At 40.7% G+C, this 142,811-nt stretch overlaps 5 protein-coding genes across 8 annotated transcripts in view; 3 read left to right on the top strand and 2 right to left on the bottom strand.

Annotated features, from left to right (window-relative positions):
* LGI2 (leucine rich repeat LGI family member 2) overlaps positions 1-7,478 on the bottom strand; it is a 17,098-nt gene extending 9,620 nt beyond the window's left edge. The window contains exons 1-5 of the mRNA XM_075709511.1: positions 7,297-7,478; positions 7,129-7,200; positions 4,459-4,530; positions 1,090-1,161; positions 450-521 (exon numbers count right to left, since the gene is read on the bottom strand). Coding sequence (XP_075565626.1) covers positions 450-521; positions 1,090-1,161; positions 4,459-4,530; positions 7,129-7,200; positions 7,297-7,478 — 470 coding nt within the window. The remainder of the gene's footprint in view (positions 1-449; positions 522-1,089; positions 1,162-4,458; positions 4,531-7,128; positions 7,201-7,296) is intronic.
* Positions 7,479-34,910: 27,432 nt separating this feature from the next.
* On the bottom strand, positions 34,911-60,348 carry SEPSECS (Sep (O-phosphoserine) tRNA:Sec (selenocysteine) tRNA synthase). Of its 2 annotated transcripts, XM_075709234.1 has the most exons (12): positions 60,235-60,348; positions 58,729-58,883; positions 56,326-56,444; positions 56,080-56,238; positions 53,330-53,483; positions 49,204-49,306; positions 46,821-46,950; positions 46,611-46,702; positions 39,361-39,454; positions 38,814-38,904; positions 36,521-36,823; positions 34,911-34,930 (listed from the first exon to the last, which is right to left on the bottom strand). In XM_075709234.1, the coding sequence occupies exons 1-11, from the start codon at positions 60,346-60,348 to the stop codon at positions 36,559-36,561; spliced, it is 1,476 nt and encodes a 491-aa protein (XP_075565349.1). In that variant the 3' UTR covers positions 34,911-34,930; positions 36,521-36,558. The 2 variants fall into 2 exon arrangements, with proteins under 2 accessions (XP_075565349.1, XP_075565348.1); XM_075709233.1 differs by lacking the exon at positions 34,911-34,930 and having other exon boundaries at positions 36,496-36,823.
* Positions 60,349-63,746: 3,398 nt separating this feature from the next.
* Positions 63,747-89,344, top strand: PI4K2B (phosphatidylinositol 4-kinase type 2 beta). 2 transcript variants are annotated; one of them, XM_075708923.1, is made up of 11 exons: positions 63,747-64,035; positions 68,355-68,512; positions 73,790-73,990; positions 74,500-74,631; positions 76,042-76,195; positions 77,768-77,835; positions 78,341-78,440; positions 82,280-82,413; positions 83,504-83,563; positions 87,002-87,196; positions 89,318-89,344. In XM_075708923.1, the coding sequence occupies exons 1-10, from the start codon at positions 63,747-63,749 to the stop codon at positions 87,173-87,175; spliced, it is 1,470 nt and encodes a 489-aa protein (XP_075565038.1). In that variant the 3' UTR covers positions 87,176-87,196; positions 89,318-89,344. The 2 variants fall into 2 exon arrangements, with proteins under 2 accessions (XP_075565038.1, XP_075565036.1); XM_075708921.1 differs by lacking the exon at positions 89,318-89,344 and having other exon boundaries at positions 87,002-87,694.
* On the top strand, positions 88,922-101,042 carry ZCCHC4 (zinc finger CCHC-type containing 4). Its single transcript, XM_075708920.1, has 13 exons — positions 88,922-89,033; positions 89,318-89,436; positions 91,345-91,427; positions 92,136-92,411; positions 92,924-93,004; positions 93,317-93,389; positions 95,023-95,173; positions 95,571-95,671; positions 96,884-97,005; positions 97,634-97,709; positions 98,220-98,271; positions 99,031-99,175; positions 100,817-101,042. The coding sequence occupies exons 1-13, from the start codon at positions 88,922-88,924 to the stop codon at positions 100,959-100,961; spliced, it is 1,536 nt and encodes a 511-aa protein (XP_075565035.1). The 3' UTR covers positions 100,962-101,042.
* A 1,097-nt stretch (positions 101,043-102,139) lies between these two features.
* Positions 102,140-121,486, top strand: ANAPC4 (anaphase promoting complex subunit 4). 2 transcript variants are annotated; one of them, XM_075709060.1, is made up of 28 exons: positions 102,140-102,247; positions 103,069-103,174; positions 104,268-104,400; positions 105,669-105,743; positions 105,885-105,911; positions 106,030-106,074; positions 107,833-107,917; positions 108,309-108,419; positions 108,985-109,068; positions 109,319-109,405; positions 110,119-110,183; positions 110,277-110,319; positions 110,428-110,504; positions 110,953-111,053; positions 111,133-111,184; positions 111,491-111,546; positions 112,749-112,795; positions 113,745-113,801; positions 113,958-114,014; positions 114,570-114,663; positions 116,387-116,484; positions 117,040-117,101; positions 117,181-117,219; positions 117,307-117,408; positions 118,524-118,601; positions 119,371-119,541; positions 120,766-120,889; positions 121,271-121,486. In XM_075709060.1, exons 1-28 carry the CDS (start codon positions 102,140-102,142, stop codon positions 121,484-121,486), a joined length of 2,400 nt encoding a protein of 799 aa, XP_075565175.1. The 2 variants fall into 2 exon arrangements, with proteins under 2 accessions (XP_075565175.1, XP_075565174.1); XM_075709059.1 differs by having other exon boundaries at positions 112,749-112,798.
* Positions 121,487-142,811: the final 21,325 nt, after the last annotated feature.

The following is a 142,811-nucleotide window of genomic DNA, read 5'->3' as shown; positions in this document are numbered from 1 at the left end:
GACTAGCAGCTCAGTTATACAAGAAAACACTGACAGTAAGCCAGCAATGTGCTACAGCTGCACAAAAACAAGAAAAAAAGCATTTTTTTTTAAATTAATGCCTTTTACTAAAATAATCTCAAGGAATACATGCAACGATAACAGGAAAAAATGTTCAGAGACATTTAAAATTCATTGTCTCCCTAAAAAAAGCAATTTATATGAAACATCAGAAAGAAGTACAGCAATGCAAGCTATGTACGAGAAGCAACAGTGGTTTGAGAAATAGCAGTTATTTTAGAGGAGTCTACCAAGTAAACAATTTTAAAATGAGAAAAGCTAGAACAACAAAATGCACATTTCTTTTCTGTGCAGGTATCAGAAACAGCACCACACAAACCCAGAACATAAAACTCAGAGTAACAGAGTGACAGAAGCAGGCACTCAATAGAAAAATCCTCATTACTTACAGTTCAATTAAAGAATCTAAGTCACTGAAGACATCCCTGGGCAGAGCTTTGAGATGGTTATTGGCCAAAGAACTAGAAAAGAAAGTTAGAGCTTAGTATCATTGCTATCTCTTATCTGGCTGACTCTTACTAAGCCTGAGCTCACTTCCAGGTTGTTAATTAACTGGTACTGTCCAGCCACTGGCGCTGTTAATAGTTACGAGGAACAGGCACATATTAATTATTCTCATTCAAGAATGGAGATTGCTGGAAGCTCATGTAAAAGTAAAATATATAAAGCTTTTTATTGCCCAGGTGCAAACGTAACGCGCAGAGCAGTCACTGAGCATACTGAAAAGAAAGGGGAATGGGAATCACGAGTCGGTAGTGTCACGGCGGTACCGCTGCAGCATCCACCGGTCACGGCCGCACGCCAGCACGAGCTGCGAGTGTGCGCAGGCAGCCAAACATGCCACAGTGCTGCCCAAGCAGGAATTTTTTAAAGGCCATTTTTCAATTTGTGGAAGGCACGTTACTGACAGCGGGAGGAAGCTGATGCACGGAGGGGAAGGGAAACTTTCTATGTGGCAGGAAAACCAGCGGTCCCCCAGAAGAGTTTTGTTCAAGTGCACATTACTCTATGAAGTGTTAAATAACTTACAGGTGAGTCAGATCTCGAAGGCCACGAAATGCGTTTCTTGAAATGGTTTCAATTTTGTTTCCTTCAATGAATCTAGGCAAAAAAAAAAAAAAAAGAAGTATTTTAACAGACTTTAATTAACAGCATTATCGTCACTGGTGCTTTAAGCTACGGTCTCCAAATTCAGCAGGTTCCTGGGCAGCCCCATCAGACCTAAAGGCGGGGAAGTCTCAGTGGAGCTGTTCACGTTCCTTTTTTCCCTTTCCTCGGGCGGACTGCAAGGAACGATGCAGGTACCGGGCACGTGACACAAACATCCAGCAGAAGAGGAACAAAATGAACAAAGCAAAAAACATTATTCCTCTGCTGGTTAATCCTCTCAGGGTGTGTTGCGTGAGGCAAGAGACCCGTGTAGGAGGGGCTTCTGAGATGGACTTTAGAAGCTCAAGTCCTACCTTCCTCTCACAAATCACCTGCATTTTACAACCACGGGGCAGCACAGCGGTGCCAGGGCTGCCCAGGCTGCAGACGCACGCTCTGCCGGGGAGCTCCCGTGGCTGCACGCACAGGGCCACCGCCGCACCCGCAGAGCCGCGGTGTGAACTGCAGGCGTCTGAAGTCTGCATAAATGGTAAGACCGCTGCCTTATTTTTCTTCTGGCTGCCACAGTTCAGGTCTCTCCCACCAGGATGCCACCTCTGCAGGGTGCCCGGCTGCACGCAAGTCACGGCCCTGTGCACTGGGGGAATAACGACAGGCACGTATCGATTCCAGGAGCATGCTGCTCCTCCTGACTGCACGTCAGCATTTAAAGAAAGAGCTGATATTTGAGCATCTTGACCCCCGAGCGCTTGAGGACACATCCCTAAATACACCATCAACCCTGCAAAGCGATTGCAGCCAGGTGGCCATCAAGATATTGCATGGTACAGCTGTACCTGGATGAAGACAACTGCATGCTGACTTTATAAAAGGTTTTATGAGATAAAAGCGTCTCCCTTCCTCCTACGCATCCTTGCTTGCCTTCCAGGGAAATAGAGGAAAAATGCTATGAGCCAAGGTCTCTTCTCAAGAGAGTCAAGATGGGGATGCAGGAGATGACAAGCGCTCTGGGTTCTGCAGTTCAGATGTAGCCAAAATCCTTCACAAAGTGACCAGCACCCTGACTGCACACACAAGGTGTGGATGAGAAAGTGTTGTGTCTTTGTGGAAGATGCCAGCAATAGTGTCAGCCGTTACAAGGCTGCCTGGGGACACGAATTCAATCTGCAGAGCAGAGAGCCCAGCTGCCTCCTGACACCCTCACCGGCACCTGGCACCGCCGCACAGCGCCAGCTCACCGGGCCGTGCACATAAACACCGCTCCAGTGAACACACTGCAGCGAGGTGAGGGACATTTGGGCTGGGACGCAGTAATTTGCCGGATTCCTGAGTCACCAAACCTGGCCTCGAAGGGATGCTACCCTGGGAACGCCACTCTGATCACCAGCAAAGCTCCCATCTTTATCAGACCTGGCGTATCCAGACTCTGTACACGGAGCCAGTTAATTTAAGGGTGCACTGAATGCCACTATCAGTGCTGCAAGTGCAGCAGGACACAGCTTGAGATATATATTTAAACAGAGATATATATACAGGTATCTGGTGTGGGTGCTCCCCAGCTGCTCTTCATCCAGAGATTTTGCTTTGTACACAAAAAAACCTTGTCATTCTTGTTTGTCAGCAGGGTTTTCCTATTCTCTGTAAGGTCTGATCGCTGGTAACTGAGAGACGTGACTTATTGAAGCTCTAATGGTGTTACTGGCTGCGTGGCCAAAAACAACCCCAGAGAAAGGCCCCTCACACCCAGTTCCCCCCAGACGGCAGAGGTGTGATTTGCTGGGAGGAAGAAGAGCTCTGCGCACTTGGCCGGGAGGGCGACCACAACCATTACCTGAGACCGCTTGTTCAGCTGCGACTGAAGGGAACTGAGACTGTATGTAAGGCTTTACCAGTCTTCACTCTGCTCCCTGGTTTGCAACTGGCAACCAGGGGCAGAGGTTCTCCTTCTGACCAGCTGAGGAGGGGCAGGATTTTTTTCTTTCAGACAGGGGGTCTGGCTGCAGCTACCGACGCGACCGCTACAACTGCGTATGCTGCTGGGACACAACTGCGTATGCTGCTGGGACACGCTCCGTGTTAGACTCACTGGCACTTGAAAGCAAGTCATTAATGAAACAACGTACAAAAGTGTTTCTTCCTTTTTGCAAACATTCTGCAAATTACTTTTTTTCCTGTAGACACATGGAAAAGAGAACGATTAGATAACTCGCTATTGCTGAAACATCCAGACGTAGCTGAATCGTGGATTTCAGCATACACCATTTACCATTATCCTCTATTTCTTGGTCTGCAAATTCCATTGTTGGCTTCTCCGCAGGTATCAGACTATTAGTGCTGAATATACCCCGCCTTAATACCTACTTGCCTGCAAGACTTTAGCAAGAGTCAGTTTTATGAGCATTGGTCTTCCTTTAGAGAAAGACAGAAATGTCTTCCACAGCTAGTTCTCAGCACAGGAAGGTGGGTGGAAAGAGTAATTTTTTTTGCAGGTCATATTCAGAGTTTCAAACATACCAGCTCATGTCCGGTAACCCAGAGAAATGGCAGTCCTTTGGAGTATGAAGTGAGGACAACCTGGTACCAGGGCTACTACTTTTTTTAAAAGAAAAAAGGGTGACCTAAAAAAAAAAAAAAAATCGGGAAATGAAGGTAATGTAAAAATCAATGAAGAAGTGAACTAAGTAAAGAAAAGGAAAGTTAAATAAATTTAAATAATAATATGAATAATGGCAATAATTTATATTATATGAAATATATGTATATATTCATATATTTATAATTATTTATACTATAAAGATAAATGCCACAGGCATTAAATGGAATATCAGAAAAAAGGCAAAGCTGGAGAGGAAAGGCTGGGGGAAGAGAAGCAGTCTGGTAATCAGGGTTGTTCTGGGCAGTACGCGGATACTCTGCACCTCCTCTTCAGGCTGCCAGCAAGCCAGGAGAGGCTGCCCCACCTCCTTCCTGAGGTTCAAAACCCCTTGACAGTGATGGCACTGTTCTGGAAAGCCAGGACAAGCTCTTGCTCAGCAGGGCCTTTTCGGTGTGCTGCAATTGCACAGAGCCTCCTTGCACTCACGGCGTATTTTAAAAATCCACTGCAACCTCTGAAAAATGGCGAGCCACCGTAAAGGACATTTGCACAGGAGTGGAACATAAATCCTTCATCTCCCCTGCTCCTGGGAATCACAGTAAAGACTAAGACTCCACGGCAGGAGTCTTGGCAACTTATCAAAACATCTTGATTTATAAAGGACAGGGGAAGACATAAAATACCAAACTTACAGGTATTCTAGATGGAAGAGACCAGCAAAGGCATCATCTCGTATAACAGTGAAGGAGTTGGAGTTCAGCAAGCTGAAAACGGAGAGCAGGCATTAGGAAAGCACGTTAAAACTTGACACACTGGATTATGCCCATTGCGTTTATTGCCCATGACCAAACTAATCTTACTGACTCGAGCCCATATTGCCCCACCAATGCAGCACACATAAAACACTGTGGAATGGTCTATTTAAAAAAAAAAAAAAAAATCAAAGCCATAATGTGATGCTAGTTAATGTCCACTAGTCCCCAGGAAAAATGTTCACTGTGCCATTCACCTTCCTTAAATGCAGCCTGGCCCTTGACTCTCTCGTCCCCTGGGCAGGAAAAGCCATCCTTAGAGGGCAGGTCTGTTGAGTGTGGACCCCAGTTGCCCACCACCCCTCCAGCCACACCAAAAATTTTCAAGAGACCATCTCAGCACCACTCCTGAGCTCCCAGAAAGAGCGGGGAGCCCTTTCCAGAGACAGAGTCCTGCTACCCTTGCAAAGCAAAGCCCTGTGCGGGCAGGCAGCGAGGGAGAGCGGCGGTGCTGCCTGCTCCAGGCACTGCCTTGCCCTCCCGCAACTTCAGGGACAAAGCGTGCTAGAGCTGCACCGGAGCGGCTGTCACCTGAGCCAGGACAAGGCGGGCAGGGAGAAGGATGCTACGGAAAGGCTTTGCCAGCAAAGTTCCTTCTTTGCTGTGTCAAAGCACAACAGCGGATGATCTCCAATGTTGACGTTCAAAGGCACAGAGAGCGATCTCCTTTTCAGAAAATAGCAAAGCTTCTTATTTGGTCTAAAAATTGAATGCTACTCAAAAGAAGTCATTTTTGGAAAAACTCAGAATTCTCCACCACGAGTGAATACGTCAGCACTAATCGCTTTATTAGAGTAACTTATTAATTCTCTTTTTGTATGGTTTTAGGCACTTTACTAAAATTAATTTAGAAGACTAATGAACATGAAATGCAAACTTGCCCTGTGATCCTCGGTTATTATGCTAATACTAGACAAATGCTCCTTAACTTATTCCAAAGAAATCTAACAAAGATGCAGGCTGCCATCAAAAATAAATCCTTCACGTTACTATTTTACCATGGCTACTGCCACAGAAGACATAGTCCTGAGGTACCCAAGTGCTCAATTATGCATGCATCTCTTTTGTCATTTAATCATTCTTTTTTCTCATGTTTGAAGGGAAAAGTCACAAATTACGCTAACCAACAAAATTTGTCAGGGCCCGAGGTGGTGGTGGTGACAAACCCCTCTCACTCCCACGTCTGATCTACCGCATGAAGTGACGTGGGCGACTTCTGACTTTCTCAGCAACTGACCTCTGCGCCACCACCCCACACACCCCAACATCTCCTCCTGGAAACCCACTGCAGCTAAGGAAAAGGGATAACCTTCATCTGCTCTTCCTCCCTCAGCCCAGTACCACTATCCAAACCAAGCCAGATTCCCGCCATCTCTAATTTTCTACCCACGGTTTCTCTCAACCCACCCTTGGATTCATCCCTTTCCTTCCCAGCTGGCACAGGTCTGCTTTTTGCCCCTATTCACCGGTGGGCAAAGTCCCCTTGCCCTCTGCCCAGGGCTCTGTGCTGGCCCCCAAGTCGCACGAAAACTTGGGTTTGGGACCAGTGCCACGCTAAAGAAGGTGGAAGCCTCCACCCCTCGCTTTGCCCACTTCTCCCCAGCGTTTTCCATGGGGTGCTGCTCCCCCCAAATAGCGAGACAGGCCTTTGAGAATGAGGTGGGAGTGCCTGAGGGGAGCAGGCTGGCCACCATGCTACCAAATGCTTTTAGGGACTCTCTCTTGCTAAGACTGGTTTTAACATCTAGCTCCGTGGCAAGCGCTTAGCCTGGGTTTCTGGTGTGCCTCACATCTTTTTGCCGAATTTTTCTTTGCGGCGTGTCTTTGCTTTGGGGGTAACCCGGTCCTTACAGGGGGAGGCGTGGAGGGTCCGCTTGGTATCGGGCGTTACAGGGAGGCTGCGCTGGGCCGGCCGGGGCACAGCCAGCGGCACGGCTTCTCTGCAGACTACCAGAGAAACAAGTGTCGGGCCAGGGAGGAGGGAGGGCTGCAGAGCACCGGGAGCTGGACCGCTGTCCCCCGGGCCAGAGGACCATCCCGCCTGTAGGTCCGGCAGCTCAGAAGGCACCCGAGGGGCTGCCCTCCGAGTCGGATGCCGAAGCACAGAGTCACGCCGCAGGCAACGCCAGCGCTTCGCGCACAGCGGCTTTCCTCTGAGGCGCGTCCCGGCAGCCTCCGCTCGCCCCCCGTGGCGCCCACAACGCCCCAAAGCCAACGCGAGGCTGATGGGCGCGAAGCGAGACCTGCCACGTAACTCCAGGGGGGAAACTCTGCCCTAAAGTTATTCAAGCTGGAATTTTAGAAACAAAAAGGAAGGTAGGGCGTCAGAAAATGTTTTGTCCTCCTTCGGTAACTAATTGCACGTTCTGTGGAGTGGTTTCTGAGCGGAAGGCGCGTCCCTCTGTTAGGGAAGGGTGGCTACACCGGCGGGGCTGCGCAAGCCGGGGGGTCACCCGCTACCTCCCTTTCTGCGAGGGCACCCGTAACTCTGTTTAGGGGGAACGGGCGAAGCGCTACTCGCCCGCTGCCCTTTCTCGGTGCCATACTTACAGCAGCTGCAGGGAGGGCAGGTGGGAAAACATCCTGTCCTTGACTTCGGAGAAGGTCCCGTTTACCAGGCTCCTGGGGGAAGGAAAAAGGAAAAAAGAGAAGGCACCCATCATGGTGGGGGGGGTGGGGGGCGCATCCCACCGCCAGCCCTCCGCACCCCGCACTCACAAGGAGCCCAGGCCGGCGGGGAGGCTCCGCGGGGCCCCCGCCGCCCCCACGCACAGCGCCGACTCCCGCCAGCAGCTGCAGGCGGGCGAGCAGCGCGGTGGCCTGCGGGGAGCGGCGGGGGACGGCGGTAGGAGCAGCAGCGCGGCGGTGCACAGCCACAGGAACCGCAGCGGGGCCGCCATCCCGGCCAAAATTCCCAAATTCCCGCCCCCCCCACCCCGCCGCCGCCGCCGCCGCCCGCCCGCGCCCTGACATCAGCGCGGCGCCGCCCCCGCCGTCGCGCTGTGGGGCCGGGCCGGGGGCGGGCAGGGGGGGTCCGCTACGAAGGGGCGGTGCGAAGCCATGGGGGGCACCCAGGCGCTCTGCCTCCCGGCGGGGCAAGCCCCGCCGGGAGGCAGAGCGCCTGGGTGCCCCCCCTTCCCTAGGGCGAGTGATTTCCCTCCTAGGCTAGCCGGAATTTTGCCTGGAAAAACCTCATCCCCCTCCTAGCCTTTATCATCTAAGTGTTCTTCAGCGATGCGCGTATGGCGTACATCGCATCCTGCATCGTCCTGCCTCCTAAAGGACCCCAGCTCGTTGCAAAAAAGAGGGTGACAGCCCCCCACCCCCCAAGACAAAAGGCTACCCCGTGGACCACCGGGGCAACACCAGCGTCCCCACCCCTCTAACACGGATCCGTTCCAACCTTAATGGTTGAGATCCTTAATTCGAGATCCGTTCCAACCTTAATGATTCCTAGTTCTGCTTTCATTAAAAAGTAATCCAGCCACCAAGGCAGGAAACACGAAATTACTTCTGACTCTACCCTTAACTGGTTTAACAGTAGACTTGGTAGTGTTAGGTCAATGGTTGGACTTGATGATCTTAAAGGTCTTTTCCAACCTCAACAATTCTATGGTTCTGTGATCACAGTAACCACAGCAAGACCAACTCCAGGGACATTTACGGCAAGAGGAAATGGCCTCAAGCTGCGTCAGGGGAGGTTTAGACTGGATATTAGGAAAGATTTCTTCACGGAAAGAGTGGTCAAGCATTGGAACAGGCTGCCCAGAGAGGTGGTGGAGTCACCATCCCTGGAGGTGTTCAAAAAAACCAGGTAGACGTGGCACTTTGGGACATGGTTTAGTGGGCATGGTGGTGTTGGGTTGATGGTCGGACTGATGATCTTAGAGATCCTTTCCAACCTTAGTGATTCCTAGTTTTTTTTTACTTTCATTAAAAAATAATCCAGCCACCAATCCAGGAAACATGAAATTATTACTCTACCCTTAATTGGTTTAGTGGTGGACTTGGTAGTGTTAGGTTAATGGTTGGACTGGATGATCTTAAAGGTCTTTTCCAACCTAAACAATTCTATGATTCTATGATTCTATGATTCTATGATTCTATGATGTCTAGATCACGCAAGAAGCAGATAGATGATGGTGCCATAGAATGATAGTTGCTTTGCAAAACAGTAGTGCATGTGTGTTAAGTAGCGATGGATTGAATCTTCTTGTATCTGAATGCCTGAACGGTATAAGAACCATGTGTAAAACCGCATTCGGGGTGCCCCAATTTGAATGGGTCGCCTCCTGAGCATGAGTAACAGCATTACTCTTGTAACTCTATCCTTTGCGTCCGAGCCTCTCTCCTCGGTCGGCACGGGCCAGTTGCGAAATTTTTGTGACAATTTCCACTGCTGCAACCTGTGTCTGCTGCCTCTCACCGTTCACTGTGCAGCTCCAGCGTAGCCTCCCATTAGCTAGCTGAAGATGGCAGTGAGACTCCTCTTCTTCATGCTTGAGCAGACCCAGGTCTCATCGTCTCCACCCATACATAATCCCTCCGGGAGGCAAAAATTCAGAAAGCGTGAGCAACACCTGCGTGAGCGGGTTAATTCCTTTATCGTCTGATTAGGTAGAAACAAGGCAGAGAAATTACTTGAGGTCAGTGGTATTCCCAGTTTTCTTTGCTTGGTTTTATCTTTTCAGTGCTTTTAATGATTCATGTAATACATCTCTTTGCAGGAGCTATTACACACCACATCTGCATCTCAATTCACCAACCGCAATAGTCTCAGGATGTTTATTTCGTTAGCAAGCGGACAGAAACTGTTGCGAACCATGAGCCCTGTTGCATTTTCTTGTTGTTCTCTTCTGGCTGGGTCACAGGTGCTTTATCCTGAGGTCACTGTAAACCCCCCCAAAATAAATACAAGAATACTACCAGAAATCAGAAGGTTTTGATACTGTCTCTCACAGTATCCTTAGAATCATAGAATCATCTAGGTTGGAAAAGACCTTTAAGATCATCCAGTCCAACCATTAACCTACACTACCAAGCCCACTCTAGACTAATCAAGGGTAGACCAGACTAAACCATATCCCGAAGTGCCACATCTACCCGTTTTTTAAACGCCTCCAGGGATGGTGACTCCACCACCCCTCTGGGCAGCCTGTTCCAATGCCTGACCACCCTTTCCGTAAAGAAATTTTTCCTAATTTCCAGTCTAAACCTCCCCTGGCGCAGCTTAAGCCCATTTCCTCTTGTCCTATCGCTAGCTACTTGGGAGAAGAGACCAACACCCACCTCCCTACAACCTCCTTTCAGGTAGTTGTAGAGAGCGATAAGGTCTCCCCTCAGCCTCCTCTTCTCCAGGCTGAACAACCCCAGTTCCCTCAGCCGCTCCTCATAAGACTTGTTCTCCAGACCCTTCACCAGCTTCGTTGCCCGCCTCTGAACACGCTCCAGCACCTCAATGTCCTTTTGGACAAAATGTCCAGCACACAGCTAGACAAGTCCATAATATTTCAGGTGAGCGATTGACTGGCAGGTCGGGCTCAAAGAGCTATAGTAAATGGGGTTACATCAGGCTGGCAGCCAGTCACCAGTGGGGTTCCCTAGGGCTCAATTTTATGGCCAGTGCTCTTTAATGTTTTTATAAATGATCTGGACACCGGAATCAAATGTGCGTTAAGTATGCTTGCCGATGATACTAAACTAGGAGGAGCTGTGGACTCCCTCAAGGGTAGAGAGGACTTACAGAGAGATCTGGATAGACTGGAGAGCTGGGCAATCACCACCGTATGAAATTTAACAAGAGCAAGTGCTGGATTCTCCACCTGGCACAGGGTAATCCTGGTTGTGCACACAAACTGGGGGACAAGAGGCTGGAGAGCAGCTCCGCAGAAAGAGATCTGGGGGTTTGGGTTGATGGCAAGTTGAGTATGAGTCAACAACGTGCCCTGGCAGCCTAAAGGGCCAACTGTGTCCTGGGGTGCATCAAGCACTGCATAGCTAGCCGGTCGAGGGAGGTGATTGTCCCACTCCACAGTGCACTGGTGCGGCCCCACCTCAAGTACTGTGTGCAGTTTTGGGCACCTCAAAATAAGAAGGACATCAAAGTGTTAGAGTGTGTCCAGAGGAAGGCGACCAAGATGGTGAAAGGCCTCAGTGGCAAGACTTAGGAGGAGCGGCTGAGGTCACTTGGTTTGTTCAGCTTGGAGAATAGAAGGCTGAGGGGTGCCCTCATCGCAGTCTACAGCTTCCTCAAGGCGGGCAGCAGAGGAGGAGGTGCTGATCTGCTCTCTCTGGTGACCAGCAGTATGACATGAGCAAATGGAAAGAAGCTGCATCAGGGGAAGTTCAGACTGGGCGTTAGGAAAAGGTTCTTCCCTGAGAGGGTGGTCAGTCACTGGAACTGGCTCCCCAGGGAAGTGGTCATGGCACCAAGCCTGTCAGAGTTCAAGGAGCATCTGGATGATGCTCTTAGTCATATGGTTTAGTTTTAGGTAGTCCTGCGAGGAGCAGGGAGTTGGACTCGATGATCCTTACGGGTCCCTTCCAACTTGAAATATTCTATGATTCTATGAAACAAAAAGGGCACAACAATAATTTCCCTGTGATGTTCCCATGAACCAGACAAGACATTTGTCCATGAAGCATGGCAGGGATGTCACTTTGGGAAGCCTTTGATGCGTCCACCCTTTCCAAGCGGCACTCAACACACTGTCAGGAAACGCAGTCTGGGCTTTGGTATTGTTACAAGGTTTTAAATGTCTGCAAATGCCATACTGGTATGTAAAGCCCCTTCTTTAAACACACCTATTTCACCCCAAAGTCTTTAGGATCCCAGTTCCGTGACTCGATTCCGCAACTTTTACTCATGCTGAGCTGTTTCATGCAGACCTCTAAAAATCTCAGGGCACATCTCAGAAGGGAAGCCTATTTGCCTGCTATCACTGCCCACAATTAATTTTGCAGACAGGGTGTTTTCTGATTTAACTGCAATTTATTTGGCGATCATCTCCCCCTCCCCAGGGAAGAGGAGGGAGGATTTTCTCTCGCTCTCCCCACCTGGGGCGTTTCATGCGGCTTCACCTGCAGCAGCCCTGCTCCACTCAGTGAGGGGCTGCCAGGCACGGATCATGCTCTTTGGGGGTCTCGGAGATGTCAGGGAGCCTTCCTCACGAGCCAGAGGAGGATGAGGTGGAAGGGGAGGCAGGTGCAGCAGGGCCAGGGTACTGCGCAGGAGGGAGCCAGCATGGAGAGCGAAGGCTTGGTCAGAGGCTGAGGAGAGAGCCTGGAGCGCCAGCGGGACGCGGCAGACGGCCCTGTCTTGCTGAAACTAAAAATGAATGATTGCTTCAGAACATTCACATGACAGAGAACAGGTGTGGGGGGGGGTTAGAAATACAAATATGCATATACATACACACATATAAGTTTCCTTAAAAGAACATTTAAAAAATTGCTTGTTTTAAAAGGCAATGTCTATTGTATCCATACAGTAGCCCTGCATAAAAACTGAATCCTCTCTCTTCTTTGAGAAGAAATAAGGCATTGAAATAGAGCGCCAAAGAACGAGAAATAACACTGAAATGTGCATTCTGCTGCTTTCCTTCAAATTCCAGTTCATAGCCTCAGGTGATTTTTTATGTAGACTTGCAGGTGCATCCATTTAAGTCGTGCCACAAATAAATGCAGTCAACTGCATATGAATGATTGTGCTATCAGATACCCATAGATAAAATGGCATCTCAAATGGGGAACACAATCAAAGAAGCACTCAGACAGCATGTCAATGGGCATGATCTAAAAAGCCGAACGGATACGTAAGGTGCAAGGATATGCCATGACTTTAAACAGTCACCGAAACGGAGCGTGCAGGGGAACATGCGGGTCCCCCGGGACACCACATGTACCCTGGTGCAGACACGAACAAGGGTGCACGTCACCCTCCAAGTGGACGTTAAATGGAAAACATTCTGACTCCCAGGTGAATACGGCTCAGCCATCTTGTCACTTTGATGTATTACGTTAACACCGTCATCCCTTCTAACACGACAACTCTTTCTCTTTTCCAAAATCTCGAATATTTATCTTGAATTGCGAAGAGAAATGGAATCAGACGAACACTTAGGAGCACATAAATATTAAAATAAATACCCTGATGTGAAAGTTGTCAGCTCTGTTTCTTCAAGAGCAGGAAGGTATTTCTCACACAGCCTCATTTTTGCTTCTCAAACATTTTTCATAAAACCTCTGCTTTATTGAGGATACTATTACTGTAAATGCAAGTAATGTAATGTATTAATCTATTTTTCCAGTAGCTTGACAGAAGTGGACAGGAGTTGACAGAGAGCTGCTGAGCGGCTCACCTCATACAAAATGAGGAGCACAGAAGGGAAGAACACTTCAACCTTTTGTCTGAGAAAATTTAATTTCTAGGTTAATTTGCAAATAAAAATGAGGTTTTTTGGATCTTGACCGACCACCTGCCCAAAGAAAGAAATTTGAAAAAAATGGTGGGTGAGAGGAAAGTATGTCAGTAGAAGCGTTCCCACTATGAGGACTCTTAATTGCTTGTGACCCTGCTGTGGAAGAAGGGATGGGAAAATTAATGCTCTGAGCAATATTCATCTTGCTGAGTGCTTTTCTTTCTTTCTTCACTCATGGTTGATGTGACCTTTTTGGACTCCAGCTGCTAGAGGAGATGTACTGCAACATGCAGAGTACATTATTATTGTCTTGAATGTTCTCCAGGTTTCGTACCAAATGTTTAGTCTGCTTGGTCAGGATTAAATGCCCTTTGCGTTTGACTTCTGAAGATTTCTGTTCCAGACCGCACACCTGGTACGTTACCGCAGTTTTCCTTTGAAGAAGCGCAAAAGCAGATTTCTTTGCTGAAATGCAGCACTACAAGATAGCCTTTTATGAAAACTACGTTAAAAAAATATTCTCAGAAATCAAGAAGTACAGCGTGCCAAATCCTACTTTGGGAGAGCTGGCAAGTCCTCTGCAGTGACACCCTGCTCACCAGCCCCGATCTCTTACACCAGAGGTGTGCTGCGTGCCATGGGTTGTGGAGGTGTTATTCACATTACACCAGAAAAAGAGGACTAGGTCACGCATACTGTCCTTGCTTTCATGTTTTCCAAAAGGCCCCTAAACAGGGATTCCCGGTGGCTCCAAACCCCCAGATCTGGAAAGGACTATGGAAAAAGGAACAGGCAGAACGAGTTGGGGTGCCCCAGAGGTTTCCACACATAGCTTCACCTACGGTCCTACCCTGCAATAAGTCTTCTTGAGAAAAGGTATTAGTAGTATATTAGCACCATGTATGGAATAAAAACTCAATAGATGTAACAATCCACATGCCTTTCTCTTTCTTCACTTGTGAATGACAAAGACACTAAAGGAGCTGCAAGTTGTTCCTCGAAGAACAAAATGAATGGATTCTGACCTAAAGCTGTGTATCCACATCCCCCCGCGCCTCCCTGCCCTGCAGCATCCTCACCCACCTGGGGCCTGCATTTCCCTGCTACCCCAGTTTCAGCGACCTCGTGCAATGGTCGCCCTCCTTCCTAACAGCCCTGTGCTCCATCGCTGCTCCTGCCAGGTGGGCAAGAAATTGGAAGTACCTCCAGTCGGTGCGGTGCTCTGGGTGTGCCGAACCCGGCTGCCACCAAGCACTGGGTACTGCGAAGGGTGAGCGAAATGGGGAGCAGTTGAGCGCTCCTTGCCTACCCCTCATCTCTTCTTCCCACTGGCTGTCAGTGGGAACTCAGGATCTCTGCGTCCTCCAAACTGGTTCAAACCGAATGAGCTCAAAGTTACGAAAGAGTTCTGGCAAACAGACCCAAATGCAAACAGACAGTGCAATAACAGAGGTTTCATTTTTTTAGGGCACCAGGCAAAAGAAAAACCCCATAGAGAGGATGACAATTCTACGAGAAAAAGAGATTTTCATATTTGCAGGATGACTGCAATTCACTATTTCGCTATGTGAAATTTGGTATGCTATTTGACCACCTACCCCCCCCCCCCCAAATCAATAAGGAATTTTAATTTTTCTCTTTCCACTTTAATTTCAGAAAAAAATATTTCTAAATTAGACTTGTGAATGAAAGTAAAATTCATCCTTTATATTCTTAAGGACAGGATATCTATAGCATTGGCTACAGAAAAAGTGGTCCACTCATGGGTGGTATTCTTTGAAACCAATGAAGCAGAATTGCATTTTTTTCTATGTATGGCCAAAACTCAGATAACCTGCAGTCCCTCAAAAGCATAGTCACTTGAAATAAATCCCTAGCTAACTCATAATTTCAGATAACCCACAAAAAGAGGCAGGGAGGCTGTGGGAGAAGGAAATCAGGCTTTGTGGGAATCGTGTCAGGGGACTATTAAGATGAAGAAGGCTAGATTTTGCCTTGTATATACCTGTTTACTGACAAATTGTACGATCAATCAGCTAATAAATTTTAATGCCATTTGATCAACTGCAGTTCCCTGACCATTTCACCCCAGTTCCGCTTATTGATTTCATGTGCACTTAACCACTTCAAACCTTGCCGTTCAAACCAGGATTGCTGGGTACAGCACCATTACAGAAAAAAACAGTCACTAGGTTTTAGAAGAGGACCAGTTCTCTGCAGTCCCACTTTCCCTGAAAATGACCCCACATTGGCTTCTGCACATTTGAGATGACGCTGAAGATTATGTCCATCGCATAACAGACATTGCTCAGCTTGTAGGTTGTAAACATCAGGTTTATTTGAAGTAGTCAGACTTAATCTGACACAGCTGTATTTATGCTAGGAAGTGCTATGATATTTTCAGAATTTCAGGAAAGTCAAACCCCATTTTCTCAGCAAAGAAGGACAGGCAGAACAGTCCAAGATTACCCAAAGAGATGCAGAGCAGCTTGGGTATATTGGCAGCTTAGCATTTGGTGCCATCTTTGATAGATTTTTCTCATCTTCCTCCTAATTTCTATGTGGTTTTTGGTCCATTTTGTAGCCTGGCCATGCTAAATGCTGCTGGAAGTGTGAAAGGGGCAGCGCTGACTGAAGGGGAAGGGGCCTTGTCAAGCCCTGCCTGCTCCTTTCTCTCCCTTGTAAATCTGTCCCGCTCCGTTTCCACCATAGTATCTATGCACTGGAATACTTGTAGGTGTTTCTGCCCCTTCACCAGCACTTTCTTCATAAAGCAACTACCTGAAGGTAGGTTGCCCATCGCTGGATGCCCTCCCACTTGTCTTGCCCACGCAGAGAGCCTCAGGATGGAAGGAGGCTCCACCGATGCCGTTTACGCTCATTTCCATGCGAGAGTCCCTCCCTTCATTTTCTCTTATCCCAGTCCCATGAAAATCATGTGTGGTAACCACTGTGCTACAGGGTGTAGGTAGTATTTTCACTAAGTATGTTCCGTGTTTAATGATGTTACATTATATTAAAATATGTTTTATATTTATAAAATGTATTCGTATTTTACTATGACATACAACCTAATCCAGTGCACTGAAAAGCTTATCCGAATGTATGATAGACAGCAAAGAAGGCAGGTTTAAAAATGCAAGCATGAAGTAGGTGGAAATCATGATATGGAGACCACTAGTTTACAATAAACATAACATCATTTTGCTTAATTTGGCAAACTATATCACAGACTAAAGTTTGATTTAAGAAAAAGGATAGAATTGCCAAGTCCATCTATATTACCTATGTCAAGCAGCTGAGCAAGACTCATTTAAATTGATTTGAGACAGTACAAACATTCCCGTGTAACGAGATCAGGCATATCCATGTGTGTATTTTAGCAATTAAAGAAGTAGTGCACGTATGGGAAGGGCTGAGGAGCCCAGCACTTACGCTGCTGTTCTCCTCTGAGGGCAACGCAAAGCCCCTGCTCTGGCTTTGAGCGAGCAAAAGCTAAAACTGACTTGCTGATGACTTCAGGCGTGTAACTCCAAAGTGCACTTTTCCCATCCCTGCTCTGCCCATGGCTAATTACTCAGCTCAGGAAAGCTTCCTGCCATTGTTCAAAAAGTTTTTTAAAAGCTGTCCAGGCTTTTCATCCAAAATGTTCTTGACAAAACCTGAATTTTTCCTCTTGGATCTTCTAGCCTGTTCCTTTGCCAGCAAAGGGAGCCTGCCCTCTCCATTCACCCCACTCCCAGAACAGGCCAGGAGTTACCTCAATCTGCCTACTCCTCCCTTTGCCCCAGCAATCCAGCCCTGGCACTTCCCAGCTGCCACCATCGCATCAGGCCTCAGTGCTGAGAGCAGGGCTGGAGGAGGAGATGACCAGCACTGGGCGAGGATCGAGCCAGGGACCTTGAGGGTCTGCATCCGAGGCTGCTCTCAGTGCTGGCTGCTGCCCTTCTAAGGCCAGCATCACCTTTGAAAGGTCTTGGAGGAAGGCAAACCTTGCACCTGTCTTTGGAAAAGGCCAAAAGCACAACCTGGGGAACGCAAGCCAGTCAGCCTAACTTTGGTCCCTGGGACCTGTCCAGTTTAACATCTTTATGAGTGACACCATGAGTGCACTCTCATCGAGTTCACAGATGACAGCAAACTGGGGGGCCCAGTCAGTACACTGGAGGGCAGGTCTGCCATCCAGAGGGACCTGGGCAGGCTGGAGGAATCGGCCAGCAGGTATCCCCTGAAATTCAACAAGGAAAAATGCCACATCCTGCACTTGGGAAGGAAGAGTCCCCTGCAGTGACACAGCTAGGGCCAAGCTGGGCTTGAGCCAGCTGTGTGCCCTAGCAGCAACAGCAGCCAAGAGCAACCAGGGATGTACTAACAGGAGTACGGCCAGGAGGTTCAAGGGAGTAACTAAACCCCTTTACTCAGCAGGAGTGAGACCAAGCCTGCAGTCCTGTGCCCAGTTTTCCCCCCCTCAAATAAAAGAAGGAGGATGATCAGCTGGGGTGAGGTCAGCAGAGGGCCCCCAGGCTGGCCAGGGTCCCCGTGAGGACAGGCTGAGGAAACTGGGCTTGTCCAGCCTGGAGAAGAGATGGCTTTGGAGGCACCTACCAGCGGCCCCCCAGCACCTACGGGGAGGTCATCGAGGAGGCAGGGCCAAGGTCTTCACTCACAGAGATGCATGGCAGGAGAATGGGCGACAACAGATGATGAAACAAGAGAGGTTTGGACTGGATATATGGAAAAAAGGTTTTCCGCAGGAGGACAATCAGGCAGCGGGACAGCTGCCCTGAGAAGCTGTGCGGTCTCCATCCTTGTGGGTTTCAAGGAACAACTGTATCAAGCCCTGAGAAATCTGGTCTGACCTCAGAGCTGGCCCTGCTCTGAGCAGAGGTTGGACTAGTGACCTCCTGAGGTTTCTTCCAACCCGAGTCATCCCGTGATCACACGAGTCTGTGGTAATGGAGCCTTGTTTATAGACTCCCTGAACAAGGAGCCTGGCTGTAGGTGCTGTCACTGAGAATAAGAAATGCAGCTTTGAATTTTTTTTGCCTTCTCTATATTTAAATTCTCATTAAAAATCATGGATTTCTTCAGGGTTTTTTTTTTACATCACCCAGATATATTCATATACACGCATGTCCATATATATAGAAACAGAGAGCGTCTGTGCATTTTCCTCTGTGTATTTATCCACTAAATGCATGTTTTATAATCCTCAGTGTTTTGCAAGGCTACAGGGTAATCTGCTTCATTCAGTAGTTACTCTTGCTCAGGAAATGCACAACAGTCACAAATGCTCCACAGCTTGGTTGCTGGGTAAACCGTAGCTCATTTGTATTCAGCACCCTGCGTAAAAGTGATAAGAAGCCAAATACTCCTAGGAAACAGCACAAATGAAATACAGCACGCAGGAGGCGAAGTATTTATAGAAACAAAATATCAGCACTTTCCACACATTTACACAAAGCAATTTCAGTCTTTTCATAAGAAAAAAAGAACATCTCTGGCACTCATTTACTCATTTCCCTGCAGTCATATATTTTGGCCAAAAAGCACTGACTACATAGAAAACCTTCAGGTCACAGCAAATTAAAGATCAATGACAACCTAAAATAGATGCTGTCATATTTTCACTCCTTAACATGCCTTTGTAATAAGAGCATTGTTTTAGTAAGTAAATAACGTGACATTTCTGCTTGAATGAGATTTTACCATTGTGGCTGAACCCTGCCCGTGGATCCCCAGCCTGCTATGAGAAAGAATTATATCTGCATTTAACTCATTGGGATCTCTGGATTGGTTAGCGGAAGTCCGTTCAGTGCAAGACAGAGGCTTGCTGATGAGAAAAGCAGCTGAGCACGTCTTCCTTCGAGCGCGTGCGTCAGCCCTGGCTCTCTTCGGGACGGCGAAGGCTCGCTGCGTCCAGGTGCGATGCCCATCTGCGCCCCTGGGGACGAGCCCCCTGCCCCGCAGCAATTGCTCCTGGCACTTCGGCCAAAATGCTTCAGCCTCGCTCAAGGGAAGCAAGGAGAGGACTGCGACAGCCTTTTAAAGGACTGAACATTTGCATCCCACTCGCGTCCAACCAGCCACACTGGCAGAGGGAGAAGCGGGTCAGGCCAAGCCCCCATCGCCTGCCCGTGCCGCGTGTTGCCGCTGTGCTTGCCCAGCCGTCCCCTCCGTGTGCCCCAGGGCCACCGAGCACAGCACCCGTGCTGCTGCCTCTGTCACCCCGCTGACAGACCAGCCTGCTCTCTGTCTCGAAATGACTGCTAGGAATAGAGAACTATCTTTAAATTGTGGGTGGTTGATTCTTAAGTTTAACGGTGACATTTTAAGTCTCTGATTTTGTTACATGCGCTCGGCCCTCCTTGTGTGTGCGGCTCATATAGTCTTATGAGTAGCATTAAGCCTGTGTGATAACACTTATGGAGTGGAGCAAAAATATGGTTGTTTAGTCATTCCACAGTAAAGTAACAGAATATATAACAATTTTTGCAGGAAGCTTACAAAAGAAGCACCTATGCAGCTAATTCCAAGTCTTATTACCATTTGGTTAATGAGGAAAGGTTGGGAGATACCATCACCTTCTGCTATGATCCCTAAACTTAAATCATTATTTCCTATTAGTGGATTTTGGGGGTAGGGATTTAGGAATGCATGAAAAATATATGATAAAACCATAAAATATATCATAAAAAAGTCTGAATTTATCTTTTATTGCTCTTTTGTTGCTGGAGTATTTATTAGGAACATTGAAAAACAGGAAAAACAAGACAAAATATTGGAACCATCTAATACAAAGCAAAGAAATAAAACAGTGAATAAAAGAAAGCATCTGAACTCAGAAACAGCAGAAAGACATAAAAATGTCTTTTTTTTTTTCTGCCATAGCCTACAACTCAGTCAAAAATATTTTAGACAGAAATCATCTTATCTAGTAGTAGAAAAGACATTAAATTTTATGGTACTACATAATCTTTTGCACATCTCTATCTTAACCTTCGTTCTCTTCAATTTCTATCAAGATTAAAGAAGTGACTAAACACGTAGTGGTCAGTAAAAGCCAGTGATTTACAAACAGCAAAATGTAGGCTTGGTCACCACTGGAGGCTGTGGTGCTGTTGGTTGCACGTAGTTTGACAAGGTATTTTCTTGAATCTGTTTTCTGTCTGTATCTGCACACACAGTGTCTGCAGGTAAAGCAAAGAAATTTTTAAAAAATATATTCCTGCAGCACAGGTTTCTTGCTCAACAGGAGAGCAACCTGCAAAGCTTCAAATCTGTTCCTACCTGGCAGAGGAGTGACAATACGTAGCAGCCCTAGACAAGCTTGATAAAATGGAATAAACCGGGGAAAAAAGGATGCAGTTATAAAATGTTTAAACACCTGATCCTAAAGCAGCTGCAAAAGAGCAAATCCAAGACTCTTTCTGGCCAAAAATGCGGAGACCTTGCAAGTTACTCTGCTTAGGAAAAATTTACGTAATACTGTTTCTTACAGAATTTCTGAGCCCTGTTCCTTTGGGCACTGGAGGGATTAAGTAAATAAAGACAGTTTCTGTGCTTCTACCAAGTCTCCTCCAGACAGTATATTTTGAAACCTGCCCCCCCTGGGCTTTTTCTTAGGTCACGCCCATTTAGGGCAGGTCTGACTTTCTGCTCAGTTCTGTGTCTTTCTCTTCCCTTGCATCTATAGTCAAGCATCAGAAAAGTTCCTCTTCCCAGATGGTTCTGTTTCTTCAGTGAATTTACATATGTCTTATACTGTGTCTGGTGCTGATATTAAGTAAAAGATGGTTGCTTCACCAACTTCTATAACACAGCTAGATTAGTATAAAACCTATTGGAGACAAAGACGAATATTCAAGCTCAGGACATCTGTTTCACCCTTCAAGACACTTACTGATTTACCGAGGTCTTTAAAATTAATGCGGACACTCCATTATGTTTTGGATCATATGGTTAACCTGATCCGGTTTCTCCAGAGCTGTAACAAGGATGTCAATGTTTCCAATTTGTGTACCCAAACAGCATCTCTTTTCCTCATATCAGATTTCTATTTCCCTTGCTAGGATCCTTGTCTGCATTTCAATACTCATAAATCATACTCATGCAACAAAATAATTTCTTTCATTGTGAAGTCTCTTACAGGGTCAGCAAGATCTTATCTAGAGCACTGCATAGGTGTTAGAAGCTGCAGTTTAGGAGTTATATATGTTTCAGTTTAAGAAAAAAAGACGGGCTGGGAAAGTAAGTTAATAGCTCTCTGTACAAGGTCTAGGTACAGAACACTGAAACCTCAGTAAAGTATCAGATGGACCTTGAAGGCCGCATGAGGGAGGGCACAAGCCTCTCCCCTCCCAAAAGGCAGGAGGATGGATCAATAACAACAGCTAACACAGGGTAGGATGGAGGGGAAAACCAGGAAAACCTGATATAGAGGTGCTCAGTTAAACGATTGAGGCATCCTTTCTTGTGCCTTGACCATTCAGAGGAGAATGATTACGTCTCAAGTCAAGCAGGCTGCACAGCCTGGGAATTTGGGCATCACCTACAGAACATGGTTTTCAGTAGTGAGGTGGCCACCTCTCCAATGGCTTGGTTGTTGCCTCACTCTGGTGGGTCCTAAGCTCCAAAGGTGTCCATGCCCAAAATTGCCCAAGACTTAGGGCTCCACATCAGGCATACTTAAATTCAAAGGAGATGCAGAAACAGGACATTTCTTTGCCTCTGTCCCCATGACAGCCTTAGGCCACTGTGTTTTCTTAGAGCACCTTCACATACCATGGGATCAAGCCCTTCATGAAATGCAGTTCCAGCCACTACTTTTAAAATAGCATTGTAAGTGCACCTTCCCTGAAGAGTTTTCTGATCGCCATTCCTCAAGGAAATGACAAATCTATCCTCAGTTTTGCCCCAGGTGATTCTCTAAGCCTCAAGGGAAGAGTCTTAGCTTGAGGCTTAGAGTCTCCTCTGGAGGAAGAGGAGGGATGTACTTCATCTTTCCAGGTATGCCAAGGAGGGGCGGGGAGGGAAATCCCCTCAATGTTCATTAAACTGAGCAGGAGGAGCAAACAGGTTGGTGACCTGTGGCCTGGCGACTCAGGAAGGAGGGGGCAGCGCTCCAAGGATGCCACCGCTCTTTGAGTGAGGCCGGGGAGTTTCCATGGCTGCCCGCACCTCCGAGTGAGGCACTCTGATCCTTCGGTTATATCACAGGGCTTGGAGTTTCTATATTTTTAGGTCAAAAAACTTCTGGCAACTTCTTTATAAACACTCTGGGGGCTGTGGCTGCCATTCAAAGGGGTTAGGGGGTGCAGCATCGCACTTCAATGTACCCACGTCTTTTTTTTTGTTTCTGACCATTAGGAAATAAGCCTCCAGGGACACGGTCTCTTACCAAAAATGTTCTGGGCTAGACATACACTCTCATGCACCCTCAGTAAGTTTGCAGACAACACCAAACTGGGTGGGAGTGTTGATCTGCTGGAGGGTAGGATGGCCCTGCAGAGGGACCTGGACAGGCTGGACCGATGGGCTGAGGCGAACTGTATGAGGTTTAACAAGGCCAAGTGCCGGGTCCTGCACTTCGGGCACAATAACCCCATGCAACGCTACAGGCTTGGGGAAGAGTGGCTGGAAAGCTGCCTGGCCAAAAAGGACCTGGGGGTGTTGGTCAACAGCCAGCTGGACATGAGCCAGCAGTGTGCCCAGGTGGCCAAGAAGGCCAACAGCATCCTGGCTTGTATCAGGAATAGTGTGGCCAGCAGGAGCAGGGAGGTGTTTGTTCCCCTGTACTCGGCGCTGGTGAGGCCACACCTGGAATACTGCGTCCAGTTTTGGGCCCCTCAGTACAAGAAAGTCATTGAGGTGCTGGAGCGTGTCCAGAGAAGGGCAACAAGGCTGGTGAAGGGTCTGGAGCACAGGCCTTATGAGGAGCGGCTGAGGGAACTGGGGTTGTTTAGTCTGGAGAAGAGGAGGCTGAGGGGAGACCTTATCGCTCTCTACAACTCCCTGAAAGGAGGTTGTAGTGAGGTGGGGGTTGGTCTCTTCTCCCAAGCAGTTAGTGATAGGACGAGAGGAAATGGGCTTAAGCTGCGCCAGGGGTGGTTTAGGTTGGAAATTAGGAAAAATTTCTTTACGGAAAGGGTGGTCAAGCATTGGAACAGGCTGCCCAGAGAGGTGGTGGAGTCCCCATCCCTGGAAGTGTTCAAAAAACGGGTAGACGTGGCACTTCGGGACATGGTTTAGTCTAGTCTACCCTTGATTGGTTTAGTGTGGACTTGGTAGTGTAGGTTAATGGTGGGACTGGATGATCTTAAAGGTCTTTTCCAACCTAAATGATTCTATGATTCTATGATTCTAGCAGGAACCAAGAGGGAGCTGAGGGATGTGGGCTGGCCATACTGGTACCTCAGAGGTGCTGGAGATGGCAGTGTTCCTCCTCTTATAAGTTATGCCCCGCTCCAGATCCAGGCTCGTAGACACAAGGCAGAAGTACCCCAGGTGGCATATCCTCAGTGTTGAGCTGCTTTTTATCGACAGCACAGGAGAAAAGAGGCCTAACAAAGCCATTACAAATGCAAATATGTACCCTGAGTATCGCAGCCTACAAAAGGAGTTGTGCTGATCTCTGGTGCGAAGGCTTGGCTCGTGCAGTCCCTCCCTGGTCCAGCCGTCACTGGCGCTTCTCAGCGCCTGCACAGGGCTCAGGACAATGTAATCTGCAATGCTGGCAGCTGAATAGTGGCGAGCCTGGTTCTCCCCACTGATGCAAATCTAACATCATGAATTGGGAGAACTAGCGCTACCGTTTCTGCTAGCTGGAGTAATGGGATATTGCTCTGAACAAGACAGTTATCAAAAACAGAAAATACCTATCAGTTTGAGTTCTGAATCAATGAGCTTAAAGAATATCCTTGCCTACAAAAAAAGACTGAAGTCACCAGAGTTATTCTACACCATTTGACAAACTTTGGTTTATATTTATATGTCCCTTTTCTTTCTCTACATTTTTCCTTTCACTTTCAAAAGCAGAATTATAAAAAAGTTTTGTTAAAGATGAGTTTGAGTGAAAATTTTTTTTTTTTTTGAGCAATATTAAGACCCATTTCCAGAAAGAATGGAAAAATACAGTTAAGATCTAAGAACTTTGAACGAAGGCAAAGGTAAGCTCTTCAGGAGTGCAGCCAAAGCTCTGGGTGCGGGAATCATGTTCCCAGAAGTTCCTGCTTGACAGTTGGCTGCAACCAACTGGAGCACAGGGAAAACCCAAAGACCAGCATGTAAGAGCGACTCAAGGTCATAGCAGCAAAGAAGGAATATGAAAAGATGAGATTAATCTGTTGGGAATTGCGTATTTATCAAGAATAGGCCTTGAGGAAGATCTGCCAGGAAGATGAGGCAGACAGGAGAACTCGCTTGAGGAACAAATGGAAAGAACCTTGTATTGAATTTGGAAATAGTTAGCACCACCTATTGGTGACCATTTTAGATGAGAAAATGCTGGCATATTCCCAAGTATGCATACGCAGATAAAAAAGAAAAGCCATTGCTACTAATGATGTTTGTTTTTATAATGGACACTTGAAATACTTATAAAGATGTGATTCTTAGTTGCACTTCTTGTGACATACTTTAGGTTGATTCTCAATAATGCCCTAACTACTTGGAAAATACACAGTTTTGAGCTTAACAAGATATGATTAGGCCAGCATTATATCTGACCTTATTTCAATTAAAAGCAGAGGAAAATCCACTGAAAATCCTTTCCCATGTCTCTCACACTTACCAGTATTTAAAAATACATGCAACCATATGCACTAACAAGCAGCAGAGTGGAAAAGACTACAAGATAAATATCTGTAATAAAGAACTTGGTGCCTTCTCTCCAAAGCCCATCTAATCAATCAAAATGTATTTTGCTCTGTGTATTTGCCTATTACATTTGCTGACCTGTGTGAGTAAAGCTTGCAAATATTGGCAGTCTTGTGCTTTTCGGAAAAGGAGATTTCAAGTAAGGCGCCATCCATCATAGCATCAGTGCTCTTCGGAGCTGTTTTGAAATAAGCTAGGACCTCTTGGGTTGTTCTGGGGGCTTTTAGTTAGCACTTGTCATTGCTATAGGAATGTTTATTGAATGGTTACCAGCAATGAAGGGGTTTCTATAACGGCACATGTGACGTGGACATGGAGCAATACAGTTGCTGCCCCAGTAAGCCTACAATTTTAATGCATTGATTTGTTTATTCCCTGCGCCCATCTTCTTTTATTTGCCCTTTTTCTCTGCTTGGGTTTGTTGTTTGGGTTTTTTGTTTTTTTTTTCTTTTATTGCTAGCCTGTTAGCTAGAAACCTCCACTCAGAGGAATCAGACCGGTCTGCAGTTCAGACAGGTTAAAAATTAGCGGGAAAAGCCTATGTGGAGAGACTTGATTAAGGTCCATCAGGAGCTGCAGTCATTGCCCAGGCTGATGCCGAGTACCAGTGAGAGCCTCAGCTTCCCCTGAAGTTCATTTGCTGGTTGTCAACAGCCGGTAGGATCAGGCCCCGCTCCTGCAAGCTCTATTACCATCTAATTGGATTTGTTCAAAGGCATTCCCAAGCAGCGTTGTTTTATCTCATGCCTTGGTTATCTTTCTTGCATTTAACAGTCGGTTAAACAAAGGACACAGGCAAGAGCGAACAGTTCTGCTGCGCCCTGCCTGTGCTTGGCCCAGCCGCCTGGTAGCGATCAATAACCTACTGATGTCCCAGCCCTCGTGCAAACAAAAGCTGGCCTGAAATGCAGAGTGCACAGTTTACGTCTCTGTCTACCGCATGTGGATATTACTTAATTCTTTAATGTTTGACACTTCTGAATGCAGTTGGTTTTTTCCATTAACTATTAAAAATATCAGGATTTCACAAAAACCTTGGAAAGATATTTGTGTACTGAAAGCTTTCATGTAAAATGTGAAATCGTAAGGGAAATTTTGTGTAGGTATGGATTAAGTGTGTCTTCAGTGATCGGTAAAAAACAGGTGCCATAAATCCTAAGAGAATAGTTTAAATTAAACTATTAGGATTTTTTTGTTTAAATATATCTCAGAAATGACTGTTTTTCTTAATTTTTGCCTTTCCTTTTAGGTATTTTTGTATGCCTTCTATTTATTTTACTATTGAGACTTTGCACTAAAATTGAAACCAGAGCTCAGCAACGCCCTAAGTTGGGACAGAAATTATAACCTCATTGGAAAACAAACCAAATCTCTGTGTACAGATGCAGTGTATGCTGCTGCTGTTCTGCGCTCTCTGTTAAAATTCAAAGAAAAAGATCTACTCTGAGATAGAACCAGAAAGAAAATTAATGTTTCCAACTAACTGATAGTGCTGAAATTTTTGCTGTCAAAATCTTATTTTAGACACATTGTTTTCTGGAAAGCTACAAGTAACAGCTTAAAAAAGGAAAGTTTTATAATATGACCAGACTTTTCATTGCATGAGGATAAGTTATTGGCTTAACTTTAAGCAAGCTGTATTAAACTTTCCTAAAACCATAGACTTCAAAGGTAGGATTGGCAGCGTGCAAGAGGCTATGTAACTATCATCGCTGAGGTACTTCAAATACTTAAGAAAAATATCTGTTGACAGGCCTGAAAACTGGCATTTTCTGGCAGTGCATATTCAGTGAACTGAGAGCTATAGAAGCGGTGATGGCTCAGTGTCACTTCCCTGCTCCTCCACTGTACCCCTGGAAGGAAATCAGAGGTCTTTGTATTTTCTAAGCTCCTTTTATCTAAGGCCCTTTGAAATTATCAAAGGAGTCAGCTAGTCAAAGCCACCAGCCTGGAAAATGGGAGCTACTGATTTTACCCCCGTATATGCCATAATGTGGTGTTTGGTCTTGTGAATCCTACAGCAAACCTTATGCAGGCAAAAATGTATTTATCCTTGTTTAAGTAGAAAACAGTTAAAAATTGAAGAGTCAAAGTAATCTGCACCTTAAAGAGAGAGAGGCAAGGACAGGGACAGCACGTGTCCTGAGCTACATGTCTCGGGCACCAGCTTTGACCTGCTACTTTGGGCTCTCTGAGGTGGAACCAAAGGGCATAGCCAGCATCAACCAGCACAGCTACATGAAAGGCACCTGGCACTCGGAGGCAATCCTTCTGTCTTTACTTTCTTACCTATAAAACGGGAGGGATACTTACTTTAGCTCCATCTCGCAGAATGATGGAGAAATCCATGCTTTCCATTTCAGGCTTTGTAGACCTCAGGCAAAACTGAAAAATACACCCAACTGTTGTACAACCAAGATCATAAAATAAAGAGTGAAACTGAATTTTTAAATGAAAAGATTTAGGGTTTTTTGCACCTGTAAAGGTTTCTCTGAGATTAGCTTTTCCCCTTTTTATGCCAGCTGCTAGTTTCTACTGGTCTTTTTGGAAGGCCTTGAAGCAAGTCCCTCATGGTGTATGTATGTGCCCTTAGTCTGGACCAGTGACACGATCAATCTTCTGAGCCACCGTCATCCCCTGCACTTCCATGACACGATGCTTACACCGCTATATTTTACTGAGGAAATGAGGTCACCCAAGACTCACAGACTCCTAAATACGAATGCCTGTTACTGTAGAGTAAAGCAGAAAACCAGGAGCAACCTCAACCCCAGCGTGACTGGAGAGCAGAGCAGGCTGGACAGCACTGTCACACAGGACGTATGACCAGGATATACTTGTGCATGGGGCCACACAGCAATTTTTGCCAAGGAAATCTGTTTCTCTGCATCCAACATAGGGGTGAGGGAGAATGGCTTCAGGACTGCCCCGCAAAATGCAAATAATATCAGCACTGCTGTGGTGGAACAACAAAACCGGAGCAAACAGCGGGGAGGGGGAAGCTGAAGCCACCTTATCATGTAATAAATTCATACCTGATCAATAGAGACGCAAAAGCGAATATAAACCCCCTGGAGTCCTGCCTGCCCAAAGGACTGGGGTAGAGCTTGCATTAGGGTTAGCCCCTTCAGAGAGCTCTGGAGTTACAGCTCCTCTACTCCACAACTAATTTCAGATCCATTTAAACCTTTTCCGAGCAATTCTGATCAGCACTTCACGGACACCAGCTGCGGCCGTGGCCCTGCCGCGGCTGCTCCATGGACAGGCCCCACCTCGACCGAAGGTGGGGTGCAGCAGAGGGTGGGTGCAGCCGCAGAAATGCGAAGCAACAGCATGCAGAAAAACAAACCCGTAAGGTAAAAGGCAGAAGGAGAACGCACAACCACCGTAAGAAAAAAGGCAGGGGGTGACAGCAACCTGGTAAACTAACAAAGGAGGAGGGAGGAGGAACTGTTAAGCAGGGCGAGAAGATTTATCATTAAAAAAATACCCTGCTCTTCCCAACGTGTTTATTTTGGGAACACATTCCTTGTGCATGTGCAGCTTATCTCTGTAGCTCAGAGAAGAGTATAGATCAGCTCTCCGCTGTCACCTCGACTGACAGACAGCTGCTGCTGCAGCAGAGTGACAGCTGAAAAGCTGCGCGATTGATTCCAATACCGTCTTGCTCCATTGCAGCTAACGAGGAGCTTGTGTTCATTCCGCTTTTATTGAGGTGATTTCTTCTAATTGCTCATTTAATGCCTTAAAAAATACCGGGAGATACAGGTCAGCGCTCCAGTAAGCTGATGTTCGGGCAATGTTTTCCAGGTACAAATGAAGATTTGCTTACGCTCAACACAAAGGCTGCAGAGAAAAAAAATTAATGATCTTATCAGGTAAAGCAGGTGTTGTGGTCACACCACCAAGGTCACTAGGATTAACAAAACACTCTGAAAACAGAGCGGTGGCGTGTTCCCAGCAAGGTGCTGGAGTGTTGTAGAGATAATGCGCTCGGCCTCGAGGGGAAAAAAATATGATGCGCTAACACTCACCTAACAGCTGTTAATGACAGAGTCTTGTGGACAAGGAGAAGGATGTTTGACCGACCAGTCCTTTGGAGGAAGATGTAAACAACTGGCTTGATTCCCCGCTGCCTTGCCCCTATTACGGCCTTCTCTGCTTGTGCCAGGTAAATGCAGCATATATGCTAAATGCTCCCACACCAAGAGAGCCGAGTTTTGCCACCGCTTGCACGGAAAGTGCAAGGCAGGGGAAAATTAGGGCCTGTAAATGCAGGAGGAAGGGCTTATGCAAGAATGAAGTGAACAGAGACTCAGAAATCGGTTATATAGCGACTAAATGAAAACAGCATCTTTTAACTCTGCTAAATGGTGCCCCAGGAGCCTTGTGAGTCACAGCTACTTGCTTCCATGACAAAAACACATTGTTATTGCCTCTTCTTCCTGAGCCCGCTGCAGAGCCATCGCATCTAGAAAAGAGAAAACACAACTCCCTCCTGGTCAGCAGACCAAATAACCCAAGGCCAGCTGCACAGCTCACTTCTGCCTAGCTTACGCCTGCGGAAGGGCCACCGCAGCCCCCGCCGCACTGGCAGTGCAATGGCATTTCATTATTCGGAGCACAAAGCACGCCATCGCTGCTGATACTCGAGCTGGAACACCCTTAGCCCTGCTCCACTCCATTAGCAAATCCACGCTTGCCTTACAGCCTTGCTGAAGGCGGCAGTAGTGTTTCACTCACCACAACTTTTAATACTGATAAGGGTGTGCGAGCAATAAAAAAACCTTCATCCTGCCCATCTCACTGCGAAAAAAAGAGACAAAAAACTATTTCCCTATAAAAGAGCACACAGATCCAGAAGTCACTGCACGAAGTCACCACAAGGCACTGTGAAGAGTGTATGCAGCCTGCAAAGACCTCCAGCAGCCACAACAGATTCTTTCTGAAGACACAGAGTCATTGAGAAACATCTCATTTCCATTTGGAGCTAATGAGACCGAAATTCCTAAGCATGCCTTCAGAGAGGGGAGAGGAACTGTGTGGGGCCTGACCACACCATCTACTGCTAGAAGGTCAACATGGTGAGCATCCATGGTCTCTTTTGGAACCTGAAGTGCTGCCCTGACACAGATTTAACATTCAGCTGAAATTTTTAGAAACAAAACCAAAGAGAAAACCAGTTTGCACCATCTGCATGGAATACGAGCTTCAGTTTTAATAGCATCAGTTATACCATTATTAAAAAACATTTTTATATTCAAATCCGTTTACTGATTATAAACTCTTCAACAAAAAATGCTAGCGGCATGTGCATTTGCACCTGCTGCCTCTGTGTGCTCCAGGTGACTTCTTGCATATGAAGTTCTGCATCAGTGGCGATGGCCATACACTGGTAGGCATCCTTCACCCCTCCCCATCCTTCTTCTGATGTGCTAGTGCACCAGAGCCTGCTATAAAAAAAAAAACCCAAAACAAACACCCAAAAATACTCAGTGGGTTGAGAGGAGAACAGAGTATTAGAATTAATACTATTAGACGGCAGGCTACTATTGCACTGAAATGAGAGCTGTATTTTGACAGTATCCTCTGGTGCTCGCACTGTGCAGCAGGTCAAGACGTTACTGTGCATACTCAGATCCTGCTGGAGACTCACTACCTCCTCAGCTGCACAGCAAGCATCTCAGGCTATTTCTATTTTTATAAACTTCCTAGACACTTTCCTCATCTTCTATAAAAAAAAAAAAAAAAAAAAAGTATCTGGAACTGTATCCCAAGCCCCGCCACCCAGTAAGCCATTTGCAATTTCTCTAGCACCATTGAAAAAATGCTGTATAAAATCAGAAGCCAGAATCTAGACTGTAGCTTCATTACAGAGGGATCCAGAAGAAAACAATGAGTAGTAAGACAACTTGTATTTAATCAGTTTATATAATGTTGCAGAATTTTTTTTAAAGGTGCTTCTCTTTAGTTACATTTGACAGATTCTTCTTTCCTCAACAGCTGCATGCGTCATTTGACACATTACAGACCAAACTAAGCACTCGTTCCACCTGCAGTTCCTCAGACTCCAGAAAGACTAGTTATAGGATTATCTAACTGCTCAACAGTACTTGTGTCCGCAAACTACTTCTACTTGTCACATGTGCATGGCAGTCCAGTATCGAACCAAAGCGGGAACGCTTTCGCCTGCTCGGGCACCGAATTCTCCTGCTGCAGCCAGACCTTGCCGCTGCGTTAGAGAGCGATCCGTCGGCCGCGGTGCGGGAGCGGCACACCCTGCTCCGGCGCCTACGGAGGTGTCACTGCACTGAATTCAGTTCGGAAACGGTTTAGGTAAGGGATGAGAATGGCTGCAAACATTTTTTCAAGAGTTTACATAGCAATGTGAGCTTTATACATAGCAAAAGCCAAACAATCTAGAAACCTTCCAAAATGTTGGAGACCTTGTTCCTTTTCCCTCTATTCTGGCCATGTGCTCCTCGGGTACCTTTCCATCACAAGAAATGCGCCTGAGAAACAGCTTTTGGAGAGAACGGATCAGTAGAAACACTACATGTTCATCGTGAACTCCCAATGGAGTGGTGTGTTCCTACTTGGGACGCCTAGAGAAAGATTAATAATGCACATACCTCTGTTGCTGGCGTATTCTTTGTACAAGACCAACTTCCCCCCCTCAACCAGCAGTAAGGGTACAATGGTAGCCTAATGTTTGCAGCTCTTTGAGAACAAGTGATAGGAAAGGTAGCACCCAGCTGAAACCACCGTGTTCTTTCTATTCACATTAGGTTAAAAAAAAGCAGCTACAATTTTGCTATAGCTGACTCAGCCTGGATTTGAATCCAGGACCTAAAGGCAAATTAAATTTCACCATCCACGTTAAAAAAGCAATTCAGCTTCTGAACTGGATCAGCTTTGATGCCACACGAAAGAATTTAGTTGAAATGTGGTATGATGAAAGACTTCTGTTCAGCAGCAGATATAATTATCAAACTGATCTTAATTAGACCATGAACTTGACTTTAGAATTCCCAAAGGAGTATTGAAAGCTTGGTCCAGTTACACTGAACTTGGTCCAGAACACTGAAGCTTATCCATCAAGATAAATACATTACTAGTTCTTTGATATGACAGATGCTTGATGAGTGACAGAGCAAATGCCTTTTTAACTATGATTTTAAAAAAGAATTATTAAACTGCACTAAAGTGTATGCTGTTATCTTTGAGGGAAAAAAGTATAATACATGAAAACCAATTATTACAGAGCACATAGAGCACAATTTTTCAAGCACTGGTTTCAGAATTAAAACATTTGAACAAAGGTTCTCTCTGTGGAGAGTCACTTTGTAACCAATTCAAGCCTTTAAATAGGTATTGTTTAAAAAAAATTGTCAGCTACAGAAATTGTTTTTCCTTCAGATTCCAAATCCTGTCAAGCCAGGTTGATTAAAATGTTGCATTTAAAAAACAAAAAAACAAAAAAAAAAAAAAAAAGAAAAAAAAGGCAATCTAATGATCCTTTATAAAAAGTGAAAACAGCAACTCAATTTTTAAAGCATCACGAACAAACGGCTATAGCCCATCTATCATTCACATATGGATTCATGTAATGATTCTTCAATTAGAATTATTATCTATACAGCAGCTGAAGACTGAGAACTGCTGATACACTGCAGATGAGAACATTCGCTAGTCTCTGGGCTCCAGCCTTTCTTAAAAAATGATGATCGCACAATATAGATTGCTCGGTTTATACGTGTATTAAGCTGCAATGCAAGCATTTACATTTGCAACATTACAGTTTTGCTTTCTTAGGCTCAAGAGAATTTGCTGCATCTGGTAGATTTTATTTGCTTTGTATCTTAGGCAATCCTAACGAACGAAGTGTGAACAGGCAGTATTATTGCTCAAGCAGTCCTTCGTTTTGTTCATTACCTCAGATACTACAAAAGAAGTAAACGAAGAGTGGGCCTGTGAGATGGGTCATTCAGTGTCGGTTTGCTTGCACTATATTACCCCAGTGCTATTTTTATAAGGCAAGTCCATCTGCTCCTTCATTTCTTTCACCTATATAGATCCAGATAGCATAAGATGTAATATCAGAGGGAAAAGCATCTCAGAGAACAGTTACAGGCACCGTAAGGGAGGAAAGTCACTTTGGCAGTTCAGACTGCAGCAATCCGAGGGGCCCCTGCCTACCCGTGCACCCTGCCCTGTTGCCAAAGGTTGCTGCCTTCAGTGAGCAAGTATCCATAGAATATATGTTCTGCAGAAGCTCTACAGCCACTGCTTCTCATACCCGCAATGCTCAAACACACCCCAGTTTCAGTGTTTGTTAATGAGTTGTATGAATTGCAGCAGCTGCCAAGCAGACAGATCACTTCGCTACCTCTGCTACAGGGCAGTAACTTTTGGCAGAGCAGCAGACTAGGTAGCAAGAATGGCAACCTCCTCAACTTCTCTTTCTGAATCCTCAGCTCTTCTGCAGTATTTCAAGTGCTTGCCCATTCCTACTGCATGGCTGGTAACCACATGCTGTGACCTAGAAGATGATGGAGGTAGGTAGCAACATAAATAGTAGCTGTGAGACAGCCTTACTGAACGGGCATCTGTTCTTGGTGTTTCCACGAGGATTCTTGCTGTATGAATCCCAAGTATGTTCTGAAGCCCAGGCAGCCTTCCTAGATGTCACTAGTGATGTGGATGCTGGAGACAGCAGGTTGACTCTTGCAGATTTCTGAGGTATGTGGAAGCCTTTAGTGACATGTGCCTGTGTAGAGGTTAGGAAAAGGGCTGCACAGTTAAGAAGCTTCTTACTTCACTGTACAGTCTTAGCAAGAGCTTCATAGAAGGCAAATATTGTTAATACATTTGTTTTACTCTGCACAGTTTGACAAACCTGTGCCCATGCTATTACCATCTTTCATGGCACTACTTTTAATGCGCGAGACGTGCCATAGCCATGAAATCTCCCCATATCTGTTATACAAAGGAAATGAAAACTCTGCCCGTGGGTGTATGTTCCAACATATTTTCACTACTTTATTACAGATATTAGTGAACAGAGAATAAGTGATTTATACTCTTCCTTGAAAAATACTTTTTATCTACTGAATCTTGCAAATAACCAATTATTCTCCATTTACTTGAAAGTATATTGCTATCTGAATTACTTAAAATTCTATTATATCTATAATTACATTATATAATGCTTCCATCTCTAAACATTTAATATTAAGTGAAGACATTTAAGGGGACAAAGCAAGCAAATAAAACTGAAAACTGGTACACCAGCTTACCAAAGTAACATAACACAAATATTTAGATCAAGAGTTTATACACATGATGGGGCACGTTTCTCAAAATATTTTAAATTTCCTGACTTCATGTGGCATCACTAAGACTTGCAAAGAGCTGTAATGACACAAATTAAAAATGTGAGGTGTTTTTTGTTGTTTTTTTTCAATTAAAGCCATCATCTTAAAATGTTTTTTTAAATAAAAAAAGGTTTAAAATGTCAAAATCAGAGCAAACCACTTAATTCTTTCCTGGACACTTGTTTATAGAGATCTGTTGAAATTTTCAGTTTTGATTTCAAACAGGAAACAGTTTGAAGACAGAAAAAACACTACCTGAGAAAGCAGTTCAATCTATAGTAGAAGTGAGTGAATTATTTGCAGCAGACAATTTATTATGAGAACATAAAAGGCAGAGGTTTCTTCCTCTCAGAGAAGGCAACTGCTGTTTTCTTTATTCAGTTTCAGGATATTATTCACCAAATGCTTATTTTAGCTGCTACCATACACCTCCCTAAACTCTCATAACAATAGTTCTAATGTTTGCATTATGTGACTAGTCATCTAAATCAATAATTTATACTCATTTATGCACAGAACAGCAATATCAAAAACCAGGAAGAAAGGTATCACTAAGGCCTTGTGGTTTTCACTGGCTGCTCCAATATACTGAATACTGAGGCTGTGAGCTGCAAAGTCTTGGCTCCCAAGCTTGTGGAAGAACTTTACTGACTTGGAAAGACTGAGGTATAGCATGCTCTGAATTAAAAAAAAAAAAAAAAAAAAGAGAGAGAGAGAGAAAAAGAAAAGAAATTTACATCTCCTTATAGCCACAAGGACTCAGTGGTCAAGTTATATTACATTTCTCCTAGGATGTGTTTGTACAGCAAATAACAACTGTGACTGTAGTCCGGGGAGTGATACCTTCACAAGTTTTAATCAATCTAATGTGTAACTGTAGCAATAACAATGTAGAAGCAGCAGTTCAATTTAAGCTTAAGATACAATGGACCTCACTGAGAGCACCTTCATGATGATTAGCATACTGTTAACTTCCGCATATTAACGTCACCTCTTGTATCAATTCATTTGAACGTGCTGATAGACAATCCTTTCAAAAGCACCACTATTTCGATTAAGCAATTTACAGAGGGCTCTGAAGGATACATGTCTCAGATACCACCAAACAAAGTAGCTAGAATACTTCCTGACATTTAGAACTCATTAATTGTGGTGTCCCAAGTATTACTACATTACAGACAGACAAAGAAAATGTCTTTGAACATTAAGCTCACTTTGAACAGTAAATGACATAAAAACTACATACAATGTAGTAATTGCATTTAAGAATAATTAAATAAAAGCTTTGCAACCTACAGCACTGTCACTCCGGTGATACGGAACCTTTGTTTCAGGAACAGACTCTGAATCTATTGTTTGCTTAATGAATTCAAATCAGCAACTGCACACAGACACAGAAGCAACAGTGCCAATGGCAAGAGACACTTCAGAAATGGAAGTCTATAAATTTTAACAACAATGGACTAAAACCGCCAAAATACCCTCAGGTCTCACTGGCTCTTGGAACTGCTGTATTAATCCCACAAGGCATTCCTCCTTTTCAGTGGGTCTCTGACCTGATCACCCTATCAAAGATGAAAAAAAAAAAAAAAAAAAAAAAAAGAAAAGATGACTGTACCTCTCCACTCCACAACCCCTTGCTTTCATTGTTAAAATTCCTTTGGGTTGCTGAACTATGCAAATGTTTCCAAGAGCTGAGTACTGACAGGATATGAGGTATTCTAGGTGGTTCTTTGCCACTGAGAGCTGCTTTGTTCGAGGGAGTTCTCGAGAGGTGGCAACACCTGAAAATACTACTACTCCAGCTCTATCATTTCCTCGTGCAGTTTTAACATTGTATTTAGTAAGGGCTATCCCAACACTTACATAAATCTCTGAAAAGAAATGAAAAGTGGCACGTATGCTGATGAGAAACAAGAGATATCTTGAGAGCAGTGAAACATTTCTTGCTGGATGGTCTATACCTAGGAAGGAATTCAATCACTGCCACAGAAAATCTTGGTAATCAAGAATATGTGAATAAGCATTCTGTGATTTGCTGAACACCAGTCCAAACTGTCACCCACAGACTCAAAGGCCAGCTCAAGGTCTTTAAGAATCTAAAACTTGGCAGATATTAAGTGCATATTTGTGTCTGGCCCTCCGTCTTGGAGAGATATCACCTACTTTCTTTAATGCTGAATTTCACCCAAGTTTTTTTTGTTGTTGTTTTCAGATCAGGAATAAATTTTCTCCACTGCAGATTCACAACGCTAACCCAATACAAACCTGACATGCTTCAAACAAAACCGTATCTTCCTGTGTTACTAAATCTGTATCTTCTGGTCTTCAAGTTGTTCTGTGCCTGTATTAGAATTACTTATTTCATTTACACTTTTTTCTTTCTTCGCTTCTTTGCTAGTAGTCTTCAAACACTTGTCAAGTCTTTTTAGGAATACATCTACATCTTGCTTTTTAATTCCAATTGCTGAGGCAGCATTGAGGTAAGCACAGGGATAGTCATTTGCATGTGACATAAAGCCTTTAAAAGTGTAGTTATTCACTGTTTGTACAGACCCGCAGGGAACAACCCTGAAACAAACAAAATTGTGATTCAGTTAAAGATGCCTTGGATATTTCATGCGGTACCCTGTGATGAACACATTTACACAAGTTCCTATACAGCGTAATATCTGCTAACTCTAAACAAATTAATGTAAGCAGGCTTAGATCGGGCATTCTCCAAGTTAGTGCCCAAGCATCACTGAGTGGCAGTGGTAGCAGATCCCGAGTTAGCTCGAGTCTGTCTGCATATGCATACGTCCCTCCCCCTCTTCAGTTAAATTAGTAAGGTCTTCATTACCAGTGTTTATGAGCTCCCCAGTGTGGGGGAAAAAAAGACGTCTGCAGCAAACTCTCCTATTCCGTAACAAGCCCTAACTGTCTGACCCGGGCCTGTTCACCCCTCCTTAGGCAACCTGCTGACCCGGAGCTCCCCAGGTCACCATATTGACAGCAGCCTTAGTACAGACATCTGCTTGGCATAGCGTACTGCAGTCCAAAATGTCTGGGTTCAAGTGATTCAGAGGGCTCAGGATCCCAACTCCCTCCCATCCATTCCTCTCTCCTGCATCTCCCTTTTCCCCCATCGTATGATGTTAACCTCATATTCATTCCCACCTTGTAGTGCATACTTTTTGCCACCGCTTTTCTCTTCCTCATACTAAGCACCTCTACCTATTACACCCTATTTCTCGGCACTTTCAGTACATATCCATTCCTGATAAATCAAGACCCTAATCCACATCCTTACTTGTTAAAGGAACAACTTGCCTTGTGGCTGTAGTTAAAGCCTACACAAGCAGTTAACACCAATCAATTGATAAGAATTTACTACCCCTATAGAGACATTCCCTGCAGTTCATAAAAGACATTGTGTTCAGGCAAATACCACTAAGATTAGCAGATCCTCTGTCCAAGTGCTCAGACCACAGGTTATGCAAAAGCTGGTACGCTAGTGAAGTAGGAAGTTGCTTATTCCTACCACTGACATTCAGCACAAGCATAACGTTTAAAATCTGTTGAAATGCCAGGTCAGACAGTGTATAGACTACAAAAGAATGACTCGCTTATATAAAAAAAGGAAAAACCTGAAACCTTTGTATCAAGCAAAGAATTGGAGAGTTTTAACTTTTCAAAAATTGGACATCTTGAATCATTTCAGCCAAAGATGGCTGAAATTGCAGGACAAGCCAAGGTTAGGACAGGCATATTAAAAAGAGCATCTAACTACAGTACATACAGATTTACTGCCATTCATCTGTGCAGGAAGTGGAATAATCCAAGCTAATGAAGCATACCTTCTGATGTGGAAACATTCAGCTCTGCTACAAAAAAATGACATTAAGTCTATGGCAGAAGTTAGCATGGCAGCAGTAATATTCATATTAAGGAAACCTGCCAAAACAAATTTTAAATCATTCTCTTCTTCTATAAGGTTTAAACCAAAATAATTAAAAATTATTTGGCTTGCATTTCCACATACAGTGCCTCTAAGAATAAATTCAACTCAGACTGGCTCAGGTTGTAGATTTTTAAAGTTTTTAAATTTTTAAATTTTTTTAAACACAATTCGTTCCAGAAAGCAAGATTTTCTTCCATATGACAAAAAGCTATGTAGGGTATTAAAACATTACTCCTCTGACATCCAGCACAACCATATTTGTGCTGCAATAAACAAAACAAAGATCTTCCATAAGTAGCTTACAACTTAACCATAAGATCAGGCAACAGCTGGATACTAAATGAAACCAAAGGGTACTAGGGAAAAATGACACTAAATTACATGGGCACAGATTATCTATTTAGCCTACCAAAGCTAAGAGGGCCTCATTGCTAACTCAGGCAGGTCAACATTATTAGTAGGTAACAGTGATGAAGAAATGTGTATTACTCCTGACTTGTTATTGTCAGACTGTAATCTGTAGCCATGAGACAGTTGCTACAAAACAAATATTATGGGATTTCATAAAATATATGCTAATACAACCCCCCAAATTTTTCAAATTCATAGCATCCTCACCTTGCTCCAGAAACTTGTCTTGTGAAAAGCATAGATCCAAGCTGGGTAACAGCAGCATCATTATTTTCATCTAGATTCTTCAGTGACATGGCTAAAGTAACAAAAGGTCAGGTTAAAACTACTACAAAACTTCTTTTTCTCCAAAGAACCACCACAGAGGACAAGCTGTTTTCCAGCAATAAAAACCTACCCAAATATTTGTATTTAGATACAAAGGCAAAAAGAAATAAGAATACTACATTTCATCATTTTTAATTTTTCCACAAGCTGTCATAGATTACTTCGTTGGTTAGACTGTATGTAAGGCAGAGATTCTGCACAGGTAGGCAATATTACTTCGGTGTTCAGCAGAATTTTTTGCTAGAACAAATATCTTGAGTAGGAATTCCATATTCTCTTTTACAGCACTATAAGATGATGGGTAAAATAATTATACCCTAATTTATTTTTAAGTCTACTTATTTATAAAGTATTACTACATGCTACCATCTTCTGCCTGCCTTGATTACAAGAATTTTTTTTTTAAAAGGTAAAAACCAACAATTACCTAAGGAAATAGGATTATGTGGTGTGTCTAACAGTCTCTCATTGTGGATATCTGCCAGCTTCTTCAACTCACTTGAAAGATAGCAAAACATCTCCTGGAAAAAAGATGCAATATTTTTGTTATTAGCTATCAAATGGAGTAAATAGTACCTATTTCACAAAACTGTTAAGTCTCCATTATATCCTACAGGTGCCCATCCGATCCTCTTTTCATGTGTACCAAGTAAGTGGACCAGACAATTCTCTGAAATCATTCTATAACGGAACAGCTCCATTTCCTGAACGCTCTTCTTCCCCCTCAAGCTGGTATGAAGCTCCCTATCTGCTCTAATATATATACTTGCGATGTCAGTCATTCTCTCAGTGGCTCTGAAGCCCAGAGAGGTAAAATCTTGAAGAGATTCTCACTGCACAGGAGGTCTCACCCCACTCCTGCAAGAGCTTCCCCCCACCCTAGCACCCTGAGCCACAGAGAATGAACTGTTACCGTCACAGACGGTCATATTACGGCAAATCGCTCCCTGCTTTGTTTTCTCTCTATTAATACATTCCAGACTAGAAGTTGTGCATTTTATTACCATATATCACACAATCACAATTACCACTAGTGCACAGACTTTTTTTTCTGTATGAGACTGGCAATACAGTCTCTTAAGGAGAAGGCTACAAGTACACTACTTGAATGTATTTTTTCACACAATATATATGCTCCTGAATACTCAGCTCTATTGTGTAGCCAGTCCTCTTCTCAGGACCAACCCCTCCTGTTCAAACCTACTAAAAGAATAGAGATATCTGAATTTCTGCTATCACTTAACCAGACTGCACCTTTATTGTGAAAGTGTCATAAAACTGAGATTCATAAATGTTTTGGCTCAGATACAAGTCACGCTGCACATAAAAGGCTGCTTCTCTTACTTCATCCCTATTTTACTTCCTTCCTCTTCCCCAGTAGTAATCTACGATAATTGCTCATGGTATTCCTCAGTTTAATATCTTCCTCTTCACGTATCAGCTCAAAACACCAGATTCTTTCTCTTTCTGGCCATGAAGACTGTGCTGCTCATCCGCTTCAATGTGACTGCCTGTTTAAGCATCCTCATCAATTTCTGGATCTGACAAGTGATTTTTCATTCTTTAAATAGAGTTGCCTCTTCTGTTTGCAGACCACTATCCTTTTCTGACCTGTGCACTCTGACAGATACAAATTATAGCTCGTGATCAAAATTATGTTTTTGAGCAGAATCTCCCAAAGGTCTTATGAAACCAAATGCGCTTTGCACGAGCTAAGAAAGAAGAATGTTACGGCTGCTTTTCTTGAGCCACTGCAGCCAACCCAGTCTCACTTCATGAGTGACCAAATGAACACAGCTCCTGACCTGTTCCTCCTAATACCATAGAATGAATTCAGCCAGAGAGGAAAAAGTACCATGTTACTAAATGAATTAGGCTACTGATTGAACTATCAACAAGAGCATAAAGCTTCTGTAATACGTGGAAAAACAACAAAAAGTTTGGGAGGCATCTATGGTTAATTATTAGAACTGGATATTTGTGAAAAATCATTCTTATTTTGCAGAGGCATTTGTAAATCAAGTGATTTTATAGTTTCAATTCATCGGAGTTTATTTACAGTTCACTCACAGAAGTTGAAAAACATTTACCTTTCAGAAGTTCAGACACTTTTACCTTCCTTCTGGTCCCTCAGTGGATATAAGCACATTACTCATTTGTTATTTGCTTTCCACAATAAGCATCACCAACGTATTAGTGATTTTATTAGTATTTTTGGGGAATCCAAATCATACATTAATTTGTGCTCCCTCTGCTGGCTATTTACTTCTACAACTGAAGCAAAGTATTAGAAATATACACACTATGGAGATATTATTGGTGAAATTGGTACTGAGAAAAACCTGTACTGGAACAGGAACAAATTCCCAAGTAATTAATTTTTGCGTGTTGTACCTAGGGAATTCTCTACTGCACTTCTTACAGTATTTATTACTGAAAGGACTGCAAGTTGGTATAACCAGTTACCCACTGTTTAAATGTATTAAATTCAGATTAAATTCCTAAGTTATTAGATGAACATTTACATACATCGGAATTTGTTAAAACAAGGGAGAATGGAAAGTATGTATTTTCATCAGTTTGACTGACGCTACCTGAGCACGAATTCAAAACTTCCTGTAAGAATTTTATGAACAACACTATTTTGCATCTTTCCATTGGAAGCCCTCTAGATATTTTATAGTTTCACAAGTTAAGTTGTTTGATGCAAAACAGATTAATGGCCTTTCCAAAAAAAGGAAAAAAAGCAATATTTTTGTGAGGTCAAATCTATAACCAACCTCTATTATAAAATATTTCTGTTATGTGGAAAATTTATAAGCACCCTAAGCAATTATATACAAATGAGCTCTTACATAATTGATTTTCTGTGGTAGGCACTCAAGTTTTCTCCAATGAAGCTAACTATTACGATAAAGTTGCACTGAACAACCCAAGCACTAAATGCCAGTTAAGTTTCATTATTTAATTCACTCTTTCCCCTTAGAAACTTATCACAAAACCTCACCAGGCTAGTGACGTAAATGCTAAACTATGTGAAAATGTCTTGCACTTCTTCTGATCTTTCTAGTACTTAAAACAATAAAACACCTCAAAAAATACAAAGAACAAGTCAACAATGGTGTATGCATCAAATGTGCCCAATGACTCAATTATTTGGACAAAATGGCCTACTTCCACATAGGTATATGAAAATATTTTCAAGAAGTTTTGTAATAATTATTAAAAATATTTGAATCATACTGTATTTACATTATAAAACTATTTTTTAACAGAACCTACACTAATATGGGTGACTCTTCATTTGTTGCTCCATTGTGATAGGCACTGTTATTCTTCCAAATGAAAATAACTAGAGGGAAACAAGTAAGGAAAAAGCCAGTGACTCCAGAGAAAAAGCAGACAGTGGGGGTACTAAATATGCCATTAGTCCCATATCAGGTGACAGAGCGACAACTGATGAAGGCCAGAAAACCTTTTGTGCGTGGTTGAAACTATCCTAGCTGGTTCTAACCACCCAGCTCGCTTACGCTCTGAGTCTGCAACACTCTGCCTTCCTGCCTGTTTCACTCTCATCTGAAAAGATGAGTTGTCCTCAGAGAACAGCCATGTAGCTGTTTATGGCGCTGAAGAAGACACTGCAGAATAGTAAGTTTACAACCTTTCTGCACTGGATACAGACGGCCAACTCTCATACGCTGTACCTGAGACTGGTCTGGTCCCATCTTAAATTACTTTGCAGCAGCAGTTGTTTATAATGCAGCCATCATAGCTTCTCTTCTGCTTTGCGTATTAGACTGACTAGCTGCATCTGACCTGTGATCCGACCAGACAGCTTGGCACACTGTTTCATGCAGACAAAGAGAGGTTGCAGTGCTGAGCGTGGAGACCTGTTAGTACCTGCCCGAGAGAGCCCCAGTAGAAGGCTAACTTTCTTGAAATGCAGCCAAACATGACAGAAAATGTACGTGTATGTGTGTGATACCCACATATACCACATACCCTCACATATAGATTCTCTTGCATTGCAAGACCAAGAATTTTGTTCTGAACTTACAATATACTGGAAAGTTTTAAAAATATGAAATTAATTATAGAACCTTTAAATCTTTACAGCATGTAAAAGGAATCTAACATAAACTGCCCAGTAAGTCTGCCAACCTGATATGGTAACACTAACACTGAAAATCATCACACATATTTTTTTAGAAGGTCTTAACAACACCGATCAACACATCTTCTCTTCAGCACTCGCAAGACCTTGCGATCAGGCTTCTTCTGGGCCATACCTCTCCAATACATGCTTTGAGTATGTAGGCCTTTTTGAAGCTTCCATTCATACTTGGCATTTGTTTAACTACACAACACCATTTAACATAATGATTACATTCAGTTAAACTATCGTGCCTCCAGCCACTCTAAAATTTGAATATGGTTCCACATATTTCGCATGACGAAAATCCTGCAATATTCCCACACATTTGACAAACTACAGTGTAGCAAACTGGCTAGACAAAAAAACCCAAACCAAAACCACAAACGTCTGTCTTGTTGCAAGGATATTTGGTTTTTTTACATTTTTAATATCCAGCATTGGATATTACATGGCTTTTTTCTTATTCTTAAATTCAATCATAAGTAGAGCAGCAATATAAACTCACGCTGAACTGTACAAATAATTTATTCCTATCAGAATAATGACATCAATGATAAACCATGAAATGTAAACCCAGTATTTTACTGAATTTTACTGCAAAACCCAAACAATTTCCTCCCACTCGGTGTGATTTTAAATATTTTAGATACATACTCCATAAGGACATAAAAATGACTGCAGTTAATCACTCTTCGAAAGTATACAGACAGATGGATACAGATATAAAGAGCTCCATCACGTCCCAAGTAACACAGAAATACATTTAAGAAAATCAGAATTATCTTGCTCATTAAATTGTTAAGGAACGTCTCATGAGGAAATCCATAACTGCTGAAAACAAAATGAAGTCATCACCTCCTCAATAATACCAGTATAATAATTAGTTGAATGGATTAAATGGACCACACTGGAAAATAATTAAACCTGATATGTAGGATCCTGAATGTAAACCCTGAATGCAGGGTCCTTGCTCTCCATCGATTCTGAGGTGACAAGTGAAGTCTACGGTTTATGTACACAGTGTAACCACTATATTTGTTACATGTGGCCTGGTTCAGACACACAAATATATACAGGAAAATAGAGAGTTTTAAGACCTGGCCATGCAGAATATCGGACACAACATAACCTGTACTGAGGAAATCAAAGGAGTCGCTACAAAAACATAACCTTTACATAATATTATGGGTTCTTTAAAAGCAAAGATATTAACAAATTTGACTATGGGTCAGCTGTCATTATCTGCATTACAAAAGGACATAGAATCCCCTACTAAGATCAGAAAACCACTGTTCTGAACACCACATAAACATATAAAAAGGAATACTGAAAATTTAGAACAAGTGAGAAAACATTACTGTTGGTGGTCTTCTTCCATCCTTTCTCTGGAAACATCAAGGCTAAATACAACTGTCGAAAACATTCCTTATTAGGCTTTCATATATGGCCACCTTTATTCAGATACTTGGACAGCATGTGTGTGTTACTCCCTTGCTTTTCTGTCCTCAGATCCATTGCACCATTTTACTCCATCATATCATAACATATAATCTCATACTCTTGGACAATTGCACATGCCATGACTGACAGCTTGTCAGAAAATCCCACTCCATGTACATGCTCCTCTCCTAAAACACGAACTGGGCCGCCTATTTCTTTCTTTGGTTGTGTGAGATTAATCTCTTCTCAGTAATCTGGTCTTTCTGGCTTGAGCTCAAATAACCTGAAGTAACACCCATATGAATAAGGGTAAGGTAAAAACAGAAAGGAAAAAAAAATGCTTGAAGTTTTTTATAGCTGACTTTTTGTGCGAGTAGGTGTAGCTGCACCGATATAAAAAGGAGTACTCAATGTCAAGCTATAAATAGCTCCTGCTGGGAGCCTAACAGCTCTGCCTCTGCTTTCACAGAGCACAGGCAATAAACCATCACTATTACATTTTTACAATTCAGGAACAAACAGATTTAAGCAAAAAAAGGTTTCTATTTCTATAGCAAATCCAATAAAAGAAACATATTCATGCCATATATGAGGCTGTGTTTATAGAGTATATTCACATTTGAAATTAAAAGACCTGAAGTTGTAAAAATATAATGCTTTATTCACTTTGGAATTCTACTTCCAAGAAAATGACATGATTAAAAATATACAGCTTATTAAAAATTAAGACATTTTATTTATGAAATAATTATTATTTATGACTTGGAGAATATTTATACTGCCTATTATTTATCTGCTACTGTGTAAATCTAACATGAAAATCAGCTTTGCAGAAGACATGATAAATTCACTTGAGATTCTTTTGGAGAGGAGAGTGAAGGGGGAAAAAACCACAATTTGCTTTTAATGAAGACACAAACCATGCATGGCGATACGTACAACAGTCCAGAACAAAATGGTAGAAACTGTATTGCAACAGTAACAAAAGTGGTAACTGCTTCCAGTGTTTCATAAGCCATGTTTTCACTTTAGTTGCACAGACCACTTCTTAGTCATTGTAAGGCCACTAAGCTGGTTTGGTTTTCTATGGAAGCTATTCCTATGGGATATCAGTTCCAGTACAGAATTTCTGGATGCCTTTGCAAGCAGCTAGAAACAAGTCACAGCATCCAGCACTATTGCCCTGCCAGGTAATCAGAGGCAACAGCAAGCTGTCAGCAGGAAAACAACCGGAATGAAGTTTCTAAATAAAATAATGGAACAGATCATGCATGCTTTAAAAGTATTAACAGTACTTAATTCACAGCATTTCCTTACCTAAAACCCTCTACAAAAAGAATCCTCTGTGTTTATATATAAAGATAGCAAAATCAGGCCCGTAGGATGTCCAGAATTAAGGATAACTTAAGATGTACAGGTTCCAACCTTAGACCACTTGAATGTTTGTGCAATGCAGTTATACCCAACATAAAACATACAGTCTGTGAGAGGCACAGAAGAAACCTACCTCTGTATCTAGATGAATACCTTTAAATGACAGTATTTTTCTCTTTTTGTGGCCATGCACAGTATTTACAACCTAACCAGAAGCTGTGTGTGATTCTCCAGAGAATGTGGTACACAAACATTTAATTAAACACTATCGTAGCACAAAGGCACAATAGGGTCAAATGAAGAAGAGCAGAGACCCCTGGGTTACCTCCAAGTGTCCGATCTCATGCTTCAGCCCTGGAAACAGTGTGACCATGATAACACAGCACAGTACTTCTTAGATTAGGCTTTTGTGGGCAAAGTTCTACTGTCAGTCACACTTTAGAGCAAGTATGATTACTGTACAAGTAGTACAGGAGCCCAGTTTAGCTTTCTGGTTTGGAAAACAACACGGAAATCATGCTTACTCATAAGCACCATTTGGCCAAGAAGCAATTGTATCACGCTGCCTTTCCAGATTCAGAGCTGTGAGCTCAGAAGAAATTCAACGGCTTTCTAGACAGAAACTAGACTTACTACATAAAGCAGTTTTGCAAGAAGACTTTGTTAACAGCCGACTTCAAGAAAGTGCTGCTTGCCAAAAAGCTCACCTTTCTCTCTTTCAGTAACTGTTTGTAGCCACTGGCACCTAGAGACAGAAGTGTAATGAGGACATCTAAAGAAGGAGATGCAGATGCTCTTCCTGGAAAAAAAACCAGACTGATTAAATTGGCAGAAATAAATTTTATGTGAAGGAAAGCTGATAATCAAGTTTTCTACAGTTATTTCGTATGGATGAAATCAGTCTATGAACTAGTTACCTGGATACATTTTGCTGATCTCCTGAATGAAGGACTCATTGAAGCCAGCAATGATAGCACCACCTACTGGAACCATAAAATTTTTGTCCAAGCTCTGAACAAAAGCATCTATTCTGCCTACTCGAGCACCCTTTATCAAAAAGGAACAAAAAAAAAAAATTCCACAGCATACATTAGGAAAAAGGAAACACGTGATAGCATCGTAATTACATGGCAATGTAACTGAAATAAATATAATTCCTGAAACTCTCTCAGATACTGTATTTGTGATGAAAAATTAAAAATCATACTATTACCTTTTCTTAGCATTGCTCAGTTATTACCATTGTCTGCTTACATAGTACCTTGAAAATTCCTATTTTGCTATGATTTAAAACATTGATTTTAGTTCCTGCAAGCCTAAGTGTAGCTTATTGTCAACAACAACCAAAAAGAAAACCCTTAGAATTTAATGGGAATTAAACCAGTTAAAACTGTACAACCCAAAACATTTCATAGATTCTCACAGTAAAGGGCTACAGGTTAATGCTTCATTAGAAAAGAAGATTTTTCTTGATACATGTAAAAATTTGCATTAAAACAAGTGGGCTGTGACAGCAGCCTTCTTATAAGGCTGTTTGCAAAATCAAGATCCAGATAACTTCCTATAGCAGATTTCCCTACTTCCCAGAAAACAAAATGTCCTCATACCTAGCCACTCAGATATTCTTAAAGGAAAAAAATGTAGATTCTGCAGTACATCTTCAATTTGACTAATATGCTACTGTGACCTGTACAATTAAAAAGTATGCAGCATAACAGAACCTGAAAACTGTATTAAAGAACATACATTTTAAAGTATATTCAAATACATACACATTAAAGTACTACATATTAAAACCAAAAAACAGAAACAGAGTTAATAGCTATGGCAAAAAGAGTGAAAAAAGCAGATCCAACTAAACCACAGTTGTTAGTTCTATGTTTTAATAGCTTAGTGCATAGGAGACGGGAAGAAGCACTCCAAATTTGTCAGCTTTTTGATGGGAAGATGAATGCCAGCAGCTATCATTTGATTTAATTGACAGGAGACCACCAGAGGAAAAACATGACAAATGAAATGGTCTCAAAAGCTCTTTCCTGTGATACCCTTGCAAGTCCTGTTCACACTGTGCTCAGCATGCACATATTCCTAAGTACTCATTAATAACTACTTCCTCATAGACAGTACATGTTCTATCGCAGGAAATACATTTTTGCAAATAAATATAAAACAAATCAGAGCTCAAATGTATACATTTGCATAACCAAAGAACAAACAAAACCCCAAACAACCTATCAAGAAACCAAGATAAAACACAGAAGCCAACATGGTAACGGTTCTATTTGTAGCTTTGTTGTCCGAAAAGATTACCGTTAGATCCATTTCATGCAGTAAAACTCAGCAATTCTACAGTCCCCTTCATGTCAGAACTTCACTAAACTTGTACAAGTTAAATACCATGTACCAAGTACATTACAAATAAAGCATATGCCATTTTCTATTTCACATATCACTTCAAGTTTTGTCAAATTCCTTCAGTCTCTCAAGATTTAGAAACGCCAACATGACATTCCCGTCATAAATCTGTATCAAGTTGGTCTGTGCCCAGTTAGTAACATAATGTCTTCTTAATTAGAAAAAAACCCACCAGCATATTTTAAAATCATAATAGTTCAGGATCCCTTGGATCCTGTTAAAAAAATATCCCCCTACTCTTTTGATATGGGCAACAGAGAGAAAAATGTTGAAGAAATGGTGGATGTATATTGCAATGAGCAAAAATGCAAGAATTCTAGGTCTCATGGCTGATCTTAGATATTAAGCAACCCTGTTTTCAAACTGAACAGGAACAGAAATTAGACTTTTTTGAACACAACATCGAACCTAACCCAGTTTCCTCAGCCATTCTCTGTGACAATATTTTAACAGCAGCAACATCTATAAAGTGTTGTGGTAGAACCTTGTACCTTCAAATGAACATCTGTAACTCAAATTCTGTTGAAGGCTTAATCCCTATTCAAGTATGATCCGTTATTTTATTTTTAGTTAATAAGTTTATGAAATATTTTAAGAAAGCTTATTAAGGACATTCTTCCATTATGAAAGACACTTGAACATACACAAAACCTAAATAAATTTGGGTTTAATACATAAAAAAGCACATAACAGAAATAACAAATACTATTTTAAGCTCCATTTCCCTCTGCTCTGCTTTCTCAGAAAGTTGTTCAAATATCAGACACGCATGGGGATTAGTCTCAAAGCTGTGAAACATCCAAGAAAATCTGCCAGCGTTGTCTACAATCAGAGATTTAGTTATACTTGTTAAAAAAATTTTAATTTGAAACATACAGCTCCTACCTGCTGGATAAGATGCATACATTTTGAAGACTGAACTCCATACGCATTGTTGACAATATGGGGAATGTCATAATTAGCACAAATCACAGCCAGTTCCTCCAGTCTATGAGCATAAAATTGTAATTTAGAGAGGCATTGATAACTGTAACTCATGTTACAAATCAGACCATTAAAGGCTGAAAGTCTACAAGGAGGTCAGAATGAGAAAAGAAACTTTTTTGATTAGTACCTCAAGGTAGCACTTGTCACATTAAGCTATAAAGGTTAAGAAGAAAATTCTGTTAGCTTTTACATATACTACAAATTGTTGACCTGGACTGAAATTTTTCATGCTTCCTGAAAGTTTTGTCTAGAACACAGTAAAAAGATCCCAAATCATTCTGCTTCAGACACAAGCATTTTTTTATACTACTTTAATGATAACTAACAGAACTTTAGCTATTCACACTTTTTTTTCCCTTTTCTTCTAATATTCAACCTGAAAATGGCCTAATGGAAGTTTCAAGGTGTGTTTTGGGAATCAAAAGCATCATATAACAGCAAGTCTTTACATGCTTCTATTCATTTCAAAGAACTAATACTTCAACCTTTTGGCTGAAATCTCACTTGCGTATTTCAGATAAACTGATTAACAGAAAAGATATTCTTCACAGGAATGGAGAGCCCTAAAACTTCTGAATGTGGAAATCAACAAGTTAAAACTTTGTTCAACTGTTTACTCAGAAATCAAGACAACTCTTCACTTGCCTTTAGAAATCCCTAAAATCACAGTGAGCTCAGCCTGGATTGATTTCTCAGTCAAACTAGGATTTCTGTGGGTGCATAGGTCATTTTGGGTACGGGTCTTCAGCATTTTAAACATACATGCACTTCGTACCCTTTTTTGAAGCACTCCAATCATGCTCTATTCTTTAAAAAAGCTCTTGATTTCCCCCAAACTTGTGAATATATTTTAGAAATAAAATCTGTTTTGGAAAAAGAATATAATAATTTAAATATATAATAATTTAAAGTGATGATAAAGGTAATATTATTTAGAAAAAAAAAATCTGGAGACTCTAAACCTTCAATGCATTTTTACTCTATCTTCTTCTGTACAGCCTCTCACTGTAATTTACTGACATTCATATAAAATGTGACAGAGTATGAAAACATTTCCCAAGAGGTGACATTCCTTTGCATTCTATTTTTATTACATTGCCTAGTGTCATTTTGTAATGCAAAATTCAGCTGCAAACCTCAGATTAAATTTTCTAAACCTCAATCCTCAGGAAAACATCATCATCACTGTATTATCCCTAAAGAAATCACAAGTATTAAATGATTAGGAAACACCAGTAGTATAATGTATGTATTGATCTTCTACAGTCAAGATATTCAGCAGGAGCTGCATGTCCAATAATTTTTCACATTTATCAACATCCTGAATCCTGAACGATGTAACATTAACAGAATACTTGAGGAAACATAACACTACACAGGGCAAAGTTTCTGCCTTCTGATCTGCTGATCTTAATCCGACTCATTCCTCACCTTCCACAGAGACTCAAAGGAAAACAGTTCCCCTCTTACAGGCTTCTTCTCAAGTGCAGGTAGAGAATTTCACCAAACTGGAAACACAGAGGGTGTACTGCTATGTATGTTTGCCTTTCTCACCTCCTGAGACTTAAAGAAGCAATAAGCTAGCTTCTACAAGTACTGAAAACAGAAAAGCCTCTTTACTTTTCCTAAAAATATTCTATTGAACAATTAGATCTAAATTACAATACAGGATGAGAGTGCTACAGTTTGAAAAAAAAATGCGATTATGCAAGGGAAGCAAACAATTATGCACACCACTTGTCTGCTTCCAAGGCTTAAAATGAACCATTAAAAGTGCTGCTAGTCATATCAGAAAAATAAAGCATTAATGACAAGTTTGGCTACTACTCAAGCTCTTAAAAGTCACAAATAGGACTTACAGAAATATTTTCCAAATTATTCTTTCTCTCCGGTTTGTGAAAGTTCATAGAAAGAAAGCTTTGCTCATTCTTCTAATGTTAATTAAAGTTACAAGATACAGAACTCTGCTAAGTACATAAACTAACTGAAGATGACTTTTTTTTCCCTTTAGTTCTCTTTCAAATACAGTAGTTTTAGAGACAACTCACAGCAACAGCAGGTAAGAGACTGTCTGAGAACCGATGTCTGCTTGAGGAAGGGGGTTTATACACTAGTGAATTATTCCCATAAAGTTAAATAATACTTCAAACGAAAGCCATAGGTATACAGGCATAAAACTCTTACCCTGACCTTTTAACAATCCTAAGCCACTTAAAATTTTAAAACATCACCACCACAACTAAGCAAAGCCTTACAAATGCAAGATATTTAAAAATAGACGTTTAAAATGGTACCCTCCAGAAATGCTGTACTGGATTTTCCTTCCTGTAGGAAGATGAATGCTATGGCCTTCGATAGTTGACAGTATCCTTTAAATAGAAAGTGCGTTCAAATCCTCCTATATCTGTGGTATATCATAACACAGTGCCACTACCTAATAATTCATCTCTTAGTTGCAGAGGACAAAACAATCGCATGTCAAAAAGAGGAGGCAGATAAGGAAAAGATTCATTTACCCAAGCTATAAAACAGACCATTCAATTTTGATAGCTGTGATTTAAGTTAGCCAATAAATCTGCAAGTCAACTTCAAGCAATGCTCATAGTATTCTGACAGAATTATATGGTTTTAACTTCCTTCTAGCAACTGGGTTAACCTATGATAAATACTGGGTTTTTTTAAAGGTAGGAAAACAGAGTGAAACATATCTTTACTTGCCATGTTTCAGAGTCAATAATGTTTCTTTCCTGCACTTGCAAATATTCAACTAACTTCACAGATAAAGTAATTAACAAAAAAGCATGCACTGCAGAGGAACTCTAAACATAAGCCTTTTCAATTTTGTGATAAATTAAAACAATTAAAGTGGAACAACTGAGACACTACATTTAAAACCATGTAAAAAAAAGACATCTTACTGATACCTCGTACTTCAGTGGACTACATACAAGCCCATAAAAATATATCTGTTCAATTGTAAAACCTGAGGAATTTGCTTCTTGATACTTATTTTCATAAGCAAACGGAGAAAGCAGGTTTTGCGAGTAACAATGGTGCTCATTCTGGACAAATGACTCAATATACCAAGTACTTTAACCACCTCTACTCCAAAATGTAATTTTCAGATTGAGAAGTTTTTCAAATATTTCGTAACCAAGCTACACATTGAAATAATGTCTCAGATACTCTACTTCCCATCCATAACCACAATGTCAATCTCAGCTTCAGCTAGTGCTTGCATGACATCTTTGTAGCAACTACGGAAGTTATGTATATGGACACATAATACTAGGAAAGAATGCAATGTATTTTAAGCTTCTTTTAATGATTTCACAGCTGGAAATTTTAAGAAGTAGTATCATGCAATCAGGCAGCCAATGTTCAAACCAAGGTAAGTTACAGCAGGGTAAATCGTATGTTATACTTGTACAGTACATCTGCCCTAGATGCTTCCAAGAGTTTCCTTATATCAGTATATCTTAATTAGCCCTATAAACATCAGTAGAATACAGGAAAGTGACTCAAGCAAAGATTTAAAACTTAGCTGTAGCTTTTTTTTTTTTTTTTTTTTTTTAAAAAAAACCCTGTATTAACAGCCTAGGAAAATTCATCACTGGCTAGAGCAGAAGACTAGAAAAGGCAACAGTAATATTAAAATGTGGCATTAGCTATGGAACTATATTTCCTGGACTATGCTTCTATGACAGTCTCCTTTTACTGCTACCATGAAATTATAAGAAAACCACTGCCAAAATGACATTCATTTCACCACAAGAGATCATCATTAACCTCAGTTATATGACAGAAGGAAGACCTTCTGCATTATTCTCACTTTTTTAATACACTTTTCTGAAAGTGGAACATTGTTTCAACCCGCCATTTTCCTTAAGCAACGGGATTAAAATATCGTCACGAATTGTTGGCAGTAATTAAGCAATTTTAGGATGATGGACAGTCAAAACATGGAGGTGGTGTTTGGTTTTTTTTACAGTAACAAGTAACACACCTTACAAAGACTACTTACCTATCAGGTACCCTTGGAGCAAAGCAAGACGTTGTAGAATGCACACAAAGAATATTTTCAGCACCAAGAGCCTTGATTTGAGCCTCCACTGCGTTGATGTCTGTCCGTAGCTCATCGCCTTCTAACACATTTTCTATCACCACAGGCTCAAAACCTGACCAAAGAAAGCAAGGCCTGAATGTATATCATCAAATCTCTGACTAATTGTGGGGTTTTTGTTCCAGTATAAATCTGAAAAATCTTCTTGCTTCTGTTGTTTTATCAGATTCTTTCAGACTTGGATTAAGAATAGATACATAAATGGTTTTATTGTACAATGCCCATATAGCTAAAAACTACGATAATATTCTTGTTAAATACTGGACTCCAGACAAAAGCTCACCTTACATTCTTTCAATGTAACAGCAACAGGTTTGAAGATTGTTTTAAAAACAGATTAACCTCTTCCCTCCCAATTAAGAGTTTGAGTGGCATTCTTATAAAGCATTAGCATACTATAACAGCCTCTCTAAAAAAGGATGCCATTAGATGTAGCATTGCCATAATGATCATTATGAATTGGCTTTCATCAAAAGCCTCTGCCTAACTCAATCTATAAATTTCCAAATTACTTCTTAAAAGATAAAAATTTCCACGTTTGACCTCATTTTTGAAAGTGAACTTTGTCATATCATAAAATCCAAGCTATTTCCCAAGTCTTCTATTTTATTTTTTTAAGTTTCCAGTTTAAGTTTGTGTTTAAGACGTACAACAGCTGAACCTCATAAGGCTGTTTCTCAAGGACACATATGAGAAATATTTGAAAAAAGAAAGCTATCCCCTTCTTCTAAATGTTGTAGTGTTTCAAGTTTTGGAACAGGCTGCTCAGGAGGGATGTTGAAAAACCAGAGAGGGTCCATCAGAGGGCTACCAAGATGGGTGTGGTATAGCACATACAGCTTAGAAAGAAAGGCTGTAAGAGCTAGACTTTTCAAGCCTGAAGAGGCTAAGGAAAACATCTAACAGCAGCCTGCAACCATCTGAAAGGGAATTACAAAGACAAGAGAGCCAAACTCTCCTTGGTAGGATATAATAAGAGGCAACACCAACAAATTTTGGCTTGAGACACTCAGAATAAGCAGCAAGAAACAGCTTTTTTTCACTCAGAGGACAGCACAGCACTGGAACTGCTATCCAGAGAGCTTGTGGAATCTCCATCCTCAAAGATTTTTCAAGGTTCAGCTAGACAGAGGCAATGTTGGCCTAACCTAGTGCTTAAAGAGTCTTCTTTCCTAAAGAGGGAAGCCTGTCATGGTAGTTGCTCAAATTTCTAGCTAATAAATAAATTAGAAAGGTTTTGTTTACAGAATAGCACACTTGAAACCATATATTCCCTTCCCCAAACAGGTGTGGCATGGCAGCAACATCCTGCTAGCGGAAGCGAGTATTACTTTCTTCAAAAACAGAGATGTTCAGTTTACTGAATGGAAGTAAAGGAGAACGGGGGGTGGGGGACAGGGAAGGGAAAGGGTTATTTCCAAAGCAGTGTAACATGGCAGCAGCTATGTGAATTTTTCCTTTGTGGCTCAACACCATGCCTTAACACTGACATGTAAGGCTCAAACTCTACAGAAGAACTCAGACTTGAATGATTTATTTGCATTGTTAGCCCTAGTCTGGTTTTCAATTAGTGATCTCAAAGACAGAGATTGCATTTAAAAGATATGTGATACCTGCTTCTCTCTTATTTTTAGTTGATAATTCTTTTAATTAATTCTGTGATAGTTGTCTTAACTGTTAAAAAAAATTAACAGATCAATTATATTTCCTCACAAGCTTCTCCATTATAAACATAATGTCCTTAGCTTGATGTTCTAAATTGAGCATAATATTCAAAAGCATTCCCACTTTTCTTATATACATGTTCTATTTGTTCTGATCTGATTTCTTTTAAACACCTCTGCATCTTACCTGGACAGAATCCAGTCCCTGCTTCCAATTGTTTAGTCATTTTTATCTAATGATTCTTTTATGCAAAAAATAAATGCATCCTAGGAACTAGGACCAGAATCTATGCCACCACCTGCAGGTATGTGCACTGACCTGGAAAACTATGGTGTTCCTTACTTGCCCTTTCCTTGATCCCGTGCATCTGTCTGCAGGAGGGGAGAGCTGCAGTGCAGGGACAGACTTCTACCCTTAACTTACTTATAGACTGGTAAAGAAGGAACTCCATTTGAGAGAAATTAAGGTTTGAACTAAGAAAGGCACCAAACTCATTTCCTGAGTAAGCTGAGTGACACTGCAAGATTAAAAAAAAATAGGGCAGCTAACACTTCCCATGTTCTAAAAGAAAAGAATGTACAAATCAGACAGCTTGTCACCTTCTGATCACAGTTCCTAGGACACACATGCTTGTTGCATAAATCTAAAAAGAGAGATTTGAACCTTGGTTTTACATAATTCTCAGGACAGCAAATTAGGCATCTAGCTCCAAGAGTGAACCTTAACTTCCTTAGTATTGTGTTCTGTCTTGACTACTTCCTATACCTCTGTACCTCGGCATATGCCTATATTTTACAAGGTATTAGGAAGACAACTCATACGTGTGATTGCATGTTAGAAATCAGGAGCGTACAAATAAAGCACTTAGAAATACTATGCATTAGGCCTTTTCTGGATCTTACTGTGAGCATATGAGTTGATCACTCTGCTAGATGAAGTTTTGTATCTGTTAGAACACACTGTGTAATCAGTAAGCTCCTTCTTACCTGCAGTTATCATTGATTTAAAGCAAGATTTCTGGTCTATACGTGGCCAGATAATATATTTTGCCTTTGGTCTCTTGTGCCGCAATGTTAAAAAACACAGAGTTAGACTCATGCCAGTTGCCATAGGAACCACAAAGCAATTGGTCACTGTCCGGACACCTGCACATAAAAAGCCAGTCAGAAATGAACGTGAAGAATCCATGAAATGCCCCCACAAATGAAAGATATTTTCAGATTTACACCTACCAGCCAGCTTTATAATATCCAGAACTACTGAATTAGTAAGTTTGTTCAAAAGGCTAGACCCTGCAGCTTTAGGCTGGACTGCAGAAATATCACCTGACCTTCCAATTCCATGGATCAACCTAAACAAGAAAGGTTGAAAACATACATCAAGTTTTTTTCACATCCCAAAACAATAATTCTTGCTGACTGAAGAGAATTTGACAAACAATTGTGGAAAATGCTGTATCCAATGCAACATCAATATCTGCCATAATCAGTTCCATTCCAACAAACTACTTATAATCATATGAAATTGTCATTTTTATTTTTTTAACAGTAGATTAACAATGCTCCAGTATGCAAGTAAAAACTTTGAGAAGACCCATAGTAACAACACCTTTAGCGTCTGGCAGGCTTCCTTTTAAGAGCACCTCAGCACTTCTTGCTGTCTGTTGAATTAGCATTATAAATACTGACATGTTCACACAACTCTCTGGAAAACAAAAATCCGCTGCCTAGTGTAGCACACCATAGGCTTAGTGGTATTATACAGATACTCCCCTGACAAATGCTTCATCTCCACAGGGCAAAGAAATAATGTATACTGTGACAAAACGTCCTGAAAGACAGTTAGGTTAATGTATCACTTTTCCCATCTTTTTCTACATCTTCACTTCATCTACCTCATTCTACTGTTGAATATTATGTATCCTGCAATACTATCTCTCTCTGCATTCTGTTTATAAATTTTGTTCGTAAACTGTGTTTATAAATGTTGAATATTATTTAGCACCTTTCAGGAGTGAAGGATCCTGAAATCGTGTCTAAAATATAAGCTTACAGAACTAACTTTACCCATGGCTGAAATGCAGCAGCTGTTCAAGTAAGGTAGTAACAATACACATCTATTTATGGCTTTAATTCTGTTTTTGTCTTGGGAATAGAGTAAAATGCAGTCTGATGAGTGTATGCAATTCAGAACTTCTTGGAGCATAGCTTTACAGCTTAGATTTTTTCCCCATTTCAAGCTATAGGTTGAAATCAATAGCTTGGTAATTAATTGAAACTTGCACGTAATCCTCACCCCATCAAAAATATTTTCTTCCCTCGTTCCTGCTGCTATGTTCTTAATCGCTTTCTCATATTAATACTACTTCTTTTCTGCACATATGTACTCCTTCCTACGGAGCAATCTGCCCTAAGACCGACCCTTAGAATTTATTAAGCTGAAAGGAAAGGCAGTGTGAGAACCACCTACTGGCACCTCCATCACTCCCAAAGTTATCTGTAAAGCTTATTGCAGAAATAAGTGAAGTGGAGGATCCCTCTACGCCTTTCCTTGCTATTGCTGACACTCACAGGTGAAGGCGAGATGCCAGGTGACAGAGCTGCATCAGACCAACAGTAGCTAAATGCCAGCGCAGGCTCTCTCTGGCCAGAAGCTGGGTGTGCTTTCTCCAGCATTGTCAAAAAGCAATACCTCCTCAGATACTATTGCCCGTGTGACCCTCTACCTCCCTCACCACACATATCCTAGACTAGAGAGCAGTACAGAAAACAAAAAAGCCAAACTGATGTATTACCAGCTTGCTTCATTAATTTTTCATGGTACTGTAGGGCTTATGAAAGCCATTAAGTCTAAATAATTCAACTTCCATATGATAAAGCTTAATAAATTTCTGGTCTCTAATATGCTTTTGTTTAATCTTTCAAGGAGAAACATTCCAGGAAATTTCACTTTATTTCATTCCTGTTAGCTAAAACATCACACCACGGTACTCAGCACAGAACTCCATGCAAAAAAAAGTATATTCATAAAGAAACTAACGCAGAGCCTCTAGAATTATAGCATCCAACGTACCCATCAAGTGTCAGAAGGGCTACAAGCTATCAAAAGCTCATCTCATCTTTATAGATCTCCTTACTTCATAAAAAAATCTATTATAGAGGAACTGGGTTTTCATGTGCATATCAACTAATCATATTATGAAGATATTAATGAATATAACAGAATACAAATAGCTGTTCACTAGGAATGTTTGGTACTTTACAGCTACAAGGTGCAGCAGTTTTTAATCATATGCAGATAAAAAAAACTAGACAGTGTTAAAAAAGGCAAGTAGCGCATGGATTATTTTAAAACAGAAAGATCTCTGCTTCCCTTGCATTCAGTCAACTCAAAGTCTTCAGCTTCTACCAGTTCAGCATACAGGATGTAACCCTGACAAAACATTTTGTTTCATTCAAGACTTTCCAATGAGTTATTAATGAAAATTCAATACAGAAAGTTTTATCAATTCAATATCACGTTATATAATTTTTCTCAAATGCTATCAAGGTCTCAGATAACAAGGCACAATAAAATATGCCATTTGAAAGCATTAATAATAAATCTGAATAATTCAAATTGTCAATAATTTGTACCTGTAATGCCTTCGGGCAACGAGTCCTGACGCCACTCTTCCTTCCCTCTCACCCACACCGCAGTTGCCCAGAAAGTTATTGCTATCCATTATAGCGAGTTCATGAAGAAACAGTTCAATGGTGCTTTCCTCCCATCCCTCTTCAGGACATTTTCCCTTAATAATAATAATATAAAGGTAACTGGGAAACCTGGAAGTTAAAAATGGGCAAAACTTTATGCAACTTGTTTGATTAATGCTACCCTTCTTGACCACACTGAACGGCAGTTTGTATTTTCATTATGCTGCTTTATATTATCTAATGTAAAGAACCTGTATTCAGAGAAAAGTTAAATAGTGCTTTTTCCCTATATTAAGTGCAATTAGATTAGCATATCCTTACATCAAAACAGTTAGGGTATTTTTCAAGTGTTCTTTAAGGTACACACAAAACCACTAGAGCACATACGTGTTAATTACTCCCTAAAAGACTAGATTATTTGATGTATTCTCTAGACATGAATCTACTACTATGAAATTCAACAGAGAAAACTGGATGAAAAGGAGATAACTGGACATTACAGAACCAAAAATATTAATTATGAGCAGAAGGGAAATATAGTTTCACTTGTAACACATCTTCCTATCTGCAGATTTTCCTTTCTAGTTGTTATCTAATCGGTCAGGAAACCACTTACAGAATATAACGTGTCAAAACCTGCAACCAGAGACATGCTCTTTCTTGTGTTCTTTACTGCAGCAAGAACTGCACTCATCTTTACAAACTGCACAAAAGATTCTGAGAGGAAGGGTACCCATAAATCCACAGAGCATTACTACAGCACCCCTACAGTTCAGAGGCTTTTCTTTTTTCCATGTGTCCCAATAATAGTAAAACGAACTCAGTAAAACTAATTCACTTCCAAAGTGTGGTATGAAAGTTAAGTTTGAACCAGCGGATGATGTGACTAAGGACGCTCAAGAACTGAAACATTTGACTAATCATTGGTAATGACTTCTGCACGTTGCAGACAATTATGTTGTTTTGGCACGAGTATCATTTTTTACCTCATGCAACAGTTACGTTAGCATCTCACTGTTGCAAAGAAATTGTTTAACTGTGTGCTGGGCCTTTCTCAGCAAGCGCCCAGCCAGAGGCAGCCGGTTTTGCTCCCAAACGTGGCCTTTCATTTCGGGGCTCCGCGAGGTCTCCGCCGCCACGGCGAAGCGAGCCGAGCTCTCCCGGCCTGTGCCCGGCCTGCGCCCGGCCTGCGCCCGGCCTGCGCCCGGCGCCGCGGCAGCGCCCTGGCCCTGCCGAGGCGGGACAGAGAACCGCCGCGGGAGCGGCCGGGGCACAGCGGCCCGCCTCTCCCGGGGCTGTGCGGGGTCGCTCCGGCCGTGGAAGAGGCGTGGGCGGCTCCCTCGCGGGGCCCCGGGCCGGGCCCACGCCCGCGGGCGGCTCAGCGCTGCCTTCCCCGGCTCCAGGGCCCCGGAGCCGGGCGGGGGGCCCGGGCCCGGCCCCGGTTACCTGCTCCAGCAGCGACCGCAGGCGCAGCTCGTGCGCGCGGCGGCCCTGCGCCCCCTGGCGCACGTAGGCCGCTGTCACCAGCCGCTCGCTGGAGCCGAAGTTCTCCGCATTCATGGCCGAGGGAGGGAGGGAGGGGCGGGCGGCGGCGGCTCCCGCTCCCGCTCCGGCCCCGGCCCCGGCTTCGGCCGCCGAGCGGGCCCCCCTCGAGCCAGCCAGAGCCCGCCGGCGAGCCGCGGAGGCAGCGCGCATGCGCCGCGAGGAGCGCCGGGGCCCCTCCCCTGACGGCGGCTGGGCCGGGCCCGCTCCGCCGCCGGCGGCCGCGCTCAGGGCAGTCCCCTGCGGGGCGGTCGGCGGGAGGCCGCGGCGTCTGGGTGCAGCGCAGGGCCCTCCCCTGCTGGAGGTACAGAGGCGGGCGCGGGCCCGCGGCGGCCTTCGTCCGGAGCTGCTGTGGGAGAGGCCTCCATTTTCCCCTCCCGGGGTGGTCCCTCCGTGAGGTGGGGAAGCCCACCAGAAGCTAGGCTTCTTGTCTGCGAAGAACCCGTTCCTGGGTTGGTTTTTTGCCCTCCCCCCCCCGCCCCGAAGTTTAGCATGAGGCTGTTGAGAACAGCCCCGTAAGTCTCCTCAGGGTTCCTGTCAGGGTGAGAGCCTTTTGCTCCTCACAGCGTTTCTGTGGGCAGAGGCTGCGTGACCGTCCGCAGCGAGTGACGGCAAACTCGCCTGGGGCAGCTGCAGGCCGGCCTACCCGCCCGGGCTGTGGAGGCAGCGAACGTACTGCATTACAGGTAGACACACTACTAGGAGGGATCTAATTCGCTTTCTTTTCATACCATTTTGGGAAAATACGGTTGTCCCAGGTAGGAAATCTGGGACAGGCATTGCACCTGTACGAGGAACTGCCAGCGAAGCCTCAGCAAGCAGAAGCTGACCCGGAGCACGGGGGCTCCTGGGGGCACTTGAGCGCCCGGCTGCCTCCGCTGTCCTTTGCGCTCGGGCAGGCCCTGGGGCTGGCAGATTGCCATTAGCCTTCCTAAAATAAACAGTGGCAACTGCAAAAACTGAAGAGGTGCATTAAGTACACAGTGCATTTGTTCCAATGTTGAGTTTTAACCAGCCTGTACCTGGTCAACTGAATTTGTTTATGAAGTCTTATCTGATTCTTCTGGTTTACAGTTTTAAGCCCAGACGGCTAACTAACGTGAAAAGTACATAGTGACCGTCCTGCTTCTGTAGGTTTAATTAACCTGATTAGGATCTGTCAGGCATTCTGAGTAATCTTACACACCTGTTTGAATTGTTGGCTCGGACTATCATTAAAACAGTTTCTTAGTCCTTTTGAACAGAAAAGAGCTTTGCAAGTTGAATTGTCATGCTGCACCTGCATTGTTATGATGAGTCGTGTTGCTGTTCGGAAATACTGAGCAGCGATTCATCTTGTTCTTTATTTTAAAGCATCACAAGAGGGCGCTCAACTAAAGCTAAAAGCGCACGATTGTGCATGCATTCCCTTTTTTTTGCCTCCTGTTTTTCCCACTCCAATGTTTCGGCACAGTGCTCAGATCTATATTATAAACAGATGACAAAATATGCTCTGTGGACTAGAAGGATAGAGACAAAAGCGTTAGCATAAGGAAAATGATCCAACTTATTTGCATGATTTAATTGTTAGTAATTTTAATCCAGGTGGCTAATTGAGAGTATTAGCTACTCAGAATTAAAATTAATAGTTTGCTAATAACTATGATGGTGATGTGCATTTTGCTTCATTATGAGCTGTCACAGTGTTTGAACTCTGCACTACTGAAGATTGAGGCAATGTAAAGGCTTCGTTAGAGCAAGACCTGTGAGCAAGTTACAGAATTCTCATTGCAGTGGAAGATGAAAACTAACAGCTAACTGTGTTTAGATGTACACTAGCATGTGTAGATGGATCCCTAAACCAGAATAAATAAGTTATTGCTTAGTTTATTCAAAAGAAAGAACTTTCAAACTTTTTAGAAACCCATGGATGAACTGTTTAACAGAAGGCATTGCAACAGCTGCGACCCACTCATAACTGATGTAGCTAAAGGGAGATGCAGTCTTCCTTTGATGGTCTGCTGGGCAAAATGGCAGGCTTCTCCCATTTTGGTCTGATCTTTTTGTTTGCTTCACACAGAAATTTAAACTGGTATGATTTTCTGTACAGAAAATTACATCCAGTTGCTGTAACTTTCATATACTTGTTTACTAGACATAAAACAGCTATTTGGCTGGAGTGACAGTTGACTGAGTATGTTCACTTTTAATAGAAAGGAATGGAAACAGAAATGCCAGTGTGAACAGATTTTATCAAGTGTTACAGATATCAATAGTTACATAAGTAAATGACACTCAGTTCCAAAGTCCACCAGCTGACAGGTAACCCGAGGCAAAACAAACACAAGTCAAGCATTTCGGTAAGGTTTCATTTTGTCAGCAACCATGCAAAGTAATTTTCTTTCTGTAATCCAGATAGCGTACAGAATGAGTCCTTACATCATGAATAATTACGAGAATAATGTATAATAAATACACGCAGTTCCTATTTTAGCTGAGAACTGATTTGCTTCCGGCGTAATCCGGAATCCCAGTTCTATACAAGCGCTCTATGGGTGTGTCTTTCTCCAATATTTCACCAAAATCTTTGAGTACCGCACTGAGGAGAACCCCTCTTCCATAGGGCGGTGGGGGAGATGGCATCCATGTGAGAGCCTGATGCGGGGCGTTGGGGTTATAGTTGGGTTCTCTTTCTTCCGCAAGGATGGTTGCGGGAACGTGGAAATGATGACAACATACGCGTGTTGTTGTCACTGACATTGGTTTTAGGCTTGCTTTTGGAGATTACCGTGATGGTGTAGAGCGATGTCTTTTGAAGTGCGGGGAAGGAGAGCAGCTGGCTGGTGGAAAGTTCTGGCCCGGAGCCAAGCCAGCTTCAGAGGCGGCGGTCAAGGAAGGTTGGGGGGTGTTCCTGGTGCAGGACGAGCAGGGGAAATAGCGCACGGGTGGAGGCCCCTGGCCCCGATGTCCCGGAGGAAGGCTGAGCGCACCACGCCACTCTCGGGCGGTCTTTGCCTGCAGCCTCACACCCGCCGAGCGCCGCGCCCGGGGCCGGGGCCGGCGGGATCCCCCGGCCGACCCCCCCGGGGCAAAGCCCCCACGGCCCCGGAAAGCTTTTGCCGCGAGGCGCGAGCTCCCCGCGGAGGGATGTACTAGCCCCCGCGGCCCGTAGCTGGCCTGGGGAAGGCTTCGGAGCCCGCACCGACCCCCTCCCAAGCCCGCCGCCGGCTGCTGCCCGGACACAGCGCCCGCCCTGGGGATGCCCACACCGCCCGGCGCGGCGCGGGGCCGCGGCCCCTTTAAGGCAGGCGGCGGGGGCGGGGTGCCGGTGGCGCGCGCATGCGCAGGGCCGCCGGCGGAGCCGGGGCCGCGGGCGCGGTGGGCAGCGGCAGAGGGGCCCGAGCCCGCGCGCGCTCAGCCCCCGGCCGCGGCCGCCCATGGCGGAGCCGGGCGCTGAGGCGCCCGATGAGCGGCTGCTGCTCCTCGCGGAGCCGGCGCCTCAGGGAGGGCCGCCCTGGCGGGGGCCGCCGGCGCTGAAAGCCGCCCCCGGCGGGGCTGTGAGGCTGTGTGGGGAGCTGGGGCTCGCGGAGGAGGAGGAGGAGGAGGGTGAGGAGGCCTCGGGGCCCGAGGGGGATGGTGAGGACGAGCCCCTCCTGCGGGCGTCGGGCACCGGCCGCGGGCGCCGAGCGGGCGCCGCCTGGGAGAAGGAGCCCCGCGCTGCCGCAGGTACGGCCCTGGCCGCCGCCGGGCGCGGCCGAGGCGGAGGCGGAGGGGGGCTGCGGGGGGCTGCCGGCGCGGCGAGGGGCAGGGCGGCTGTGCCGGGGAGGGCTGCCCGGCTGTCGCGGGGGCAGAGGTGGCGCCTGCCCGGCCCTGTCCTGCCAGCGGGGCTGGGAATACCCGTAGGGACTAAAGTACGCTTGGTGTGCCACGGCCGATGCCTCCCTGCGGTGTCCCAGCCTCGCGGGGAGCTTATTGCGAGCTCGTATCGGGAGGCGATCGTATCGCCGTGCCCTTACTCGGCATACGGGCTCGCTGACTAAGAGCCTTTGAGGGAAAGTGCTGCGAATGGCTCGAAATTCAAATGCTGTCTTCGTGTGCAGGGCCGCGCGAACGCTTTTACATCTTCATGTAGACGTCTTCACTGTTCTCCGTGTCCTCTGTCTTCTGTTTCGTTGGGCTTTGCTTTGTTTCTCTCGTATTTTTTAAAACTTCTGGTTCCGCACGTTTTACAGACGGTGTTCCGTGGTGGAACTGGCTGCTGCTTCCCAAACACTTGGCGAACTCCGTCAAGTTTTCTATTTGTCTCGCCTATTCCAGCAATTACTTGCCTGTGACCCCCATCTGTTAAAAAATTTTGCTCTGTTTCCGTTCTTTGCTCCAATCATCTCTTCACTTCTTCGTACCATCGCATGTGTTAGGAGTTCTAGATATGGAGTCTTCTGTTGTATTTTTGGGTTTCATAAAAATTTATCTGCTTTTCATGTTTTGAAACTCAGTCCTGAAGAGAGAAAGAAATGTGATGTGAAAATTCAGAAATGCGAGAACTTAGTTATGAGTTTGAAAAAAATCATAAGTGTGGCCATTGCCTTAATTCTAAATATACAGGTGAGATGATAAACTACACAATACTTACTGCTTTACATTTTTCTTTAGACTTTCAAACTTTCTGATTCTGTGAAACTTTGTAAATAGATGTACGTCTAGGAAAGGTTTGCTGATGGAAATCTGTGGACTTCTATCACTTAATAGTGTTTGCTGTTGTAATTATGCCATCGGATTTCTTGCCAGAGACTGGTAAAAATTGTTCATTTTGGAACAAGGGCACATTAAAAAAGATCCAAACAAAAACCCCATCAATTTGAGCAAAAGGAGTTATGCTAGTAGCTTTTTTTTAGTAGCTGTAGAGAGCTTTTGCTAGTGTACTGTGTTTAACCGTAAGAAAAAAAAAAAAATCTTATCTTTTAACCAGTGGTCCCAAGTGTAGACCAGACCTGTAAATGTGAACATGCCATTAAAACGTTAGAGTTCTCCTGTCTTGTTCCCATAAGACTTAAGATGGGTTAATGAGACAGTGCTTCTAGCAAAACATAGTAGTTAATGCTTCAGAGTGGAGACAGAGCCGTGGGCCTTGCACCGCTGGGGCAGTTAGGATGGTGAATCCAGAGTACTACTTGGGATCTGCCCCAAGAGTATGTAAGAAAACCTCAGAACTGTCATTGCGGTATCCCATCTCCTGCCGTTGTTTCCTTGTCCTTACCTTTTCTGTATGTCTGTTGCTTGAACGTACAGGATTGTTTGGCATGTCAGGTGTAACAAACATGCAACAGATGTTATTCGTGCATGTTATTGCAACACGGAGAGTGTTTTCATAATGGAATTATGGTCAGAATATGAGACTGTATAGAAAAAGATGGAATTGATTGAAGGGACTACCTATAATTACGTTGGTGTTAAAATAGTGTAAAGCTAGTTTAGTGTTGAAGGAGTTCATAAGTGTTACTCTTACAAAGTGTATAGTTTAGCTTATGGCATGTTAACTTGATGGAAGAACAGGTTGAGGTATATGTGTGGATGATAGCATTCGTGTCTTCTTTGGTGCATCCTCATCATTCAAGTATAGCAGCTTCACAGTCTTAGGCCTTGTCCAAATTAATTTGAAAAAATTTATTGACCTTGGTAGTTAGACTGTGTGTGTGTGAGCCCTGGTCCCCTGAGTGGGAGTTTAATGAGAAGAGTAGTTTTCAAGAGTGGTTGCAAGAAAAAACCTTGATTAGTTAGAATTCTAAGTTTAGAGACTATACTGGGAGTAAGTTGTGACCATAACATGCTTTCACAGTGGCAAACTTCATTAAAATTATTTTTGAAGAAGAAACCAACTCAGAAAACCCTGCCACATTCAGCAAATACTAGCTTCAATTGAAATGGCTTATTTTCATATGGAGAGTGTTGATAAACCAAAAGGAAACTTCTTAAAGCTGCCAGTTTCCTTGTTTTCAGCCCATATGTTTTTGTATGGCCACATCACTGTGCTAACAGAAGGCTTTCTAGTAGCACAGTAGCAATAATGAACAAATCACGAGTTTCAAAAATTATTCTTCTCTTCTTCCTTGAGTATACAGCATAATGTGATTTGTTTTTAATTTGATTTTTAATTGAATATATTTTTCCTGCAGTTATCTTTTATGTTAGAAGAGACATGGCTGAAGAATTTCCTCAAGACAGTGAGACTTCTTATGGCTTTAGATTCTGGAATGAATGCACAGGAATTAAAACCTGACCTCTGAGAAAGCTGTCTTCTGTGTAGACAACTTCAATCCCTGTGATAGAAAGTTCATCTGTAGGTCCTCTGGAAGATTAATGTGCAGAGGAACTTAATATGGCTGTTGCATTTCGTTTGGTAACAGTACAACAGCACAACTCTGATTTTGCTTTCGCTAACAAAAATATGTAGTAGTTGCAGCTCAGCTGTATGATGTGATGTTTCTCATATTGAGATAGTTGAGGCTTGAATATAGAATAAGAACCAATGATTCAAAGTGACTTTTTCCATAAAAATAAGTGTGTTGTGGGTTTTTTGGCTTATTTCCCTAACTCACTTAAGTACTTTGACAGGGAAATGTTAGAATCCTTTCCTTCTCTCTTGGTGGCTGACTCTATGAAATGCAATTTATTGATTGTCCCTGACAGTCCCAATAAAAGTCTTAAAGTTAAACTGTAGTTTATTGCCGGAGTGTTGGTCAAGTAGCCTAACAGATTCTAATCCAGTGGGTTGTAGTTGTTGATCCTTAAGTATGAGCTGTTATTAGTTTTAAGCCTTCTCATCCTGTTGCAAACTGATACTGAGGTTTTTCTGTGTTTTATGCTTTTTAGTTGTTTTTGTTTGGAAGCCATGTTATCATTTGTAAGTGGTTCATGCAAGCAAGTGGTAATGTTCTAGAAAACTTCAAAGAATGTCCTGTGCTACAAAAGGTGTTCCAAAACATCAAGAGTGACTTTTGTTATTTATTTTTTATTTGGCTATCAACAGACTGTTTAGGAGTGTCTTTTCTGGATGGATTCTGTGTCAGTTGTCATTCCAGAAGAATGTATGTGTTTTATTTTATCTCACATTTCTTCAAGTGCTGAAATGGGAACACGGGAACTTTATCTGTGAATGTTTCATTTAGAATAATGTAGCTGTTTCTTAATGCAGAAATGAGCTCTAACGCACAGAAGACCCATTAAAATGCACTCAGTAAGAATGTGGAATAATCCTAGCCTGAAAAGCAAGGTACAGAAATCTGAAGTTTCGGAACTTGCAGAGAAATTATTTGAAAAAGTTTAAAGAGCAATAGAAGTATTGAATCCTGGCAACTTCTTTTCTAGTTATCTTTCTAATTGTTTGCATAGAGTGTGCGTAAATGCCTGCAGAGAGCTGATATTTTGGTTGGTATGCAAAGAAATTCTACAAGTAGTTGATAGTGTTTTAATGTTGGAATGGTGACGACATGCAGTACTTCACTGAGGTATTGATGCCACTTGTCAGTGTTACATGTAACGGATTGTTTTTGTGCATGGTGGTGTTGTGACTTAGCACATAATGAACATGTTAGCCAAGCTGTTAAATGAATCCTGTGATACGATTCTAATAGTGGGTAATGGACAGTTTACTTTCAGGTAGCTTTCCCTACAAAAGGACAAAAAAATCTTAATAAAAATGTATACTTTTTTTTTTCCCCCAGATATGATTTTGAAGGGATTTTTTTCTTACAGGCTTCCTTATGTAAATAAAAATAAAAAAACATCCTTGAAAAGTGTAAACACTTTGCAGTGGTAGTCTCAAATGAGTTGTTGCAGATTCAGCTGATTCACTTGAAACAACAGGTTGAGTAGACATGGGTAAACCAGTGGGAAAACTTGCACTGATTTAATGGACCAGATTTTTCAGCCTGCTATTGAATGGGCATTAGCAGGGAAGGCTGTTAGCTTTTCAGTGTGTTTACTTATGTTGTTGTTAATTTGTAGTACAAATTACACTTAAGATTGCTTGTTTTCTTATTTTGCAGGGCATACAGGCCATACTGCTGATATGAATATATTTTTAGATGACCCAGAATTTGCAGAAATTATTCTGAGAGCAGAACAAGCTATAGAGTGTGGAGTTTTTCCAGAAAGAATCTCTCAAGGATCCAGTGGGAGTTACTTTGCCAAGGATCCAAAAGGGGTGAGCACGTTACTGCAGAGTCAGAGACACTATCAGCAATGAGTTTAAAATGGAAATTTAAAAATTCTATTTAAATGGGAATTCATTTAAATAAGTTGTTTAATCATTTATGGTATGCCAAAATCTGTTGGAAAAATCAATGCAAGTAATGTTTGGATTTCTAATTATGTCTTGCAGCATAAGCTAAGCCAAAATAACTATTATTTCTCTGTTGCAGTTTTACCATGCTTTGAATGATCTGCACCAAAGAAATAAGGAGAAAGTAAAAGGGCCTCTTTTAACATCTGAAAAGAATTCAGGGATTCCTTTGTGCAGAATCTAGCATTTTGTTCTTTGTATGTTTTAATTGATTTTTGACACAACTGAGCTTCTGATTTGGGTACGGTTCAGGTTTCTTTAGCCAAGCCTCCTATATTTTTATCTCTTTTCTTTTTAGGTAGTATTTTATTTAGGTCACGTCTCCTTCCTCCTATGTGATTGGTAGGTGGGCAAGAAGGGTGATATAAACAAATCTACCTTTTTACTTGTACTTGTCTGCTGAATCTTTACTTGGAAGATTTGGGTTTTCCCTCCCTTAGTGGTAAATGGTACCTTGAATAGTGATCATCGGAGAGGTGTCCTAAGGTTATTTTGAGACGGAGAAGTAACAGTTAGCTGAATCTCTTGCTTGAAAAGTAACATTTGGTTAGCATTATTTAGTAAGAGAAAGTTATGTTTCAGACATACTTTTCACATTGTTTTCTTTAAATCAGAAATACTTTGTCTGCTTACTGACCATTTCCAAAAAAGGTGTGAGAGTCGAGAGTCCTCTTTATTGATTTGTCATACCTGATTTTATTTTAAGCTCAACCAGCAGTCTTCTGGTCTAGGGTAGGTGTAGGTGTTCATTAATCCCACAGATCCCAGTTGTGTTGGACATGGAAAGTGTAACACTTTAAGTGCCTAGGTTTTCAGACCATATTCCCAAAATGGTCATTTCCTATTTGTTTAGGAAGTGTTTTTTTTTTTTTTGCTTAGCTTTTATTCATATTGGTCATTACAGAATATGTTTCTGTTCTGCCATTTGATTTTCATAGATGTTTTGGTTTGTTTTAATGCCACTTTTCTGGTGATAGTTTTTACACTTTATTGAATGAGCGATTTTTACAATAGTTACCTGACTTAATACAAATAAATATATGAATTTATAAATTTATTTCTAAGATGAAAAGGGCAGAACTACCCCTTCAAAATGTTCTAAGAACTGCACATTGCAGTTCATACTCGGTGTTCCAGGAACATTTGTTAGTAATGACCCCCTTCATTTTGGTGGAGGAGGGCCAAAGCAGGTTGGGGAGGAGGGTCTCTCTCTTTTTGAAACTGGAAGGAAGAAAAAAATTCTTTCTCTAATCACTTTGTGGGATTCTTGCTGTCACGTACAATGCTGTTAATATGAAAACCTCTTCAAAGTTTCAGCAGACTTTTTAAACTTCAGGTCACTTCCCTACTTCAGTAGTTTAGGTCTGTGTAGGTTTTCAGGTTGTATGCTTATATATACATATTCAAACTTTATACTGGTTCTAAAGAGGTATTTTGAATTAGGGTTATATCTTATTTGATATGCAATAGGAAAGAATCTGAGTAAGTAACCAAATGCTGGTTTAAATCAATACTTTTTCAAAAATTCAATGCATGATGTGTCTGAAGAGTATTCAACAGTGTGATGCTAAAAATGCTTTAAAACTGGTTAAGTGTTTTTTGGAGTTTTTCTTAACGCTGTGCAATTGAGATTTTTTTTATTTTTAGAAAGTTAGTTAGTAGGGAAATTACTTGAAAAAGAGTCATACTTGTTCTGGATTTCCATATGTGCAAATCTGTTTTGTCTGAAGCCTCTCCAGACTGATTTTGCATTTTTTTGGTGACTAGCAGTTGCCTGAGAGACTCACTGTGCTCTGGAGCTAATGAGAGAGTACTTGCACATCATTTTTGTAATCGTAGTATTTTGGATGGAGAACCTTATTTCCCTGTTTCTTACGTGGTGATTTTCTTGTTGGTTTTACTTCTGTTTTGCAGCGAAGTGTTGTTTTTGTTCCTAGTTAAGTTCCTAGTAGTGACTTGCCCTCCTCCTTCATGCAGGTCCTTGATTTGAATGTAAGTATTTGGGAGAAACAAAGACTGAAAACCCACCAATTTTATTATGTGGGACAGAAAAATTTCATTGCAAAATATGAAAGTATTTGCCAACATGGAACTGTGAGAATAATGATACTGAGTTCCTAGCTGACTTTCAATTTTGCTTTTATTCTTTGCACTAAACTTAGAGCTTATCCAATTTTGTTATCCATATTAAAGGTCTGATAAAACTTCATTTTGACAGTAGCGCTACTCCCATTTGGAGAATGGATTTCACATCCTGTTTGACAAGAGTATTGCATCATTCTCGTTCAGACCAGTTTTGTGACTTGCTTTGTCCTGTTCTTGAGTAATCTCCTCTTCCTTATGCTGGGAAAGAGCTTATTAAAGACATGCTAAGTCTTCTTACTGGTCAGCTTCTGAAGTGTTTCCCACACTAATACCAAGTTACAGGCAAAATAGTCCGTTTCCATTAGGTCATCTTATTCACTGATTTGGGTCTATATGGAAGATAAAAGTAAAATTGCCTAACTAAAATTATGAACTTTTTGCGTTTATTGACATACTTGTGTACTGATGTGAAGCAGTTGAGTACCTAAGCAGCGCTATTGCTGAAGTGTTGAATATTTCTACATTTGTTGTTCATTGTGTAACCAATAGAGTAAAAGATGATGTGTCTGTTACAAACTGTTCTGCAACATGTTTTTAACAGTTTAGCTATTGGCTAGTTGGTAATGCCAATGGAGTTAGTCTAGAAATTAATTTTGACTTGCAACATTAAGACTGGCCTTGGTAGGTTGTCTACATATTGAGCTTTCTGGTTCTACTCTGGTCCTCAACATCAGTGGCTCTGCAAAATTTAGCAAGGTTCTGACTTCAGTGAAACCTTGAAAACCATATCTAGATTTGGTAGCGTAGCACCATATGGTCCAGGCAAGTAATGGAATGAGCTATGCTCATATTTAAAATGGGCAATTTATAGGAAGTATTATCCAAAGAGCGATTCAGAAAAGAGATGATTAACGGCTTTTCATATACTACCAAATACACCACTACATTTCTGGGAAATGAAAAGCTGCTAGCTTTGTTCTGAGCAGGTGTACGTGTGATTCAATAGGAAAAAAATTAAATAACAACTTAACAATTCTAAACCTAACATCAGAGTTTTGACTAAACCAGTATACAAAGTAAATTCAGTTTCCAAAATGTTGTGATTTAAAAAAAAAAAAAGTGTTCAGAGAACATCCCAGCCTTTCATGTTGCATGCAATATTTATTGTAAGTGTAACATTTTTTATAGGTCTAAATTGAATTGTGTCTGTGCCGTTGGATAGAATTTGCTTATGATTTTGAATATAACCTTAGAATCACAGATAATAGCATGATGAAAACAAGAGAATTTTTGTCAGTTTGTTTCCTGCCCATGTTGGTAGGAAACTTATTTTATAGGTTGAATGCAAATAGTGATATTTCATGATTTATTTCTCCTGGTAGTTGATGGGAATGAAACAAAATAGATGGGCAAGACAGGTGATGCTACTAATGCCTGGTGTCTTGTGTACTCTGTTTACAACTGAATGAACTCTATTCTCTGCGGTTAGTTTGTCTTGGACAATCTTGGACTAGTTAGATTGTCTTGGACAAAGTGGGTGAAAAGTCTCTGGAAGCTAGAACAACTAGTCAGGTCCTCTCCCTAATCTAGTTGAATCAGCAGTTACTGAAGCAGAATGCTAGTTTCTGACTGCCAGCCAACTTGTTCATGACTTAAGAGTACAAATCAGCTATGAGTGGTGGTGCAACAACAGGCAGTGTTTAGCTTATTGAGATACTAACTTTTTTTGATAAAAATTCAGGAAAGTACTAATATGTGAAAATGCTTCTTAAAGAGTTGTTCTTAAATATTTATTAGATAAGAGTTTGATTTACTTACCATGGTCCTGTGAGAAGGAATGAAGATACAGCATTTCATTTGAGCTATAGAAGAGTCATTATATGGACTTTATGCACTAGGCTAAAGTCTATCACAGACAATTGGAAGGTTATATATTTTAGTGTGGTAATAATCTTGTGGTTTGAGGTTAACAAATATAGAATCACGTGTAGGAGGCACCTTGAGAAATCATCTATCTAATGCCTGCGTTGTGGAGCGGGATCGTCCTAACATGACTCCTGATGAATGTCTAACTAATCTGGTGTCAGTGGCAATCTGTTTCGGGAGACTCCACAACCTGGCAGTCTGTTCCAGTCTTGAGCCACTCTTAAGGTTCAAAAGGGTTTTTTCTTTGCAACTTCTCTGCTGGGATTTAAGCCTATCATTTCTTGGCTCGTTAACAGTAAATGTGTTGTTCCTTTTTTCTCTGTAGCAACCTGTTACATAGTGTGCCCCATTCTCTCTTAGGCTAAACAGTCCCTGTTCATACAGTCTTTCATTATTCACATTTCTTGTGCTTATTCTCATTGTTTTTTCAACTTTCTCCAGTTTGTTAACAGATTTCTTGAAGCATAGTGTCCAAAATTGGACACAGTACTCTGAGTAATTTTAAGCTTTACTACATATCTCCAATGTAAATGGTGGCTGATAGCGTGAACCATTGTCAGCTTTGAGTTGAGGAATCTACAGCAGTGGTAAATGATGCCACTCTGGAATTGCAGAATGCAGGACACTTTGATCCATTCTAACTTAAAGCAATAAATAAAATAGATATAAAAGAGAAAAAGTAACATTTGGTTATTAGGATTCTATGTTTGTCACTTTCCTGGAACCATTATATGTTTGTCTGAGATATCTTGTCAATGAATTAATTGGTGGGCTGAAAATTGGCTTTAAAACTACTTTTAAAACCTCCTTTTTAAAAAACTTAGAATATATATAAAAAAATATTATAAAATGCAGTCCTCTAATTTTGAAAAACTAGTAAATGTTAGCTGGTTTTGATTTTTTCTTATGAAGAGCTTATTTTGAATTTGTACTACTTCTAGACTAGCATTTGATGATAAATTTATTTGGAATACCATTTTTGTTTATTATTTCATAATCTAAAAAGAGCAACTGTAAAATGCAATGTATAGCATCTAAAATGATTTTGAAAATTAGTTACTTGAAAGTACTAGTTAATCTTTTGCAACTAAAAATATTCATACTGTAATTTTATATTACTTATCCTAGAAAATTATTGGAGTGTTCAAACCAAAATCTGAAGAGCCTTATGGACATCTAAATCCAAAATGGACCAAATATTTTCACAAAGTTTGTTGTCCTTGCTGCTTTGGCAGAGGCTGCCTCGTTCCAAATCAGGGATACCTCTCTGAAGCTGGTGCCTATCTTGTGGATGACAAGCTGGGGCTAGGAGTTGTACCTAAAACTAAGGTAAAAGTTAAAATACATAAATGATTGAATGCAAAAAATATATAGTGACAGATTTGTCAGTCTCTGGACTGTAGTTGTGGAGACATGCTTGTATATCATGCATTATCCCCAAGTCATTTATAAATTGTTGCAAGTCCAAAGGCACAGTGGCTTGGTGTAGAAATAGTGTCTGTGATTTTTGTTTTAAAGGATAAGTTTGCAAACTGAATTTAATCTCTTCTTTGGAACCACTTCAATTTCTAGCATTTTCTGACACTTTTGTGCCTCATGTTTTGGTGAGATCCATCAGAATTGCAAAAAGCAGCATATAAAGAATCCCACTTAAGTCTTTTACCACGTTTTTGTTTGAGATGTAAAATAGCAAATATTCACCTTTTCATATAAAATTTGTCTGTTGGAAATGCCTGATGCTTCTTTTTTGCTTTTTTGACAACTAAGTGTAAAAATTACTGTAAATTTATAATTGAAATAAGGAATTCTGAGCTGTGTTTTTAACTTTCATATTTAAGGTTGTCTGGCTTGTCAGTGAGACCTTTAATTACAGTGCAATAGACCGTGCAAAGTCAAGAGGAAAAAAATATGCTTTAGAGAAAGTGCCAAAAGTTGCTAAAAAATTTAATCGAATTGGACTACCTCCTAAGGTAAGATGAAAAATAAGTGACTTGTGCATTTCTTGATTCTTATACAACATTTTAAATTTTTTAGAAAAAAAAAAAAGAATACTTATAGGCAACTTCAACAGTAGAAGAAAAACCTTGTTGCTTGTTGAAAACTATCTCTGAATGACTGATAAATATGACTGTTTCTACATAAAATTTATAGACTGTTACATCATTCCTTCATTTGAACTATGTTAATAATCTCACCACTTTTTATATCAGTCTGTGGTTTACCTTTCTGCTGGAGGGGCAACGTTAAAATGTTGTACATCTCTCACTGGTTTTTGGTTTGTTTTTTTTTTTTTTTTCTTGACTGTTTAGTGCATTTCCCTTCAGTGTCATGTTTTTATATTGTCTAATTGTTTCTCCCCTGCAGTTTATCTAGTTCTTTCATTTTTTCTAAGTCTTCCCCCCCCCCCCCCCCGCCCCGCTTCCTATTGTTTGTTTTTATTCTTGTAGGTGTCCTATTGTTGTGTTCATCCTACCTTCCTTTCATCTTGTGTGCAGTACTCCACTGACTAAAACCTCCCATCCTTCTTGCCTAATGAGCCTTATTGTATCCCCAAAATATCACCACAGTGTTCTACTCCTAAGCTTTTAAAACAGAGGTTATGTGTTTTGGGTAATCCACTTGTGTCAGTTCCCAGCAGTTTTAGTCCATGTGACATACATTACACAACCTTGTATTAGCATGGTTATTCCACATGCTATCTGTTTATCCATGTCTCTGCATGTGTGCATCTATCTGCATTTTACTTCTCGAATTTTCATCTTGAGCACCTTTCCTGTTGCGCACACATATGGAGCCTATGCTATCTGTAGTTTTCTTTCTTGGACTCTTTTGGGAAATATATTCTAGCCATTTTCATGCAAAAAGTGTCTGTCTTGAAAAAATGGTTAATGCTGCTGTTTTCATCAGTGAAACATAAAAGCATTTCAGAGAGGAAGACTTTTCTCCTGCAATTTTTAGTGAGTTTCCTATGAACTATTGAATCAAGTGTTTCCAATGAAAAAGAGAATAGACGTTATTTTTTTCTCTTTGTTTCAAATATCACTCATAATACTGAGTGTTCATTTATGTTGAGCTGTCTGGCTACATTTTATTCCTGGTAAACTCAGTGAGTGCTTAATCAAATATTTAAAGAAAAAAAAAAAACAAAACAAAACACCAAACCACCAAAAAAACCCAGAAAAAACCCTCATGATTTGAGTCTTACTTTTTTTAGAACTTAGGAATGAAAGAGAAACCACTTAGTAGTCTTTTTTCTTTTTATAATGTCATTCCTGTGTTCTGAACTTTGAAGGTATGTAATCGGTTTTTCTGTTCATGGTAAGGTTAGTTATGTGACCTACCCAAGTGCATTTTCCAAATGTCATTCCTTAATGTTTTAGGTTGGCTCCTTCCAGCTGTTTGTTGAAGGATATAAGGAAGCTGACTACTGGCTCAGGAAGTTTGAAACTGATCCTTTACCTGAGAACACAAGGAAAGAATTTCAGTCACAGTTTGAAAGATTGGTTATCTTGGATTATGTCATCAGAAATACAGGTATTTGTTAGTGTCTCTTGGTATCTATCTACTTTTGTGAGGCAGAAATGGTAAGCAGTGCTGGCTGAAAGCTGCTGCTGAAGGCTTTTAATGCATTTCAGATGCTTTTCTCACAGTTGAAGGCCAGAAAGTTGCATTTTAAACTTTAAGAAAAACTACTTTGGATTCAAACATTAAATATTGCAATATGACAAAATCCAAACAACCCTTTTTGGCTGTTACTTGGTATTTTTAAGCAATGTAAGAATTCAAGAACAAATACTTTCATTTATGCTTTAATTCTGTCAGTAGGCTATTAACTGTCTGTTTCCCCTGATTAGGATAAGGGATGGTGGGGTTTCAGGAACTTAGGAAAAGCCAGGACTACCATTTCTTTTATGCTAAGCCGGAGCTGATAACAGTACAGTTTCGCATCAGTGCACAATAGTTCACATTCACTGTGACTAGGCACTGAAGTACAACTGCGATGTATATCTTGGTTCTCCTGCATTCTTGTTTCTTTCAGTCAGAAAGTGAAACGGAATTCTTCTGTTGACTGTGTAGGTGATTTATTTCCTCAAGAATCCAAAGGCAGTTTTATATTTAAAATACTTCCTTTGCTGCTTTGTCAGAGGTGGGCATTGTTACTCTTCTTCAGACATACCAGCGCTAGTTCATTTTCCTTTTCTTAAATTCACTTATTAGAAAGGAATCCAGCTGAAGATAAGTCACTCTAACCTGTGGCTTTTTAGGAACAAACTAAAAGAAGAAAGTTTCACAAGAACATAATACTTTCTAGCTGCTATGGTCTGTCAGCTTTATCAAATAGATCCCAGTGTTTCCAAACAATTAGTGTGTCCTGTGATGTTCTGAAAATTGTAAGGGAAATACTCAAAATGCAAAACCTCATTATGTGCATGACTTTACCTTCATCTAATATTTCTAATCATAGGACCTACAAATCCACCTACAAATCTACAAAAGGACCTACAAATCCACGCAGTCATCCTCTATCTGAAAGACCTTGTTAAAACTTTGTGTCTCAATTTTGTCTGAATGGTGCAGACATTTTCAGCTTCTGAAAGGCTCTTCAGTTTTTCCTCCCCTCCATCTTTGAACAGTCTGTTTTCTCCATGTAGTCAAACATCACGCTATGTAATTTTGGAGGGCCTCCTCCCTTTCCCCATCAGCATTAAAACAAGCTTAAAAATTGTCATGGTGGTTGCTGCTGTTGACAGTCTTTTTCCCAGGAAAAGTGCACACTACAGCCAATCTTTCTGCACAAAATGGATGAAAATAGTTTCTTTTAGCTTTCTTGATATTTTGCTGTATATTCAGCCAGTTGGGGGAACTAAAGCAGTAATACGTACCTAAGAACACTTGGTAAATTTTTGATCTTTCCAGTAAATGAGTTGCCTCAAACATTTCAGTAAAGCTAAAACACATGTATTGTAATGGAAAAAAACTTTTTTAAACAGTGTTGCCTGACTCCTTTGGTAAATTCTCAATTTACAATATTAGTCATTGTATATCATCTTAGATGATTATTTCTTTATAAATGACATGTTGTGACATGCATTTTCCTGTTTAAAGACAGAGGTAACGATAACTGGTTAGTCAGGTATGAAAAACAAGATGATGGACTCGATCTGTCAGATAAGGTAAGAAAATTGTACTCTGAAACTTATATTCTTTTAAATTGTTTAGTTTTATAACTTGGTCTTGCACGGGATTAAGTGCATGTCTTTAATCCTGGTGCATGGTCTCAAGAAATATAACTGCAAATTATTCTAGGTGAAATAAATGGAAAAGCTACTTGGATTAGACTAGTCTGGATAGAACAGTGCTAGAAGTTATTTTTAGTGTTCTGTATTTTTTCTTTACTAGCTTGGGCTATAATAATAATAAAACTGCCCACTGTTGCTCAAGCACATTTCTTCAGCTACTTATGTGCTCTGCTTATCTTGTATTTGGGGGAAGGGCTCCCTTTTAATGGTGTTAGAGTAAGAGTTATATGTACTGGAGTTCATTTGGATACTCCTTTATATTGTTTAAGTTGACTTTAAGCAGTGAAGCTAAAAAGTATATTATTTAGTATTTTTAATGTATTTCACTATTTTTGTAAGCGCATACATATCGCTTATTTTTGAAATATTCCTTCTATAGGATAGCCAATGGACTATAACTAAGGAATCTACTATTAAAATTGCTGCAATTGACAATGGTTTAGCATTTCCTTTTAAGCATCCTGATGAGTGGAGGGCATGTAAGTATTGCATTCTTCAATCATCTTCCTTTTGGGAGAAAAACTTCTAAATAAGTATTTTTTTGTTTGGGTGGTTGTAGTAAGAAACTAAAAAAATATCGCTGTAGTTATGTATTGAATTTTTAAATAATGTGTTCTTCTTCAGAAAGTTAGCAACAAATGCCATTTTTGCAATGGCATAAGTGCTTTAGTCCTTGTTTGTATTTTTTACCCTTACACCTTTAAAGAACATTAATTAATGGATATTCATAAACATACTACTGTATTTAAATTGACTGATGGTGGAATTGGAAAAATTTAGCAACACATTTCTCATGTGTGTTTTCAAGAAAACCATTGTGGAAAGTTACTCAAGTGCAAGGATATACAAGTTGTCTCTCTAATGGCCAAATTTCTGTTTCAAAACAAAGGATACTGTTGTAGGTGAACAAGTAGGCAAGTTACATGTTATTTTTACTTGTTCTCAGCTTTAGCTTACTTTGTAGAAGTTAATCTTTAGTTAGTATTTTTGAGCAGACTGAAAATTGATAGTACTGTTAAGGTAGCTTGCTTCTGACCACATCTCTGATGACTAACAGTTTAGAGGGAGGTGCCCAACAGGGTTTACAATTATTTCTGTGGACTATTAGCCAATCAGGTAATTATGGCAGTTAAGTGTGAACTAGTTTTGCTGTCAAAAGGCTAGTTAATTACCCCATCCAGAGCTCTGTATAGTCCCAGACATCTTGATACTCAATAGTTACTGTCCTGTGTATCTCCTGGGTACAGTCACTTCTACAGGTGTTCTAGCGACATGGCAATTATTGCTTATTTTAGACCATCTTTTCCTTTAGTATCAAAAGTAATAAACTTGGATGATCCTTTAGAATTCTTTTGCAGTTGGACAAGTGTGTGACATTTCTGTGAAGGTTAACTTGTAGCAAAATCATAGGCTCTTGAGCGGTAGAGCGGGTTGATTGTCCAGGATAACCTCCTCAAAGCCAGAGAACAGCCTATCCAAAAGGCAGGAAGTTGGTCCAGCATGGATGAACAGGGAACTCCTGACTGAACTGGGACACAAAAATAAAGTACATGAAAAAAAATGGACATGGAGACTCCCTTGGGAAAATAGAGGCTTTGTCCATAAGTGCAAGAATGGAGTCTGGAAAGTCAAAGTCAGCTGCAGTAAACCTAGTAGAGGACATAAAGGGCAACAAGAAAGGGTTAAGTAAATGACAAGTGAGAGTGGGACTGAAGAAGATTGCAGCAAGGACCTAAAGGCAAAAGTCATAAAAAAGAATCATAGAGTTGTTTAGGTTGGAAAAGACATTTAACATCACCCAGTCCAGCCATTAACCTAACACTACCAAGTCTACCACTAAACCAATTAAGGGTAGAGTAATAATTAATTTCATGTTTCCTGGCTTGGTGGCTGGATTATTTTTTAATTAAAGTAAAAGTAGGAATCACTAGGGTTGGAAAGGACCTCCAAGATCACCAGTCCAACTGTCAACCCAACACCATCATGCCTACTAAACCATGTCCCAAAGTGCCATGTCTGCCTGGTTTTTTTTAACACCTCCAGGGATGGCGACTCCACCACCTCTCTGGGCAGCCTGTTCCAATGCTTAACCACTCTTTCTGTGAAGAAATTTTTCCTAATATCCAATCTAAACCACCACTGACGCAGCTTCAGGCCATTTCCTCTTCTCCTACTACTAACTACTTGGGAGAAGAGACCAACCCCCACCTCACTACAACCTCCTTTCAGGGAGTTGTAGAGAGCGATAAGGTCTCCCCTCAGCCTCCTCTTCTCCAGACTAAACAACCCCAGTTCCCTCAGCCGCTCCTCATAAGGCCTGTGCTCCAGACCCTTCACCAGCCTTGTTGCCCTTCTCTGAACACGCTCCAGCACCTCAATGTCTTTCTTGTATTGAGGGGCCCAAAACTGGACACAGTGTTCGAGGTGCGGCCTCACCAGTGTCGAGTACAGGGGCACGATCACCTCCCTGCTCCTGCTGGCCACACTATTCCTGATAGAAGCCAGGATGTTGTTGGCCTTCTTGGCCACCTGGGCACACTGCTGGCTCATGTCCAGCTGGCTGTCGACCAACACCCCCAGGTCCTTTCTGGCCAGGCAGCTTTGCAGCTGCTCTTCCCCAAGCCTGTAGCGTTGCATGGGGTTGTTGTGACCCAAGTGCAGGACCCGGCACTTGGCCTTGTTGAACCTCATCCAGTTGGCCTCAGCCCATCGGTCCAGCCTGTCCAGGTCCCTCTGCAGGGCCATCCTACCCTCCAGCAGATTGACACTCCCACCCAACTTGGTGTCGTCTGCAAACTTACTGAAGGTGCACTCGATCCTCTCATGCAGATCATTGATAAAGATGTTAAACAAGACTGGCCCCAAAACAGAGCCCTGGGGAACACCGCTTGTGACCGGCCACCAACTGGATTTAATTCCATTAACCACAACTCTCTGGGCTTGGCCATCCAGCCAGTTTTTTTTACACAGTGAAGAGTACACCTGCCTAAGCCATGAGCTGCCAGCTCCTTTAGGACAATGCTGTGGGACACGGTGTCAAAACAAGAACAAGTTATTCAATGCTGACGTTGCCTCAGTTTTCACTTGTAAGGTTTGCTCTCAGGCTTTTAGGTCTCAGAGCTCATAAGCAGAGCCTCTGGGAATGAATCATTACCCAAAGCAGAAGTAAAGGGAGCACTTACGCAAAATGCACATACAGAAGTTCATAGGAGTAGATGGGATGCATTGGAAACACAGTGGGAGCTGGCTGATGTTGTTGTAAGGGTGTTTTCTCATCACTCTTCAAAGACTGTAGTAATGTGGGAGGTTGCTGATGACTAGAAGAAGGTAAGTATCCTGTCCATCTGCAAGAAGGGCAAGATGCAGGGTACAGAGAATGATGGGGTAGCCAGCCTGACCTCAGTCCCCATGAAGATTGTGGAATGAATCCTCCTGGAAGCCGTGTTCAAGCACATGAAGAACAAGAAGGCGAGCATGGATTTACCAAGGATGAACTGTGCTTGACTGAGTAGACAGCTCTGAATGATGACTGGTTCAGTGGGTGAGGGGAGGGCAGTGAATACTGATTTTCCTTGACTTTTGTGAGGCCTTCTGCATGGTCTCTCATAGTATTCTTGTAGTCAGCTGTGAGACACGAACTGGACAAACAGACTGTGAGGTGGGTGGAAAACTGCTGGACTGTCAGACGCAAAGGGCTGTGAGCAGTGTCAGGAAGTTCAGCGGGTGGCCTGCTGCTAGTGACATTCCTCAGTTCCTGCAGCTGATACTGTTTGGTGGTGTTTAACATCTGGTAATATTAATTACTCTTACAATATCAGTTGAAACAGATGTTTAATAGAAATTATGTGAAAAAAATGTTTTTCTCAGCATGCTTAAAGAAGGCATTTTAATAAACTAAAAATTTTATTAAAAAATAGTAGCTACTTTTTTGTTAATTCTTCAGCACGAGTCAAGCATCTGAAAGATTTCTATTTGACTGCAGCCATTATTTTACTCCAAGGGAAACTGCATTACTAAACTAGGAGAAGGCCTCTACTGTTGCTTGCAGTATTTAATTTATATACCTTTTTTACTTACTGCTTCAACTAAGTATTTATTACTTAAATACGTTTTTCACTGTTTGGAAAAAAGGCTAAGTAGCTGTAAAGCTGCTTCTGTAACTGTAGCCAAAAGAGGTATATGGGGTAACAATGTTGTGAAAAATGATGTGTTGGTGAGAACTTCCAGTAGGCAGCAGAGTACTGTATCGGTGGTAAGCACTTGAGAATTTAATTTTTGCCTGTTGTTAATCATTAAGTGTACTGTTTTTTTGCATTAGATCCCTTTCACTGGGCTTGGCTTTCTCAAGCAAAAGTTCCTTTCTCTCAGGAGACCAGAGACTTAGTTCTTCCTCGCATTTCTGATATGAACTTCGTACAGGATCTTTGTGAAGATCTTTATGAACTGTTTAAGGTGAATCAAGTGCTGCTTTGAATTGGGCATTACTGAAATAGCTAATACCTGTAATGTAACAGTTAGTTTTTCTTTTTATGAATTTAAGTTCTGTATGTTGTGATGCTGTGCTATTTTAGCTTTAACACTGGCATGGTAGAAAGGGTTTATATAATTAAGAGGAAACTGTGTCACTAATGTGGCTAATTGATAATAATCAGCTCATCTGAAAACATAATTACCTTTTATATATCTAAGTTTCACATAATCAAGTGAGGGTAGTTACCTTTTATAGCACGAATCTGTGTAAAAACTCCATTTAACTATCTGTGTGGTGTGTATACACTTAAGGTAACCTGTAGCAACCTGAGGAAATCATGTACTTAATGTAACTTAAAGTACCTGCATACCTTTCATCGACTTAATTTTACATATATATATATTGTGTGAAGTTGATGCTGAAATCGTGACCATGTTTAAAGTAAGTCAAGCTTATTTTAAAGATACTGAAACTGTGCTGCAATATTGATGTGAAAAGAAGTGTCCTTCTCTGAAACATTCCATAAACAATTGTGTCAGATGTTGAAGTGAAATAATCCAGTCAAAATGATCAGGATGGAAAGAAATGGAAGTTTTAAACTTCTAATGAAAATGCAGCTGTAACATCAAAACTAGATCCTGAAACACAGTCGCAATATTTGCGTCTTTGACTTGGCTGTATTCAAAGTGACTTTGGGTTGTCTGTTAAACCTAGTGGAAGTGGAAGTATTTAATGAATCTGAAGGAGGAAGTATTCTTTTGCCAGAGTAAGGGTGGGAGACAGAGCGGTGTAACACTATGTGATGGTGTTAAGCCTACCTACCAATGCCATAAAGTGGTATCCACTGATGTATTTTACTTTTATGATGTGGAACATCCTTCATTTTCATATGTGTAAACTTGCTGCAATAGACCTTTTTGTGTGTCATACTCTGACTCTTTGAAGCTTCCAAAAATTATTATAATGTTGGTAAATATGACTGTGTATTATGAAGTTGATGAACTTGCATGCTAAATATATAGGTAAAAGCGGGTCATTTCCTATAATAACTGTTTGTTTTCTTTAATAAAGACTGATAAAGGATTTGACAAGGCTACTTTTGAAAACCAAATGTCCGTTATGAGGGGGCAGGTAAGAATGCTTTTTTACATTTTTATTTATGTATTTAATTTGTCACCACTTCTCAGCTGGTTTTTTAGAGCTGCAAAAACTGACTCCTATTGAATTGGAAGACACTTGAAGGTATTTTCATCTGAGAAAGCTAAATTTCTTTCTAGAGTTTGTTCTTATTTGCATATAGATGAGAGCAGAAAGTGTGTACTGATTTTTTTTTTAAATAGAAGAAGATTTTCTTGAATAATGTAATTGGATTTTATTGTTTTTTGTGGGGGATAAGGGAGTACTTAATACCTATATATTCTTAGAAGGTATTTTAAAAATGAAACACTGGAGAAGAGTCATAAACTTGAATGGAAAATTTGGTGGGTAATTTTGTTACGTTATTAAAATAAATGTGACTTTATTTTGGAGGGTTAAATTGATTATTGAAGTACCTTTCAAAAGAAGGCAATATTAGGTAATAAAATTTCTTCATCCTAGCAAATGTCAGAACCTTACTTGGAACCAGTCCAGCCATTTTCAGATTAGAAATTTGATGATAATTAAGTTTGGGGGGTTTTTACACTGAAATGACAGGAGAAGAGTTTTGCCATGTTGCTGTTTTAAAATTTAAGTCTGGTGTGATGTACTGGAAAACAAGCTTTAGCTAAGAACAAATTATTTAGTTCTTTGTAGGCATAGAATAGAGATTTGTGAAAATGTAAGGGAATTGGACTAGATAAATTATAGCCCCATTTGTCCTGAATTTATTGAAACTGGCTTCTCTGTATTCATAAATTCAACATGGAGGGTTTAAAGCCAGACATTCACAATTCCTAGAGTGGCTTAATCTGACGTTTTCTCTGTAGAGTTTCCTATACCAAGAAGTATTTTGTACAAGACTGCAGCCCTGCTTAGTCAGATGTAATCCCAGTTAACATTAGTTATGTGTGGTGGATAAAAGCCAGCAAACCTTAGTCATTAAATTGAAATATAGGAGTTATTTCTGAAATAACTTTTCTGAGAAGTTTATGCAGTCACTGCACTGGAAGGTCACTTCTGAAGTATTCATCCATCTTAAACTGTGTTAAGTAGCTTTTTTGTGATGAGACAATTGGCTACAGGGAATCTGTTGTTTAACAAAAAGCTTAAGGGGAAAAAAAAACCCTGATCTATATAATTGAGAGGTAGAATCATAGAATTGTTTAGGTTGGAAAAGACCTTTAAGATCACCCAGTCCAGCCATTAACCTAACTCTACCAAGTCCACCACTAAACCAATTAAGGGTAGAGTAATAATTAATTTCATGTTTCCTGGCTTGGTGGCTGGATTATTTTTTAATTAAAGTAAAAGTAGGAATCACTAGGGTTGGAAAGGACCTCCAAGATCACCAGTCCAACTGTCAACCCAACACCATCATGCCTACTAAACCATGTCCCAAAGTGCCATGTCTGCCTGTTTTTTTTTGAACACCTCCAGGGATGGCGACTCCACTACCTCTCTGGGCAGCCTGTTCCAATGCTTAACCACTCTTTCAGTAAGGAAATTTTTCCTAATATCCAATCTAAACCACCACTGACGCAGCTTCAGGCCATTTCCTCTTGTCCTACTACTAACTACTTGGGAGAAGAGACCAACCCCCACCTCACTACAACCTCCTTTCAGGTAGTTGTAGAGAGCGATAAGGTCTCCCCTCAGCCTCCTCTTCTCCAGACTGAACAACCCCAGTTCCCTCAGCCGCTCCTCATAAGGCCTGTGCTCCAGACCCTTCACCAGCTTTGTTGCCCTTCTCTGGACACGCTCCAGCACCTCAATGTCTTTCTTGTATTGAGGGGCCCAAAACTGGACACAGTGTTCGAGGTGCGGCCTCACCAGTGTCGAGTACAGGGGCACGATCACCTCCCTGCTCCTGCTGGCCACACTATTCCTGATAGAAGCCAGGATGTTGTTGGCCTTCTTGGCCACCTGGGCACACTGCTGGCTCATGTTCAGCTGGCTGTCGACCAACACCCCCAGAATATCTAGCTAAGATATCTAGCTAAGGTTGTCTAAAGTAATTTTCTACTATAAAGGCTGCATTTGGACCCTTTCTTCACGCCCTTTCCCTGAGGTGGATTTCAGCAGAGATTTGTTTAGTTTGGTTTTTCTTTTTTCTTTTTTTTTTTTTTAAATCCCTCTCTAGCTATACAAGAATGTGTTTCATTATGGGAGATGTCAGGTTTTCAGGCATGGATTTAGGGAAGAAATGCAGATAATGAGTTATTCTTGGATGTGACTGGAAATACATCAGTCTTTCAGCACTGATTTTAGACTTTCTTTTGGTATAAAACCAAAGTATGTTACAAGGGCATTATAGAGGAGTTGTATACCTAGATCACAGGATAATGGATTCAGTCAGTTAAGATGAGTTTGCAGGATAGCCAAAACATCTGTAAATACATCCTTGAAAATGAAAATTATTAGGACTAGAAAATGAAGAATCTAGTTGATTGAAGATAAGGAGGCTGAAGAGAAATATATCTGGTGTGTAAGGAGCGAAATCTTTGAATCAAAGGTACCAAAGGCAGTTAGAAGCATATTTTTGTGAAGTAGGGGAAAAAAAATATTGGGAAGGGTTTCAAACCCAAGATAAACAGTTCTTTCAAGAATATAGAGACTAAGCAGCCAGGTAACACAGATCTACAAAGGATTGCCTTAGAACTTAGAAAACGTAGATGTCAGGTGGAGTTGCTGGAAGAACCAAACTGCAGTAAGCCATGCAAAGGACTTTATCTGTCAGGGTTCTTCAGCCATGGAAGTGCAAAATGAGCAGGGGATCAGTAAGTCACACAAGGAAGAAAGGGGCATTGTGCCAGGGGAAAGAAAGGCTTGATATTACGGATAATGCAAGTGTGTCGCCAGAACTGAATTGAATACTTGCCTCAGTCTTCAGCAGGATAACATTGAATGTGGGGTAAATTATCAGGGCAGTTTGTGAGCACTGAAGTTTTGGAAGGAAGGTAACAGACTCCTGGGAGCTGAGAGTTGAATTTGCATCTTAGCACTGGGTTTGGCATGGGTTAATAATATGGCTTCATATCTTCCAATACGAAAATAATTTGTAGCTAAACTGGTAGATCTGTGTTAAATACATGTTGATTGCTTTCTTGTAGTTTTTTTTCATTAGAGGTGCAATGCTCCTAAGAAATGTGCTAAATTTGAAATGCTCTTAGATTGTGTCTAACATTTTCCAAAAATTTGGAGAGGATTGCATGAAATATTCAAGAAGAGAATAGAAGGGTAGTCAGATAGCAGTAGGATGTCATAATGTTACCAAAGAAATAAAACATTTCTACCTGCAATAGGGTATCTTTTAAAAATAATTTGACAGTGCAGTCCTCTACAGAATTAAGAGTGGCATCTAAATTTATAAGCCTGCTAGCCGCAGTTTTATTTGTGTGCCTTCACCTTACCAGCTTTTTCCTCTCTCAGATACTAAACCTTACTCAGGCATTAAAGGATGGAAAAAGTCCCATTCAGCTTGTTCAGATGCCACGTGTGATTGTGGAGCGAAGTAGCACTGGAAGTCAGGGCCGGATCGTTCATCTGAGTAATGCGTTCACACAGACCTTTCATAGCAGGAAGCCTTTCTTTTCCTCCTGGTAGCAACAAAAATATGTGGGAAGAGTAAGTTTCTCTTAAGTTTAGAAAGCTACTTCTGTGTAAAGGCTCTGCAATAACGTACTTCTGCTGTATACCAAGAGCTCTGACTGCCGACACCTCAGAACTGAAATTCTAAAGACTTCAGAAATGTATTTTGAATGTAATAAAAGTTTACAATTTTTGTGTCAAAATTGTGAATTCTTATGTCAGGGAATGATAAGAACTTGTCCATATTGTATTTTTATACGCTAAATTAATGTATTCTGAATAAGGGAAGACACACAGTTTGCATATGCTGAGAAACTACTTTTGAATACAACAGGAATTCTTTTTGTTTGATATAAATGTGAGAACCTATACACTATCAATTTCTTTTTATATGGTCTTTAAAAAAAAAAGTGCAGAATGTTATCTTTGATTGTGAAAATGCTTTTCCTTGGAATTTCTTCCTGGTATTTTAAGCTGTCAATAGAGTTGCATAGGCTAGTTACTTGAAGAGTCATGCACTAAAAAAAAAAAAAAAAAAAATCAATCTGTCCTTGACAAACAAGTAGAAGGGAGAAGGGAAAAAATGCACCAAGCAGGTTTTTTGCACGTGGGGACCAAAACCAGTTAAATAGTTGAATTACAGCAAAATTCGACCTGAGTAAGTACACACAGTTCCTACTGTGACAAAATAAACTGAGTGTACGTTGCAGAGGTTGAAATTTCCCCTGTAGCTTTTAGAACTTGTGCATTTAAGCACAGGTATGGAAAATTACGATATTTCATTATAGATCCATCACAAGGAAAGAATTGCACCATGTTGTTACAGGTTTGTTTTGCCATCTGTGTATGTGTTCATCAGTAGTGACCTGTTCATCAAGTGGTTCTGCACTATTAATGACAGAACACTGATGTGTTCATCACAAAGCCTGTCTGCCTTCTAAATTTCTGTCTAAACACACTGTTATTTTTTGGACTGGGGGGAAAAAGTCTGTAATACGTAGAGCAGAGAGACTTATTATCATATCCTTAGCAATGCCAGTTGCCATTTGCATTTATGTTTAAGGTACGTGGTTTAAGACTTGATGGCCATGTTTCTAGATCTGTGGGTTATGTTACATGGTAAATATATTTATTTTGGTAATTTTCTGGGCAGTTAAGACTGGGAATGGGAGAAAAATTGCTGCTTTAATGAAACTTTCAGTATTTCAGACATTGCTATATTTTGTAATTCTAAGCAATACTGTTGAACTAAAAAATAATAAAATGCTTGTATTTTATATAATTTTGAGTGGATGTAAATATTATTGTATCATGTCAGCAATTCACATGATTAACTGAAACGTTGAAGCCTTAAATGTAAAACCTTCTGTATGGTGGAGTTCAAAATAAGATTGAAATGACCACCTTTATAAACTTTCCATGATTGTTTTTATCCAAACAGTTTATTAAGAACTTAAAGATGGTGTTTATGTACCAGACATGCCCCTGAAGAAAATAAATATCATAGTCTATGATGCACGGGTTTTAGGCTCAGATGTCTTATTTGCTCTGCAGTGAGCAGCCCCTAATTTTGGTTTCACCCGTATTGCTGCAGGGGACCAGATCTGGTACCTCTGACCCCGTCCCGCTTTTCTCCCTTGGCGGTGGGGCCGCCGCGCCGCTAGGGGGCGCCGCAGGGCCGGCTGCCCCGCTCCTGCCTTGCCCCGCCGGCGGCGGCGGCGCCCTGCGGGGCCCGGGGGCTGCCGGGAAGGGGGCGGTAACATGGCGGCCCGCGGGGCGGGTGGCCCGGGGGGCTTGCGCGGCCCCGAGAGGCCGGCGGCGGGCGGGCTGGCGCTGCTCGGCCTGGCGCCCAGCGCTCCCAGCTGCCCGCACGGTGAGGAGGCCGCTCGGGCGGGATGGGCCTGCGGGGCCGGCCCGGGGCTCTGGCGGGCCTGGCTGAGGGGGCCGCAGTTCCCGGCGGGTGCGGGGTTTGACGCCTCCCTGGCGTCTCTGTTGCTCGTCTCCAGCTGCTTTCTCGGCTGCCCTGCGAGGGGTTGCGCTTTACGGCAGCCTTTGTTAATGCTTTATGCTGGAAGCTTGACGCTTGCTGTGGAGTGGAGGCGGTAACAGATCTGTTGATGTCCCGTGTGTCATCGTCTAATTACGTTTGTCCTTTAGGTCCTGCTCTTCTGTTTGTAAAGACCAGCCAAGGAAAAGAGGAAGGAAGAAGATTTTATGCTTGCTCAGCTTGTAGGGACAGAAAAGATTGTAACTTTTTCCAGTGGGAGGATGAGAAGGTAAGAGAGCACTGCTTAAGGCTCTGGTAAATGCTGGGGATTTTTTTTTTTTCTATTTAACAGAAAATTGAAAAAAAAAAGTATATTTTGTTCTGGAAATCCATTGCAATTGCTGTTTTGTAAACTTTGTCTAATAATTTATATTTAGTGGAGCACTTATTTCTGTCAGGAGAACGTTTCAGGTATAACTTTAAAGGAAGGCTGTGTACATTTTGAGCAAAACTGGCATTTGTTACTGTATTGCCAAAACACCTAGGAATTCAAGTTATGAAGCTTGCCAATATTATGTAACGCTGTTGTGGTTTAACCCGGCAGGCAGCTAAACACCACACAGCCACTCACTCACTCTCCCCCTCCCCAGTGGGATGGGGGGGAGAATCAGAAAAAAAGTAAAATTTGTGGGTTGAGATAAAGACAGTTTAATAGGATAGAAAAGGAAGGGAAAATAATAATAATAATAATAATAAATATACAAAGCAAGCGATGCACAATGCAATGCTCACCACCCGCTGACCAATGCCCAGCCAGTTCCTGAGCAGTGATCGCTGCCCCCCGGCCAAGTCCCCCTGCTTTATATACTGCGCATGACATCATATGGTATGGAATAGCACTTTGGGCAGTTTGGGTCAGCTGTCCTGGCTGTGCCCCCTCCCAGCTTCTTGTGCACCTGGCAGAGCATGGGAAGCTGAAAAAGTCCTTGACTGGTGTAAGCAGTACTTAGCAACAACTAAAACATCAGTGTGTTATCAACATTCTTCTCCTACTAAATCCAAAACACAGCGCTACACCAGCTACTGGGAAGAAAATTAACTCTTAATCCCAGCTGAAACCAGGACAAACGTGGAACAAAACAGGATAGTTCTGATGCCAAGATGTCCTCATCTTCCATGATTAAGACAGCGAAAGTCTGGTGGATACAGGCAAACAATGGGATGTACAAAATAGCAAGGTGGTGGGGATCTGCGTGATGCTCAGTAGTCTCAGAACATCCGCAGCAATTTCTTTCATCTAAAGAACTTTGGTCACATAATTGTAGGGTAACAAAATTGGGATTGATATGTGTTCACGGAGAGCTTGCTGTGTTTTTTGTCCACTGCACTTTGTGTTACTTTTTCTGTTTCCTGAATGAGTATCTTGTGTTGTGGTCATTGTCCTCAGCAGATTGGCAGGCTGGGATTTAATCAGGTTTGTAAGTGTTTCATTGCTGTGCTGGTTACTACTGAAAAGTTGTAAAAAGAGAAAATGAGGTGGTTAATCACTCAGTTGTGTAGATTTAAATGGTATTCTTAACGAAATTTGATTTTGAATGTCACTTGTATCACGGCGTCTTTTGTTCTATTGAATTTTACTGTCTCCCCCTTCAAACAATTCAGTTCCGTAAGTTTTGTGCAAATGTCTTGAAACTCTGTTAACCGTGAAACCGTTCAGTATGTTTTGTGGGAACAAAGTAGAAGACTCAGAGAAGTCATGCTTTTAAAATAATCACACACAAAAGACGTGGGCAACATTTCCACTGTCATCAGTTGTGCAGGATCAGTTCATCAGAGGGAATGCAACTGCTGGCATGCATTAATGGAAAGTATACCTCTTTCTATCTTGATCATAAACGTCTTCTGGGTTTTTCCCGGAGTCCTATATATGGTAGAAGACTGAAATGCTTCTATTTATTTATATTTTGCAGTTTAAATTCACAGTGAGAGACTTGTGTTGTTATGCAACATGCCGCTGTGCTGCAGTCATGCTTGTTCTTCTGAAGCAACAATCCAAAGAATGTGATAATTTTTCTATGCAGAGCAGCTAAAGCATGAGACCTTTGATGCACCCTTTTTGTTTAATATTGAGATTTAATCTACAATACCGAGTGATACCTGTTCATTTTGTAACTTCTTATATACATAAATTTTACAGGTGTCAGAAACTAGGCTTGCAGCACGTGAAGAATATAATAGAAATCGTCAGCCTTCTTTTACACACAGACAGAATGTGGAAAGGTATTGTTATGTGTATTTTCTTCAGTAAAAATCAAGTAATGCAAGTTTGGGTACTCTGAATGTAGAGATACTATTTCAGGATTCTTTAAAATATGAAAACGTGCCAGAGGGGTTTGGAAAAAGAAGAACTGGTTGACTGCAATGGGAAAATAGCATGAAACATCTAATTAGAGCATGGTATTTTCAACCCAGGAATTGTTGGGATTTTTTTTTTTTTTTTTTTTTGGTATGTATAGTTCTTCTTATGTTAGTGTTCATAATGTGCTAACAACAGGTCAGTAGCAGTTTCAGTTCAAAAATTGTGACTTTAGTGTGCAGAAGTAACTTAACACTGTGAAAAGAAGCAAAGGTAATACAGTAACAAATAATCTTTGGGTTTGTGTATAAACATACAAGACTGCTTGCTGGTAGTTGATACAGAGTCTTCACTCTGTAATCCAGTTATTTTATGGGGACTCTTAGTATATTTGGCCAGTGTATTATATGCTTGCTTTCAGGGGAGGCTTTTTCAAAGTGTCCTTTGAATATTTTTTCATAACTATTACTTCATTCACATGTAGATAGTGGAGTTTTGCAAGAGCAGCTTAAACTATGTTGCCTGTTTAAATTGAACTCTTAGAACATATGAAACCCCCTTCAGAGCTCCCCCTCATATCTTTTATAGAGGCTTTTTAAAAGCTTGTTCCCTATTGTCTTTTGTATTTAAAGGTACAAGAATTTTGTTCTGTTGCCGTTATCAAAGAGGAGGTTTTGCCAGCAATGCCAGCAATTGCTATTGCCAGCTGAATGGGAAAAACACTTGGATCACCAGTTCCTGTGTGATGTCTCCACTGCCCAGTTAAAAAGTCCCACTCAACTTCTGTATCCACTGGAGAATAAAAAAACAAATGCACAGTATTTATTTGCAGACAGAAGTTGCCAGTTTCTTCTGGATCTTATTATTGATTTGGGATTCAGACGAGTGCTCTCTGTTGGAACACCCAGGTACGTCAGTGAGAATTATTATACTTGCAAATAATATTTCAGTCTCAAAACTGTGCAGCTTACTAATAGCTAAATAATCAAGGATTCTCCCCTAATAAGAGGTTCGCTATGCTTTAATTGGTTGGGGTTATCCAAGCATCTAGTGGGGTCTTGCTTTGAGCTCATAAGATACAGGAGAAGGCTTTAGCTGCACTGCGAATAACACACATACATACACTTTGAATGTCCTGCTTTGTTTCTTACAGAAGTGGCAATGAGTTTCTTTGCTTATGTTTGGGGTTTTTTTTGTTCATGGTGATCCAGTAGGCTCCACTGACTTTTCACCTTTTAAGACTAACATCTTTTTCTAACTTTGAATATTAGCGAAATAGAACCATCCAAATTCAGATTACTCCATTTTCTCTATCTGTTTGGTTTTAGGTTTAGTAAAGTACCAGCCATTCTTGTCTTGCAAGATAATTTCTGAAGCCAATGATTATGTGTTAAATTTCTTTGCTCCAATTATAATTCAGGCTTCATGAAATGATCCAGTCAAAAGCATCACAAGAAGAAGATTTCAAGGTTAGAAGCCTTCTGCTAGATATTGATTTCAGGTAGGTTTTGATAAACGTTTATCTGTCTGAAGGGTATGCACAAAGATTTGTGTTCTTAGTGCTTTAAAAGATAAATTGGTGGTCGTTTTCCCTTTCATGTCTCTGCATCTCTGTTCCTGCACACATACACAAATGACATCCAGTTTATGAGAAAAGTAATTATACCTAATAATTCCCTGTATTGGTGTGTGTTGTCAGTAATCAGAACCCAAAGATGTTGTTTTTCTTAAGGCCTTGTTTTCACTGTAAATGCCCTTTAGGACGGGCAAGAAGTTGTTTTTATTTTTCTACTACTTAAACCTTATTTTACAGGTATTCACAGTTTTACACAGAAGATGAATTCTGCCACTACAACATGTTTAATCATTATTTTTTTGGTGGAGAGGTAAGGCCAAGTATTTCTTGAGTGCTTTGTAAAAAAGTACATGTTGTTGATGCAGAATTTTGTAAGAAAGTCATGGCTAGTCTAGTAGAGGACAACCACCATGAGGTAAAAATGGTCAACAGTAGTGGAAATCAAAGAATAACAGTACTATCAGTAATTATCTCCCACTTGATTCCAAGATGAAGTTGCCTATTAAATTTATGCTAACTGATGTTACTTACACACCTTAACTGCTGCTTTTATTAAAATGACAATTTGGTGTGAGTTGTCGCCTTATATGAGTGTTCATTAGCCCTGTTGTTGTGTTGCTACAACAGAATTAATTGTTTTATTCCCAGTCTTTACAAGCTCAGTGGATGCCATGGGACTTGTTCACTGGCACTTGAGGTGGGAGGGAAGAGGAGGTTTTCCTGCTTTATTCCAGACAAGCAAGGTCAAAAGGTTAACCTTGTTGTCATAAAATGAGGTTGAATTAGTGTCATGGTTTAAAAAAATGCTGAATTTCTTGTTTCTTTTTAAATGTCATATTAAGTGCTTAATTTTGAGTTCATTAGGAAACCTGCAGCTGCAGTAGGACGTTTATTGTAGCTTTGTACAGAGAATCACGGTGTAATTCAATTCCAAACATTAATTTCAAACATTTATCCCAGTAGTATACTCACTCTTTGCTCTTCCCCTGCCATTATTAGTAAGCCACTGCTGATTTGCATAAACATGTTTATTGTAATACCTTTTCCCGTATGTAGGTAATTTTCAGATTTTTTCCATTCTGAAGCTTAATTTTGAATAGGATCTTGAAAATAAAAAGAATTGTCTAGAATGAAATGAGATGCTGGTCTGAAAGCCTTACCTTTGAATTTTTTTTTCCATTACCGTATTCAAGTTTTGTACTTTTCAATTAAAATAAAAGACTCTTCATCTGCATTATAAACACTGTAGTGTTCTTTTCAAGGTGTGAAAAGGTGACACCTGTAATGGCACTGTGTTGTAGTGTATTCAAGGACTGAATTGCTGCACTTTTGAATGCATATTAATGTTAAAAAACTGGTTTTGGAATGCAGTAGAATCTAAATAATAGATGAGGGAACACTGCCAAATGGCAGTGAATACATATTTTTTTACATTTCCTTTAATAATAGAGTCCGGGTTGGATTGCTAAAATTTGAAGACTATATTTTTATAACCAGTATGAATTGAATCAGTTTTCAGTGGACTGAATTTTTTCCTGTTACTTTGGTAAGGCTTCAGGCTTTACGGATTAAAACTAAAGTTGAAGGTCAAGAATAAAATGTATTCTGAGCCTAAACTCTGTTTTCTTGCTATGAATAACATCTTTTTTCCAAGTTAAATTTAGTACCCTTGGGAAGAACACTATCTTATGATAGAAGACTATGCTTGAACTGCATCTGCCCTGGATACGTTATCCCTGGCTGAACAGGGCACTTGTTTTCAGTGCTTTAACTAGTTCGTTCTTTCTTTTTAAACACTACACAAGAGAAAATGCACCCCCACAAGAGGAAATAACTTCCATCTTCAAAGTTGAAACTTCTAAAATAATAATTTTATTGCCAAATACAATATTTTTACAGCTCTTGAATCTATATTTCTGGAAATTAACCTCTGTTTCTTACAGGCTGCACGTGAAACTTGTAGGAAATTCTTGTATCAAGACAATGGTGAAAGAGTCATTATGGTAACTGATCCCCCATTTGGAGGTTTAGTGGAAGCACTGGCTTCTAGTTTTAAAAAACTGATGGCAATGTGGAAGGAGGCAGACAAAGAAGGTATGTATTACAGCCAGATAGGTGGGTTGAACTGTAACATCACTGTAAGAAAAAGTACCTGTTTAAAAGCTGTGATTCTTGCTACTCAGGTGAATGTGAACACACGCATGTTATAATTTCTATATGAACTACCATATATCTAATATACTCTCCTGATACTTTTAGTTTAATAATCCCCAGTTCTCTAAGTCTCTCTTAAAAATTAACTAAGAACAAGAGTTGTTCGTTAGGTGGTGCTTACAGCTCTGCATACATAAAATATACCAAGACTTCGTCACCTAAAGGAACTAGTTCTTATGCCCAGCATGACATACATATACATGTTTATGTATTTACTGTAAATTTTTGATGCTTTTTGTACCTTGTTTAATGTACATCTAAGTCTTTTCATTACTAGGTCATAACAACCAAGAGATGCCCATCTTCTGGATCTTTCCATACTTCTTTGAATCTCGTATTCTGGAATTTTTCCCAAGCTTCAGTATGATGGATTACCAGGTACAACTGAACCCAGTGAATCTGCTGAATTTCAGTCACGTGCGGTGTGAACAGGAATGCACATGAAAGCAGATACAGTGGTAGCACTTGGCTGTAGATGGGCCGCCTTCTTGAACTTTAATTTTGACTGCGTTGGAGGCACTGCAAACCCAGCGGTGCTTATCATGTGAAGCCCAGATTCTGTATTTGTTCTGTTAGTCATACCTTTGATAACTTTGTCACACTCCTGCAGTTCATTACATCCCTTTTAACTCATCTATCTATTAACTAGTTTTGTCTGCAAGGTTTTCGGTGTGACAAAATTTGCACTAATTTTGACAGGTGCATGCTGCAGAGGTGAGAGGTAACTTAAAGAAGAGTGTTTAATTTTTCCCAGATGTTGAAATGTCAGTAGCTCGGTGGGTAATGCCCAGCCCTGGTCAAAAAAAAAAAAAAAAAAATTAAGGTCTTTTACCTCCAAAACTTCTGGGACCAGAGTAGAATTACAACAATGGAAGTTTTTGGAATTCTGTAATAAATGAAGTTGTCAGTGATAAAGCAATAATCTGGCCAGTGACTTTTGAGAGATAGTCATGGTATCATGGTATCATGATATTAAAGTTTTATTTTCTCATATAACAACTCTGCATAAAGTTTGACATGGGTGTTCTGGACAACATATTTGTACCTTGTAGAATGGAAATTTGTGGAAGAAGGTTGGAAACTCGTGCTAGGCTAGACTGCGTTCCTGCTAGTGTTCAGAGATGAGAATTTTTGTGACAAGTCCAAAGGCAGTGCTGGAAAAAGCACTGCTGATTGGATTTGCAGCTTTGTAATTATTCTGAGATAGGTTAAGATGCTCGTGGACTCTTGTACTGCCAGATAGACCAAACAGTATAGTTTTAGCTTTTTTAATGGGTTGCTCTTTTGTAGAACAAACAACTGCAATGTTATCTTAGATATCCTGTGCAAAAGAGCAAAAAGGGGTAAGTAAAATAGGATTCTTTTAGTGTTGGGAACTAAGTTTCCTGAGACTAGCCTGTTATTACAGTTGCACAAATTTAAAAACAAGTAAGACAAAATACTTGCTGTAGAATTTGTAATCTAATTTGGGGTTAGAGTCCTTATATAAAAATGAAAATTTCATAAGGGACATATAATAAATATGTAGATAGTTCTGCCTGTGCTTAGCATTCCGTTTAAGCCTCTTTTTCTATGGTTTTATTTTTCTAGGTAGACTATGATAATCATGCACTTTATAAACATGGCAAGACAGGTCGTAGACAGTCCCCTGTCCGTATCTTCACGAACCTCACCCCAAGTATGATTGTACTTCCTGTAGAAGAGGGTTATAGGTAAGATGTGTTAACATTCAAGTGATTGAAAGAGTGTGTTTGTTCTCAATTAGGGCATAAGGTCTCTCAAGGACTTTGGGGTGGTGCTGTTCAGTATTGTCATGCCCAGCTTTTGGATGCCAGGCTCAAGAGCACAGTGCTCTGTCTCATTCTAAGGTCACACGTTCTATAAACAATGTGTAGGCGAGCTGGGCACCTAAAAAGAGGTTTATGTTTTCCAGTGTGGGATGATGAGATTTCTCAGCTAGTCTATAGGAAGTGTTGTGTATGCCTACCAGAGAGAGAGATTTACAGCTATCCCTTAAAATCAGGTTGGTTGAAACAGTAGTTAATAAAATGAACATTAAGAGAAGCATCAAGGACAAAGGAATGGATTTGGTTTGATTTACTGCTGATAGTGTTGCTAATTTGAATGCAAGCACCTGAATTCTACTATTTGGATATACTGTGTTTAAATGATTATGGGGCTCTGGGCCTAAGTTGCGATTTTACACATCAAAAACATCACCTTTATTTTAGCAAAGTGATTTTGCAATCCCTATATGATAGTTGAGCTTGTATAAAATTAATTTATATTGCTTCGTGAGCAAATAGAGAACCAGTACATTTATAATTGTTTTTTTTCCAGGTTTTGCGCTATATGTCAGCGGTATGTTAGTTCTGGTAACCAGCACTGTGAGATATGCAATTCATGTACGTCAAAAGTAAGTATTTTGACTTCTTTCTGGATGGCAATTTTAGCAGTAGTCAGATAATAACTTCTGTCCTGTTTGCTCTGGTAAAAACCTATCCTGATACTGATTTCCTTGGGAAACCCCAAACAGTTCAGTTTCATACACGACTTACTAACTTCACAGGACATCATTCATAGCCTGCTGGGAATTGATTTCTCTTTCCCCAATTCCTTTGTGTTGGAAAGAGGACAGGAAAGGTTTACTACTTGCCACTTACACCATACCTTATTCATCAGTGGTGTGTTGACACATACATTTCTTCTTACGTTTTCGAAGTTGTAGAACTTGCTAATTTCAAAATGCAGCCATTTTGCTTGCTGTTGTCACAGATTCTCAGGACTGTTGTTTTTAAGTTACAGTCCTTCCTCCAGAGGACCTGTTTCTGTAAATAATAGGGATGATACATCAGTAGTTCAGTTTTAAGATAGAATCAGTGGGTTTTTTAAACAAACAAACAATGCATTTATTCATCTTTTGTAGGATGGTAGACGATGGAAACATTGTGTTCTTTGCAAAAAATGTGTAAAACCCTGTAAGTACAGAAAAATACTTTTCTAAATAAAAGTACGCTTATTGTTTAAGCTCTAGTCCAAAGAAACTGAGATGACAAACCGGAAGAGAAAATACTCTGTAAAACAGATAAAATGTAATCATTCAGAAGACATAGAGTAAAGGAAAAATCTCAATTTCACAAGTTGCCATTAGATAATTTAGATATATTTAGGTATACTGTGTGGAAACGTGATAAATTCTTGTCAAGGCATACTAAATCCCAGTTATATTTGTTATAGGAAAACTTAAATATTTCAATTTGTCATATAGGTGTTTCGTGATTTTGTAAACTTTTTCATTGGGATTTTATAAACAAGTAGGAAATTACTAAAATGTTTGAGAGGGCATGATCTCTGCAGTTTCATACACAGATGCAGTTGTATTTACAGCTGTGTTTAAATAGCCGAAGCACTCATTTTTGCTACCGGTAGCAGAAATCACGATTTGTTAAGGCCATTTTAACATCGAGACTGTTTTTCATGTTAAGATCACGTACAGAATAACAGTTCTAATGGCAAAATAATTCAGTTATATTGAAATAGTTACACAGTATATCTAATAGAGAAGTTCCTGGCTGCCTTACGAAATGTGGTAAGGGACCAGAAACTGACTACATCCATCTCTGTAAAACTAAAACAAAATTAAAAACCTGATAATATAAGCCTATATTTAAAGCTTAGTTTCAGAATGATCATTCCAAACCTTTTCAAGATCATAAATCATGTTACTTATTTTGCAGCTTGGTTTCACTGTAACAATTGCAACTGCTGCGCTCTTCAAAGCCACGCTTGTGAGAAGACTGATGCTGGCTGTTTTGTCTGTGGCAAGGCAGGTCACAAACGCAGTACCTGTCCCAGTCTCTCCCACACCAGAACAGCTTGCCAGTAAGTGTGATATTAATGTAATAAAAGATAGCATTCAGGTGAGATTAGATCTTTTTTCATGGAAATCACTTAGAGATAATTTTTGGCTTTGGATGCTGTCATCAGCTTTCACTGTTGCCCAATTGATGTATTGCTGGGGGGTACATACTGAAGGAGGATATGATAAAAAACAGGCAGGTGACTTACTCTGGCTCCCAATTCCTTAACTGTGGCTTTTCGTTCAAAACTGATTTATATGGATCCCAAACTTGGTGAAGAGTGCATGAGATAGCTCTGTCAAGAAGATTCGAAATTAAAGTAATGAAACACTTTTATCCCCTTTGGATTCCTCCTGAAAGGGAAGTAGAAAGTCACTGCACTGTTTTTATTGCTTCATGTCTCTCTTGCTTTGTCGTGGCATGTTTTTCTTTTTTCCATCAGGTATTTCAGGTGCTCTCTGTAGTATGGTCTGAATCTGCACCATGTTAAAGAGGAGCACATTAAGCTCTTTTATTCTGCCATGATTGTGCTTCTGTAACATACACAAGCACGTACTTCTGTGTATCAAGAGACAAAAAAAATTGTGTGTGATGGTCTTCAGAGGGAACTAACTGAAAAGAGGAGAGGGGATTTGCTAAGAGATGATCCAGCAGTTGGCTCAGTCTTTCTAGTTTGGGATAGTTGGCCCACACTTTTGTAACTTCCTCTGCAGACTGTGTGGGTTTGTTTGTGATTCTTGACTTGAATGGATGTAACAGTGGAAATGCAACTTTTTCCTCCCAAAAGATGTACCTCTGTTGCGTAGTGAGATTCAGATAGTTAACCTCTTGGATCAGCGTCAAGAGAGAGTCACCAGATGCCTGCTGGCTGGTAGAGGGCTACAGGTGTATTGCTTCATGTCCTTCTGTGACACTAATCTGAGTTTTGGTTATGGAGTATGAGAGCTAAAATGTACCAATATTTCATTTTACAGTTGTCACTTAAAAATTTCCCCCCTTAATGTTTTTTTTTTTCCTTTGCTTAGAAAAGTAAAAAGGATACTAAAAGAAATTTGTGAAATGTCATCTGTTTCTTCTGTCAAGTATATATTGTACTGGAATGGTTTAGTCCTTTCAGGCAATCAGTTATTTCTTTTGCTGATTTATTACAGAAGATAACTTAGGTTTCTAATAAAAACATCTGTATGTTTTATTTCTTAAAATTATTCAGTGGTTTTTTGTGTTATGAAATGCATCCTTTGGCAGAGACAGAAAACAATCCACTTGCTAGTTATATTTAGGTCTTGTGTTACTTGCAGGAGTCTTCATAATATTGTTAAGCTTTATGTACTTTCTTCAAAGCCTTTCTATTATATATTCATGCATTATATATTGAGCACAGAAGTCTGTGCTTTTTTATACTTGGGTTGGTGGCATTTCTTAAGTTTTCTACATCCATTTAAAGGAAAACACTGAATAATGAAAAATAATGGCAATAAAGTGGAGAAACAGTTTTAGGAAGATTAAATGTCATAACATTGTAAGATGGAATGTTCCTTGTACTTTTTGTGACAGTACTTCTAAGTTCATATACTTTCATGGACAGATTATTTAAAAACCCAGCAAATGTGGAAGTACGTTCTCCATTTTATTCTAATCTATATCTCCCTTTTTTGCTTTACAGAGGTGACAAAAAGCCAAGGCAGAAAACTCTGAAGACCATAAAGATGGGCATCTGTAAAAGATCAGCTATGAAGCGTGCCATATTCTCTAGGAAGAAAGTAAAGAATAAGAAAAAAAAAGATGTGACTTCGCTTGCTGATACATAATTATTATTCTTTTTTTTTTATGGCCAGCCTTTGAGTCTATTTTCTAAAAATGTTAATATTAACATCCAAAATAAAACCTGATTGAATTAAAAGTGACAGTTCTTTTATTTTACATCATTACTGGCACAAAAAAAGAAAGGCTAAGTAAACCACACACTTACCGATGTCACAGTTTTGTGTGTTTAGGATTAGCTATTTGGCTGGTATAGTGGGAGTCTGAAGTGGAGGGAGGAGCACAGCCGAGAGGTGAGGTACTGGTGGATACTGTGGTTCTGCGGTGTTGGTACTGGGGGGCTTGGGGCAAGGGAGGAAGAGAGACGAGGTGCTGGGAAGGCACAAGTTCTTAGGAATCCAAGCTCTGTTAGTTCCAGTCCTCTCACAGTACAGGTTTGGGGATTCTTTTTTTTTTCCCCCTCTCGAAATGGAAAAAAGCCGAAGAACAAAAAATTAAACGTACTTCAGAAGCTTAGTAAGTGGGAAAAGTGACCTTGTAAGTATGTTTAAATTTCTTTTTAAACCACTTCCGCCAGTTAAATTAAAAAAAAAATCATTAGTTTTAATATTTTGGATTGGCGCTGCTGACAGAGGTGGGTTATGTTGTAAAAATGGGAATTGAACGCTGGTGCCTCAAGAAAAGCGAAGGTTTGCATTGCAGCAGGAGGGGCTGACACCTCTGCGCTGCTGTTCGTCACGCTGAAGTTGAAGCAGCGTCACTTGGGGCAGTTCCTCCCCTCCGCCGCAGGCAGCCCAGGCTGGGCACGGGCACCGGTAGCGGCACCGGCACCAGCGCCAGCCCGGGGCTGCCCCGCCTGCCCCGGCGAGGCCTCAGGGCCGCGGCGAGGGGCGGGAGCCGCGCCCCGCCGGGGAGCACAGCCCCTGCCCGCCGCCGCGGGGCACAGGGCGGGCGGCAGCCTCGCCCCGGCGGGCAGGCGGGCGGGCGGGCCGGGAGGAGCCCGAGCCGCTCCCCGGGCCCGGCGCTGAGGCGCGGGCGGCCGCGGCGGCCCCGCTCCCCCCACAGGCCCAGTCCGCGCCGCGGCGGGAAGCGCCGCCTCCGGAAGCCGGGAGCGGAGGGCGGGAGGCCGGCGGCGGCGCGGTGGGCCGGGGGAGCGCGGCGAAAGGGAAGGGGCCCGGCAGGCGGGGAGAGCAGGGCCGGCCCCCGGCCGCAGCGCCCCGCCGCCATGCCCGCCTTCCGGCAGGTGGGCGAGAAGCAGCTGCCGCAGGAGGTCGTCTTCATGGCCTGGTCCCCCAAGAGGGACCTCATCGCCCTGGCCAACAGAGCGGGGGAGGTGAGCGCGGCGGCCGCCCCGCCGCCGGCCCCGGGCAGGGGGAGCCGGGCGCTGCTGGAGGCCGCCCGGGCGCTCCTGGAGGCCTCCCCGGCCCTGCTGGAGGCCGCCCGGGCGCTCCTGGAGGCCTCCCCGGCCCTGCTGGAGGCCGCCCGGGCGCTCCTGGAGGCCTCCCCGGCCCTGCTGGAGGCCGCCCGGGCGCTGCTGGCCGGAGGGGCTCGGGGGAAGAGCGGTTGCCGCGGCGGGAAGGCGCTGCCTGCTCGCTGCGGGCGCCGAGGTGCCGGGGCTGTTCCTGTGCCGCGGTTCTTCTAACCTCAGCCAAGCCTCTCGCGATAGAACATTTTTTATCGAGCGTCTCAATGCTTGCTGCTCTTTCCCTTTTACTTTCTCATTCCCCAAACGAAAAGTTCTGATGATGCTCTCACTGCCTGTATCAGTGGGATTTTAAAGCACACGAAATTTCCTATTTAAATTAAATCCATTTTCAGATTTTTTTTTTTCCCTAGACCCGCTGTATGTGGTCATTTGTGAGGACAGACTGTTGTGCCTTCAGGCCGTTTTTGCTGGAGAAGCGTGGGTAACCCCTGTTGGTTACAGCCTTCTAGGCTTGTACAAGGCACGCCTTAGATCTCTGCGTTGCTGTATAGCGAACGGTATACTGTCCTCTACAATGACATGGGATTCAGTCATCTGCTAGAGGAGCAGGTGATATTTAAGATGTCGGAGTTGTTAAAGCGGTAAAGTGCACCTTGAACCGATTTACAGACTGGTAGTAATGGGAGAACGTGGTTTATTTTTCTCTCTTCAATGTGTTTGCTCTGTAGGTTTTACTTCATCGGCTTGCAAACTTTCAACGAGTGTGGAGTTTGCCTCCAAATGAAAATACAGGAAAAGAAGTGACTGCTCTTGCTTGGAGACCAGATGGCAAAAGTAATGTCAAGTATATGAGGTGATATGGTGCAATAAAAATACCACTGGAAATCAGTGAAAGTTGTGGTAATGATACATCTTATCTGCTAGGGAAATTTTCAAGTAAAGTGTTTGAAGAGAAGGGTGGCTTAATTTTATGTAGGTTTATTCAAAGTAACAGAGTTACACCGTTCAAAGCAATTGCAAGAAAGATTCACAAGGTGGATTTATGTCCAAAATACTGCTTTTCAAGATATAGCGAAACTTCCAGTTCCTAACTAAGCAGAATATTTTATTTGAGTGACAAAATCTATTGCGTGAGTAGAGGGAGGGGCTGTCTGATCATGGTTGACTGAAGAGCTTAGCTTATTTAGCACAGACTGAACTTTAGAGGCTAAAATTTCTCTAATAACACACCAGAGAAGAAAATAAAGCCTTTTCCTTACCAACAGAAATAATGTTGAGATTAGTAGCTTAATAAACCTAAGCTGGAAATTAGTTAATTTTTTGACTCATTAGAGGCTGAAGAATGGGAACAATCTTCTTCTATGACGTGGGTAAAAAATACCTGTATGGTTTTATGATGGAGTCAGAGGAGTTTAAGAAACTTCTTTTTAAGCTGGTTGCCTGTGATTACAAGTAAGCAAGCATAGAAACCTTTGCCTGCCATATGCTTTTGCGGATTAATAAAGTTAAGAAGGTGATGCAAAAGTTGCTCAGCAAGTCTTAAATTGTATTTTGTTGTAATAAAACCCAAACCTTCCTGGTGGACAGTCTTTATATATAATTTTGGCCTCAAATTTGCAAAAACCGAAGCCTCTGCTTTATCAGAACTGTGGCTAGAAGCGTTAGAAGTGTGTTCAGTTCAACACTTAGATAAATAATTGTGGGATCATGCCTGTGACTTTATCACCTAAAATATGATAGGAGTTCAAACCTTCATTATAATGAGTAGGTTTCAAATGAGAATTTGGAAGGACTGTAAACAGACAAAGAGAAAATTCTGTCCAGCAATTGGCTTTGGAGACACATAATTTTCTAATTCAGTATGAAGTAACTACAGAGGGTTTTTTTGCATGTTGGTTGTTCATACATTTTACTCCTCTTTCTCTAGTTTTGGCTTTTGGCCTTACTGATACCAAGCGGATTATTCTGTGTGATGTTGAAAAACCCGAAAGCTTGCACTCCTTCTCTGTGGATTCATCTATTACTTACATGCATTGGATGGAAGTAACTGAGGAAAGCAGGTGAGTCTGAAAAACTCTAGAAATAAATTATAGGCTATGTAGTGCCACTTTACTAATAATTTATACTTAGTATGTTACAAGTGGTCATATAAAATATTATGTAGCTATGGCTTTTTGTTACCGCTTGGCTAAAATTTGCCTTTTGGTTAGCATAGACGCTTTTCATACGCTTATTTTTACTGCTGGTATCTTAGTCTTGTGGTTCTTTAGGTTATACACAAAAATTTCAGCATGATTTTGAGCGCCCACCTCTTAAGAGCTGTTTAATCTAGTGTCAGCTTGTATAGCAGTCTTCTGATCCAGTTTACTTCAGTACCAGTTAATTTATTAAACTAATTATAATAATGTTACTATGTTCATCTATTTTGTTAGTCAGAATAAGTATTATATTTAAATCTTTCTTCACTTGTGTTTTCAAGATCTTTAGTTTGGTGCTTACATCTTTCACAATGTGCCTTTGGTGTTATATCCAACCCCAGTGGCAATTCTGTCATGGGTGTACTTGCTTCAGGAAGTCAGACTGGCCCTAGTGACCCTGAGCTCTGTTGCATTAGACAATTCGCAGCAACACTTGTGAGCTGGAGGACATTGTGGTCCCTGTTTCTGTGCTCTTACAAAAACCTCTGATATGCACCTTACTGCAGTGCAAGACAATAATTAAATAAAATGTTTATTTAAAAAAGGGAGGTGGTGTAAGCCTGCCTTGGGGATTTTCCCCCCACCTCCAGAAAACGCCAAGCTTAAAATAGCAATAAAATAACTACATCTTAAATCACTCTAGCATTCTTCTCCTGATGGGGATAGATGTATCTCCTTATTGAGAATCTCATCTTTCTGGCATGTCTAAGGTGTGGTATTAAGTATTGCACTTTAGTCTCCCTCTCATTGTAATGTGTCTTTAGAGTGAAGGGTTTTTGAGGTGTAGGTGCGTTGTGCTGCAGGGTTGTACAGGGCTTAAACAGAAGGCCACAGCCAGCAACTGCATTACAGGTGATGAGGGATTTGGTGGCAAGCTGCTGAGCCAGCAGATACGAACTTTATATTCTCTTTCGGTGGAAATAAAAGGAAAAAAACCCCAGACTTCTTTTATTAGTTTGATCATTTGATAAATTATTAATGGCCCCATAAGGGATTACTCTCTGGTATTTGTAACTCTAATATACATGAGGTATTGAGTATGTGCTGTAACCTTGAATTTAGAAAGAAATTCCCTTCCCCCCCCCATTTTTACAGCTTGGGTGGTAAAAACAGTCTTATTTCTTTTTCAGTGTTCTCACTTCCTTTTACAATGCTGAGGATGAATCAAATCTCCTTTTGCCTAAATTACCAGCACTACCAAAAAAGTAAGCATTATACTAGTAAGCTTTAGAAGATAGAATTTGTCATTTGTTGTCGTCATTTTCGTTATTCATCTTTGATACTCTATAGATGCTTTGGATTAGATGTCTGCTCATTGTTATTGAGAATAATTATTTTGTTTTCAGTTACAGTACCACTGCAAAAATTTTCAGGTAAGAAATTGTCATCTTATTTCTCTCTCTCTTTTTGTGTTGGTTTTTTTTTTTTAATTTTGATTTCTGGTATTGAGACAAGCTGTGCAAAGCCCAATCATGTGTTTTGTATTTTCAGTGAAGAAAAGTCAGATGAGATTATGAAGCTTCTGGGTGATGTAAGGTAAATTCCGTATGTGGGTTGTTGTGGTGGGGTTTTTGTTTTGGTTTGGTTTTTTTCTTTTTTGTTGGTTGGTTTATTTTTTTAAAGCTATAAAATAATGGATAAGTGGGTTTACTTTTAAATTATTCATAATCTGCTTTTAAGGGTCCTAGAGAAAGGATATGGAATGTCTGTCTTTTTTCACGTACAAAGATAAAGTTCAAAGAATATATTTTAAAAAAAAAAAAGTTTCCATGAGCTTACACCTTTTCTCCTCAATTTAGAGGGATTATAAGGCACTTTATGAGCAACTGCTGTTGCTGCCTTGTCTTCTTTCCTTTAGAAGAAGATTTCTTGGGGTGTATTTGAAGGCTATGTTGTATGTGTTACTTAAGCTGGTCTTGGAGATGTTTGTGAATGCTTGTTATAGATGGGGAATTTCTGTGGGTTTGCATGAGTGTGACAAAGCTAAACTTAAAATTAACTCTGAAATCAGCTGTATTAGGGTTACTTTAAAATAAAGTAAATACCTCTTATTAGGAAACACATGAGGAGCAGCTGGAGGAAGTGTAGTTTAGCAGACTAAGACTGGCTTTGTGGAGCACTTGTGGTGCATCTTTGAGGAGAGCGTTTAACCTGTGCCTTGTTTTTCCCTTCGCTTTCTTTCACTGATCCTTACAGTCTCACCACTGAGAATCATCCTCCTTATTTCAAAATTTGCATCTCTGTCTATCACCAGTTATTCCTTTTTAAGACTTAGTATCTCTTCTTACCGTAGGACTTCCTTGCCAGAAAGAGAGATGGGGTGGCTGTCGGTGGTGTAGGAGCTTTCTGGATTCTGTGCTCCTTCATCCATTCAATTAATCAAACCAAAAGTTCTTCAGATACTATTTTGTTAAGTTCTGTCTTGTTTTAATGGAAACATTCTCCTTTAACATATATTTAGGTGTGTAACAGGCAGAAGTTGCAGTTAATTTTCTCATATTTGTAAGGGGAGAGGCAAAACATGCTCATTTTTTACATTGGAGAGCATTGCTGCTCACTGTAATGTAAGCAGTATGTGTAGTTGAAGATGTATGGATGTATGACAGCAATAGACAACCTGGCCAAAGTTTAACGTTTTAAACATAGACAAAAAGGGAGAGGTCATGGAGAAGCTTTTTCCCAAGTCATTGCTGCAAGTTGGTTTTAATAAGTGAACAAAACACAGATCTGTCTGTCCCAGACCCTGTTCTTTGAACTGGGTTTCTGTTTCTGACGGTGTTGTTACTTGTGGCTGTTCTTTGCTGCTGTGTCCATTTCAAATATTTATTGCATTGAGGTTTTGCTGAGGAGTGCCACTGAGTGACTGTGACAAACTTTCTCTGCATGTAGTTAGTATAAACTCAGGGGAATACAAAAGTAGCTTTGTAAGAATGCTTTGCAGCCTGTATTGGTAGGTGGGCTGTTGCTAGAAACTGTTACTTTTTTTCTTCTATAAGTTAGTGAAGAAGGACTTCTGTGCCTAAATTGTGTTATTTTTTCCCTATTCTCTCAGTTAATTTACTAATTGATACTCTTTCTGTAAATGTTAGAGGCAGGTCTTATCAATGAAACCCAAGCAAATTTTTTGGTTTTACATTTCTTGGATCGTAGACAGTAGTGCAGTATTTCTTTTTGTTCAGTGATTCTATAGGGATCTTTAGTAAAGGGATGGAATTTAAGTATTAAGAATTATATTTGTATGCATTAGAATTTCTCTCAGTATGTTCATCAACACACATTCTTCTATTTTTATAGGCTTAATGCTCTTGTCCTTGGTGGCAGCTCAGGATTTATTGAGATTTATGCTTATGGAATGTTCAAGATTGCTACAGTAACTGGGGTACGTTCCATTCCTTTCCATGTTTTTTCTTTATAATATATCAAGCTACAGCTGAATTGAATGAAAAAATACATATATGTGCTTACACATAAGTGTAGTGAGTTGTTGAAGTTTAAAGAAAGGAATAGTTGTTTCTCTTGACTGGGCTGTGTGGTTATTTTTGGAAAGGCATTCTAACTCTGGTGATTTTAACATGTTGTTTCAAATGAAACAAAGTTTCAAACACCAGTCCACAGTAAAAAGACTGCTTTTGTTCCTGAACAGTAGCTGAAAATTCCACTTTGTATTTACATGTTGTTGTAGCCGCCTTTGTATGTGAATGTGTTAGAGCAGTAAATGCATCTTAGCGGAAATGCAATATTTCATTAACTTTTAAACTGGAATCCTTCAGGTGGAAGGTTCTTGTCGTGGACTATGTTTGTCTAGTGATTTGAAATCACTATCAGTTATTACAGAGATAAGAGACTCTTCAGACAGTGAAGCAGAGATAACATATTTTCAGGCAAGTAAAGTAATTTTAAAATATGTTCTTTAAAAGTAAAACTGCTTTTTTAATTACTTTATGGTAGCTTCATTGCTTTCCTGTTATTTGCAGAAAAAAACACAACTACTATTTCCAGCCTTTCTGAAATTCACCCTTTTGGATTTATCAACACTAACATGCAGTTTCACTGATAAGACTGATGGTGATGATCTGAGGCATTCTTTTAAAATATTACTTTAAATGTAACATTCATTTAGTCAATTGCAGTTACTTAGACTTTCTTCATTCTGCACACAAAGGCATAGGAGCAACGCTATTGATTATCCAGTCTCTCTGGAAGAGTTATCCTTAAAACTATTACTGTTAGAACTCCAAAATGAGGAACTTCAGAAGTTTTTATAGATGTATTAAAAAAATTTATTGCCCCTTTGAATTAAATGCATTTCTCTCTTAAAATCAACTTCAAGGAAATGAGAAATGTCTGTTTTTCTGTGTCCTCCCCATCTGTCTTTTCATTTCTTTAATCTAAAATTTCTTAAAATAAAAATCATCTATTAACTGTTGCTTGTTTCATTTGTTATAGCTGGACACTAGTCTGTTATCAAGTTACTTACCTGAGGTAACTCGAATGGCCCGGAAGTTTACTCACATTTCAACTCTGTTACAGGTACAGTTGTGTTACGACATCTTTTTAATATCATAGTTCTTACAGGCTTCGATATTCTTAATGCAAGTAAAATAACTGTTTTCTAGTAGGAAGCTTAAGTTGGTTTTAAGTAAATGTAGAGCTCTAACTTGGAATTTGATAATTTTATGTAATCAGTATATCTTCCCTTTGTATTGTAACACCTGGTTCTTGCATGTGTTTTGAAGGGAGGAAGAAGGGAATAATGCTAATGTCTGTATCTGTATTACAGTACATAAAGTTGTCATTGACATGTATGTGTGAAGCGTGGGAAGAAATATTGATGCAGATGGACTCACGGCTAACAAAGTTCGTACAGGTATTGTAGTGTTAACCATTCTTTTGGAAAAACATTTTTTGCTGTAGTTCTGTTGTTCATGTTAACATACTGCATATCTTAATGTTGTTTAAGCATAACGCCTCCAGATAACAATGTCTAAGTTCAGAGGCAACCTGGAACCTATTTTATGTCAAGTGCTCTGACGCTGAAGGTAACTGAGTACAACCAAGCATGACTGTATTGTGATACTTCTTTATTTTATTTATTCTAAGTTATTTGAAAGTGATAGTTTTCAGCTTGCACAGCTGCTGATCAGTTGCTTTCTATTTAAGGTTGTGCTCTTTGTACTTCAGTCACTGATAAACTGAATACTGTAAATGTTGAGTAACAGCTCACCAGCACTTACAGCTTAGTTCAGTAGAGCATGTATGACAGCCATGATTAAGATGCTCTTGGATTTGCTTAAATTTAGTGTTCATTAACCATGGCTAGAAGTTAATTGAATCAAATATTTTTTTTATTTTTTTTAAAATAGATTCTTGGTGGTGGCAAACTGCTGAGGCTTTTTACTGGGTAATACAATTCAAAATAACTTAAAATACATGAAAATTTCCAGTGATCAGTAGTCTGATTTCAGCATTCAAGAATATGGGTGGGTTTTCCAATATACTTTAATTGAAGTGTTTGTGAGATTATTTGGTAGCCTGGATTTAATCTCTTTACCAATCTATTTCAATAATTTTGACTGACAGGAAAAGAATACAACCACTTCTGTTCAGGATGAGTTTATGCAGCTGCTGTTATGGGGCAAAGCAAGGTAGCTACTGTTGTTTTATCCGAGTATGCATTTGCATTTGATATTGAAATACAAAATGAATGCATATTTGGTTCTCTCCCCGACCCCCTTTAGTCTGGAACTTCAGGCATTACTAATGAACCAACTGACGGTAAAGGTATGTTAGTATTTTTTAACATACTAAAGTAATGTATTTCAATATCTTTTAATCACTGTTCTGTTAAGTTAACAGAGCATTATTATGTTTGTATTTCTTTTTTAACAGGGTTTAAAAAAACTCGGTCAGTCCATAGAGTCTTCCTATTCCAGTATACAAAAGTTGGTCATAAGTCATTTGCAGAGGTAAGCCACAGAATGTCCAATGAATTATAGATAAAATGGCATGTTATATGCTTTGCTAAAAGATGGTACGCTGTATCGGTAGTTCTTTGTATGTAGGTGTGCTGGTGCAGAGACTGTGATCATGGCAAAACGTACTGATTTACTTTTGGGTGATGGAGAGCTGTTGAAGTATTTTGAACAATCTCCATGACACACCACCTGTGTATCACTGCGTGGTGTGTTTGTAGGATATATGCAAAGTATTCACACCAGCTTTGTGTGGTGGTTAAAATCATTACGAAAAGGACAATATTGGCTTTTCTGTGAAGTGTACTTTAACTCTTACATGCCAGACCACCTAATAAAGCTCTCCACTTTGCACATAAGTGATAAAAATGTAGCATGCCTTGAAGCAGTCAACTTCCAAAGGGTGACTAAAAGATTATGCTTCTTTGCTGTGCTTTCCTAGTGGCTCTGAGGCACTGTTATACCACTTGAGTGAATTGAAAGGAATGGCTTTATGGAAACAAAAATATGAGTCTCTGGGATTAGATGCATCTGGAATTGAAGGTACAGCAGTGTGTGTGCTACTTACCGACTCTGATTTCACTTTTGAAAGCTTCATAATAATGGTTAGCTCTTTTTGCAGAGGCTATTACTGCTGTTGGTTCTTTCATCCTGAAAGCAAATGAGCTGCTTCAGTAAGTATAAAGTCTGGAGAATTTAAAAAACTTGCCTATTGAGTCTTGTATTTAAGGGGAAGCTTGTGGCTGGGTATAGAGGAAGCTGGGAGAGCAAGGCTCCTCTGTTGGTGGTGAGCTTTTATCTTGTCTCGCTGCATCTCATAGACTCATATCCCAAGAATAGTCTTACTCAGAAGGTTGTGTTGGGAATTTTTTGAAAAATTGATAGTGCTTGCAGGTCTTTCTGTAGTAAAGATGGGACTTGAGCTGGGAGCAGCTTGTGACATTTAGATCTGGTAATTTCTTTTCTTGTTTCTTGCTCAGAGTTATCGACAGTAGTATGAAAAACTTCAAAGCATTTTTTCGATGGCTGTATGTTGGTAAGCTTGATGATGTAGTAAGCATCCAGTATTTGTTTTGTATTGTAAGCATTGAAATGTTGGCAAGTAATTAAGCCACTCTCAGTTATAACCATCTATTTATTTCTATCATAGAAAATTTCTGGACATCTAAAAGGTTACAGTTGATGAGGCAAGAATAATTATAATGTTAAACACATAGATCATAAATTTGATAGTTCTCCATTAAACTTAGTGTGTGTACAGTGGGTATTATCTTGTAATATTACTCCAAATTGTTGTCTGCTTCATGAGCAATTTGCTGGTCTTGACTTGGAGAAATGAAAGGACTTGATGTAGTTTACACCAAATTTGAAGTATAGGCTAACTCTCCTTTACTCTGTCACTTGCTGTTTCCTCCTGTGGAGACCTAGTTAGCTGTAAGGTTATGCACTGATGTAAACAGTCTCTGAATGTCTGGATGCGCTTGATAGCTACCTCCAGTTATAGCTGGGTAGCTGCAGGTAAAATACTACAAGTGCAGAACACTATGTTTTAGCCTGTGTGTTTTTATAAAGTGGTTATGAATAGGTTTATAATTTTTAAATGATCTTTTTATAACTACTTTACAAAAAACTAAGCAGTCTTACCAGATACTATAAAAGCATCAGAAATGAAGTGTTAGCACTTACTAGTAGGAATATAATCATTTTAATTTTAAAAATTGCAGCAAGCAGAACTATCAGAGTTCTCTGTCATAACATTAGAACTTTAATTATTTAAATGTTCACCGTGTTTGCTTGTGTTGAAACTAAACAGAGAACTGTTTATCTAAGCCTCACTGATTTAAAGTTACTTCTGTGCAATTCTCTTAAAACACATTATTCTGGGCATGACAGTATTAAAGTATTTTCTATATATCCATTTTACTACTCTTAGTACGTACATGAATAAATTCTTATGAACCCTTTTATAATAATCTTATCGCAGTCTTATAGAGGGTACAATGCAGTTGAAAAAGATTAAAGAGAAAAATTCTCCAAGATTTGTATTGTAAGCTAGTGGGGCAAGTGAGGCTTAATTTCAGTCTCAATTCATAATTCTTCATTCCAGAGTCTCTTGCTTCTGACAAATTAATCTTTCCTATTTTATCAGCAGTGTCTTACTACATAGCCATAGAAAATTAAGAATATTAGGAAAACATTATTAATATTAATGCAGTAAGAATATAATTTTTCCCTCAGCCATGTTGAGGATGTCAGAAGATCATGTGCTTCCAGAGCTGAACAAGGTAGTAGTAATATTTTCTAACAAATGGTGGTATGGTGTGTATTCTGCTTGATTTAGAGGGCAAGATTAAAGGTTTATTTTTGCTCCAAAACTTAAAGGATAGCATCTGTGTCGTTTCTTTGAGAAGGTTGATGCCTGCAGATTCACGCTAATATGCTGTCTTGCGTGAATTACTTTTTTTGTTTTCTTTGTTAATACTACTCTTTTTAGTACACTGTATGTGAATGCTGGACCTCTATATATATACAAAAAAGTATAGCAGCTTTTTATGTGCCCTAAATGACTAAGTTATCTGGAATGGGATTTTAACATCTTTACCAATGCCCTGGTAGAGGAGATGGAATACACCTGCATCAGATTTGCAGACACCATCACACTGGGTGAACCAGTTAATATGCTTGAGGGCAGAGGTGCCTTCCAGGGGGAAATAGTTAGGCTGGAGGAAAGGACAGATAGGGACTTCCTGAAGTTCGACAAGGACAAATGCAAGGTTCTGTTCTGGGGAAGAGTAACCCGCTGCGATTGCACAGCAGGGCCCCAGCTGGCGGGGGAGCAGCTCTGCTGAGATGGACTCAGGGATGTTGGTGGATGCAAGATGGGCAGTGTGCCCTGGCAGCAGAGGCAGCCAAGAGTAACCAGGGCTGTACTAACAGGAGCACAGCCAGGAGGTCAAGGGAAGTAGTTACCCCCCTTATTTAGCACTCATCAGATCACATCTAGAATATTTTCTCCAGTTTGGGGCCCTGCTATACAAGACAGACATGAATAAACTGGAGTGAGTTCAGCAGAGGGCTCCCAAGCAGGTTGGAGGCTGGAGCACTTGCCCTGTGAGGACAGGCTGAGGGAGGTGCACTTGTTCAGCCTACAGAACATGTGTTCTGTGCTCATTGGAATGTACTTCTTATCCTTTGCTTTTGTCACTGTTGTTTTTTTTTTTTTTTTTCTTTTAGATGACTCAAAAAGATATCACGTTTGTTGCTGATTTTCTTACTGAACACTTCAATGAGGTTAGTTATATTGGTTTGCCAAGTATAGCATCTGACTGTATTTTTGCTGCCAAGAATTGAATCTGAAAAATCTTAAATAAAATAATCATCTTTTTGTACACTATTTCTCATTAATTTGGGGTTTAAATAATGGTTTTGTTTGCATTATTTTTTCAGGCGCCAGAACTTTACAATCGTAAAGGAAAATACTTCAATGTGGAGAGAGTTGGCCAGGTAAAGAACTAGAGCGTAAATGGAAGAAAAATGAATGACAAAATCCTTAGATGGAGAAGCTTTTAAAGCTGTGCCCGCTTTTCTTATCTGTCTCTTTTGCTCTGTGTTGCACATTCCAGTAATGGTAAAGGAGAGTGTTTTAATTATTTTCCACTATTATAAGGAAAAGGAGCGTTTAAAAACGTATCTTAGTTTTACCTTACACATGCTGTATTTTTAGGAAAAGGATGAAACTCCTTCGCAGCCAGCAATAGTAATGTAAAACTGAAATGTGTTTATTGTCTTTATGCCATTAATCACTGGATTTCAAAACATTTGTGCTCAAACTGGATTTAAAAATCAGTTTCTTATGGATGGAAATATCACTATCTGATTGTAGACAATAGTTGATTTTTCTTACTGTTTCAAGAAGAGGTGGAATATTTAGTTTTAAGAGTAGGGCATGTTAAACTAAGAAGAAACGTTTAACAGGCGCATGAGGGGCAATGTTGGAGGTGAATTCTAATGCCCCTTATTCTTAAAATGCAGTCTTACCAATGTCTGTTTCTTTTCTAGTACTTGAAAGATGAAGATGATGACCTTGTATCACCACCTAATACAGAGGGAAACCAGTGGTTCAACTTTCTTAAAAATAGTACTCATCTTAAAGGTAACATATGCTTTAGTAAAAAGTAAAAGTGAATCAAAGATAAATGTAGAATGTAACAAATGTAAAAGAGTAATCTGTTTTTTCATGCTTACAAGTTATTTCTATAGTGTTAGTCGTGGGTCTCCATCTGAGTAGAATAAAATAAATGGGCCTTGTTATTTTTGCACAGTTTTTATGTAGCTGCTTACCACCAGTCAATTACCATTTTCTGAGTATTAGGAGTTTCCTACCTTTTCTGTACCAGTGTCAGAAATGTTGGCTTGGAAGGAATCCCAGGAGATGTCTATTTTAGGAGATCTTCATTCCAGTTCAAGGAAGTAATGATTATGCTTAGGTCATACCTAGGGGAAGTGTCCTAACTTGTTCTCTTTGACTGGAGTCTGAGACTATTTTGTTAATTAGTAGTGAAAAAGAATTAAGCAACTATAACAAGCTGGTGGTGAAAATTATTCTTGTTTAACTTTAGAAACCATGGACTGTAAAACTTCTACAGCATAAGCTGTCTTGTTATTGAATTTGCTATAGCTGTGTTTTTCTGCCTATTTAATTCAATAAAAAGGGGGAAAGTGGTAGCATTTTGGTTTGGCAAAGTAGTCCTTAGAAAATGTATTTTAAAACATGCTTTGAAAATATGTTTCATGCTTTAAATGTGTAGACGACTTGACTGGTCATTTCTGTTACTACCCAAGATTTGTGATTGTTTGTAGAGATGGTTTGTAAGTCGTTTTGTTGGTGTTAATTTGCCAAGTATTGAGATGTTTGTCTCGCTCTCAGAACTTTAAGGTTTATAGGACAAGTAATGCTTCTGTCATTGACACTTTCTACCCTCTTTGGTGTTTTATATAGCTTTGTTGGTTGATGTAATTTTTATCATTTTTCCTTCTAAACATTGGAAAAGAGACAGGTTATGTACTTATAAGAAGTAGTGAGATTTATCTCAAAAGCGAAATGTCTTCTTACAAAGTATTTCATTTCATAAGAACGAATCAGTCCTAGTGAAGCCAAACCATAGCTACTATAAAAAGTATGGAAATTGTTTTGCTTAAGCAAGGTATTTTATGACAACTGTGTTTCTAGCTCTTGGGTAAATGCAATTCCGTCTTTTTGCAATTTTGAATGGGCTGTGAAGAAAAGCTGAAGAGGCAGGCAGGCCTCCATTTCTCATTCATTTATCTTGTTTCATATTATAATCCAGTTAGTTACTTGAGTTAGAATTTATAGTCGGGGAATAATTTAGGTGGTCACCTAATCCAACCAAAGCAGGGCTAATTTTGAGGCTAGGCTGGGTTGCTCAAGGCTTTGTGCAGTCGAGTCCTCTACGCCTGCAAGGATAGAGACCCTGCAGCCTCGCTGGGAACCCTGCTCCAGTGACTAAGCAGTCCTTGTGAAAACTTTTTTCCTTACATCTCGTTGGAATTTCCTTTGCTGGAGCTTATGACTGTTGTATCTTCTCCTCTCACTGTGTGCAGCTTTGAAAATGATGTCTTCTGTAACTCCTCCTTTAGGCAGCTGAAGACAGCAACAGGTTCCTCCTTGTTAGCCCTCACTTCTCTAGGCTGAATGAACCCGGCCCCCTCAACTTCTCCTCGTAAAGCTTGTGCTCTAGCCCTGCGACCATCTTATTGACCCTCCACTGGATTCATTCCAATTTGTCACTATAATAAGTGTAGTATGTTTTTACAGAGATATAAGCATTTTTTCAATGAGCTTTATCTGTTTACAGAAAGTCCACTTTTGTTTCCCTACTATCCTGAGAAATCACTGCATTTTGTCAAAAGGCAAATGGAAGGGGTGATTGATCAGTGTTTACAAAAGCCAGCGGTAAGTTCAATTTATATAAATGATAACTTTATCATTTTTTTATATATATATATATAAAAAAAATATGTTAACTTTATGTTAGGGATAGCAGTCAACTGAAGATAGTAGTCATGCTTAGTAAGGCCTGAAGTTTTAATCTACAGTCTGAAGTGCCTGCAACTTGGGTGGTAGCATGTAGCCCAGCTTCACCACTGCCAGGATGACTCAAGCCTAGAGAGAGCATAATGGGGGATTTTTTTTTTTCGCGTCTTCTGTTCCCACATTATTAGGATCTATTTTTAACATTAATTAGCTTGGTGTATGTGCTGTGTACTAGATAATGTGTTAGATGGAAATACATTAGTCTATACATTATGAAGAAACATGAAACAGTGTATCAAGTGACAGTAGTGTTTGCCTCAGTGATGTTTATTCCAGCATAAATATTGGTGGATTTTTCTTTCAGATGTACTCAGGTGGTTTTGGTTGGTTGGTTGGGGTTTTTTTGTCTTAAAAAGGTGTATAATTATGAATAACTGCCTGTATTTTTTGGCCTGTTTTCATTATATTTATTAGGATGTTATTGGAAAGTCAGTGCATCAAGCAGTCTGCATGTCTCTTTACAAAACTTCTCAAAGGTATTTCTTTACACTATTTCTAAAGCTCAGCTGCAGAAAATTACAATAGCATTTTGTAAATTTGTTTTTTCCTTTTCAGTGAAGATTCTGCACCTCAATTATTTAAACTACCATTTCTGTAAGTATGCTGCTATTGCTTGTTCTATGTCATTTACCAATTATTAAAACTTGACCTAAATTTTCATTTCCTCCCCCCACATTACAGGTGGAATGACAAAACATCTAATATACATTATGTTCTCTTCACCATATTAGAAAATTCTATTTCTAAAATACACATTTTGAGGAGACATACTGATACTTCCAGGTAAGACAAAAAGGGGGAAAAAATAGTTTACAAACTTTGGCACATGTGTACAGAGACAATTACAATTTGAGTCTTCTTGTAAAAAGAAGGAATGAGCAGCATGAATACAGTCTTTCTTGGATACTAGAGAAAATGAGGAGGACATTAGGAAGTGCAGTAGGAAACTGCAACAGGAGTTTGTGTTGTATTAGACTCAGAAAATCTAATCACAAGACCCAAGATGGTTTTAGGCTTAGGAAAAAAAATCAGGCTCCCCTAGTTTTGCTCCTCACAGAATTACTTGCTTGTGCAAACTTGTGAAAAATTACAGGGAATCATGCTTTCAGTGTTGCTGTGTCTTGCTGTAAATATTATTCTTTGAATGACCCCTTGCAGCAGCTTGTAATTTAATCCTCTAAGGAAAAATGGGAGGTGGACTCATAGATGCAACAAATAAAATACATCTCTTCGGGGTGTAGTTTTGTGTCAGGAGTTTCTGTGTCCAAGATGCAGTTTGTCACTGCCTAGTTGTGCTGATACAACTGTTTAAAATGCACTGAAATGACCTGGGTTTAGAAAACAACAAAAACTTCTCTCTGTAAAATACTGATTTTTATAATCTGTGTCATTTAGTTTGAGGAAGTAATGAACTGTGATGGGGTGGGGATTTTTAAAGCAGTTTTACTGCTAAAGAAAACACAGGGTGAAAATATCTTTGTGCTTCCAGTTGAGAACTGCTGATGACAAAATTACAGCCTTGTGGTATAGCTTCTGTCCTGTTTCCTCCCTCATTGATATCTAAACCAGTCTAAACTCATTTTCTGTAGATTTGAGTAACAAGTAACTCAACAGACCTGAGACTAGAGCAATTGATCCAAGGATTCAGCAAAGAACAACTGTATCCCACAAGCCAGACACAGTTTCCCATTTGACTCCATTAGTCACGTTTTGCTGAGGGGCAGAAGAAATGAAAAGGTTCCCATCCACCAGTTATATCATTTTGGGATGTAGTAGTGTATTGTGCTAAGCTTAGGCAGGCTTACACTGTCTCTTACTACAGCTGCCATTGGAGATTTTGGATTCTCTATGAATGGAAAAGAAATCAGTCACTGAGATAATTAACACTGTTGTTCTAGGTCTGTCAGTAATGGAATTCTTGCAGTAGATTTTGGAAACTTCTTGAACAACAGTATAAATGAGAGCTTGGACTCCAGGTCAGTATATTTGATTTTTTTCCAGAATTGCAGATTGCTAAATTGAGGACCATGTTTTCTAGTGTTTATTTTACATTAAATTAACTTACCAGGCATTATAGTTTGGCTTTTATACTGCAAGTTACAGACACTGGACCAGCTTGTAGTCCTTGCGTGAGCCAGGCTGAAAGAAGTGGCACAGGTGCATGAAGCTGCAGGACTGTGGGAGTCTTACTTTGCACTTCATCTCAAGGCCAAATAAATTTTAGTTTTCTACTTGAAAACTGGAGCTTTAGGACGCGTGCAAGAAACAAAGCTAGCTGGAAACAGCTCTTGTTTATATCTGTGATGTTCTTTAAGTAAGATGGAGACTTGATATGCCTGAATGAAGGCATCTTAGAAGGCATGGCAGACTAAGCTCAACCTTTTCATGTAGGAAGGCCAGATGTGATTGCCCTCAGTACCTTCAGTTGTGTTTCTAAATCTTTGTTGTTTGTGTTTCTTACATCTCACCTGAAATAGGAAAAAATAAGCTAGTAAGGTTTTTTTGGGGTCGTTTGTTTTTTTTTTTTCCTTCAGAATCATTTTTCCTGCATGATACAAGAGTCTGCCATGGTTTTGGCTGTCTTTCAGCATTAGCTGCATGACTGACCTTTTTTATTGTTTACAGTAAAGCTCACTGTTAACTACTGCCTAGTAGTTTTTAATGTGAATGCTGTGCAACTTAAAAGTGTTTTTAGTTCTGCGCTCACTTTTATTCCTTGATGCTTTCTAAATTATTTTCCTATAGATGCTACAGCTGTTTAGATGCACACTTCTATGATGATGAAACTGTAACTGTAGTTCTGAAGGAGAATGTGGAACAAGAGGGGAAGGAGAGAGTCTTGGCTCAGCTGCCTTTATCTTCAGTATACACAGATGAGGACCAAGATAGGGAATTCATCTGGGATTCTACTAAAAGGTACTGAAGAACTTTGAGCAAGTCTGAAAATGCAGAACTGAACAGCAGATTAAGCAGATATTCTAATTCTGTACAGTTACTCATGCTTTGTGTGTGTATGTGTAAATATTTTAAAAGCAAAACCTCTTTTTGTGCCAGGGAGAGTGGGGTGGGGAGATGGAAGCTTCCTAAACAGTTCGTTTTGTGGTTTTTGGGGGGGTTGGTTTGGGGTTGGTTTTGCTTTTTTGAGACTGAATACTACCTTTGTACATGGCTCTCATGAAATGGGAGGACCAATTGAAGACATCCTGTAGAATCAGAAATCCTCTTTTCTTTAGAGGATGCTAACTTTGCTGGTCAGGATACTTGAATTTAGGATATTTTCAGCATATTTGCTCATATACCTCTGCCTTGTAATAAGGATACACAGATATTCCTTCATCTCTCCCCTGGTAGTCACACTTACAACTATTGTCAGCTTAGTCTTGAAACATCAGAATTGGTGCTTCTTTGTTGGCACATGGAGAGGAGAGCATCTGGGGGAAGTGAACACACACACAGAAAAGGCAAATGTAGTTCAGGTGGTGAATCCAATCTTTTAGTTGTTGTGCCTCACTTGCTTTTTCTTTTTTCTCCCTATACCTTTGGTGGCTTGCTGAAGATACATTTTTACCTCAAAATAAAGAGCCATACTGAACTGTAAATTTTTTTTTTTACGCCACAAAGAAATTGTGTATTGAAGAATGAATAGAAAATACTAAAAGCAAGTTCAAACTAATCCTGGCCACTGTACCAGGCAGGGAGTTCTTTCATACAGTCCCTGTGAATGGGGGTGAACTGGAGTGATACAGCTGGACTGTGATACAACTGGAGTGTAAGTGGAGGCCTCGCCTCCAGGACTTTGTTCAGAAACTCCTCTTCTTGCAGAGGAGAGGTTTGAAGGAAAGCCATCCTCATCCTCCTGCTGTAGCTGTTATTTGTGGGAAGACCAGGCTTTATAACTCCCTTCTCACCTGCTGTAATCTTTTTACCTTAGTTGAAACATGCTGTGTCTCCACTGGAGCTCCAGCTGGATGCCCCACTGTAGAGTATCTGTAGCAGTGTTTTTATGGTTTCAAATAGGTTATCTGCTGGTTGCATATGATATAGTAAAACTTAGACATAAAAGAAATGGACTGACAGGTTTTTCTTAGTACTGGAATTGTTTAAGTACCAGTTTTGTGCTTTTCTTCTTGCTATGTGCAGGCTGGATGAGCAAAGTGGAGAGATATCCACACGTACTGTCTTCCTGGAGAATCAATGGAGAGTGCTGGAGAATATGAAAGCTCAATATGTTTCTGTAAATGGCATTAGAAAAGTTTCCTGTGTGGTAAGTACAGTATCTGTGAACAAGCTTGTAAACTATTAAAGAAAACATGCTGTGACTGGAGCGAGTGATAATCTGTTTCTTCTAATTTCGTGAAATTTATCAAAACTTTTTTTTAGACAAATAGATTATTCGCTCATAATCTAAGTGTGTCAGGATAGTCATACCTCTCTCATAACACAACATGGAAAAACTTTTAACAGAAGTTAATAGATCTACTTGCTTTACTTTTCAGCCTCCAGAGCAATAAAAAAGTTGCTAATTTCCTTGATACCTCCATTTCAAAGATAAAGGCTATTTTCAAAGCTATTGGCTGACATTTAAAATGGTATTGGTGCATTTATTTATTTATGTATTAATGGAAACTTCTTAATGTCTCCGTAGCTAAGTTCAAATCTCCGTCATGTGAGGGTGTTTGAGATGGATGTAGAGGATGATGGGGAAGTTGAGGAAGAAGAGGAAGAAGAAACAACTCAGATTGCAGCTGGGGAACCTGATGAGTTAAATCAGTCTGCAGATAACCAGGACAATGTGTGTGGTGCATCTGCTGAAGAGCTACCTGATGAAACTGAAGAACACGAATCAAGTCTGGATCCTTGACTTAGGCTTTTATACTGGTAAAGGGACAAGACTGTAATCTAACTTCAGGCTGTTGAGATGATGTATCCTGTTACCTGCTCAAGCAGTTGTAGTAGGACGTTGTGTGTCAGAATTCTCTATTACTTCTCAGCTAAGACCGTCTGTGTTCTAGAGTACGTTTATTTGACCTTTTTTTCTCTGGCACATAGTCTGGTGTGAACTAAATTTCCTTGAGAGCTTTTCCGTTTGCATTTTTTTATAGGTGAGGAGAAAAAGAAATACAAACTGATGTTTTTGTAGTTAACCTGTTGAGTCCTGAATACTGTCATTAAGATTAAATGAACTTGTATGTGAAAGCAACAAAACTCAGGACCGAATGCTTTTCTTCTCAGACTTTGTGTTCTAGTAATAGGTACAGAAGTGTCCTGTAGAGCTGAAATTTGAGTGCATATGGCCAACAACAAGCTTGCAGATCAGCATAAGACTAGTTAGACAACAAAATTTAACAATTGTTACTTAAATACATACTTTTAAAAACTTTTGATAACATCTGTCCTCAGTAACACAGTATTTCAATCTGTGCAGTTCTTTAGTCCTTCGTGGAACATTTGTGTGTGTGTATGTGTGTATGTTTTGTCAAATGTTTGCATGTCTCAGCCTGCCTAGTTTCTGTGAGTTTGTTCCTGAAAGTCTGTCTTCTCCATCTGGTATTTTTGTAATGAAAAGTTACAACAAAGAGTATATTTTTTTATTGTGACATGGCATTGTATGTCATGTATAGGCTTCAGCATAATCATGTTCCTTGCTAATTTATTGCTGTAGGAATGGCATAGTGCTAAGCAGTAGAAGCTAGAAACAGAGTTTAGAAATCTAAAATGTTTTCTTCTTCCCTACTAGCTGTCAGAGTCTTAACTGCCTTAAAACTCAGCTCTTTGAATGAACAGTGCTGCTAAATGCATGAGCTTTCTTCAGAACACTCAGTGTACCTTGTACTTGTGAGGAGGACCAGGTCTTATGCATGTGCTCCATTCTGTACTTCAAAAATAAATAAATAAATCTTCTGAAATTGCTACTTGGCCTTGCAAAAATCAAATACTAGACTTTTGCTAGTCTTTCCTCTTTCTCTTGTTTTGAATTTCTAAGTAACTGGTTTTTAAAGTGGACTTTTGAAGTTTTTGGACTTTTTGGGGGAGACCGTTGTAAACAAAGCTGTTCGGTTTTGAAAGAGACCTCTTATTTTTTTTCTTCCTTACCAACCTCCTTGAAAGCTGCTTGCTGTTCAGCGTTCTCATCTAACATGCTAATGGTTGAAGGCACAATGAAGCTGTAGGACAGGAGGGGCAGAAATGCCCATTTGAAAGTGCTGTGGATTTTCTGTGTAAAGCAGTTACTCTTGATGAGAAATTACTGCTACAACAGAACCCACTGAGCTTAAGCCTGGCCTTGTGTTCTTCCAGGAAACTGTTGTTTCTGATCTAACTTTAAGAATTGTCACGCTAGAGTGCTTGGAAACAATTGTTTTGCTGTGCTTTCTGCTAAGTAGTTTTAGTCCATGGGTGTGTGGAAATCTGATCTGTCCTGCCCATAATTGTTTCTAAATTTGTGTTAATAGCGGGTGTGTCCTGTGCCACAGGGGCATGCCCTTCAGAAATCTCCCTGAGGTTATTCTGTGCATCTTTCTAGTCCGGTCTTGGATATACTTGAGTCAATGTGAGTTTTGTTTCTGGCTTGGATAAGTACATGTGCACTTTCTACATGTCACGGTGACGTGATATGAATGCACCAGTTTAGGTCAGTGCTTCTGAATGCATTGCTGATTCCTTCTGTCAAAATTATTTTTATTTTGCTACCAGACTTCTCTAATAATAAATGTGTCAGTAATGTGCTTATGCATCTGTTTTAAAAAGGGTTCTAGGAAATACTTGATTTAGAAGTTTTTCAGGATTTTGATGGTGTCTAGACACAATGATGTCACCACTTTGATCTCTTCTTCATCATCTTTTTTTATGCTGAAGGCTCATTCAACTTTCTTCTGCTGTGAGGTCTCATTCTTTCTTGATAGTTTTGTAGTCAAAAGAACTTTTATATTCTCAGAAACTGTGCACACAATCCATTCCTTGTAATACTAATCTTTAGGTCTCTAAGAATCACTCACTGCCTCTTTTTTTAATGCTTACCTGTTCTGTATGTGGCATTTTTAGTTTTTTTAAAGATCTTGGCCAGCCTTTCTTTTATTTTCTGCTGTTCACCTTGTGTAATCCCTTTTCCAGACCTTTTGTCCATGTCTTTTCTGCCTGATCTCCATGACTTGAAAACTTGCCACATTGCCGAGTTCCTGCTTCAGTCTCTCACCAGTTGGTGCTGTTTTGCTTCGCAACCTGGGCATGCCATGGTACTGTTGCCTCCCATGTGTATGGATTTCATTGCACACTCTCATTTGCCTCCATAAATGACCACTTCAGCTGCTCAGAAAGACAGGAGATGGATGGAGAGAAACGGTGAACAAAAGCTCGCTTTAGTTAACTGTTTCTTTTTGCAGAGGGGAGAAGGGATGTGCGGTTTTGTAACAATACCTACAGTTGGTCCCCATGCTGATTGGCTTTGAAAAGCCTACTTAAAAAAGCTTTAAGCCTATATGTAAACCTTGACAGAATGGGAAAGCCATCTATGTAAGTACTTAAGTTCTTTAGTAAGTTCCTGTGGCCTGTGTTAATATCTGTAGTCAGAGTTGGCTCATGTATCTTGTTACATACTGCAGTAATATCTGTGAAGATCTCTCTTGCTACATAAAAATAGCTGGCTCTTGGAGTTGTGACTCTAATCTCATTTCTTGCTTCACAAGCTGGTTTAGGGGAAGAGCTGGCTTAGCTTGTGCCATGGAGCAATGGTAGCAGTCTAAGAAGGACATTTTGGAGAGGGGAAGGAAGACTTCAACATGAATCACTTCATAATAAGCAGTCAGGAGAAGCACGTGAAGGAGGAGAGAGGATGAAAGGAGTTGTCACAGGGTGAGTTTCAAGGAGGGAGATGCAAAATGACATCTCTATGGAGAATGTCACTGTGGAGGAATTCTAAGAAAAAAAAGCACACCACCTCTGGAAGTGGAAGAGAAGAAATGCCGCTTGTAGGTGAATAAATGCATTTATCTATACCTTTAGGTTAAGTAATAGAGCTGCTAGCAAATCAGTCTGGAGACCATTGGTGCCAGCAAAGTCCAGAGTTGAAGTAAGTTATAATGGGATATAAATGTAGTGTGGGTGTTCTGGCATTCTTCCCCCAGGGGGTATTATATGGCTGTTATTCCTAGCTGGTGGTTTTACAGCTCTGCTCGCAGCTCTCTGCAAGTTGTGTAATCATGCCTGCTCCTGTGAATCAGAAGACCTTGAGTGGTTTTATGCAGTTCTTACACTTAACCTAGAGGATAAAGTAAAGAATCCTTTCAGGTTTAGTTCTTACAGTTCTCACCAGGAGCCCTTCTTCCTAAAGTGAGCCTATTCTTACTACGAGAAAAAGAAAAGAACTACTTAGGGCCTAGTATAGGAAATAAAAGGCTGTTTTCAAATCCATGCTCTTACTATCATACAAAAGGAATTCAGTCCCATGTCAGTAGAGCTGTTGCATGTTGGATCTGGTTTTGGAGTTCTCTTAGTAGGTCATTGAATCTGTTCTGCTTTGAACAAACCAATTACTTGTTTGCTTGACTGAAAAATGTTTGATTCTACAGTCTGAAGATTCTCAGGTAGCTAGCACGTACCCTAAAGTGAGGTTCCAAGGCCTTCTTCCGAAGTGACCAGAAAATAAAATTTGAAAAAAACCCTCTCTTTCTCACCCTAGTGATTCTTTTATAGATTTAGAGGTACCATCATTTTTCCCTTTTCCTTTTTTTATTTTTCTTAAATTAGTTATTAAAATAAAGTCTTCAGAGGCTGATTCTGCTTCTTGCAATTCTCAAGAGAATTCATATATAAATTCTGTAATGAAGATGAAGACTTGCCCTCAGGTGCACTGAAAATCATCTCCTAAACAGCTACTACAGATAAGACACACAGGGGCAAAGGTAAGGAATTTGTTCATCTGGTCACATATTTATTTTAGACTGTTGAGGTAACCTACGGTTTCCTGAGTATAGCACAAAGACCAGTGCTTTCAAGTGTTGCAATAATCTCAAGAACAATAAACTTTATCTTTCCATATGTTGAATTAACCATATTCCCTTTGTAGTGGAATCCTACTAGACTAGAAGCAAATGGGCAATGCTTTTTGCTTTCTCTATTAGAAATGTGTGGTATTTGTGATGTCCCCTGTCTTGCAGCTAATTATGCTAGGCTCAATGCTCCATCTACTTAGCTAATGTTCAGAATATTGAAATGCAGAATGAGGCTGAAAGGCATCAGTGGGCACTGTGGTTTCCAGATAGTGTATATTAATTTTGAGATGGTGTTATTTTGATCAGTTGCATGAAAAACAACATACCATTTGCCCTAATTTCTAGTTAGTTTGTTCTTTTAAGTTAAGGCAGGAAGATGAACTACTGAGTGAAGCAGATGAGAGTTCTGGATTTTTTGTGGTACCTAGAAGTAAATCTCTTATAAATTAGTTCATTTTCTGGAATGTTTTTCAATGTATAGTAATCCCTTGAGAGAGATAACATGGAATGCAAATGGTCTTATTAGAAGACTATTAAAGAAACTAGTGTCAGAAGACAGCCTGTTTATAACCTATGGCCAAATTATGATTGGTTCACTTCTTGCCTTAAAATACTGTACAGTTCTGCTGTGCACTGAAACAATCTTTCTGCTTTCTTCTGCAGAGGGTTGTAATTTTTGTAGTTCTCTTCCATGGTTGGTGATCACTGAAATTTTTGAGAATTGTAATAGACACATTAGGACTGGTATGAATGGGAATGTCTGGGAGTGGAAGTACCAGAAAGAACGACAGCAGCAAAAGGGCTCGTAAGAATGCCATATGTTGAAGTCACTTAGATTAGCAGGTCATCAGAATCCTAGCATGTGTCTACGTGCAGGTGGTCAGGAGGCAAAAGACATGAGCAAATCCTCATGACTCTTGGAGGCAGGACAAGATGGACAGCTGATTATTGGCAGTTCCTAAAGGGTACAAAAAGGCCTATCCAAACCAGCACAGGGTGGCCAGCCCAAGAAGAGCCCAAAGCAGTAAGAGCTCAATAGCTGGTGTCCTTTTTTCTCTGTGTTGTCAGGAGTCCTAGACAGACCTCCCAGATTCAGGAGTCTTGGCACCTAAATTTTGCACAGACTGCTTGGACACACACATCCAGGTGTTTGTGTGTATGTGGATATGAGGGTGTGAGTGAATGAAATCTGTTTTGTTTTAAAATGAAAACAGCTTCCGTTCTTGTACTCCCTGGCTTTATGGTTTGCTGCTGCTGCAGTGTTGATTACATAAGAAATAATGGCAAAGGGGGTGGATGGGTGTAGCCAGGTGTTTAAGATTGAAAGGATGGATCCAGTCCAAAGAGCATGAAGGGAAAGTGGAGAGCAAGAACTGGATGCAAAGATTTTCAGCAATGTATCTGACAAGATAATTTTGGAAGACTTAAAATACCAGTCCAGAGTTTAGGGGTATGTTTGTTGATTTCTCCGTGGTATCTGTTAATCATCTTGATGTTTGAATGCAACTTAAAAGCAAATTGCTCTGGCCCAAACTCCACCTTTTGATTATCCCTATAAAAGGTCAATGGAGGCTCCTGGACACAAAAGCAGAATTTTTTGTTAAATTCCTACTATGTTTGTCAACAGTCAGATCAGACCTACTTCTTGGTCTGGTTTCTTGCCAGAATTTATGACAGAGTTTGGATATATTGTGGTCATGCAGGATCAATGACATCATGACTTACAATAAATGGATAAAAAGAGTTCCTCACACTAGGTATCAATGTCCAGACTATTGTAAAAAAGGATATAAACCAGCAGAGCTGAGTGCTTCACAAGAATTAAAAAAGACACTGATATTCCTAAAAAGGCGCCCTACAAGTAAGAAGTGACCAAGGCATTCAGTTTCCCAACTGCATGTTTCACTTCTACCTATGTTCTAAGTAGAAGCTTCCTGCTTAGTAGATAAGTCTCAGGGTTGATCTCTGCCTTATAATACAAGCAGCCACTAATCTGAAATCAGAAGTGACTATACGATTGAGTGTTCACTTTTCAGTTATATCACGCTCAGATTACTTTCTTCCTTAGAAATTTTTAGTATTATTTCAACTTCAGGGAGATCTACAATGCTAGGTGTGCTGTGCTCCCAAATAAGAAGGCATGGTTTGGACCTGGGAGATTCATGTTCAAGGACTTTTGCTGGTGATCTATAAATATATGTCTAATTACAATGTGTCTTGGTTTTCTCCCTTTTCCTATCTGTTAAATTTTAAAATACTTTTAAAAATAGAATGAATTTTTTTTTACATGAAGAATTACTGTAGTTGGCAGAAGTATTGAAATATCACATGACAAATAATGGATGTGATACCCTCTTATAAAGATACAGTCTGTATTTTGGAGGAGTTTGAAGTTGCTGAATGTTGAGAGAAAGTAGGATCTGATTTAAATCAAGGGATCTGATGACTCGCTCAGGAAAAATTATATTCTTCGCTGAGCCCAGAGAGTAGTGGTGAATGGAGTTAAGTCCAGCTGGCGGCCGGTCACGAGCGGTGTTCCCCAGGGCTCCATTTTGGTGCCAGTTTTGTTTAATATCTTTATCAATTATCTAGATGAGGGGATTGAGTGCACCCTCAGTAAGTTTGCAGATGACACCAAGTTGGGCGGGAGTGTTGATCTGCTGGAGAGTAGGATGGCCCTGCAGAGGGACCTGGACAGGTTGGACCGATGGGCCGAGGCCAACGGTATGAGGTTCAACAAGGCCAAGTGCCAGGTCCTGCACTTGGGTCACAAAAACCCCATGCAATGCTACAGGCTTGGGGAAGAGTGGCTGGAAAGCTGCCTGGCCAAAAAGGACCTGGGGGTGCTGGTTGACAGCTGGCTGAAAATGAGCCAGCAGTGTGCCCAGGTGGCCAAGAAGGCCAACAGCATCCTGGCTTCTATCAGGAATAGTGTGGCCAGCAGGAGCAGGGAGGTGATCGTGCCCCTGTACTCGGCACTGGTGAGGCCGCACCTGGAACACTGTGTCCAGTTTTGGGCCCCTCAATACAAGAAAGACATTGAGGTGCTGGAGCGTGTCCAGAGAAGGGCAACAAAGCTGGTGAAGGGCCACAGGCCTTACGAGGAGTGGCTGAGGGAACTGGGATTGTTTAGCCTAGAGAAGAGGAGGCTGAGGGGAGACTTTATTGCTCTCTACAACTACCTGAAAGGAGGTTGTAGTGAGGTGGGTGTTGGTCTCTTCTCCCAAGTAGTTAGTGATAGGACAAGAGGAAATGGGCTCAAGCTGCGCCAGGGGAGGTTTAGATTGGAAATTAGGAAAAATTTCTTTACGGAAAGGGTGGTCAAGCATTGGAACAGGCTGCCCAGAGAGGTGGTGGAGTCACCATCCATGGAAGCATTCAAAAAAGCGGGTAGACATGGCACTTCGGGACATGGTTTAGTCTAGTCTACCCTTGATTGGTTTAGTGTGGACTTGGTAGTGTAGGTTAATGGTTGGACTGGATGATCTTAAAGGTCTTTTCCAACCTAAACGATTCTATGATTCTATATTCTGAGAGTTGGTTTCAGTTGGTTTTCAAGGAGGCCATAGATTGAGATGACCAAAGTCTAAGGGATTTTAAACAAATTGCAGCTGGAGGAGAGTGAAGAGACACTCTGTCTCCTCTTTCCTGTCTCCCCAGTATATTTTATCTTTGTAGATTACTGGTATTTCCTTGACCTGAAGCTTGATCACCCAGTGCTGAGTGAAGGAACAACCTTATCTGTCATGACTGACTATATTGACATTTTCCTGGCACAATCTCAGGTCTAGCCAAAGTCCTGTGCCACCCTGTCCTTAACCCAGCAAAAACTGATCCAGGGTCAGCCTTTGGTTCTAAAGTCCTGGTCGAAGGAGATCTCCCAACAAGGGGAGAGTGCTTCCCTCCTCGCTCAATACTGAACAGCTACAAAAGCAAAGCTTAGAAGATGTCAGTGAACATCCTCATCTGATTCACTTCATAACATTAACATCAGCAAAAATCTGCAAGTCTCTTACTGTCAATAAGAGTCAAAGAGGAGTAGTAAACAAATACAAGAAAAATGTTTACAATTTGTTGAAATAAAGTGTATTAACAAAAGCACCAATTATGTATTTTGTAGAACAAAATCCCTCAGGAGCTCCAACTGCAAAAGCTGTCTCTTACCGAAGTGAAGCTGTGCCAAAGTCCCTGTAGGCATGTTGGAATTGAGTTGTCTCAAAGTGAACCAAGGCAGAACTTCCAAACAAGTTCATCTCTGCTAGTTATAATTTGGGGAGGGGTCCTGAACAAATGTAGGTGAAATTTACGCCTTCCATTTTCCCACAATATTCTTTTTCTGTGTTACGACTAGAGACTTCTAGATTTAAGGTCCTATAACAGACCCAAGCTTCCCTTTTAGTGTTTCTGCTTGTGATGGAGATTATATATACTTTTTATTCCATAATGTCCCTCAGACATGCTAACCTGCATGTACTCATGACAACAGCATATGCAGCTCAGTTATTGCTGCGTTGGATTTGTAATCCGAGTTGAACTTGACTTCCTAGAGTGGGATTGCCCAATCTGTAGTGAGCCACTTTCAGTTAAACACCAGCAAGGTTAATTCAGTTTGCTGTGGTTGTCCCCCCTTTCTACTACGCAAAACATATACAAGGAATACTGTATACAGAAAGAGTCATTCTCAAGTGTGGACATCCGGCTGGAAGTGGTGTTGCTTGCTCGTTAAGTCATATTATGTTCCAAGTTGTGCAAAGTGAAGCCAGTTTTAAATTAACAGCTTGTATTCTTCAGTCTGTGTTTCTCTTGTTCATCTGTTTTTCACCACATACAGCGTCACCCTAAGCTCTGGTTTACGGGTGGGACTTTGCTATAGCTGCGGCTAAACTGCTGTCTTCTGCCCTGCAGCTCCAAAGTTGTGCTAGCGACAGCCTGAACTCACAAGGGAGCTCTTGTATCCTCAGGCTGTTCCTGAGTGTAATATTTTGATTATGTGAGAAGCTGCAGGTCACTCTCAGTGAATGAAGTAGCCCACTTGCACGCATCTGCAAATGCTTTTAACAGAAATCAGTCTTCACTGTTCTTAATTCTCTCTCAGGCTGGGATCCTTCCACAACTTGAGACTAGACACATACTTCTGTTTCTGCACACTTTGTATCTTGGGGAGATAGCCAAAGTTTGTATTCAAGTGATGATATTTTAAAAGAAGCCATTGAGTTGAATTGACATCAGAGAAAGGCTTAAATCTGGAAACCATACTTGCCTCCCTTCCACAGGGCTTCAAGGAGAACATGCAAATTCAGACTGAATCAGCTTGACTTTTGCAAAATCAGCCCTTGATGGGTGTTGTGCAAGGTCCAGACTCATGCCCTGACTTGAGTATTACCAGTTCCAACAATATTTTTTCTTACCTTTGGATGTGTTGTGGTTTTGAACATCTTAGGATGCTTGAAGTACAGAATGACAGCAACTTAACTTTACGGAGCTGTTCTGTGAATGTTGTGTGTGTGTGGTTTTCTGGTGAGGGTTTTTTTTGGTTTTTTTTCCCTGAGTCCTCGCTAAAGGTTGGACATATGTTTGCCTTGGTAACTATATTATCTTTCCAAGCTCTTCATTATTGCTGTCTTGTTTGTTACCATCACTTCTGGGATAGATTTTGTGACTGTTCCTTAGCTGATCTATTGCGAAGTCAGTGTTGCTTATACGACTTTCTATCCAGCATAAGTTGATCCAGGTGTCTTTGCTCACAAGAACTTTTCTGCTGCCTGTGCTTGAAAAGTAGTAGTAAGCATGCAGGAAAGATGATCTCTTTGCTCAATTTAGATTCACAAGAGGATACCAGACTTGGCAGTAAAATAAAGCTTCATCACGGTATTATGTCACTGAAGTGCCAGCACTGGGAAGTGATGTCAGTTGAGATTGTTTCCTGAAGCTCCCTCTCCCAAGAGAGGGTTTTGTTTTAAATTCAATCTCTTTGCCAAATACAGTTTGAGTTACTAGCGTTGTGTGTCAGCACTTCAGCAATATCTGAAAATATCATCACTCTGTGACATGTTGAGGTTGGGAAGTACTGTCTGTTTTGCAGGATGAGAAACAACTGCGGCAGGACATGATCGTGCCATACATTACCTTCCTTGTCTTTTATTCTTCCAACTGCTGCTTTGATATAGCAGACTTCTACAGTGAAAGTCTGTTTCTCAAGCCAACTCTTAATATGAGGTGGGGATTTGCCCATAGGGAAACAGCAGTGGTGGAAGGTCCTGTACTGGTTTCTGCAATCAGGGCACCGGGTTGCTGTGTTCTGGTCTAATTTTTGGAGACTGCTTCCACTGTGTCTATCATAACCTTATTTAATTCTAGTGCAAACTTCATAGTCATTTACAGTAACATTCCTAAATACCACACATCATTATTGTTAACACTTTAGATCATGGCCTGTGATTTTTTGTTTGTTTTAGAGAAGGAAGACCTTTCATTCATTTAAAATCTCAGTACTCCTCTTACATATCTAGAAGCCCTCTGAAAATGCGGGGCTGGCACAACGTGCTGTAGCTCTATGATAGTTGGAGGTCTGTTTTGAGATGTGAAGGAATGTATTAGTCATAGGTAGCCAGCAAAAATTTATTTTTGCTCTGAAAAAATATCCACAGTGTGGCAGACGGCTGTAGAAGCTGCATAGGTGATGCTCTTGTTTCACCTTTGTTCACTAGTTCTGCAGAAAACAGAGAAAATGTCATATGGCAAAAATAAGCAAACACTATTTTTGTAATCTAATAGGTTCCTTAGTTAACTTAAATTTTTGGTTACAGGAAAAACTCTGTTCTGATATTTTCCTGCATACTCCATACTTATGTTCTCCAATTTTAACCCATAGAATAGTAAGGCTATGCTTATATAACTGTATCCTTGACAAAACTCTTAATTTAATGCTTAATTTTAAACACTTGCAGTTCTATAATAGATGATTTTGAAGGAGCTGGTGGTTAATGTGAGGGAAACTGCATTTGTGTTTTCACAGGACTTCCTGTTCAATCAGAATTGTGGGTTATTTTAAGTATAATTATTTTCAGGATCTTGTTTTCTCAGTTTATGTGTTTTAAATAAAATGGGAAATTTTTGATGGTGCCAGTCAGACTAAGTGGGGGAAGTCTTTTTCATTCTAGTAGGCTTTCCAAGTGTTATTTTAAAACATCTTTCCAGAGTTGAGAAATTCTCTAAAAATAGTTTTGTTTTGTCAAAGCAGGAAATAATTTGGAAGCGTTGAGAAGAATAGATAAGTGAGAACATCCATGAGAAATGAAAGTGAGTACAAAGTGTTTCTTCCTACACAGACATTATCTACATTATGGTGAAAGAGTTTTTGTTCCAAATGTTGCGATCCTCCCAGCGTCTTTCATTTCTTGTAGCAATACCTGATTATGGGATTGCTTTTAGACATTTACTGAAGTAAATATGCAAGGGAGGCCCTACTTCTGTTACTCATTGCTGGAAGTTGCTTCATTGTTTGGATGGAATTTACTTAATATTTGCTCAGTAATGTAAACATTTGGACAAATATTCATAGTTTCAAATAACTCAAAATGATTTAGCTAATAGAAGAAAAACCTCTTTCCAGAAGAAGTTGATTCTTTCCCAGAAGCTTGTAGCAAGGAGTGTTACAGATCCCTGAACACAGTATTTGAGCTGCATGATCATCACTGCACTCTGACATAACTTGTGTTGCAGAAGCCTTCTGGAGAATTAAATTAGTAAATGAAGTCCTTTTTGTTTGTGTTTCCATACTTTGGATAATAAGCTGTTTAGTTTCAGGAAGAGCAGTAAATTCACGTTCCTCTCACACTATGTATTCAAATACATGTTTCTGCAGTTGTCTTCGTGATGGCCTGTGTTTTATATTTTATGAAATGATGACAAGATAGATAGAAAAACTGTTTTTCTAATAAAGAAAAATTCTGTTTGGCTTGATATTGAGATAGGGAAGGGAAAAGAAGAAACTCATATGTGTGTATCAAATGTGTGCCAAATTTTCACTTTTATTGAAAAACTAAACCCAGCTTTGTCACTTGGGAAAAATAAAAACAAAACAAGAAAAATATTTCAGTACTTTCCTTTAGATAACAAAATATTTAGTTATATTGTCTGTATGTTACCAAACATATGCCAGACAAAGGGTCAGACACAAGGTACGGTATGTATCATTTCATGGTTTCTACATATCCCCATAATTTTTAACAGTGGAGTGTTTTTCAGAACGGGAGTTTTCTGGGTGCTCTTGATGGAGGGAAAATATTTGGTAGATACTGGCTGAGAGGTCATTTCTACTAGCATGGGTGGGGTATCAAAAGGGCCACAGCTGTGAGCAGATAAAGAATCCAGACGGATCAGTCATCAGTAATTTGGGCAGAGCATGGAGAGTGGGACGTGAGTGTGGGAGGAAATGGGAGAGACATAGGTGGAGACAATATTGGGCAAAGCCGATGACATGAGACCTTGTGCCTTGAAAATGGGAACCAGTGAAGACTTCTAGAGCAGCCCCAACTTGATAGATGCAGAAGGACATTTTGTGTCAGAGCAATTTGGTTCCAGTATGGAGTGTACCCAGAGAGCTACTTCTTTCTGGTTTATTTCCACATATGAAAATGACAATTAAAAAAAATGAAAGAAAAGAGAAAGAAAGAAAAGAAGTAGTTAAGCAATTTTCTTCAGCAGACTTCCATCAAGTAGGAGGTCCAAATACATTGCTGTTCTTATCAATGTTGATACAATTTTGTCAGCAATTCTGCAGAATTTATTTATCTAACAATGTGTCAGCCCTTGCTAGGGTGCCGCATTTGCTATATAGGAGTGGTAGGCATATTAAAGAAGTATAAAGTTGCCCTGCATCTAAAAATAGAAATTTCTGGCAGAAAGCAAATGGAAATCTGCGTCACACATTTGAAGGAAATTAACTGTAAATCAGATCTGGACATAAGAAAGGATTTGTCTTAAAATTAACACTGTTTCTATTTGAAGGAGTGTATCTGTAAATCATGTCTGGACATAATGAAAGGTCTGTTTTCAAAGTGTTGCAGGCAAATACTGGTAATACTAATGCAATGCCAAGTACGTAATGCCTCCTTTTTAAAAATCTAACTGAAGTTTCTTACCTATCTGGAAAAATGTGAATTAAAATAGGGCACACCTTTTTGGTGTCTCCCAATACCTGCCCAGTACTGGTTCTGCATGCTAATAGGTCTATCTGTTATTAGCTTAGCTCTGGGTAACTCAAAAGGTTCACATAGACAGGTGGGGCTGTGCTTTAAGAAGTCCTGTGCTGCATCTCTTAATTAAAAAAGAAAATCTAGACAGTTGTCCTTGTAGTATATGCAATGACTTAACACAGTCTTTCTTGCTTTGTGCCAATCCGTTAAATGCCTAAAGTTCCTTGAAAAATCTGGGCCGGTGCGTATGGATCCACAAACAAGATATGCATAGTGGTGGAAGTGTTTGGATTTATAAAAGTAAGCTTTAGGCTGCTAAGTGCCTGTGTACACAACTCTAATTTGGTAGCACATGTCATCTCACTGGCACCATGTGATAAGGGCGTGCTCAAGGGCAGTTTTTGTGAGGTGCCTAGTGCGCTGTAAATCCACACCCTACCTTAGCTTACAGCAACTCATTTAGGTAGTCCTGTCTTCATATCTTTCTATCAAGTAGAGTTGCTTTTTGGTAAAATAACATCTTGAACCTTCTTTTTAATATAATTCTGATGAGCACACAGAGAGTATATGCAGAAGAAAGGCTCGAGTTTTGTTGGATGATGTAAATACACATGGGTTCCAGTTATTCCTGGGTTCACCAGGACTAAGCGGATGTTTCATGTGTCCGTGAGAGGTTCTGCACACCAGGCAGGTACCTCTGAAAATCTGGGCTTCAGCCAGGAATGTTTTCCTGAGAATGCAACTGAAGCATTTGGGCACGTGCTCCTATTGTTATGAGCTCATCTGAAATATGTGTGGACCTGATGCATGCTCACGAACAGATTGGTGTAGATTTTGGTGAAAGGCACGATTTTTATTTTTACTGCCTCTGGATAAAAAATTGCCAGCCTTCAACCTGCTTGCTGCAGTGACTGTGCACACATTGTAGGGTTAGTCTGTATATGCCTTAAGAAGCCAGCTCTACCGCTCACTTTTATTACTTGCATATTTTGACTACACAGAATTGCTTTTTCTCCCCCCCCCCCCCCCGCTTGTTTAGGCCATGCTTGTCTGGTCTGCCTTCAGTGTGTATATCTAGCCCTGTAAGTTCAAGTGATCTCTTTGTAGTAATTGCTTAAAAGTCAGTTTCTAAAAATATTCCACCTAGTCAAATTGTTTGCAATAGTAAGAATAGAGAGCAAGTGCAGAAAATGAGAACATGGATTAGGTAGATTTGTTTTTAAGTTAAATGAGTGGAAAATATTTACAGGATTCATTGTTCTCTAACTGTAAAAGCTGCTATTGAATTCCTGTTTGTCTTCATCTGCTTTTGAATTCCTGTTTGTCTTCATCTTAAGTAAACATGTATTTCTGGGAGCCTTCAACTAATGATTTTCTTTATATGAGATGCGCACTTCAAATGCCAGTGTCTTCTGCTTAATGACCTGCCAGAGGCCTTGTTACACTTTCGCTATTGACCTAATCGTTGTGTTTGGGAATCTTCTGATACGAAGGTGTGTAGGTCAGCCAGTGTCAGTAATCTTGTCCCACGCTTTGACCGTTTGGAGTTCGTCCTGAAAGTGCTTTGAGGAAATGTACTTTGCTTACTAATAACTTCATTTGGCCTATTTAAATCTGTACTATCTTAATTTGTGCAGCCTGAAATGCTGTGGCTCTACTGTTGGCACTTCAGAAATACAGGCTTAATCCTCCTTCACAGTTTGTCCTAAAACGACTCTTTAGTATACAAACCTATTGCAATCAGTTGTTGTAGTGGTGTTTTGATACATCTGTGATGTTCTGAAAGGCAGTATTTATAGGGAGAAACTAATATATTTTATCAGGCCAACAGATGTAGCAGGAAAAAGCAGAGTTGCTTTAAGGAGGGAAGGTGCTGCTTCAGTCTCTGAAAGTTTGTCTGTTACAGCAAATGATTGGTGGAAAAAACCCAAACTATTAGTTGTCTCTCAAACTTTGTTTGGCCTGCCTTTTGAAAAAACTTAATGACCATCTCCCAAGGTCATTATAATCTACTCCTTCACTCAGATAGTTGCTGTAACTGAAGGTGGGGTTTGTCTGAACTCACCAGATCAAGAGGGGAGAATGATTTTACCTCTGTATGGATTCAGATGAAATGGCAGAGTTGCTGTCAATGTTTCATTAGCATCACATTCCCTAAATTTGTGTCCGATTCAGTTGTTTGGTTGCTGTCTCAAGATGCTTTTCAGAAGATGCCTGAAAGAACTTGAAGAAAAGTAGCGTACTATGTGCTAGCACAGGTGAGCTAGAGCTGGTGGGCTGTGGGAGTCCAGAGATGAGAATAGAGATCCTATTCCTTCTTTCTTGCAGAGGGGTTTGCCTTCTAAGTCATGGCATGAGGTCTGCTCTTTTTTTCCAGAGCAATTGCTGTGTTTCCACAGTCTGTGAGCGGCACTACCTTGGAGATAAGCACTGGTCAGGTGCAAAGAAAGAGAGACAAGCCAGTTTTCCTGTTGCAGAAATCCCACTATGCTGTGGCTCGCTCTTTCTCCTCATCTCATTCACCTTATGCTGCCGGTGGAGCTGGAAGAATAAAGCACCCTTCAGCTGCATCTCCTTGCTGCCCCAAAAAAGAAAGATTGGAAAAACAATGCTGGACTCATTCTGCCTTCCCTTCCTGCCCGGATGAGTGGCTAGCATGTACTGAAAGATGGTTTGGACCAAAGCAAATGGGGAACTGGTGGCTAAATATTGGTTAGACAGCAGACCCATCACTCGGTACCAGAATACCACTGAATTTTTGACTTAACATGTAAACTCATCCCTGACTGCAGTGAAATGTGATGTTTGGGGTGTATTAATGATTCCCTCTGTTAGAAATTCCTAAATTAAAAATATGAGCAGCCTTTCCATAATGAGGAAATTGGGAAATACAGACTAATTGCCAGAACTGTTTCAAGGGGAAGGATTTGATTGCCCATCATTCTAATAGCTTTAGCTGTTTTAAATAATTTGAAAATATCTCTTAATTGCTTTCTAAACTTTTCTACGTTACTATATTTATTCATTTAGTCATCTTCTATATAAATATATTTTAAAATAAGGTGATTAAAGAAGCTTTTTCTTTCTTTCCTGAAAGAAACAATAGGGGACCTCAGCTTCCTTGTAAGGCTTGTTTTGAAAACATCTAATAATTATAGGATGAATGAGCTATTTGTATTGCTTATTTATGATGCCTCCTCTGGATTTCCCCTTGCCTGTGAAGCTTTGTTTGGACCTAAATTAATTAAATGACTAATTAAAGTAAGGCCTTTGATATGAGAGCAGGAAAGCATGTTTGCATGGAGGCTACACCCTCTTCTTTATCTGACAGCATCCTTGAATGTTAGCAGCATGTAATAATTAGGCGTGTCAAGTTATGAGTTGATTCATCTTCTTTAAGTGGTCCCAGAGGAAGAGGTGGAGGATGACTGATCTCCAGAGGAGCTGCAGACAGTAAGATGCATAATGTTTCTTGAGTGAGTATCCTCAATTCCTGATACTTCCTTAGAATACATAACTGCTAATATTTAAGTTCTTGAGTTTCCAGCATCCCTGAAGTGCAGACACGGAGGAGGCAAACACTGCTAAAGTAAAAGGTAGGAGAGAGGGCAGAAACACAGCATGTGCATGTGTAGCTCTGTTGGAGAAGTAGACCAAAATTAATTCATTTTATAGGGGTAAAACCAAAATCTTCAGCACACCAGTGAGCATGGCACTTGTGTCCCTTCCTCTTGTTTTGCATAATTTACTGTGAATATTTCAGCAAGTGTATACACTTAGTCCCTCCTGTAACTGATGAAAGTAATTAGTGTCCTTTTGAATATGGAGCCCCAAACACCACAAGCTTTATGAATTATTTGTTCTAGGGGTGATTTTCCAGATTTGCTAAGCGCTGTTGATCAGGTGTTGAATTCATGATTGAAGCTAACAATGTTCTTGAGCTCTGATTTTGGATTGCAATCCACCTACATGTGGATGCAAGTGCCTCCTGAAAAGAAGTTGCTATTAATTATAAAGCAGATTCAAAATACAAAGTCATGTCCTTGGTTTCCTAGATTCTGTAATAGCATCCAGAAGTGGCTAACCTTTCTTAGGACGTTTTAGCAACCTTCTGGTACAGTCAAACGGGACAGCCCAAGCACAAAACTTTGTTCACATTCCTGTATCTGGGCCAATGCTCCATGGTCTTCTCCTTACACCTGATTTGATTTCAGCAGCTCTGGTACCAGAGAAAGAGTAGAGGCTTCAAGTGTGTAGGAGGGATGATGTGCTACCTACAAGGTATAAGAGCTTTGTTCCTGAAGAAGAGGGCGCTGCAAATATGAGGAGAATGAACAAATGAGAGTAATTTCTCCCCACCCCATTTTCTGGCTCTTCTGGGGAGGAAGCCCCTATGAGTTATCCCATACTTTGAGGTCTCAGTCAGAAGGAACTTGGCTGGAGTGAGGGATGTCGCAGGAAGGAAACTGAATTAGGAATTAGTACTACTAATTTCTATTTGTTTTATTTGCTGTTACAGGGAATCTGCTGCTGAAAATACACATCCTAACCCAAGTGTTTCCCTTGAAGGAAAATTATTTTTTTAATGGTTTATTATGAAAACTTTCACAATATTGCTGTAATTGAATAAATAAATAAAAGCTTGAAAATGTCATCACTGGAAGAAGATAGTTAAACACAGAATAATTCACAGATAATTTTACTGGTGTTTTGAATCTGTAACTGCTGTGAGATGAGCAAATGGTGTAGGATGAAGCCACGTATCTAGGATGTCAGAATTTTTGCCATTAAATGAGAAGATCAGACCCCAGAACAGAAGCTAAGTGCAATAGTATCTTCTACATGAGGTCAGGGTTCAGTCTTCAGATAATTCTAATAATGTGATGATAAGGCGTAGGCATTAGTTAAGTCATAAAATAGAGATAAGGTATCATCTAGGGAGTTTCTTCCTGCTCACATCACATGCAAAACTAGCAACTTGTTTATCTTATTTTTAAGATGTTAACCCCAAACACAGTAAGGGAACACTGAAAGCTGACATAGAATTAATTTTCAAGAAGCTTTGTCAATATTAAGGCCACTTATACTGAGAAGAAGGTACTAAATGAAACTTACAATTGTAATGCTAATTGTAAAATTGATGGAGGGAAGGGAAGACGGGACCCAACCTTCCCTCCTCCTCTAACTTGCCTTAGAAAATTTCAGAACTTGGCCCACATGGGGCTGACATGTTGGTGCTGTAAAACTTGTGTTCCCAGCTCCAGCTAATGAGATATGTCTGGGAACTCTCAGGCAAGGGAGGCAAAAGCATCTTGGAAGGTATCCAGCTAAATATCAGCTGGGTTGTGTTCTATACTTGTGATACTTTTGTTTTCAGTCTCCTAGCCTCACCTGAAATCTTCCTAAATAAGCTTTGTTTCTTTTGTCTTAAAGATCATTTGGCACCACAGGGGACAAGGACTCTTAGGGTGACATCAACAAACTTTGGAGGCTGCAGATCTAGAGGAGGAGGATGTATTCAGACACCCCTTTGAGAGGGCCATGGTCAAGGTGAGTGTGGGGAACGCAAGACCTGAGGCGGTTTTAGATCATAGCACAAAGGACAACACTGGAGCAGACTAAAAATGAATGCCTCTCCTGCAAGGGACAGACAGGAGAGTGACTCCCCATTGCTCTGGGGGGAAACCTTAAACCACCACCCAAGGGGCTTTGCACAAGGAAAGGCATTCTAAATATTGGGGTCTGCAGGGGACGGACAGGAAGGTCCAGGAAATACAACTTGCAATTTTACAGGGCATCCTGAAATAATGAATGCTGCCTTTGAGGGGAGTGCATGATCCTCATCTGGTTTTAACATAAACATATCAATGCAGGTTACTGAGTAAATACTTTTTATGATTGGTGTAGGTTCATTTTCGTTTTGCCCTTCCTGAAAGATAACAATCTGGATGTGCAGCTATCAAGCTGTCTTTCGCAGAGAACACTTGCACATGTATATATATAGGCATACGCGCAGTGAAAAGAATTTGATTCACCTCCAGAAAAATAAATCACTTTGTTGTCAACGCTGTTCATATTTGCCTGCCAGATATAAGTTATATATCCCAAGAATAACAGAAAAATTGGGTCCTCAAATTGTCATTGTGTGGTCTTAAAAAAGGCTATTTTTTTTCCTAAATGCAAGTGAAATGGTTTCTTCTGCAAGTGAAAATTTTATGTAATACCCGCTCTCTCAAGCACAAATAAGAGTTATTGGAATGCAGGTCTACAGTCAGTTGATGTATTCAAAGGGGTCAGTCTTCATTTCTGATGTAAACTGATCTGAGAACAGGTTGTCACCAAGCTGCAGCCCCATCCTCCCACCCCTGCACTGGCTGTATGTTCTTACCCTGTAGCTAGATGGTGATAGCTGCTGGTGGCCAGACCAGAAAGACAATCAACAAATTCATCAAGATAATGTCTAATTGCCCAGTTTCAGATGATCTCTTTTGAGCATAACTTCATCTTTGTTGATAAACAGTGATTTAGAAGTGCTGTCCTACTCTGATAACTGTACTTAATTCATTGCTGCACTAATGAAAGTAATAAACAGATTTGATTAATTATAATTTTCTGTAATTCTAATATTTTTCTAAGATTAAAATAATGAGAATGTTCCTTGCAGAAGTCAACTGTCTGGCATTATCTCTTATGACAAACCAGCTCCCAAAATACACTTAATGAGTTATACAGCTTCCTTAAGCAGGCTAGATGAATCATTAGATAATGTTGATGGTCCTTGTTTACAATTTTTCAAGTTCTGTGTTTTCGCTTGCTATAATAAGCATTAGTATAGTAAACAGCATTACACTTAGGTTAAAAAACACCACTCGAACTCAAAGATCTGGAAGTGATGTACAAAAACCCTTCAGGTTTCTTGTAACAGATCCGTAACAGCTTCTGGGCTAGGTGGTGGTTAATAACACGATATGAACTCCTAATTCCTGCAGGCACTCCCATTCAAAGCAAGTGCGCTGCTGTTTAAAATAGAGGGTAGCACCGTGGCTTGGACACAGGGGAAGGCTGACAAGGCTCGTAAGCGCTGGATTGCATCCCAGGGGTTGAAGAAAAGCATGTACTTGGTGGCAGAGACTCAATTGCTCCTTCACGTCCTCCCTCTCCCCAGGCTGGTTCCATCTCTCCCCGCCTCTCCAATCTGAGCCTGACCTAGCTCTCTCCTTTGTGCACTCTGGTTGCTTTGTCATCTCCTCTGCTCTCTTTAGGTACCTTCTACCAGGCTCCTTCTCCAGCCAGTCCCAGATGTCCTCCTGAGCTCGCTGTGGAAATCACTACCCAAGCTCTTTGGCCTTCCTACCTGCAAACGCCTCCCCCTCCCCAGACACCACTCTCCTTTCTGGGGTGCCCTTGTCCTGTCCCCCATCAGTGCCCCACTATCTTTTTCCCATTTTGGTTGTTTAGCTGGTTCCTACTGCACCTAACTGCCCCTTTTCCTAATCTTTCCCTCCCTCTCAAGCATAATTTCTTTCCACAGTCTCCTCTTCCATTCAAAGCTTCCCTGTTTCCTGGCTCTGTCTCACACTCTTTACCAGCCTTACCAGTACTCTTCCTCAGATCTGTCTCCCTTCTTGCTCATCCTAGACAATTCATTGATTTCTAAACCCTAATCTCCTTATCTAGCCAACCCCGATGACCAGCTATGACTGCAACTCCTCACTATTAGATAATCGATTCTTGCCAGAGTCTAATTTGTCTCCTCTCCCAATCTGTTGTTTCTACACACCTTTCTTCAGGTTAAATGGCACTCCCTGCCCCCGTGGCGGGCAGTGTCACCGAGGCCACCACAGGCGCAGGAGACCAGGCTTCCCTGGTCCTGGCTCCAGTGCTGGTTCTACCTGCTGTCGTGCCTGCTTCTTTGGGCTGATGTGTGCTTTGCGATGCTGGAGCACAGGTAGTCCAGAGCTGTGCTGAGATGGAGCCAGCTCTGATGACTTTAAGCGTAAAA

The sequence above is a fragment of the Pelecanus crispus genome, chromosome 4 (assembly GCF_030463565.1).
Source record: "Pelecanus crispus isolate bPelCri1 chromosome 4, bPelCri1.pri, whole genome shotgun sequence".
Classification (NCBI taxonomy): domain Eukaryota; kingdom Metazoa; phylum Chordata; class Aves; order Pelecaniformes; family Pelecanidae; genus Pelecanus; species Pelecanus crispus.
This window is presented reverse-complemented; position numbering and strand designations above follow the sequence as displayed.

What these genes read in the sequence shown, in the direction of transcription:
- ZCCHC4 (XM_075708920.1), top strand. Translation starts at nt 88,922, where the DNA reads ATGGCGGCCCGCGGGGCGGGTGGCCCGGGGGGCTTGCGCGGCCCCGAG. An exon ending in CCTGTAGAAGAGGGTTATAG is followed by an intron (nt 97,006 to 97,633) that starts GTAAGATGTGTT and finishes TTTTTTTTCCAG; the next exon opens with GTTTTGCGCTATATGTCAGC. An exon ending in GCAATTCATGTACGTCAAAA is followed by an intron (nt 97,710 to 98,219) that starts GTAAGTATTTTG and finishes CATCTTTTGTAG; the next exon opens with GATGGTAGACGATGGAAACA.
- SEPSECS (XM_075709234.1), bottom strand. Translation starts at nt 60,348, where the DNA reads ATGAATGCGGAGAACTTCGGCTCCAGCGAGCGGCTGGTGACAGCGGCC. An exon ending in ACATAATCCTATTTCCTTAG is followed by an intron (nt 38,905 to 39,360) that starts GTAATTGTTGGT and finishes TTGTTACTTTAG; the next exon opens with CCATGTCACTGAAGAATCTA. An exon ending in AGACAAGTTTCTGGAGCAAG is followed by an intron (nt 36,824 to 38,813) that starts GTGAGGATGCTA and finishes TGTTTGTTTCAG; the next exon opens with GGTTGTTCCCTGCGGGTCTG.
- PI4K2B (XM_075708923.1), top strand. Translation starts at nt 63,747, where the DNA reads ATGGCGGAGCCGGGCGCTGAGGCGCCCGATGAGCGGCTGCTGCTCCTC. An exon ending in TTATGTCATCAGAAATACAG is followed by an intron (nt 76,196 to 77,767) that starts GTATTTGTTAGT and finishes TCCTGTTTAAAG; the next exon opens with ACAGAGGTAACGATAACTGG. An exon ending in TGTCCGTTATGAGGGGGCAG is followed by an intron (nt 83,564 to 87,001) that starts GTAAGAATGCTT and finishes TTCCTCTCTCAG; the next exon opens with ATACTAAACCTTACTCAGGC.
- ANAPC4 (XM_075709059.1), top strand. Translation starts at nt 102,140, where the DNA reads ATGCCCGCCTTCCGGCAGGTGGGCGAGAAGCAGCTGCCGCAGGAGGTC. An exon ending in ACCACTGCAAAAATTTTCAG is followed by an intron (nt 105,912 to 106,029) that starts GTAAGAAATTGT and finishes TTGTATTTTCAG; the next exon opens with TGAAGAAAAGTCAGATGAGA. An exon ending in CTGTTATGGGGCAAAGCAAG is followed by an intron (nt 110,184 to 110,276) that starts GTAGCTACTGTT and finishes GACCCCCTTTAG; the next exon opens with TCTGGAACTTCAGGCATTAC.